This window comes from Sphaeramia orbicularis, chromosome 4 (assembly GCF_902148855.1).
Source record: "Sphaeramia orbicularis chromosome 4, fSphaOr1.1, whole genome shotgun sequence".
Taxonomy (NCBI): domain Eukaryota; kingdom Metazoa; phylum Chordata; class Actinopteri; order Kurtiformes; family Apogonidae; genus Sphaeramia; species Sphaeramia orbicularis.
In genome coordinates, this window is record NC_043960.1 from 57,343,305 (window position 1) to 57,469,486 (window position 126,182).

The 126,182-nt window shown below is 42.5% G+C and overlaps 4 long non-coding RNA genes across 4 annotated transcripts; all 4 read right to left on the reverse strand.

Annotated features, from left to right (window-relative positions):
- Window positions 1-26,891: 26,891 nt before the first annotated feature.
- LOC115418566 (uncharacterized) lies at window positions 26,892-36,559 on the reverse strand. The gene is made up of 4 exons (XR_003935320.1): window positions 36,386-36,559; window positions 32,571-32,788; window positions 27,329-27,361; window positions 26,892-26,919 (listed from the first exon to the last, which is right to left on the reverse strand). It is a non-coding gene; the product is annotated as an uncharacterized LOC115418566 (long non-coding RNA).
- A 17,542-nt stretch (window positions 36,560-54,101) lies between these two features.
- LOC115418563 (uncharacterized) lies at window positions 54,102-62,286 on the reverse strand. The gene is made up of 4 exons (XR_003935317.1): window positions 62,224-62,286; window positions 61,849-62,148; window positions 55,350-55,448; window positions 54,102-55,250 (listed from the first exon to the last, which is right to left on the reverse strand). It is a non-coding gene; the product is annotated as an uncharacterized LOC115418563 (long non-coding RNA).
- Window positions 62,287-66,447: 4,161 nt separating this feature from the next.
- LOC115418564 (uncharacterized) lies at window positions 66,448-77,952 on the reverse strand. Its single transcript, XR_003935318.1, has 4 exons — window positions 77,689-77,952; window positions 70,393-70,610; window positions 66,885-66,917; window positions 66,448-66,475 (listed from the first exon to the last, which is right to left on the reverse strand). It is a non-coding gene; the product is annotated as an uncharacterized LOC115418564 (long non-coding RNA).
- A 24,867-nt stretch (window positions 77,953-102,819) lies between these two features.
- Window positions 102,820-113,618, reverse strand: LOC115418568 (uncharacterized). Its single transcript, XR_003935322.1, has 4 exons — window positions 113,362-113,618; window positions 107,241-107,458; window positions 103,257-103,289; window positions 102,820-102,847 (listed from the first exon to the last, which is right to left on the reverse strand). It is a non-coding gene; the product is annotated as an uncharacterized LOC115418568 (long non-coding RNA).
- Between the last annotated feature and the right edge of the window lie 12,564 nt (window positions 113,619-126,182).

The following is a 126,182-nucleotide window of genomic DNA, read 5'->3' on the forward strand; positions in this document are numbered from 1 at the left end:
AATGTTCTCATGATAGAGTCCTCCACTTCAAGTCCAACAGCTGGTGGATGTGGGTGCGTCCCCAGATCCACATCTGTCTGGTGGATGTGGGTGTGTCCCCAGTTCCACACCTGTCTGGTGGATGTGGGTGTGTCCCCAGATCCACATCTGTCTGGTGGATGTGGGTGTGTCCCCAGATCCACATCTGTCTGGTGGATGTGGGTGTGTCCCCAGTTCCACATCTGTCTGGTGGATGTGGGTGTGTCCCCAGATCCACACCTGTCTGGTGGATGTGGGTGTGTCCCCAGTTCCACATCTGTCTGCACATCTGTCTGGTGGATGTGGGTGTCCCCAGTTCCACACCTGTCTGGTGGATGTGGGTGTGTCCCCAGATCCACACCTGTCTGGTGGATGTGGGTGTGTCCCCAGATCCACATCTGTCTGGTGGATGTGGGTGTGTCCCCAGTACCACATCTGTCTGGTGGATGTGGGTGTGTCCCCAGATCCACACCTGTCTGGTGGATGTGGGTGTGTCCCCAGATCCACACCTGTCTGGTGGATCTGGGTGTGTCCCCAGATCCACACCTGTCTGGTGGATGTGGGTGTGTCCCCAGTTCCACATCTGTCTGGTGGATGTGGGAGTGTCCTAGGGTGACCAGATGTCCCACTTTGTGCAGGACTGCACAGCATTATGACCATTTTTTCCACGTCCCGCAAACTGAGACGATGTCCCGCATTTGATTGGCTCAGGCTCTCCAAAGTGCAGGACAGTCACCTTTCTCTAAACATGACTTTCGTTTTACAGTGGAGACAGCGCTATCACCATTGGCTGTGCCCGCTGTCAATCAAACAACATAAACGTGGGGTCAGGAGTCCATCAACCTGTCACCTGTGTCCTCCTGACTCCGCCCACTGACATACAAAAAACAATGGAAAAAGCCTCAGACACCAGCATGCAAATATTGGTGGAAACCATGGAAACTCTGCGCTAAAAAAAAGATCCAACGACAGAAAAGAATGGGAAAATGTTTATACATGAGTGAAAGTGGTGGGGGATGATTCACAGAGGGTACTCTGTGAACTATGTCCAACCTATTTCTCCATCACCCATGGAGGCAAGTATGGCTTGACACGACACACTGTATGTGATGTTTGGTTAGATTTGACCCATATTCCCTTTAACTATTTTTAAGTTTGGAGTTTGAACTGAGACACAACAACCAACAAATACACTTTTGTTAAGTATGTGGATATTTATTTTTTGACAAAATTCCACAGAATATTTACTTTATCTTATTCTATTTTTTTACTGTGCTAGAATGCAAAATGTTTGACTGCTGTGTGTTTAGATGCAAAAAGGTTTTTGGTCCAAGTAATTTTAGGTTGGCTGGAAGTGGAAACAGCTGTTATGTTATGTTGTCAGTTATGCCTTTTGTTTTATTGCACATAGATTAGTTTAATTTACCTTTGAGGGTTGAGAATATGTACTCAAATAAAAAAAAAAACAAAAAAAGCTGATTTTCTAAAAGTATTCAATTACAATATTTGAAACTTGAGGTTTCTTTTTTAAGTTTTTACAAGTAGATTTTTTGTTTTTACAAGCAAAAAAAAGTTGTTGAAACCTGTGAGAAAAAAGCAAAAAATAAATGCCCAGTGCAGAAATATGCATACTGTGTGCAACCAAATCAAACTGTTGTTATTCATATTTATAAGCTTGACAATAAGATGCACATTGCTTAAAAATCGAGACTTTGTTCCAGCATTACAGTTACATGTCCCACACAAACACATTACTTGTCCCACATGTGGCTCATAAGCACCTGGTCACCCTAGAGTGTCCCCAGTTCCACATCTGTCTGGTGGTGTTGATATGTTTCTTTACTGTACTCAGCCCACTTATTTTAAAATCACCCAGCGCGGGGGTCTCACACACAGTCCGTCATCCAAACGTCCCACCTTGGTTGGAACCAGAGGTGTTCCTTTTCCATAGCATTCTTGAATCCTGGTTCCACCTTTCTCAGGGCTCTGTCCTAACCCTAACCCTCCAGAGGAGTTCCAGAGGTGGTACCAAATGATCCACCATTTCATTTACACAGATAATAGAACAGAAGACAGTGGGAATATTCCAGAACACAAGGGATGTGTAAAAAGAAGGGGGGGACTGTGTGTCACCAGCCCAGGGCTGTGCCAGTCTGCATTCTTGTGGGGGGGAGGCAGGAGGTGCCGCTGGGGGGGCGCCTACCACATACAATTGTAGGGGAAACAATGGTGTATGGATGAAGACCAGCAAAGGTTGCACTTCCTACAACAACTCAGGAAGTTTAAGCTGCTAAAGGAACCCCTGACCACATTCTGCACCGTCATCATCCAGACTGTCCTGTGGCTCCAACACCGTCTGGTATCAGTCAGCCATCAAATGGGACAGGTCTGGACTACAGACAATCTGGGCTACCTAGAAGATCATTGGTACTGATCTTCCACCCTTCCATGGCCTGTGATGGTCCAGGGTCTGGAATGCAGTAAACTGTCTTTTTATACTTCACTATTGGTTTTATATTTGCACTATTGTCTGTATACAATTTGGTCTTTACACTATTTCGTGTTTCAGCTGGTAAGGTTTTGCTGTGGTGCAGCCCCCCCCCAGATTACGCACCACCACACCAAGAGCTCAGTTCCACAGGAAACACTATATTTGAAGAGTGTTGTGGAAAAAAAGCCTTCTATTTTTAACCATACATTCCTTACTTTTATTCTATAATTCTACAAATATATTTATTCTACAGTACGTGACAGCCAAGGATAAACCAAAGTACAATTCCTTGTTCTGCTTCTGCATCTGATTATACAGTACTTGTATCTACTCCATGTTTGTCATTATACTGCCATGTTCTCTTCTTGCTATATTTTTCAACGCATGAAAAAAACAACAAAATGTTGTTAAGAATCACTGCAAAACAAAGAGACTCTAACACATAACATCAAGTCAATATGTGTGAGCAAATAAAAGTTTATGTTTTCTAATAACACATGTTTGCTTCTTGGCTTGTGTGTCTTTGGAGGACCTGCTCAGCTCATTGTTGTAACTGAGGGCTTTAAACACAGAGCATTTTCCTGAGCTTTCCCAACACAAATTACAAAATCATTTGTATGAAATGTATAATATGTAAAACCAACAGTGGACTAGACCTGGTGATTTCTAGCCACATCATAAAGAACAAGATGATCTACCAGGGGTTTCTGTATCATGAAGGCTATGTGAATCGGTGCTTTCAAATCTCTTACTGAACAAGTGTCATTCACAACTTATAAATTTGCACCGCATTAGTTTTGATGCGAGAAATTCAGAGGTGTTTTCGTACTTCATCACAGTTTATTTGTCACACCTTCTGTGTGTAAAGGGGAGCTAGCATGTTAAAAATGAAATGGCATGTTTTAAAACTTTAATATTAATACTTGTCTCAGTGAGGTGCAATGATTTGTGCATCTCAGCTGTGGCTCTCAAAGTTTTAAATGTTAAAACGTGTAAAGAGTGTGGATAGCCAGGATCCACGAAAATTTGTGATGGAAAAATTCACATTTTCTTTACGGCTTGAACAAGAGAAACTTAGAAATTGTTGGGCGCCTTGGATTACATATATAACCTGAACAAACCTAACTTTGACTGAACATAGAGGATGGTACTAACTCTCTCCCCTCAAGGTTTTTTTTTTTTTTAATATGTTTTCTTTTTCTGTGCTACTCATATGTTCATGGTTGCCTTTTGTACTTCAATATCTTTTTCATTTCATTTATTTTGTACATGGTTGTGCATTTCATCAGTAAACATTCAATAATCATCAAGTAAACAAACACGTACACACCCACGCTCGAAAAGGAGAAGGATGAAGAAAATCTTACATTTCCTGCCCCCTTCTAAATAATAAAGCTTAATACTAAATGTTAGGGCTGCTCGATTATAGAAAAAAAAAAAAAATCACGATTATTTTAGCAATAATTGAAATCACGATTATTAAAAACTATTATTTGTTAACCTTAAAGTTGTTTATTTTTTTTGCAAAACAATGTAAATATACTCTTTAAACATAAATAAAGCTTTTAACCACTAAAACAAAGTATTTTCACTTTTGTACGAAACAAAAAAATCTTTGAAATCAAATAAGTGTACTGTAAATTCAAGTATGTTTCCTTTTGTAAACAAATAGTGCACTGGAATTAAACTGCTATAGACTTGCCATAGAAGTGTAGCAATAAAAAAAAAAAAAAAAAAAAAACTCACGTAAAGTGCAAATTATAAATTCAAGTATGTTCAATGTAGTATGAAACATAGTAAATTCAGTGGCGTGCCGTGAGGTTTCAGTTCAGGCCTTCTGTATACATCAGCCATCTACAGGGTGTCCCATAAGTCTCCATACATAGGAGACATAATACATATTGTTCTAACATGTATTTCTTTATATTTCTTCTTTATAGTTCTTCAGCAGTGGAGGACACGCATTGAAATGTGTTCCCGACCAAATGGCAGTCATATAGAGCATATTATATAAATAAAAATGGTTTATGTCAAGAAACGTTTATTTTTCCTATGTATGGAGACTTATGGGACACCCTGTAGAATACACACGTTGGGGTTATACGGGTTAGGGTTAGGTTAATACGGGAGTTGCAGCGTAAAGAGATTCAGAGACTGAAGATTGCATTGCGGACGAAGTTGTTTTTATGCGTTTTAGTTTTTCATAAGATAAAGATTATGATAACGGTGGCGGTGGTTAAACTTTAGATGGTTAAAAAGGTTTGTTGTGTTAGCGGTCGGTGTGGACACAACTACGAAACACTTTTTGCACGTGTTGTGTTTTTGCTCTTCGTCTTCTTCATCAAACCCAAAGTGATTCCATACAATTGAATTTGACTTGCCTTTTTTGTTTACCAAGCACTTCTGCTGTGATTCTCCTGCCATTTTTCCAGACCACTAGGTACAACTGTCCTCTTGGGGTGGACCTGCCGGCTAGCAGGCAGCAGTAGCTTAGAGGGGGGCGGGGCAGAGCAGCTCATGGTAGCTTGCGTGTGCGTGAATTAAAACAACTCAAAATTAATAATCGTTTTTTCTCGATTACATAATTTTTGTAATCGTTGCGTGTAATAATCGAAATCGTAATTGAATTTCGATTAATTGCACAGCCCTACTAAATGTACATGTGCACTGTTAGGCTCTTTTTCTTTCTTCTTCTCTCTTTGTATTATGACTATGAATGCTGCCTTGTGTGTATACATATAGATATATTTATGCATCGCCTTTTTTTTTTTCTTGTCTTCTTTCCTGAAAGTGTGGTTGGCTAAATGCACAGGCTTGTTAACATCATTTTTGCTATTCATTTTTACATACTTAATTTACTTATACTACCCTTTTTTCTCTCTCTCTCCTTTCAATGATCATTATTGAAACCCCTTTTTTTTCTTTAAAAAAAAAAAGAGAACAGTGTACTTCGTTTAATTGATGTCTTATATAATATCTTATAAGACTGTTCAGAATAAACATTTGAATAAAAAAATAAATAAAAAAATGTGTAAAGAGTGTAATGAAAATGTATTTCATATGACATTAAATGCACGGCTGACCCCTTCATTCTACATAGAGACTGGGAGCAGTTTTCCAGCTGTAAACACACATGAGAGTGGCACTATGCTCTTACATGGTCATCTCAGATCTGGAGCTCAGATCATTCCAGAAAGCTACTCCTTTACTTGTTTCGTCACTCAAAGGCAGACTATTTTAGTATCAACACAGAAAAAGCTTGATTCACTATTGGGAATGGTGTTTGCTCATAACTGCCATCATTCTGCGGCCTCATTTCTCCACTGCAGCTTAAAAAGGACGGTAACTGATGTGCAGACCTGCTGTCATTAAGAAGGAAGTGGAAATTACAGCAGCACTCATGATATGCTAATGAAAACTACATTACTTTTGTATTTGATGTAAGGACTGATCAATTATTACTTCAACCAAAAACTATTTTGATTATCAAATTAGTGGTAAATTCCACTGGCATTTTCAGTTGAATAACCTCTCAGCTGGCATGTCTGTTTCTGCGTACTTCTACAAATAATGGGATGGACCTGTATGTGGAGGATGTGGTGGGTTTTATAGTTCTGTAGATACAGGAAGCTCCCCCCACCTCATCAGTGACTACCTGCTGACCCCCCCCAGATGAAAACCACTGATCCAAGCCAAGGTTTTTGCACATATGGATGGAGAACGAACTGATGATACTACCCTAAAGTGAGAGCTGAGGGTAATTAATCAAGAATGAAAATAATCCTTAATTGCAGCCCTAATTGCGACACCTGTCTTTAAACTCCTTTCAGATAATTTTTCTAGTGACTTTCCCTGTAAATGAGATCACATGACACCTTGCTGTTACAGTCACCAGAATATCCATTGGTGTCAGCATTCATAGGTGGGTGGTGTTCCTTTATTACCCCCACTATAAAAAAGACTACATGTAAGTCATGTAAAAGTCCATATTTGTATATTGATTTTACACAGATCCTCAATGAATTTGTTAATATTTTAGTCAGGTGTCTCCTGCAAACAGATGAAACCAACTGCAGTACTGAGTGTCCTATTCAATGTTACACAGAACATTCCAGTGGCCCTTTGACTGTATAGTCCACATGGATTTAGGAAGCAGGAGGCAGACGTAAGCCCCTTTCCCACCACATTCCCAGGAAGTTTTATTACCAGTAACTTATTTTCCTGGGTGAAAGAATCCTGGTAATCTTGTGTTTGCATTTCCACCACACCCCAAAGTTCCTGAAAACGTATTCAAATGAGGCTCTAGTGTTTGGAGTCACTGACTGCTCAAGGTCCAGCTGAATGTATATGGAGTGTATCTGACATATGTTTGATGAGGTCCAGGCTGAGTGTATGCACTGAATAAGCTCTTCAGAGCAGCTCATTTTTGTCCAAATTTCTAAAACCTGTGATAGCCTCCTTATCCATTAGTCTTTCCATGCTAACACACCTGAGTCACTTCCCTCACAGTGTACAACTTCGAAGTGTCCTCCTTTACAGGCTGTCTGTTTGTTTACATACCAAACCCATATGTCACTCAGGCCTTTTCAGAACTTTTTTTGCGAAGTGCATTGTGGGAATGGGAATTCCATGCAGCCACAGTATGGACGCAGCAGCAACAAACACAGAAACGGCTTCAATGCCTCCTGCTTCTGCTGCTGCAGCTGTGTGTAATTCCAAAAAGGCCTGAGTGATGGTTTAGTTTGGTCTGTAAATAAACAGACAGCAGGTGATGGAGTACACTTCGAAGTTGTTCACTGTGAGGTAAGTGATTTAGGTGCATTAGCACAGAAAGACAAACGGACTAGTGATAAGGAGGCTATCACTCAGGTTTTACAAATCTGAAGAAGAAATCGTAATGAAAGTCAGATGCTGCTATAACATATTTGGACAGACAGACAGATGATTACGATACACTTGTAGGAGTGAGCCAAATACATTAGGTTCAGCTCCACTCGTCTCACAAACATTTGGAAAACTGAGCAAAAAGGATCCCATTGAGGTTTATTATGCAGCATGCATTCGGTTGGACAAACAGATTATTGCAGTGCACTTGTAGGAGTGAGCCAAATACACTTGGCTAGGCTGGAACCAAAGAGTGTATTGAGCACATGGACCTTGTCTTCCATCGCTTCTTGCAGCGTCTCCTCTTTTGCACCATTTTCCATATGATCAAAACACAAATGAAGTGAAGCTCATAGAGATGGAATAAACAAAAACTGGCTATTATGGGTGAACAAAGTATGGAACACTACAAGCCTGTTCCACCATTCAGCATTCTTCAGCACACAGCCCCACCCCCAAGAATTCCAGGGAATATGAAATGTCCTACTCCACTACCTGTCTTTTCTAGAAAACCACTTGTAGAGCGCAGACCTTCGTCAAGTCAGATCAGTGGGCCTCCAATCCCTGATCACCACCAAAATTTAATCATTTGTTCCTTGTGCCAGTATCAAAATTTCCTGAAATTTTCATCCAAAGTTGTCCATAACTTTTTGAGTTATCTTGCACACAAATAGACAGACAGACAGACAGACAGACAAACGCCGACAAAAACATAACCTCCTTGGCGGAGATAATTACAGCTTAATGATGCCGGAAAGCGAGTGAATAATGCTGGTCCCTGTGGCATATAAGGCTGATGCACGGGCTCAATTTGGCTTTTGGAACACAGAAGGATGTACAGAATATGACAAAACCTTTGCCGTTTGTAAAATGTGTCATGCCAGAATTAAGTTATCAGACAACATGACGAATCTGCCAGCCAAACCTAGCAAGACACCATGACGACCTGCCACTAACAAGCTATGCCAAGCAAGTGGACCCCTCTCAACTTACTCTTGACCAAGTGCAGTTGCTAAAGTTTCCAACGACTTTGAGTTGCGTAGCAAAGATAATGCTGTCAGTTTTGCATTTTATCAGCAAAGACATGTATCCTCTTACTGTGGTGGAAAATGGTGGGTTATTTCAAACATCCTAAAAGGACTTTTACCGTCTGAAAGAGGCAGATGTTCACTCCTTTGATGGGATTACACAAAAATAATGTTCTGTTGTTGGATGATTCAGGGACTGTCCACTATGCATTAATTTTACAACTAACAGAATATGAACATTTGAGCAGGATCTGAAACTATTATGTCTGTAAGGCATAATTTTATTTTGTGTGTGTCTTTTGCACCAGTAAAGCTGGATGCCCTGTACTTTAATCTTTAACAGAGTAACGTTTTGTGACATAGCATTAGATTCTGTTCTGATCAAATACAAATTTGTTTAGTATTTGTGCATATTTCTGGTGTAATTCAATTTTTCCAAGAAAAGATCTTTAAAAAAAAAAAAAAAAAAACAAACAAACAAACACAAAAACAATGCCTTGTTAACAGTATCATATATATATATATATATATATATCATATTGTGATCTGTATTGAATCACCAGATTCTTGCCAATACACAGCCCTAGTAACAAAGGCTATAATGTCAGTAGTAAACCAGACTATTTTCATATGATAACATATTACAACCATCCTGACCTACTACAGCTACCATTAAAAAATAAAAAAACAAGACAGACAACAGTAATAACTTCAGTCCAACTAAATCTCATGCTTCCTTATTGACTCTGAACATCTGCCTGTAAATGGCCTGGATTCTGATTCTCCTTCAGGAAAATAGATGAGAGTGCTTTTAAATGGGTCAGATACTTTTCAGTCAGCCTTACTATGTTGGCCAATTTTAACGATGATATCAGAAATGACACCAAATGTACTCATATACAGTAGTGTATGTCTAAAATGTTCCTGCTAAAGATGTGGTGTTATTAATGTAAGGAATCACCCAACTGCATTTACACCAGAACATGAAAACTGGGAGAAAACCCTTAAAATCAACACACAACAGAGGATGCTGTGTGATTCAGTAAAAGTCATTATCTTCCCTGAGCATTTTTTCTCTGACCTTTATTGAAGAGTTATGTTAACTTGTCACCAAATGTTTTTGTTCCATTGTTCATCAAATACAATTCCTTTGAAAATATCTGCTTCAGACATTAAATGTGTTAAATCTGACATATTTTAATCAGATGAATTGTTAAACTAATGATCAAAGTACTGTTTAGCTCCTGTTTTAATCTATATGATGGTGTGTTCTTCCACTTATGTTGGTTTGTGTCCATTTTTTCAATAGATTTATAAATGTTCCACTGATAGAACCTGTACAGTCCATGTACTGTCATGTGCAGACAGTGTTTGAAGTAGATCTGACACTAATATTCCTTTGGACTTAAACCCATTCTATCATTGATTCTCAGAATTTTAACTCTGAACCCCAGACTGTATCTGTGAAACTACAACCAACCAGTATTTAGGACTGGATTAGTGTTTATTAGTGACTCAGATGTGATACGGTTGAACTCCTTTTATTCGTCAGTATTTCACCTATAGTCCAGTGTTCTACCTTTGAGCTGTGGTCAGATGGTCATATATGTGTTGGTTGTTTTTTCATCTGGGTGTTGCCCACCTTCACTGACCTGTTATTCGATTATAAATAATTGGTAATGATTACAAAGACATCCCCAGTACAGTTTGAACAGAGGTTCCAGCCCTAACCCATGTGGACGCCTGTCCATCACCATCTGGACATTGAACTGTCAGTCGAACCAGAACCTGAAGCTAACCCGAGACACATCTGGGCAGAAAAGCCTTGGTCATCGTTAGCTTTTTGACACATTTTAAAGTTACAATCACGATGACACGACGGTCACAAGAAAGATCCAGAAAGTTTCCATTCAAATAGCACCCCATATTAGCTAGCTAAGCTAACCCAACCTAACTACCCAAGAGGTGACTTTAGGGTTTGTGTTAGCTTAGGCTGCTACACAGGCTAACCTGTGTTTGGCTAGCTAACATGTCCCCTGTACTGCCCATGTTAGGAAAGCTAGGAGCCGAACTTACTGCTGGTCCTCTTCCGAGAGACCCGGTGCTTGTTCGGGATTGTCTCCTTGTATGTCCTCGGTCAGAGACTGGACGTTTATCCCGGTGTTCTTGTTCTTCAGGATGCCTTTTAACGGCCGCTGAGCTGCCATTCCCACACGGTGACTGTCAACCCGGCTGGTTCCGCCGACAGGGGTCTGGGTCCGAATGCTGCTGCTGCTGCTGTTCACTTACCGAACACAGAACCGGTCTGACACATGCTCACTGTCAGGAGTCCGTGTTCTTCTAGAAACTCGAGAGTCAAACCCAGCCAGGATCTGACGGGACTCGGCATGTCTGTGAGTGGAGGAGCAGGAGCAGCCCAGCAGGAGGCTGAAGGGCCGCGAGATACCGCGAGAGTTTGGAGCAGGCACAGCCCAGCAGGAGGCTGAAGGGCCGCGAGATACCGCGAGAGTTTGGAGCAGGCACAGCCCAGCAGAGGCTGAAGGGCCGCGAGACACCGCGAGAGTTTGGAACGAGAGAGAGAGAGAGAGAGAGAGAGAGAGAGGAGAGAGAGAGAGAGAGAGAGAGAGAGAGAGAGACAAACAGACAGACAGACAGAGAGACAGAGAGGGATACAGAGAGAGACAGAGGGAGAGAGAGGGAGAGAGAAACAGACAGATTTAGATTTTTACAGATTTAGACTTTATTATTTCTGTGCAAAATATCATTTCATTATTGCAGTCTCACAAATACAGAAAACACCTAAAAACAGATCAGCTTAGATCAGACCAGCTGTTCTGAGAAAATAATTTGATTGTCCTGAACGGAGCACAGTACGTCCCCATAAGTCCATGTTAAACTGAAAGTCTCCAGATCCTTCCTGTAATAGTTAAAGTCAATTAGGATCCTGGCTTTGATCATCTTTCTTAATAATTACACCAGATCACACTCCATATTGTCTTCCACTTTCTTCTTTCTGCTCACATAGATGGCCATCTTTGATTGACCCAGAATAAAGTTCATTAACTGACATTTATTTTTCTGAGTCTTTCTGTATTTAAAACCACAGATGAAGGTCTTAAGGGAGAAAACCTCTCCTGCCCTCCTGAACAAACACCCCAACAACTGGAAAAGAAGAAGACGAGGACACTCTGCAAAACAGTGAACAATTGTCTCTACTGCCTCACAGAAAGGACAGGTGTTCCACACATCTGGGTTCAGTATAGAAATGAAGGCATTAACGGCCACAATCTCATGCAGGACTCTCCACTGCAGATCGGCCACCCTCTTAAAGAGTGGAGGTTTGTAAATACTCCTCCATTCGGGCCGCTCCTCCTCCCTCAGGTCCAGATGAACTCTCCACAGCAGTTGAGTTCGATGTTGCAGCTTCTTCTTGTTCAGACACTTGACCATCAGAACAGCCAGCGCTTTGCCCTCAGCCTCCTTCAGGTTGACTTTCCACTGCTCCTCTGAACAGGGGCAGATGAACACAGATGGAAATGGATCAGTAGGACAGAGAGTTATCAAACCTTGGCTGTATTTGTTCATCAGCTGACGTTCCTGTGCCGTTAAACAGCTCCTCCAGTGCTTCAGCAGTCTGAACACCATCCTCTGTGATCTCCACCCCAGACCGGCCGTCAGACCCGCTGCATCCTGTAGATCAGGTCCGGTGAACTCCAGCACCGCTCCCAGAGTCCAAAGCCCTGCTGTACTGAAGGCCTCTGGCACTGCTGCTCCTGCCCAACAGGGGGCGCTCACAAGACCCCCATGACCCAGTGGTTCCTTCAGCATCCAGAACACAGAGTTCTGATGAACCCTCTGATTCCAGACCAGTTCCACACACTGAAAAGTCCACCATCAAACAGAGACAAGAACAAAAACTTGACAGTCTTAAAATCCATTAAAAACACAGATTCCTGTAATCCCATTCCACCGACGCCCTGCAGGATCAGCCGAGCCAGTGGTCTCCACACCAGGTCCTTTGGACCATACAGCAGCCTCTGGATAAACTGCAACCTGAAAGCAGCACCCATGCTGGACAGATGGACCAGTCCTTGTCCTCCCTCCACCTTATGGAGAAACAGCACCGCCTGTGGAAGCCAGTGGAGTTTATCCCAGAAGAAATCCACTAGGACAGCCAGGACCTTTGACAACAGATTAGAGGGGGGGTCTACAACAGTCTGTGCCACAGACAGGAGGACACCAGATTATTAATAACAGTCCTACCTCTGAAAGACATGTTTGGCACCAGCCACCTCCACCTCTTTAGTCTGCCCTCAATGGACTCTAAAACTCCGTCCCAGTTTTTCTTTAAAAACGAGTCATCACCTAAAAACCCCCAGATACTTCAGCCCCCCCGTCTTCCAGCTCAGTCCTCCTGGTAAAATGAGTTCATTTAAAGAGTCTTTTCTGGTCACAACGTCTCACTCTTGCTCCAGTTGACCCTGGCTGAAAAGTTTATTAAAAGACTGTGCACTTTTCTCTAAAATATCAATGTCTGTCTGTGTGTTTAAAACCACCATAACATCATCTGCATAGGCCGACAGTTTGACCGCTGCAGGACACCCAGGGAAACACACTCCTGTCAGATCCTTTCTGAGTCTGTGCAGTAGTGGTTCAATGGCCGAGAATACAACATGCCTGACAGTGAGCACCCCTGTCGTACCCCCATTTAGACATGGAAAGGCGCAGCTAGACCACCATTAATCTTCAGTATACTCACAACATCACGGTACAAAACCTGGATCTTGGCGATAAAACTCTGGCTGAACCCAAATGCAGAAAGTGTTTTCCACAGACTGATGTTCAACCCGGTCAAATGCCTTTTCCTGATCTATGGAAATCAGACCTATGCCCAAAGAGCCAGAGACGTCCAAAGCATGCCTAATTAGAGTGATTTTATCACTCATTAACCTGCCGGGCACACAGTATGACTGGTCAACGTGAACTATGTCTGCCATCACTTCTCTTAATCTCAAGGCCAGAGCTTTTGACAGGACCTTATAGTCTCCACAGAGCAGAGAGACCGGTCTCCAGTTCTTTAAATCCTGTAGGTCTCCTTTCTTTGGGTGAGACCTTCAGGGTGATCACAGCCCACCTACAGCTCTGAGGCAACAGTGTGTTTTTTAAACTGTCCTGGAACACCTCCAGCATGTCCTGTCCAATCACAGACCAAAAAGTCTTATAAAAATCCACTGGTATCCCATCAATACCTGGAGTCTTACCATTAGCCAGGCTCATGAGGGCCACATGAAGCTCCTCCACCGTCAGATCAGATAACAGAGAGTCTGAGGATTCCTTCACCTGAGCCAAGCCTGACAGGAAAGCTTCTTCCAGCTCTGGATCGTCTACAAAGTCACTTTTAAAAAGGTTTTCATAAAAGCATGTAGCATACCTCCTCATCTCAGCTGCTTCAGTCAGTACACAGCCATCGTCGGAGCGGAGGCAGTGGAGAACCTTCCTCTGTCCATTTTTTCTTCCAGGCTGAAAAAAAACTTGGAAGGGGCATCCATCATGGAGGCATCCATAAAACGTGAGCGCACCAGTGCTCCCTGTGCTGTGATGCCCAACAGGTTGGCTATAGCAGCCTTTGTACTTTTAAGGACTTCAATCTGACCTGGATCTCCTGTACAGCTCAGTAAGTGCTGTACCTCAGTCTCCAGACCCTGAAGGCATCTAGTCATGTGTTTAGTGACATTGCGAGTAAACTGTTGACAAAACTGCTTTATAACAGTCTTTCCAAAATTTCACCAATTCTGTAATGATTTAAAGTGGACTTCCTCTGTCTATGTGAGCTCCATAAAAAACTAAAAGCCTCACAGTCATCTAAAAGAGCTGGATTACAATGCCAATAAGCACTGGAGATTTTCACATTCTGAATAAAACACTGCATTGGACCAAGGAATGATCGGACACACCACTGGGACAATTCAACAGTTTTTAAACTACTCAAATGGTGCTTAAAACAATAAAACCTGTCCAACCTGGCTAGACACAGTGTGTGTCTCTGCAGTGGGCCCAGGTGGACCAGGTGGACCAGGTGGACTGTTTAGTCCTACCGTTCAAACTCCTCCACACATCCTTCAACTCATGTTTCTCCATAAGGCTAGTTAGCCGAGCAGGAAGCAGGATGAGGCTCCAGGTGGTTTCTGTCCAGGGCTGCAGCAGCAGTGCAGTTCAAATCACCCCCCACAATTAAATATTAATCAGAAACACCTCCAATGACATCACATAAAACACTTAAAGTTCATTCTGTCCATATTTAACACAGGGGCGTACACACAGAGGAAGGCTAGTTTCACATGTTCATGACTGGCTTTAACCATCATACATGTCCATGTATGATGTGATGCAGCTCCACAGACTGAGGACTGAAAGTTCTAGAGAAAAGGATTCCCACCCCAGCACTGTTGGACCTTTTGTGGCTGGGCCCCCACTCTCTCCTCCAGCCCCTCTCATTTTCAACATCATATGAGTCTCTTGAACAAACAACACATCCAGCTTCTTTAGCTCACACAGTTTGAACAGAGAAGCTCTTCACATCAGTGCGTGCCCATTTATATTGATGGTCCCAATATTAATGTTGACCATGACAAAAATAAAAGCAGCAAGCACCAGGACAGAAAATAAAACATGCATCTGTATGGGTTTACTCATCCTCTGTAATCAGTGCAGCTCTGGCTCTAGCCCCCAGTTTCTTCAGCCTGAAAACCTCCTGGTCACTGAACGTTCTCTTTTCTGAATCTATTCACTGAGTGGATGAACCCATTTAAATCAGGGAAAAACTGTTCAGGTTTCACAGCCCTCTGACCTTTAGTCTCTATTAAAAATTTCTCTACAGGATAAGAAATTATTCTTTCCTGCTGAGAAGCCATCAGCTCAGCCTCCTCCTCTTCCTCCTCTTCCTCATCAGAGGGGGTCTGCACAGTTTTTTTAGCCTTACCTCCCCCATGGCCTCCATCTACAGATTTCTTTTGTTTGGTTTTGTTCAGATCCAGACACCGTTCATTAAAAACATCTTCCATTTCCACTTCATTAAAGAGTTAGTTTCATTACTGTTCACTATATTTTCTGTTTTTCCTTCATTTAACATATCCTTTACACCAGACTGCTTTGTCTGCACGTTTTCCTTTCCATTATTCAAAACATTCAGATCAGGTAAGTTTTTAACACTCTCCACGGACCGAACAGTAGCTGACCCCGAGCCCGAAACACCGGCACCTCCGCTGATTGACCTGATACTGAATCACCAGCATTCTGCTGACTGATCCGCCACCGAATCACCGGCGTTTTCCTTTCTGGCCTCAGGACAGGCTCGGATCAGACGCCCCTAATTGCCACAACCAAAACATTTAATGGTCTCAGATGTAGCGAAGACAGTAGTTGAAACCTTCTATTTTAAAGTTCAGAGTTAAATTCAGATGACTCTCTGCGTCTTTCAGGATCATATACACTTGTCTTCTGTGACAGACCAAGTGTTTCAGTTTAGGAGATTTGCATCCCAACAACACCATTTTAACTGGAGACACTATCTGTCCATACCTGGACATGAGCTGTACATAAATATCATTTTTAATAAAGGGGTGCATTTGAAATAGTTATCTTTTTAGCTGGATTCACAGCAGATTACACTGTGAGTAAACGCATCTCTGAGGACAATAGCAGTTTCCACCACCTGTTCCACTTTACTCACTTCATCCAAAAACAGGACCACAGCTCCGTTCATACGTGATGCAGATTTAATACTATCAAACCCCCCACTTTCCTACAGCAGACCCCACCTCTTTCCACCGAACAGCCGGACTGGATCAAACTTTGACGGTGTGTCGTCGTGTGAGCTTCTCCAGCTCCACCTGACCACTGACATGGGCATAGTGCCCGAATGCCCCACCACCACCAACCCCAAACCACCCAAATGAAACCCCCAACTACTAACTACTAACAACTCAAATCAACAAATATAATTACATATAGAAACAAATAGAAAAAGGATAGAAAACACTTTCACTCACTCACCAAGCTCACTCCACACTCACGCATGCGCACAGAGAGAGAGACCAGAGGGCGAGAGAGAGAGGACAGAGAGAGACAGACAGACAGACAGAGGGAGAGAGAGAAGACAGAGAGAGAGTGACAGACAGACAGAGAGAGGGAGACAGAGAGAGAAACAGAGAGAAAGACAGACAGAGAGAGAAGAGAGTGAGACAGAGGGAGAGAGAGAGAGACAGAGAGAGAGACAGAGGGAGAGAGACAGAGAGAGAGAGAGACAGACAGACAGACAGAGAGACAGAGGTAGAGAGAGAGACAGAGAGAGAGAGGGAGACAGAGAGACCAGACAGAGAGAGAGGAGAGAGAGGAAGCTTTGATGGTGATCCTGTGGTTCATGTAAGCTTCAGTAGTTCCAGACAAACGGCTCTGTTCTGTCCTTCTATGGACAGACAGCAGTGAGTGGGGTTAATGCAGATAAATGAGTGTTTATGAAACTGGTCCTAAAACAGGACCAGAGGGTTAAACATTCAAACTGATGAAGACTAATGTTATGGAGCAGGTACTGGAAGAACTTTGGGTCTATTAAAAAATTAATATTTACTGAGATTAAAGGAAATATTTATCTATTTATATTAGATAAAACACATTTTTGTTTGATGTGTTCATACAAAATCCACATACAACACGATAAAAAGGACACAATATTAAACACTATTTTTTTTTAAATATTTTTTTTATTCTCTCGCAGGTGCATTTTGGTAATCGCAGTAAATATCCAAGGCAGAGTGTTTGCAACCGCTGTTGCAAAATCATTTGTGCTTTATGTGTTTAAATGTTCAAGTTCTGTATGTAACACCAGTGGACGCGATGGGTTCCACACCAAACCTGGAAAGAGACCAAGATTAATGAAAAACCCACACATGTGGATTAGAAAAACCACTAGGACCCACACATTTAACACAGTGTCTTTATTTAGAGTCTATAGAAGACCATTTACACACGTTTACACATCTAATGCACTGCACACCTAGGGGAGATTTAATGTCCATATATGGGGTCCTATTTTTGGGCCCAGTATTTGATATAAATTCATTAATTATGGGATGGCTCAGAGCAAGAGTAAATTTTTTTTTTTTTTTTTTTTTTTTTTACATTTCTCTGAGGTCATCATTAGGTCCATCCTGGGGGGAAATATGTCTACATTTACCTTTTATTATTGGGTCTAAAAAGATGGAAAGTGACAGATACTAAAATAAACCCAGTTTCATGGACAGACCCCACATATCCAAATAAACCACATTAGTCTATTTCCAACCATTGTGTCACTACTGTATGTAGGTTAGTGTCAGTTGTGTTTTTCAGTAGAGGGTTGAAACCACTGAAAGGACTGACTTTACTGTGAACAGGTTTAAATTAACACACGCTGATCCATCTAATTCAGAACTACAGCAGTAGGTTTAACAAACAAACACAGGACAAATAAAACTACTGATAGACATCACATGAAACCATTACACTGTTAGAAAAAAAAATCTATAATTTAACAGAATTTTCACTGTTTATTTTATAGATTTTTCCTGTGTTTTTAAGATACAGGAAAATATCAATGAAATGACAAAAATAGACTGTGATTTACATGTCAAATGTGAAATAACATGAAAAACCGAAAAAAACTGTAACTGTGAATAACCATAAATTTCAATTTTTAAAAGAATTTTTTTTCTTTTTTCACAGAAAAATACAGTTAAAATACATTTGCAAACGTATCATAATTTCACAAATATTCTTTTCTAAGCATGAGATTAAACTGTTAATTTAAAGTTTAATACTGTAAAAAATAATAATAATAATAAAAAAAAAACAACACAAATTACTGACAATTAACTGTAAAAGAAGTATTTGTACTGTAGTTTAGCAAGACTTGTTTGTTAATTGATAGATATCTTGTGTAATTATGGGAGGTTTGACAACAAAAATGTCGAATCAATGTATTTTTGTGAATGTATAACATGTATAAGCACTGATAAACTCCAAATACAGGTTTTTATTAAACATTAAAAAGTAAAAGAAAAAAAGCAAAATCTCATGTAAAGTTAAGGCAAAAAACTGTATTTTTAATTATGGAAAATTACTGTATTTTTATGAGATGGTTATTTTCTGTTATTTAACAGTATTTTTTCGGCACCCCTGCTGCCGGAATATTACAGTTTTTTTTTATGTTGTTTTTTTTTTTTTTTTTTTTACAGTGTAGGAAACATAAATAAATGACAAATAGAATCAAATCAGTGTAAAAGTGGACCCATATTTGGACCTACAGTAATGACACTAATGATCACATGACCTCAGCTGACACAACTGAAGCCAACACCAGCAGGTTGAACAGAACAACTGAAATCAAACCCACAGAACCACATCTGGACTAACGGCACCTTCCCTTAGAACCTCCCTCATTGTAGTTCTAGTGGTTCCATGTGAACAGCTGGACCAGTCCAACTATGGAACTATAGGACTACAGCTGAAAAACCCAACAGAACAGTTGGATCAGATAGAAATGGATCCAAACGCCAACACAGACCAAAGAAAACCGAATTTACAACAGAAATGTCACTGATACAGGAAATACACTGGACCAGTGGAAAGATGACCATATCTGATCACCTTAGAGCTGGAGTTGGTTAGATCAGCACAAATACAAATGACGTGTTCAGACGGTGGTTACAGTCAATGTTTGGAATTATTGGCCCCGCCTCCAGAACCAGGAAGGACGTCCGTATTTAGTCTGACATTTTTTACAACAGGAGTCTAAGTGTCGTAACTGTGTTTTCTCTACTTGCTCTGGTGTGTGTGTGTGTGTGTGTGTGTGTGGTGTTTGTTATTGGGTCATGTGACCCTCCTCCTCTGCTGTTCATCCTCCTCCCTCATCTTTCAGTGGGAGGTTGAGTCCTCTGAAAGAAACCCAACTAAGCACCACAACAACAACACCAATAGCACAACAAACAACAACACTAAACAATAACTCTAAACAATACACAAACTCCTCTTGAAACAACTGGACACTCTATTAATGGATGTTTCTTCCTGAACTGTGACTGTGTTTGACTCCGCCTTCCTTTAGCTCCGCCTCACATAGACCTGGAACAAACATGGCAGCAGACATGTCCAGTTCAGACTCCTGTGTGTGAGACTCAGTCTGAAGTTCAATGGATCCACTGAGGACAGATGTGAACGTACCTTATAGTAGAAGAAGAAGAAGAAGAAGAGGCAAAGAACAATTATGAGCAGAGCCAGGACGATGAGCACCACCCTGACGGTCAGAGGTGTCCCCGAGTCTGAAACACAAGAGAAACAACCTTTAAAACAACACCCATGGAACATGTGTTTGAAGACAACGAAGAAATACTGAAGGAAGGAAGGAAGGAAGGACAGACGGACGGACGGACGGAAGGAAGGAAGGAAGGAAGGAAGGAAGGAAGGAAGGAAGGAAGGAAGGAAGGAAGGAAGGAAGGACACCTAGACAAGTGACCAAAAGAAGGAAGAACAGAGCAAAGGGAAGGACTCCAGAGGCAGAACACTCTAGTCCACACCACAAGAACAGGTCAGGTGTTGATTACAGAGCACCCAGCGGATCATGGTGGAAACAGTCTGTAGAGTGGAACCTGCCTGTATTCGTCAACTTCAACCACTGTCAAAAAGCATTTGATAACAGAAACCGCTCCAACACTCTGGAAACTCATGAGACACTACGGAAGACCTGAGAAACTAGTCAACGTTGTGAAGGCCAAGGACCAGGAACCAACTGCACAGAAAGGACAAACGGTCACAACCTGTCCACGTACAGACAGGAGGAGCACATTCTGTTCATCCTGGCAGTTGATTGGATCATGAAGGAACCGACCAAAGGAAGACAACATGGACTCCAGTGGACACTCTGGTAACAAATGGATGACCTAGACTTTGTGGACGGTCTTGCCCGACTGTCTCATACACATGTACAGATGCAAACAGAGACAGATGAACTGAACCTACAGCCCACACATACATCCAGGAAAGTCCAGAGTTCTTCAGTTGGACCAGGGGGGTCAAACATGCGTCCCAGGGGCCAAATGTGTCCCACCAAAGGTTTCAATCCGACCCCTGGGATGAATTTGCAAAGTGCAAAAATTCCACAGTCCAGGCTATGGAACTCATTTTAGTTGCGGTTCCACATACAGACCAATATGATCTACAGCCAAATAATAACAGCAGAAGAACCGACAAAAAAGAATGACTACAGATTTTCGACTGGGTTTGATTTGAAAATAATATTACATTAGGCCTGTAAATAATGACAACTTCAAATTTTTGTCTCAGTTTCAGTGCAAAAAATAACAAATTTTGACAGAAAGGTGGAGTTCACCTGGATGAGGCCTATACCCTACCAGGGGTCAAAGGTCATGGTGGTGACCTCATCTATGGAACCAGTAAATGGACCCTAGACCTGATCCACTGAACCAAGCCCACATTAGAATACTGACCCCCACAGGACTGGACTGGAGGCACTAGGCATGATGGGTAATCACTGCCCCCACAGGACTGGACTGGAGGCACTAGGCATGATGGGTAATCACTGCCCCCACAGGACTGGACTGGAGGCCTGTTCTCTCCTTCAACTCTGCACATGTGAGTTCATCCACCCACTGTCCATGACACACACACATGTACAGATGCACCTTGAACTGGGGGGGGCTTAATATCAAATACACATTAGCCCTGATTTTCTGATACAACAAGATGTTCTAAGCACTCCTGTGTAATTTTTTTTTTTTTTTTTTAATTTCATCCAACCCCCCCCCCCCCCCCCAAATATTACTTTTTGAAATCTGAAATCTCACCTTTCACCGCTTCTCACTCTTTTGTCCAGTGCAATAAATATGTCATGATGGGCTATTTAATGGTCTTGTAAGTTCCATATTGTATCATAAGAGTACTTTGTACTATGAAAAGTCTAATGTCAAGGTCATGTTGGAGGTTAAAGGTCACCAAAATGCCTAGTTTTTTTCAAAAATTCATACAATCTGACATTTTATCAAATCTGTCACTCAGTTCTCTTCCCTCTGGTTTCCTGGTGGGACCCCCCCAGGCCTTTGGCCCTTTAAAGACACATACAGGACTAAATATTGCAACATGGACATTCCATTGAATTTGCCGACATTAGTGTGGCGGGAAACACTAGCACTTCATTCATTCATTAATTTTCTGAACCCGCTTTATCCTCACTCGGTCTCTTGGAGCCCATCGCAGCGACTTATGGGTGAAGGCGGGGTTCACCCTGGACATGTGACCAGTTCATCACAGGACTGAACATATAGAGGACAAACAATCACTGTCAATTCACACCTATGGGGGATTTAGATTAACCCACTGACCTATCAGTGCATGTGTTTGGATGGTGGGAGGAGCCAGAGTACCCAGAGAGAACCCACGCAGACACGGGGAGAACATGCAAACTCCACACAGAAAGGTCCCACCCCCATGGACTAAAAGTCCCACCCCCACGGACTGGTGTTGGAATGGAACCCAGGACCTTCTGTCTGTGAGGCACCAGGTCTATCCACTGCACCAACAGGACATATACATGTAAATGTCAACGTCATGTGAATCTACCGTTTGTTCTTTTTGACATGTCACTGTGGAGAATACATGAGTAAATAGTTGTGTTGAATGTGTCTTATTGAATGGAAGTTGTTTGTGGTCAGTAGATGTGTTCTGAGAAGAGAACCTGAGCCCAACATTTGGAAGAAACCACATAACAGCTTCATTCCATCTAATATGCATTTTGGACCATTTGGGTGACCTTTGACCTATAATTAAACCTTGACTCTAACACTTTTGTAGTGCAAAGCACTCTGAAGACATGACATGTCACACGAAACAAAAAAAACATTTAAAGGCCCAGAATGAGCAGATTGCTACATTGTACTTTATCAAAAGTGAAGAAGGTTTGAAGTTGCCAAAAACCCCACGTTTTCAGGGTTGAAGAAGTGATTTTCGGGGTAAGGGGTGGGGGGTTTGGGCTTGATTTGAAATGTTTTCACATTTTTGTATTCCCAAGACTTGGGAGCATTAGAAAATCTGGGCTAAAGTTAAATCTGAAAATTTTCCTGAAATAAGCCCCCCCCCCCACACACTTGAACTGTGGACACTAACTGGGCTTCACATTTAACCGGATGGACTGGGTTTAAACCTGGGTTTAAACTCAACTGTGCTTTGAACTGAGCTCAGATTAAAGGAGTGTTTGTTGGTTCAGCCCAGTCTCTGAACAGGTTCAACTGGACCGGCTTTACCTGATCTCAGTTCTACCACGTGGTTTCTGCTCACACCTGTTCACTCTGCTCACTGGGACGTTATGGAACATGGTCATGTGACTGTTACTGATGTATTGTGGGTGTTTTGTGTGCATTTGTCCTGACATTACCTCCAACAGTGAGATAGAGGGTGGGGCTCTGAGACGATGAGAAGCTGTGGTTATAAACATCTACGTGATAAACACACGTGTAGTCCCGTTGGTGGGCGTGGCCTATGGCAGACAAAAGGAAGTGGGCGGAGTGATTGACAGCCGGCAGGGTGAGGTTCAGCGGCTCTTTGGTGTCAGAGATCAGCTGGAAGGAGCCTCCTGGGTACTGTGGTTGGACGGAGCATGTGATGGTGAAGTCGGAGCCCGTGAGCAGCCGGAACCCCTGCTTGTAGACCTCAAAGACCCCGTCAGACAGGGGATGTTGGGCTGAGGCAGCAGATCTGTCCACACACAGAGACATGATTGGACCAAGCAGCACACATGAGCACAAACAAGCAGTCAGAGAATCCATCCTCCTCAGAGACACAGATGGATCTGATCCACAGGAGTCTGGGATGGGATGAACACTGACCAATGAAAACATGGAGGAAACAGAGCCGCTAGGTCACCAGGGCATCTTCGGAATTTTGCCGCGACGTGCATTGTGGGAAGTTCAGCTCCACGCAGCCGCAGTAGGAAGAGGCAATGACGCCGTTTCTGTGTTGTTTGCGCTGCGGCCATAACGCAGCTGCGTGGAGCTGCACTTCCCACAATGCACATCGCGGCAAAATTGCGAAGATACCCTGGTGACCTATGATCTGTGTAAACAAACAAACTATTATGGAGGACAACACGAAACTGTTCAGCACGAGGGAAGAGGTTCAGCTGAGGAGTAACAGAAAGACCAACGGAGTAGAGACACTGAGGACATGACTGGGGTTGGACAGATACAAGTTATACACAGTTTTAAAACACAGTTTGTGCCCGTTTGTACCTGAACACACCACGTCCACACCAGATGAGGACATGTAGGAACCACTTAGTTCAACACAGTCCCTCAGTCCAGATGTCAGCTTTACACAAGGAACTGACACTGACCACACAGGTCTGTCTGCAGAATCCTGTGTATATTTGACTGAAACAGCTGATCCACAGTCCAGATACTGACACACAGCAGATCCAGACTTCAGGTCCCAGTCTCTATAGGGGTCGTCTACTGGTCTCCACTGTCCCAGGTGTTGGATCTCTAAAGCACCAGCACAGCGGCTCGGCTGTCCCACCAACCTGACACCACCTGGGTCTGAGCAGAGACACAAAGACATGAGTCAAACAAACACAATGTCGTATGAAAGCCACGCCCCCTTGGTACCTGAACAGGTGAGTCCAGCAGCTGTTCCAGGTGAGCAGGTCTTCCCAGCAGAACTGGACCTTCTACAGTCCAGGACAGCAGACTCATGTCCTTCACACTGGAGCTCACTGGTCCAGACTGGAGCCTCCCCCTCTCCATAGAGCGCCCCCTGGAGGAGCCCAGGAGCCCCACAGCCCAGCTCCCTACAGACCACCTGGGCATCATTAAGGTCCAAATCCTCTTCACATACCGAGGACCAGGACTGGTTGGACCGGACCTCCAGTCTGCCTGAACACAGACTGGACCCATGGACCAGTCTGACAGAGTCTGTGGACACACAACACACACACACATGTTTAAAGACACAAGAGCGGGGGGCCACGGCTCAGAGGTAGAGCAGGTCATCCAATAACCAAGGGTGGGCAGTTTGAAAACCGATCTGTCCTAGTCTGTCCAGTGTGTCCTTGGGCAAGACACTTCACACACAGAATCCCAGTGGTCAGTGAATGCACCATAATGCAGTGTGTTTGATCAGTGACCTGTGCACTGGTTCATCTCAGACCACTGGAAACATGTGGCTCATGTCAAACATCTGCATTTAAGGACATGGTTTAGTGTCAGTGATGGGTTTGCATCATTTCATCAGGTACATATTTACCTTTGTTTTGATTGTTTGATACTTCCTAGATCTGTAGTTTTGCACTTGGTTTTGTATTCATTTTGTATTATCTTTGGATGGATTTGGTTTGGTTTGTCTGGCTTTATTCAGAAGGGGACAAGAAATAGAAGATTTTCTTCATCGTGCTCCTTTTTGAGCATGAATATGTACATGTTTGTTCACCTGATGATTATCGAATGTCTACTGATGAAACGCACAACCATGAACAAAGTAAATGAAATGAATAAATGACTGAATGAATGGTGTCCTCAGAGTCCAGCAGACCCACATAGAGCTGGAAAAAGAGCACATGGACCAACACAAAGTCCAGTTCAAATAAATGGACTCAGTCCTTCTGAGCTGTTCAACAGCCTGTTGGAAGCAGAGTCATGTGACCACGTTCATGGACTGAAACTGAATTCAGCTGCATGTGTTTGATGTTTCAGTCCAACCGTCCAATGTGTGGACCTGGTCTGACTGGGTTTGGTTTGACCCAGCTCAGATAAAACACACCTGAATGGACTCATGGAAGAACTCTGACAGAATCAGGACTATCATCAGTAGACTTACCTGAACAGGTGAGGAACAGGGGGGAGTCAGAGAACCCAGAATATGTTCTCACACAGTCCATCAGTGCAGATGTAGTGAGAAGACAGATGAGGCTGATGGACCACTGAGGACCAAGTGGATCAGATCCTCTCACAGAAACAGCAGATCCGCAGTCCAGTCGACGACATATGACATCTGCTGCCTTCAGGGTCCAGAAGCCAGAGGACAGACGTTCATATCCCATGTCTCTCCATTCTCCATGATGTTTGATCTGTATTTCACCGTTACAGCGACTGGCTCCTCCCACCAGTCTGACATCATGAGGATCTGATCAAATACAAGTGACAGATAAATGAGCTCAAAGTGAGTGAACTGATATCAGCTGGTGTCAGTCAAAGCTCCGCCCACCTGTGCAGGTAAGGTCCACAGCTGTTCCAGATGAGCAGGTCTGTGCCCCTGAGCTTCCACAGTCCAGCAGAGCAGACTCATGGCCTTCACACTGGAATGTCTGCACCACAGGAGCCTCCGCTGCTCCAGAGAGCGCCCCCTGGAGGAGCCCAGGAGCCCCACAGCCCAGCTCCCTACAGACCACCTGGGCACCATGAAGGTCCAAGTGTCCTTCACACACTGAGGACCAGGACCTGGACTGGGGAGAGCGGACCTCCAGTCTGCCTGAACACATACTGGACCCATGGACCAGTCTGACAGAGTCTGTGGACACCGATGGAAGAAGACTGGAGTAAGACTAGAGTCTGAAGTGGACTCTAAGGGGCTGTAGTGGAAAGGAGGAGACCAGGGTCTGGGGCTTGGACTATATAGTGGATTTTACTGGACTGTAGTGGACTGGAGTAGACCAGGGTCTGGGGGGTTAAGACGATACAATGGATTTTACTGGACTGAGGTGGACTGGAGTAGACCGGGGTCTGAGGCTTGGACTATATAGTGGACTTTATTGGACTGTAGTGGACTGGAGTAGATCAGGGTATAGGGCTTGGACGATATAGTGCATTTTACTGGACTGTAGTGGACTGGAGGTAGGACCGGGGTCAGGGGCTTGGACTATATAGTGGATTTTACTGGACTGTAGTGGACTCACATTCATATGTGTTTGTGTTTGTTTCTTCTGTGTGCCATGATGTTCATCAGCTGTTTGTTTGTGGACGTGGATATTATTGATTGATTGTATTGATCAGTTTGTGTGAGTTCACATTAAATGTGAGTTGAAGTCTTGGACCGACCAGGATCTGAGAGTCCACAGAGTCTGGAGCCCACAGTGACAGTGGAAGGGTTAGGGTTCAGTGTTAATGCTCTTACCTGAACAACTCAGCTCCAGGGATGAAAAGAGAGATGAACTAGATGTAAAACAGTCCCTCAGTTCAGATTCATCACAGTCTTCTCTGATCCACCAATGATCTATTTTTGAACCAGTGTCTCTGTGTCTCACTGAAACTGCAGATCCACAGTCCAGTTCTGCACAAACTCTGTTTCCTAACTTCCTGTACCAGTAATACCCATCCACTGGTTTCCAGTTTCCATCCTGTCGTTTCATCTCCAGGTCACCATGACAACGACTGGCTCCTCCCACCAACCTGAAGTGGACAGACTCTGTAGAAATAAGACAGACCAGTCAGAGTCCGGTCCAGAACCACAACACATCATCTGGACCACATGGACTGGATTATTGAGCACATCTGGTTTCCATGTGTGAACAGTGTTTTCAGTCCCACTGACAGATTTTGTGTCCAAACGGACTCAGTTCATCCCTCATTCATTCAGTCAGTGAATTGAATGGCTCAGTCTGCTCCTGTTTGTCAGTGTTTCCTTCACTTGTGGATCTTTAAAGCCACACTTGTCCAAATGTCAGAAACAGCAGCTGAGCGTGCTCAGTGGAGCTTCTGTAATCCCATCATTCCTGAATCCTCTGCATTAGTTCCAGTTTGTTCAGATGAAAACCACCTGAACCAGGATGTTCAGCTTCAGCCCAGTTCACATCCCTCCTTTGTGCATTTCTTACCTGTGGAAGTGCTGTTGTTTTCAGACAGGAGCCCTGCAGGAAAAACACAAAGGACAGCCGTGAAAACAGGACAATATGGTGCCGGTCTTCTTCCAGTTGAGTGGACGCTGGTGTGACCTGCTGCTGCTGCTCACCAGCAATTTTACAGTGTTTTATCCTCCTCAGACCCAGCGATGGGTTTTCTGTCCACATTTGTGGACAAGAGTTTCACAACTTATACAAAAAAAGAAAAGAAAACTGTCCACCGCAAAGGACATTCCATCAAAATGTTAAAAACTGCATCTGAAAAAAACTGTTGCATCATGATGTTTCCAACATAGGCACTGATTTAACAAACAACAAAAAAAGCTTGTACTTTGCTGACATTTCCTGGGTCTGAGGAGGTGAAATGGTTTTATGCCCGAAGTGAACTGAGTAATTGTACGTATGTGAGAACCAAGCAACCATATCTCTTCTCACTAGTGCAACAGTTGCTTTTCCTGCACTTTGTTGTCAGAGGGCTAACACTAGCCTACCTATTGGATCACTTCACCCGGCTTCGCTGATCCACCTGTCGCTTCTGCCGCTATGTGGGCCTGTGAGTTCCATACCTGGTCTGAGATCAGCTGGCTGTTCCTGCGGACATATCACTGTCCCATGTCAGGTCTCTGACAGTACACAGCCGCCGAGCTCCTCTGGCTCCGCTGTCATCTGCTCGCACCTCCACCTCCAGTGTTGCGCACCCCCCAGATGTTGCGCTTCTCCCCCAAAGAGATACATCTATTGTGGATCCTGCAGGAGTTTCCAATACGGCAGCTCCAACACAATGAGGTCCCTCTGGTCCTGTCACATCTCTACTTGTTCTTTTCTCTCTCTCTCTTTCTCTCTCTCTCTCTCTCTCTCTCTCTCTCTCAGTCACACCTCCTCATCTCTCTCTGACACTTCCCCTAATTACTCAACTCTTTTCACCTCTGGGTCCCAGCTGCCGCTCATTAGGCCTGGGCCTATATAACCACTACCTTGAACGTGTATATTTCACCAGATTGTTCAACCTCGTTTACAACTCTCCAGTGTTTCCTGTCTGAACCTCCGATCCAGAACCTGTTTGTCCTGACCTGACCCACCTGCCCGGATTCCCTGAACCCCGCTCGTCTGACTACGCCAGCCTGTCTTCTGCCCCGGTATCGACCCGCCTTCTTCCGACCAAGTCTGTCTGTCTCTGCCCTGGATGACTCGACCCACCTTCAGTCTTCTGACCACGGCTCAACCTGCTCCCTCTGGTTCTGTCTGGATTCCCCGGTTCACAACCCCCGCCTGCCTTGACCTACCTCCTGTCTGTTCCTTGTCTGTTACTAGTTCGTCTGATAATAAATCTGTTAAAAGTCATAAATCTGAGGTGCTGCTTTTGGGTTCTCCATGTGCTTGTGTCAGTTCTGCTTCTCGTGACCAGGCTGACGACCACCGAGCGGTAGCCAGCCATGCTAGGTCTGACGTGGAACTTCCTGTCAAAATTTTAACTTTAATCATTACTGTCTAGGTTCTAATGCCACGTTTCCACTACATGGACCCAGCTCGACTTGGCTCGGCTCGGCTCAGGTACCAGGTCCTATTCCTGGAGATCGTTTCCATTACAGTGTACTACTGACTTTACAGTACCTGGACGTCATAGTGACACGGCATGTTACTTCCGTGTCATCTGCTCCAAGAGTTGCTGATAAACTTGCTCGTTGCGTGTTGTCTCGTCAAGCTCATGCTGAATTTTTACTTCTGAACCTCCTTGACAAACCATGGTGTAGTTTAACAGACTGTCATCATGTGGATTAACCTTCTGCTATATTTACTGTCAACTTCCGCATCTGTTTGTTGTAAAACAGTGGGTTACAGAGACAACTCTCTGACCAATCAGTGGTCTGCAGTGTTTACACGTCACGTTTTAGTATCTGGTCCCCAGTCCTGGAACCTCGGCGGAGGTGATACCAAAAAACTAGTACCGGTTACCAGATTCCAGGTCCTTTTTCGTAATGGAAACAAAAAAAGGCCGAGTCAAGTCAAGCCGAGTAGAGTCGAGTCGAGCCGAGCTGATACCACGTAGTGGAAACGCGGCAGAAGTAAACTTGGTATCAACTTAAACTAAGTCTTACAAAATACTGAGAACTCACACATAGAGTCAAGGAGGAGTTGAGACAGTCAGTCTTCAGAGCCAAACAGGTGTTTATTCGTAGAACACAAATGAAACACGTTGAGAGAAACCCCGGGGCTAACTCTGAAGAATATCCTCACGTCTCCAGCTTTTATACTTTTTGGGCTTGGTGGGATCTCCGCCCCAAGCCCTTCCCCTTATCTTATATCATTTGGGTGTTTACCACTGTTTTGTTCTAATTTCTGTTTTTTTATCGGTGTCCAGGTGTTCGTTCACAGGTTAAAAAAGAATTCCGGCTGGGCGGCTCCATCCAGATCCTGTTTCCAGTCTCTAGGTTTCGTCGTCTCAGCCATTACCCCGTTTTATTTTTACTGCTTGGATACATAGGTGCATAGATTACATGGTCAAGTGTACATGTTGCATTTCAAACATGCAATAGTCGTAGCACTTCCATAGTTCAACCATCCACCTGTGTACTGTCTCTTATCTGTGCCCCCCTGGTGCTTTCCCATACCCCGATATCTCCCTAGTCTTCCAACCTCGACCCAGGGAGGCTGGGTGTTTTCTCTGTCAGCATTTTAATTGAACAGTTTGAGACTTCGACATTCAGACTCAACAGGTCGACTAACGCTGGCACCAAGCACGACAACACCACTGTCAACTTTGGTCTCCTCAACATCCGCTCCCTCACGAGCAGAGGACATCTGATTCAGGACCTCCTCACTGACTGTAAGTTCCACTCCCTCTGTCTTACTGAAACCTGGCAACAGACCAATGACTTTTCGCAGCTAAATGAATCTACTCCTCCCGGGTTTGTTTACATCTGCTGTCCCCGTGGCAACAGTCGGGGAGGAGGTCTCACAATAATTCACCGCGAGAAGTGGAAGGTCCTACCTGTGTCTGTGCCTGCCTTCAGCTCCTTTGAATGGAATGTGTTCATGGTGCCTGTCCCCACTCCATAAACTGTCTCAACAGTCTATCACCCCCCCCCACCCCCCACCCCCCAAGCACCACAGTGACTTTTTAAATAGTTTTACCACTTCACTCACCCACTTATCTACACTTTCACCTAATATAATACTGCTGGGGGACTTCAATGTCCACATGGACAATAGAAACTTACCCCTCACCACAGACTTCTCTTCCTGTTTGGACAGTTTTGAATTTCATCAAGCCATAGACTTTCCAACACATAAGAAAGGACAAACCCTGGATCTAGTCTGCTGTTCTGCCCCCCCCCCCCCCCCCACCCAACTGTTCAGCAGATGAAGTTCACGTCTCCGATCACATCCTCCTCTCCTTCAACACCACACTCTGCCTCACCGCTCTCAAGTCATCACATCTCATCTCATTTCCAAATATCAAGGACATCGGTTTACTCACGCTCTCCTCCAACATCAACAACATTCTACTCCCAGACTCCCCCTCAACTCCTGATGAACTTGCTGCATTATACAATAATAATCTGACCCATATTCTCCATTCTCTTGCCCCACTGAAAATACGGTCTGTTTCCTTCTCCTCAACTGCCCCCGGTACACCCCCGAACTCCGACAAATGAAGGCTAAAGGTCGACAACTTGAGCAACTCCGCTGTTGTGAATAATTCAGAAGAAAAACACAAACTCAGGAATGCTTGTCTGGGAATATCTCCGTTTCTTTATTTGATGGGGGGGATTTATACAGGGGCATTTGCACATCATTACTAACATAAAAGGAATGAACCACTCGCTACATGATTAACTCTTTTGCCGAGTATGATGTTATGTTATTGATTACTTTGTTTTGAACATAGCTTCGGTGGGCACACCCTCTGTTTCCTGCTCCCACATCAAATTTCCACAGGTCATGGTCACCTGGACACACAAACATGATTTAACAGAAGTTACTCAACTTCATGAAATAACATACGCACACTTAAGACCTTATCAAATCCCACACAACAAAAAAACTGGTCTAACTATCCACATGGACATGCTCCAAACACACATACAGCACCAGAAGGACTCAGTTACTAAAACCAAATCCAACTACTGTTCTGCTTTAATCATCTCTTCAGAAGGAAACACCAAACACTGTTCACCCTGCTCAATTAAACTCTCCAGCCACCTGACTCCCAGCCCCCCCCACTTGTACTCATCGAGCGTCTGTCAATCTCTACTTCAGTTCTTTAATGAGACAATCCTCAACATCCACCTGCACCTCCGTCCAAACTCAGCGCCTGCCACTCCACCTGAACCACTCACCCTGCCACAGTCATTTTCCAGTTTTCAACTCCCTGACACCTCTGTAATCTTCAGCCTCATCAAAAACTCCAAACCCTCCACCTGTCACCTCGATCCACCCACCCACACACACACACCTCCGGTCAAATCCTTCCTCTCTCCATCTGCCATCACTCACTCTTCCCTGACCACTGGAACTGTTCCTCCACAATTCAAACTGCAGTCGTCACCCCCATCCTCAAAAACCTGGTCTAGACCCCAACAATTTCAATAACCTCCACCCCATCTCTAACCTACCTTTCATTTCCAAAATTGTTGGAAAGATAGCCGCCACTTAACTCCACACATGTATTGACCAATAGTCTCCATGAGCCTTTCTGGTCTGGTTTTCACCCCCACCACAGCGCAGAAACTGCTGGAATCAGCAGCTGCTGTGACAAACAGGAAGTGGATCAGTAAAGGTGGTTCAGACTCTTCATGTACTGGTGTGTGTTGAGAGGAAACACAACATGTATGTGTTTGATCCTGATCCATAACTCCAACACAGACGAGTTAAAGACACAACCTGAGGCTGATGAAAGCACAACACACATTTGCACTGGTTTATCCCATGGTATCTATGACAGAAGTCAATAATGGACCCAGTCAGCAGCTCTTCCTTCTAAATCAGCTCTGACACTGTCACTGTTGGAACAGACAGGATTCATCAAACCAACATTTGACTGGATTCACACTGATCTGAGTTGGACCCTCAGGTACCATCATGACAGTCACATGACCATCAGCACACGCTAGGATTGATATCAGATGTACACATGACATGTCTGTAACCATGGAGATGAACCTGTCAAACAGCAGTTAACCCTTTCAGCTCCGTGTCTGTCCATCATTCCACCTACCTTGAATGGAAATGCAAAGGAAAACCAGGACGTATGGTGCGTGGTCCATGTCCAGTCAGACGCTCTTCTCTTCTTGGAGCTGATCTCAAGTTGATTGGCGGGTCATCCGGATCCACCGTGTGCTTTTAAAGGTGACAGAAGGAGGAACTGGGTGGTGTGTGGTTACCACGGAGATGGAAGACCACATCCTGTTTCCTGGTCCACATCACTGACTGTCTCTGGACAATGAAATGGACATAGTTGAAAGACGCTAGAAAAGTATAAAGCAAATTAGACTATTGGTATAATTATTGGACATTGTTGTGTTATTATCATTATTACAACAGTTATTACCCCATCCCCACCCCCCCACCTTCTCAGTCCCCTCTTCCCCTTTTCTCTATCGACCCTGATCAGTCTATATTGTTTAGTTGCTCTTAAAAATACAAAAGAATTCATTCATCTCTGATGTTTCCAGTGTGTTCAGTAAACGTCCAATGAAGAGACCATAATGCATCAGTGTCCAAGTAAAGACACATTAAAAGCAGCACCGACATATTTCCAGGGTGCAGTCGATAATGGTCTGCTTTCACATCCCTCAGTTCAGTTTCATCACATCTTCTGCAACATCTGTTTTACAGGAAGGTGTGACACAGAGGCTGTTAGACTCCACTCCGAAGATTCAGTTGGTATTCAGTCTGCCCTGCAGTCTGTAGTATTTAGTAGACCACCAAATATACTCCAGTAGTTTGTCCAAAATGTTCTTAAACTGCAACAATAATGTGTTCGTGGTGGTTCTTCTGGGTTCAACTGGACTGGTTTAGCTCTTTGGAAAACGTTTCATCTGTCGTCCAACAGACTTCTGAAGTTCTAATAAACCTGTGGGGAGTGGTCTTATAAACCTGTGGGGGAGTGGTCTTATAAACCTGTGGGGGGTGTGGTCTGTGCAGGTGTTAGTCCATATGCTAATGACCTTCAGTCAGGGCTGTCCAACCCTTGTTCTCCAGATCTACTGTCCTCTATGTTTTAGTGTGTGTCAGACCACTCCCCCATGGGTATATTTCTTCATTTATGCTCATTTCGTAGATGTAAACATTTTCATTACGGAATTTTTTCACTCAAAAATATAAGAAAAAACTTTGGAGTTGATATTATTTTTCAGTTCTTATCCTATTATTTATATTATTTCACTGGTCCGGCCCACTTTAGATCAAAATTTTATCAATGTCATTTTCCTTCGTTAGGTGTCTGATGCCTCAGATCATCACTGGACTAACTGTTGGGTTTGACATTTTGTTATAATTTTGTAGCCAATTCAAATCTTAATGATTATCTTCTAAAACCTCTTGTACTTTCTCAACAGATTTTAGACTGTTAGAATGTTAAGAATTATTTTAATATGACAGTGTTCACAATTTTCTCCTTTGCAGTATTATCTCTAGTTTCTGTATTCCTATAAACCCCAAATGGACTAGTTGATGTAGCTAAGCTAGGCTCATGGGATGATAAGGGGTCTGCCTCTGTGTCCAGCTTCTCCTGCAGTTCACACACACACACACACACACACACACACACACACACACACCCCTTCAGATGGGCTCCTACTCCTCTTCCTGTTTAAGCTCAGCTGAAGAAAATCACCGACCAGTTCACTTCATTCCAAACCACTGTCCAAACACAGATCGAACTCACAGACTCACCAGTAATCGAGCCAACGCCCAATTTCCACAAACACTTCACCTACAAGGCACTTTAATGCACGCAATGTACTTTACACCCACACAAAGAACACAAGCGTCACAGAACATAGAACACAAACATTTATGTGCAGTTTGTCAAAGCAGCAGAACTCCTTAAAACGCAACAGTAACATATGAGGAACCTCTGAGACTTCCACTGTACTTTTGAACGTGTTTTCTAGAATTTGCACAGTATACATATACATATACATATACATATACATACACATATACATACACATACACATATACATACACATATACATATACATACACATATACATATACATATACATATACATATACATATACATACACATACACATATACATATACATACACATATACATATACATACACATATACATACACATACACATATACATATACATACACATACACATATACATACACATATACATATACATACACATATACATACACATATACATACACATATACATATACATACACATACACATATACATATACATACACATATACATATACATACACATATACATACACATATACATACACATACACATATACATACACATATACATACACATACACATATACATACACATATACATACACATACACATATACATACACATATAAATATACATATACATATACATACACATATACAAACTCCTCCACTTTTCATCTCAGTATATTCACTCATACTCCAACACACCAACATATCCTGCATTCTCCTCTACTCACAGACTTTTTTTTTTTTACCCACACTCCTCTGTCCTCTGCTCACTCACTTTCCACACAATCACACACAAACATCCAATCCAATGGATTCATACAACAGCCATGTTACATGCAGGATTATTTTAACATCAAGCAGGTGTGAGCTAATATTCCAGCATACAATTCTAGGACAGATATAACATTATTCTAGAATATCCCATAAGGCGCCCACACAGAGGACTGCATGAATCTGCAGAGTCCTGAACTAACTCACTAAGGCTCACTACTTTCTTGTAAAATGGACAATGCACAATTAATTTACACAACTCCTTGCAAACAACAGATGAACTTTGAATATTTCAGACTCTGGTCCCTTTTTCTACCAGTTCCTACACCTTCTGTACAGTACTTACACCACAGGCTGGACTGTAGATAAGCAAAGGCATGTCAGAGAACACTAGAACCATGACTCCAAATAATGCAGTGGACCGTATTCATAGATCCAATCCTGTCCCCAGGGCCGAGGACTGACACAGCACTCACACTCATTTACTTCTGCTCTGTCTCAACAAAACACTTTGTCCCTCATGGACGGCACATAAACTCTGAACTGCCAGTTCTTAACCCTTTCATGCATGAATATGAGAACCTTAATCAAGATTTTTTTCCTGAGTGTTTTTATTCATCTTTAGGCATGAAAAAAATAAAACACAATTTGATTGATTTTTTTTATGAACTTATTTTTCATGGAGTTACAAAAATGTCCACTCAGCTGGATACCATGAGTTTAATTTTAGAAGCAAAGAAACATGCATTTACTGATGTTCAGTGGGAAAACTATGAAGTAAAAACACTTTTAATGCTGCTAATCTGACGTTTTCTCACATTTTAACACACCTGCATGGAGATAATAGGCTAAAAATAACCTTTTTGTTTTAAAAGAAAACAAAAAAAAACAAACAGAAAACTGTTAATTACAGTCTAATAATAACTGCCTTTTTTTTTTTTACACTCAGACATGTTAGTGCAGATCAGGTTTATCTAGAACAGCACAGTTACAGTAATGGTATGAATGTCAGTGTATGGGATGATGCAGAAGTGTCCACCGTGAAGCTGATATGGAACTAAAACAACCAAACCCATGAATACACAAGAGAACACCTTTGAACAGCTGTCCACTGTAGTGACCACTATGCATGAAAGGGTTAAAAACCAGACCTGGGTCCATTTATGGAAGACACCCAGGGGTCCCAGGGCCTGTTGGTGAGTGCAGGTTCCCCAGATCACATCCAATCACTTTGCAGTTCTTTTTCCAACAGAGCCCAAATTCTCCTCACAGTAAGCTGTGATGAGACTGTGCACGTATTTGGATAGAAAGAAAGCTCTTACCTTTAGTTTGGGCCCAAACACAGCGTCACCACGACCCATCTGTGAATCCACCAAGGCCTCTGTCCAGCCCCACGGTGGGCACCAACTGTTGAGGCTCAAATAACGAAGAAACCACGACTTCAGGATGCTCTCAGGGAACATCTGCCTTTCTTTATTCAACAGCTTTTATACAGAGGCGTAGGCACATCCTTACTGCCAACGCTTTTGCCAAGTATAATGTTATGTTTTTAGTGACTTTGTTTTGAACATGGCTTTGGTTGGAACTCCCTCTTTCCTGCTCCCAGGTCAAATTTCCACACAGAGCTCTGGACACAAACAGGATTTAATAGAAGTTACTCAAGTTCATGAAATAAGATAAACACACTGAAGAATTCCCCTGATAACACCCTCTCTCTCTCTGCTCTCCCTCCCACCAGACTTTGAAAGGCAGGTTCTAATGGTAGCAAAGGCAGGTTCTAATGGGATAAAAGGCAGGTTCTAATGTTATCAAATACAGGTTCCTTTCATCTTATGTGTGTTTGTTGTATGTTTTATATTTACTTCTTTTACTTTTACTTTACTTTTTTTTTTTTTTTAGCCACTTACAGGTAAGGAACCAAATATGGTAACTTCATTGACCTTGATTTTCTACATAACAAATTTGAAAAATGTCACAAAAGTTTCAGAGTATTTCTGTGAGTGAACTATAAAGGGTTAAGTCCAAACCAGTTCAGTCTTCATTGTTTCAGACGTCTCTGGACTTGAGTTCGTTCCTCAGTTGATTTGTCAGTGTCACATTTTAAGACGATCCCAGAAGTGAACGTTTGTGCAGGTTTATGTCGATGTGAAGACTTCCCACCCAGCAGTCTGTTGTGACACTGAGTACATGTACGTAGAGTCCACGCAGTCGTAAAAATTGAGCTTGGCGCAGACGTGTCCGATGGATGTGTGCTTTGGGTCCACATTGAGTCCACCTCGAGTACGTGTGGACATCAGCGAGTCAAGTCCATCAGACTCTGTGGGGGCCGAGTGCCCCACTGTTGAGCTGCTCATTTTCCCTTTCCCTACCTTCAGAAACTCTCATTTGAGGGGGCAGGACGTTTGTTTAAGGGGGCATTGACCCCTCTTGACTCCCCCTAGATCTGGGCCTGGATATATATATATATATATTTTATTATCTCCATGAAGTGAGTAATAACTAGTATTAGAGTATGATAAAATGTGAGAAAACAGCAGATCTATATTAAAAATATTATTTCATAGTTTTCACACAGTATATCACTTTCTGATGTTGCATTTTAATACACTTTTCTTTGCTTCAAAAATGACACATAACACATGGTGTGCAGCTATTTAACATTTTTGTAACTCCATGAAAAATAGGTTCATGAAAAAAAAATTCTATTGCATTGTTTTTTTATGCCTAAGAGGAAAAAATCTTGACAATGGTTCTCCTAATTCATGCATGAAAGGGTTAAATGAAAAAGATAAATACAGGGTGTCCCATAAGTCTCCATACATAGGAGACATAATACATGCCATACATATAGGGTTCTAACATGTATTTCTTTATATTTCTTCTTTATAGTTCTTCAGCAGTGGAACGCATTGAAATGTGTTCCCGACAAAATGGCAGTCATATAGAGCATATTATATAAATAAAAATGGTTTATGTCAAGAAATGTTTATTTTTCCTATGTATGGAGACTTATGGGACACCCTGTATAAAGATGCTGTTGAACTCCATTGGAGCGATGGGCAAATAACAAACAATTTCCAACATTTGGTTTTTCCAGATGGAGGTGGAGCGCTGTCTACCACCATAGTCCAAATATTGAGTTGTGATGGACATTCAGAAGACCATAGTGTATTATTCACAACATTTTTAAACCTTTACAGACTCTTCATGCCACACGAATATGTGGATTATTATTTTGGAAGACACCACTTTCATTAGAATTTATCACTCATCTGTATAACGTTTTTTTTTTTTTTTGGTGATGTTATTTTACTTTAAATTGCTTATTTATAATTAATTTGAGCATAGAGATGCTGCATGTATGCACTATATAAAAATGAATATCAGATTTTCATTCCTATCTACAGAGGGAGCAGGTGAACTTCATGAAGTCCACCATGTTTGTTCAGTCAGTTAGAACAGACTTCCTTTTCTTCTTTTGATCATTTTGTAGCAGCTGATACTCAGTGTTTCAGTGCATCACAGATATATACTATGGACTGTAGAAAAGTGAAGCATTTTCCAAGCTTCCATGACAAACCAAGGAGTTGAGCGGCAGAACAACTTCTGATGGATTCTTTACAGTGACGGGTAACTCCAGCTGTCAGTAACACATTGAACCCCCTCTGAAAACACTCCTGAGCAGCCAAACCTCCTGTACATTTTCTACATCTGTCTGCACACAGAGGACAGAGTAGGGAGAAGAGATCTGGTTCATTCTGTCAGAACACTTGAATTACAATGCAGTGAAAGTGCTGAAAGTTCATTATGGAATGTTAACCCAGTGAAGGCCAAAAACTACAACATTACATCTTTATTATCCTCTTAAAGGTGTAGCAGCCAAAATAAGGGAGGAAAAAAGGCCATTTGAAAATATCCACCTTCTGTCTGCAGCTTTCACCACTTGGTCCAAATCAGAACACTTCATATAAATAAAGATGAACCTGATACTGTTTCAGTCTGTTTTATAATAATAATAATAATAATAATAATAATAATAATAATAATAATAATAATAATAATAATAATATTTCTTTATTTCTTTATTTCTTTATTTTTAACCTTTATTTAACCAGGAGGTCCCTTGAGATGAAATCTCTTTTTCAAGGGAGACCTGGAGACATAATGATAATAATAATAATAATAATAATAATAATAATAATAATAATAATAATAATAATAATAATAATTATTATTATTATTATTATTATTTATGTATTTATTTATTTATTTATTTATTTATTTTTAACCTTTATTTAACCAGGAGGTCCCTTGAGATGAAATTTCTTTTTTGAGGGAGACCTGGAGACATAATGATAATAATAATAATAATAATAATAATAATAATAATAATAATAATAATAATAATATTTCTTTATTTCTTTATTTCTTTATTTTTAACCTTTATTTAACCAGGAGGTCCCTTGAGATGAAATTTCTTTTTCGAGGGAGACCTGGAGACATAATGATAATAATAATAATAATAATAATAATAATAATAATAATAATAATAATAATAATGATAATAATAATAATAATAATAATAATAATAATAATAATAATAATAATAATAATAATCAAAACCACGAGCGGTGTAAAGGCCCTCACCCAGCCTCCTCCCCATGTGACCGCCGAGGACACCAACAGTGAGACGACACCGTATCGTGGGCTCGATCCGACATTCATGATATTATTGCAAAGTAGAAAATTGTGAACACTATCATATTAAAATAATTCTTAACATTCTAACAGTCTAAAATCTGTTGTGAGAGTACAAGAGGTTTTAAAAGATAATCATTAAGATTTGAATTGGCTACAAAATTATAACAAAATGTTAAACCCAACAGTTAGTCCAGTGATGATCTGAGGCATCAGACACCTAACAGAGAAAAATGACATTGACAGAAAACCCAGTGACATATATCAGGAAGCAGCTGAAAAAGTGGAAACAAGAGACTGAGGAGGACGTGGACAGAAGCCCCCTACTGGTGACTGTGTTCAGAAATTCCACTGTTGGAGCTATGCCACCTCCAGTGAAAAGCAGATCGGAGGATGTTGTGGGGTTAACATCCAAGTCTCACAGAGAGTTTTATGAACATGTGAGTCATGTGGTGGAAAAGCATCGGAGGGAGGAGCAGAAACTTAAAGACCAAGAGAGAAAGATGCAGAGGAAAGTCACTCAGCTCCAGCTGAATGAGCGAACCAGCAAGAATAAGAAGAAGGATCCATCAGCTGTGCAACTGGTCAATCATCAACTGGTCTGTGGTAGAACATACTACTGTTTCATACTTGCACGTGTTTCTGTTAAACATTGTCAATAAATCCATCCTTTACAGCCTAAAGAGATGTCCAGTCCTTTATCTAGTGAACACTGCTCTCTTTGTAAAATGTGTTGTTTTGCTTAAATACATAAATAGAAGTAGGAAACACACAAACAAACGGGCTGTTGATGTTTATTATAACAATGTATCAACTGAGTTTCATTTCACTGAGTCCATTTACATGCACACCAACACTCCAATCATTATCCGATTTCTGGAGTTATGAGATGATCCAACTGATCATGTAAACAGGATAATCTGATAGGTTTGATCTGATAATGACATTTATCTGATTATGAGAAATCAAAAACACACCTAGATTTCTCCCCAATAGTCCAACGTCCTCATGCATGTATACAGGGCGATCAGATTTTTTTTTTTTTTTTCACATCCGCACATGGGAAAAAAAAAAAACAATCTATATAAATGGAAGTTATGCAGCAACAACGTGAGCCTGAGGAAAAATGTAAAGAAATAATGAAATGAAGGATAGCAGCAACATGTGACCTGTTCTGTCGTCTTATGAGCTCTCACATTAGGACAGCTAACGCTGACACTGTAGGTGTTGCCATGGGCAACAAGACAAGACCGGATGTTTTGAAAATTACAGGAAGTGTACATCTTACATCATAACATACGTAAGTACTCCAAAAGAAATCAAATAATGGACTGAAACATGTAAACCAGCGTTTTTTGATTAGTGCATTTCTGAAGTGCCCGTAAACGCATCACATCTGATTACAGCAGTTATTGGATTACTCCCAGTTATTGGAGTTTTATGGTCATGTAAACGGGCTCTGAGCCTATGTCACCAGTTCACACACAAGGAAATGGAAGACTGATTTCATACTAAACTGGGCGTTTATTTTGTGTAGTGACTGACAGAACACCTAACTGTCTTCAGTTGTCTGAGTCAGAAAACCTTCTTCCAGCAAATTCTCATTGCAAATGTGCATTTACACTGTTAAGGCACAGGGGGTTTGAACAAAAAATCCTAAGACAATATGAGTCATTACCCTCGGCCACACTGGCTGCAGGGTATTGTCATCAGTTGGTCGTCCGTCTGTCCATCTGTCTGTCAACACTTTGGCATGCACTGATAAGTCAGGCCACTGGGTGGCAGTAGTGTGCCCGATAAGTCAGACCGAGGGTTTTCAAGTGCCAACGTTATGTTTTTCCATGTATTTAGGTTGAATCATGTGAATCTGTTGACACTTTGTTCGTGTTGGGAAATGGCTGTTGTTTGGACAAGCATAATTGTGGTTGCAGACAGATGAAAAATGGCAGAAGTCCTCAGATAATGAATAAGATTGTTACAAGTTACTAGCTCTGAAAGGTGTTCCATTCTAGAGCAACACCTCTGCTGAGCCAGTTCCAGTTAAGTGAAATTAATGAGCCAGTGAAACTAACGATCATCTGGAAGGGAAGAGAAACTCAGTGATGTGTGTGAAATGATGTCTGTAATTATAAGTTGTAAGCACTGACGGTGAAAAATGTGACATAAAACCAACACTTATACCACTACGTCCATTCAGAACACATTTCTACACTGCTCCGCTATCAAACAGAAGAAAGAGTTTCTGACAAAAACAACAATAAAATCTATTTATATATATTTTATAACAAAGTAAAGTGATGTTTTTAGGTTTGTTTGGTGTGCCGCTCCACTGGCCCCCATTACATTTAAGATGCATTCTCAGCAGAACAAATCATTGGCACAAAAGTGTGGTACAAATATTCAATTAGAAATATTCATTTAGACAGAACATATTCTGAAAAGCCGAGAGAACATCATGAGCGGATTATGATGCAAGGGCATTTATGACCTTGTGTTTGTTATGGAAATGTTCAACTGATAACCCACACACAAAGAGGAGGAGAGAAAGTTACAGTTAAAATAAATAAATGCATTTATTGAGAAGTCAGTCACAGAGAAACTCTGTAAGTGAAGTCTGCTTAAACAAGAGAAAACTAAAGATTATATAGAACCAAATCCAACCCCCTCAAACTATGATGTCATTCCTTACGTACATCGTACCACCCCATACTACTCCTTCTCTGCTCCGTGAAGAGGTCATGATGACCTCTCCACTCTAACCTTGCTTGGATCCAATCTGGAGTGCAGGCGCCATTCTCTATCTACACATTCAGACATTTAGGTGTTTGGGTTTTAACTCAAGGCAAGAACTCCGTTCCTGGGTTGGGGGTGTTACAGAGTGGTAAACATCACACATAATGACTAATGACTCAGCATTAAAAGAAGATGTACTAACAGTATAAAATATAAAGAGTATAAAATATAAAAAGTAAATTTTTCCACCACATTTCCTCCCTTTTGATTATTCAACCGAATCAATCATGCAAAAACATAAAATTTACGTACGAGTATCAATAAATGATTATAAATGATTATCAACCCAAAGACAACCTAATTAAGCCATATTTCTCCAGATATTCTCCAGATAAATTATATGTAGCCAAATTTCCAGACTTTGTGTCTTTTTTCTTTTTAGATCAGGTTTGACATTGGAGGACAAATAGCAAAATACTATGAAAAAAAATACTATAAACATCCACCCATGATCTATCTGCTTTTGGACATCAGTCAGAACAGTAATTTCCAGCTTCACAATTTTTGTTCATTTGACAGGATTACACGTTGCTTTCTTCATACACCATCAAATCATCATCAAGATCATCTAAGTCATCAAACTCATAATTATCATCATCATCATCAATCACTTCATGCTGTACCATACTAAAAGTACCAATCACACTGCTAATCATTGAACGTATTATTGGAATGATGCAACAGGATAATCCGAGGAGTAATACAAACACACCAAAAATCACAGCAATAATTTTCATCAACATTGCCTTCCATCCCCCAGACAGCAGCCAGCCCCAAAAATCCCAGCCTGTTGTAGTGTATGCAGTGTTTTCCTCATGTAGGACTCGTCTAGGGTGATCAAACTGATTGTGGAAACATCAGGTACATAGGTACAACACTGGTCGCCAATAAGATGACAGACACCTCCCTTTTCAGCCAATAGGAGATCTAAAGCTGCCCTATTCTGTAATGCGACAGTGCGGAGAGCTTTCATCTCACTGGTCATTAAACCCCTGTTCAACAGACGCAGTGAGATTCTCTAGCTCCACAGAAAGTTCTTCTATGTACCAAGCTAAACAATCAGGGCCGTACATGGGAATAATACTGATTACAAACTTATGGCCACCTGAAATCCGATCCCGTTTTACACAGGTGTGAGGCGGTGACATAACTGGGCTGATGGTCAATTTGGAGGTAGCTGGAACCAAATAAGAGAGGTGACATGTACCTGCCCATCATGCTGGGAAATACAAATAAGAGTGTTGACCACACGTCCACACCATATCTGTAGGACAGCCATACCCATAATCAGAAGGAGTTAGAGCTACGGTGGCATTATATGTGGTAGTAACATTAAAAATAAAATAAAATAAAAAGATGAGGTCTTAGCATCATAATGTGTCAGTGGGGATGGTGTACCTAGTAATGCCATGAGATTGTAAAGGACTATAACTGGAGAAAAGTAAATTTATCAGCCCTTTTTTCACAATTTGCTAACCCGCATGCTACCTTGAGAGTAATGTTACACCCAGATGTGTGTCCCAAATTATACCGTGTGTGTTCTGTGACTGGGGAATGGAAGCAAAACTGTGGAGTGAAAAAAAGATTAGACAGATCTCTGAGCCGAAAAACAACATTTTTCTGTACCATAGTAATATTAGTGTCTCTAGAGAAATTTCTTGGATTTCTGAAGGAAGGTCACGTTGGGTCTCAACCCCAGCCAGGGGTACGCCGTGACAGACGGCCACTGTCCATTTTATCATTGTCAATAGTGTGTGATTGATCGAGAGAGGATAAGGAGCGAACAGAGTATCTTCATGTGAGCTGTGTGGCATCAAACTACACACATAGCATGACTGATTAGTGACACGTCGTGTCAGATCACGTGTCACTCGCCACCATGTGTTATCGCTAGTCGTGGTGATCAATGAGGTGGAGGTCACGTCCGTGACGTCCCCGAAGCTCCTCTGACCCTAGCTGTCCTCCGACAGACCAGGGCGCAAACAGGAATGTGATGCGGTGGTGAAGGATCAGATACCTGATAGAATGTGTCCATGTACCACATGTACAGGCACAGGAGGGTGATGCAGATGACAGCTGACCCTTTGATCACCTCCATCGTCGTCGAATCAGTGTATGTGTGGGGCAGGGGGTCTTCAGTCACTCGCCAGTGACCAGGCAAAGGATAAGTGTATATGAGACGTCACTGGGGTCGTTACCACCGCTAGGTTTCAACCAGTGAGTCTTGTGAGTGTAGGTGCGTGATACAGCTGTGTCCAGCTCCGGTGTCCAGTCGTCCAGTCTACGCTGTCGATCGATGCTCCGGCCCGTCCTCGGCTGCAGCAGTTGGCGGTTCTCCCAGAAACCGCTTACAGTGGATCGCATGGATCCACATGGCACGTTCAGCAACCTTGACCACTGTGTGCGTCGTCAGGAGCACCTGGAAAGGGCCTCGCCACCTGCGCTGTTTCCAGTGCTTTCGTCTGAAGTCCCGAACCAGGATCCAATCCCCCGGCTGCAGCGGATGAAGCAGCCCCTCTGCAGGAACCGGTAGTGCTGATTTCACCAGTACCTGTACTTGAGAGAGTTCAGAGGAGAGTTTCCTACACTAAGACAACATGTCATGCTCCAACAATGATGTCAACCCGGTTGGTTGGGGGCCTGGAGACCTGTATATGGGGTCTCCCAAACATAATCTCAAACGGACTCAGCCCACTTCGACTCCTACGTCTCATTCTCATTTGCATGAGAACCAGAGGTAGGGCCTTGACCCAGTTAAGACCTGTTTCCTCACAACATTTAGCCAGTTTTGATTTTAGGGTGCTATTTTCCCTTTCAATAGCCCCCCCTTTGTGGATGGTATGCACAGTGTGTTTTGAGGTCAAAACCTAGCATTTCCCCTAACTCAGTTAGTGCTGTGTTCACAAAGTGGGACCCATCGTCTGATGAGATCCTCTTTGGGATCCCCCAACAAAACAAAACAAAATTTCAGTTACCAAAGCCTTAGCCACTGCAGAGCTGTCTGCATGCTTTGCAGGAAAACATTTATCTAACATTCCTCCCTTAGACACATGATCTACGCCATGTGTCAGCTTAGCAAACCAGGGGAAGAAATGTTTGGGCCGACAAGGTCGTCCATCAGCTGCCTCAAGTGAAACAAAAGACACAAGCCTGTGAAGGACAACAAAGGAGAAGGTCATCAACATACTGTAAAGGAGCAACACCTGGTGGGAGGTCAAGGTGGGACAGCGAGTTGGCCAAAATCGAATTGTAAATGGTTGGGGCCTCGCAATACCCCTGAGACATGCGCGTCCATGTGTACATTTTGTTTCTGAACTGAAACGCGAACCAATATTGGCTATCTGCATGCACGGGAACAGATGTGAACGCGTTCGAAAGGTCAATGACAGAAAAGTGAGATGCAGACGGCGGAATTTGTGATACCGTGGGTATGCGTGGAACCACGGCTTTGTTTACCGCCTGTAGGTCTTGAATAAACCTCCATGTGTCTGGGTCAGGAGGGTTCGCACTTTTTTCCACAGGAAAAATTGGGGTCCTGACCGGTGAATCAGGACATGGAACTATAATTCCCACATTCAAATAAGCTTAGAACTCGGACTGTTTTTGACATGGCCTGTAATCAGATCGCGGGGTAATGATGACCAGTGGGCAGTTCCGGACGAGACCCACATCATGTGGACCAGTAGCCCAGACACCAGGTGGGATATCAGCCAGTTTGGGTGGCACGGAGACGGGTGAGAGGCCTGTGGGAGATGTAGACATACAGGTGAGCGCTTCATCATTTAACAACTGTACAGTTTTCTGACAGTCAAACACTGATATCATGCTCTGTCTGTATACCCCCAGTCGGGGAGCGAACATGATGGCCGGGTCAGAGGTGGGACACAAATCTGACACCTGCAAGGCCTTTTCCACAAACGGGCCCACGTCTTTCCAATCTGCATGGCATGGTTTGGAAAGAGCAACATGTGTGGTCCAGCACCAAGCCTGTAAAAAGAATGTTGATTATCAGTCAGTGACACAGACAATGCCCAAAAAAATATGAATCCCAAAACATGTAACCAGTTGTGAGCTTATCAGACTGTGTGAAAAAACTTTTCCTCATATGTGGGGTCAGGGCCTCCAGGACTGAAATGAGAAGCACACTATAAATCATTTGGGGGTGAGACATAAGCGCCAGGCTGAAGTCTGCTGTCACTTAGCTCGACCCATTTTTCTTTTAATTTGGGGGGAACAGACTTTCCAGTGGTATACAGAATCTGGTAACCCAGCAGCATACCTAACCATTGTGTGTGCGTACACACAATGTGAGTGGAGATCTGTGCCTGCGACTGTGTTTTGTTGAGTTATAGTTAACCCCTCTGGACCCGATTCAAGTTTTACCCCCAATTTGCACATCAAATCCCGCCCACACAAATTAATGGGACAGACGGGTGAGAGTAAAAAAAGAATGTTAGAAAGTACATTCTTGTGAAACACATGTCAACGGAACAGTAAAGCTCTCTCTGTCCTGTTTACCACCAGCCGACACAGAAATAATAGTTTTTCCACTCAACTTTAGTGTAGGTGTTAAGTCTACATGTCTGATCACAGAGTATGTAGCTCCACTATCTACTAAAAACAATAACTTAAACCTGCTTATAGTAAGATCAACCACAGGGAGCTTCTGATAGGAGTCAGTACACAGCTGAGCGTGTGTGTGTGTGTGTGTGTGTGTGTGTGTGTCACCTCCTCCTCCCTTGGGCAGTGCAGCAGAAGCTGTAGTGGGTGTGGAATCCGTGTCTGGAGACCCGCCCTCCAGGGCCGCGAGCCAATCCCCTGCCCCGTTCCCTCCACGTGGCTGTCTCCGCCCCACCTTCTCTGTGGGCAGTCCCTTTTCCCATGTCCTGGTTGGCCACAGAGGTGGCCCACCCCGCCACATGTCGGACCACCCCTTTCCGGGTGTAGGTGGGCCTCGAGTGTTCTCCGGTCCCCGCCCACGCTGTTCCCCGGGGGGGGTCGGGCGGACCAGTCCGGAGTGTCTGATGAAAGTGACCCCTGCCCTGCGTCTGGAATCTTCCACTGTCTCATCAGGCCTGTTTCAGGTTTGTCCATGCAGACAGACAGCCTCAGGTGGGAAAAACGTCCGGCAGAGGCTAGGGGTCATCTGTGCAGCCAGAAGCCGCCTGAGTTCGGACCCAGTGGGTCTGTGTTCATTGCAGAAAGTCCCTCGGATGGATCAGGTAGATGTTTCAGTGAATGTCCATGCCCTGAACACCACAACAGGACCGTCTGGTCCGCTGACTTCCACCGTGGGCATTTGTGCAGCTGTGCCAGAAGTCAGTCCTCCCCCCTGCCTGCAGCATCAGCAGCGGGGGTGGAGTCGGGTTGTGTGGAGTCCGGCTCCGGTGGTGGAGAAGGCCGGGGGTCAGCAGACCTGGGGGGCCTGCTGGGGCCCGTTGACGTTTGGCCGGTTCTGGAATTACGGCTGAGTGTTCCGGGAGGGGGGGCGGGTTCTCGCGGCGTCTTTGTGGGCAGGCGTCCAGACCCGGACACCAACTTCGCTGCCTGCACAGAAACACAAGGGGGGGGGCATATGGTATATGGTAAAGTGGCGGAGCTCAAGCTCCTTGACAATCGAAAATATAACTGTTTAATCTGTATAATCTGTTTTATATCTGTTTTTTATAACCAGCAGCATAATTTACCAGATCTTACAGACGTAGCACAGACGTCGCACAAAAATACAAGGGAAGTATAAAGTTATGAATGAAAAGAAGTGGTTTAAATATTCTAACAAATTAGGCATAAAGGGAAAAAAACACAGCTAGATGGTGTCATCTACGGTTACACATGCCTCAGTTTGTTTTTGCTTCATTCACCACATCTCAAAACATTTGTTACAAGGTTCCTATTGTTTAAATTCCCTGACTTTGTTTTTTCTCTCTTTGCCTCCCTTTAACTCATTCAGTTTTTGCACACCCAAAGTTGGCATTTTAGAAAAAATACCCATGTTTACCCAATAATCAGCACATTCAAGCACAATTTCCCCATATTTTCTTTTTACCCATGGGTTTTGGAATAGGGGCCTCTCTGTCCACACCCCCGTCACTGTGCCCCGGCCGGTTTCCCATTTTTACACTTAGAACGTCTTCTAAGTGGTTTTTGTTCCTTGGCGAACAAAATACTAAAAAACCCTGATTTTTCTTTTCAGTTGTCAGCGAAAAAATCACCTAAAACGCTTTCAAGTTTGTTATAAACTTTACTCTACTGTATTTACATACAGTAGCAACCTTATACGATTTTTCTTTTTGGTTGAAGGCAGGCGAAAAAATCTCCCAAAAACGCCTGTACTCTATTGCATTTGCATACACTAGCAACCTTATACGATTTTCTTTTTGGTTGAAAGCGAAAAAATCTCCCAAAAACGCCTGTACTCTATTGCATTTGCATACACTAGCAACCTTATACGATTTTCTTTTTGGTTGAAAGCGAAAAAATCTCCCAAAAACGCCTGTACTCTATTGTATTTGCATACAATAGCAACCCGACTCAGGTCTATATATATATATATATACTTATTCTTATTTTTTATTTATTATTTTTTTATTTTTCATTTTTATTTTTTTATTTTATTTTATTTATTTATTTTTTTATATATATATAAACCCGAATCGCACGCCACTATTGTTTCAGTGACGTGCCCAGTGACGTGAGTTTGGAACACAGAGAGTAACAGCCCCAACACCCCAAACTGTAACTTTCTCACCGTGTGTGGCGTTGAACTCAGTTCCGATTCCAGTGGTGAGACGGGCGGGGCTCGGGGCCGGTCCCCCGTCTGCGGTGTCGTTTTACCACGGGGCTACAGCCGCTTTTTTGGCCCGTAGGATGATCAGTCCACCAACCTCCGTTCCCCCGCCCGACAGCACACATGGAATCCTGCCGACAACGCCAATTTGTTATGGAAATGTTCAACTGATAACCCACACACAAAGAGGAGGAGAGAAAGTTACAGTTAAAATAAATAAATGCATTTATTGAGAAGTCAGTCACAGAGAAACTCTGTAAGTGAAGTCTGCTTAAACAAGAGAAAACTAAAGATTATATAGAACCAAATCCAACCCCCTCAAACTATGATGTCATTCCTTACGTACATCGTACCACCCCATACTACTCCTTCTCTGCTCCGTGAAGAGGTCATGATGACCTCTCCACTCTAACCTTGCTTGGATCCAATCTGGAGTGCAGGCGCCATTCTCTATCTACACATTCAGACATTTAGGTGTTTGGGTTTTAACTCAAGGCAAGAACTCCGTTCCTGGGTTGGGGGTGTTACAGAGTGGTAAACATCACACATAATGACTAATGACTCAGCATTAAAAGAAGATGTACTAACAGTATAAAATATAAAGAGTATAAAATATAAAAAGTAAATTTTTCCACCACATGTTTATATTTTATTTTGAAAGCTGTAAAAGGTTAGAGAAAGTCAGCTTCTGTGTTTATGTACAGCTTCCACCTCTCCAACAAGTGTTAAGAAAATATCTACAAGTAAGTATAAATATATATGCAGTACTAATTATGTATTTAAAGTAAGCCAAATAGGTTAAAATTATACTTAATCTTCTATATTTTGAGATTTGTGGTGAAGTTCATTTGAAAAGAAACCATCCCAACATTGTACATGTAATGTATACTTGTTGTTGCTGTTCATTTTTCCACCAATTCAGTGAATATAGTTTTCCTTCTCTCAGCAGGAAAAACACAGGTGATCATACTAGCACTGACAATGACTCTACTGCATTTCAGTGACAGCCACACCACGCCAGAGAACCACTATGTACAAACCAAAACCTCCAGTCAAAAAGAAACAAAGAAAAATGTGTGTTGGAGATTTCTTAATTCTCTCAGTCTTGGTTTAAGTCTGGTCTTACAACAACAGCAGTGCCCTTTCAATGTGCATTTACAAAGGTTTTTGTTTGTGTTTTTGTGATCCTGAATATGGACCTGGGAATTCAAAGTTCATTCCTCTCTTCCTAAACTTAAAGCTTCATGGAAGCTGATAATAGGGTTGTTGCTGACCTCTAGTGGTTGAAGTCACTTTGATGCAGGGTACAAACCTTCTCCAAGTGGTTCTCACTGCAGCAAGGCCACTACAAACCACAACTGAACCATCATCACTGACAACTGTTAAAGACCACCACCAGTACAACCATCTGTCATAATTATAAGACTGTGAATTTGTATTTATGAGGTCTTCTCTAGTAGATCTGAGGTTACTCATACTGGAAAAGTAAGGTATACAGTATGGGATTAATGCTTAACTGACGCTGTGGGTGATATTTCGGAGAGAAAGAAATGCATGTTTTTTTACTGTTATACACTATCATGTCCTATTTTACCTGACCTTCAACATGATCACTTAAACATGATGATACCATGACACCTGTGTGTTTTCTGCCTCACCAAGTTAAAGCATCAACTGTGAAAAAGGTCTGTGTTCAGTTTACACAGCTGGAAAACGGAGGCATGAGCCAAAATCTATGACTCATCGATTATAAGTAGTTTATTGAGGATGTGAGATCACTGCACTAAAGATTTGAACCCATTTAAGGGAGTGAATATCAGGTGAATTCTTCTCTAATGTACAGGTGAGCATATTGTGCACACTTTGCACTTCATAATATAAAAGGTCATATTATTTTTCAAAATATGTATCAGGTTAGAATTCAAAAGTTGTTCATTTTTGCATGGTTTTTAAATTCCCAGTGACTAAAATCAGCGCATTGTAAACAATGGGAAATTACTACACTAGCACCTTTCTTCAAAGTGAGTAAAAAATGCACATTGATGCATTTTAGTATTTAACATTTGACCTACCACACAAAATAATAAAGCATATTAGCCAGTGTTGTTGTTAATTATTGCTATATGCCAGGCTACAAAAAAAGGAGAAGAAATCCAATTTCTATATAGTATATTGGGGGAAAAAAGGGTTTTTTACCTTAAAAAAAATATACCGTACTTTCCGGACTATAAGCTGCTACTTTTTTCTCGTTTTGAACCCTGCAGCTTATACAGCGATGCAGCTCGAGTATAGATTTATACAGGCTAACGGCCTCCAGGGGGCGCTCTAGCAGGAAGTGCAAAAATGAGACAGAGAGATGGAAGAGTTTTAAGTTTTACGTTTAACAATCATTTTGCGTGTCATGCACAAACCCTCATCATGGAAAACACACGAAGAAATCCATATTTCGCAGCTTTTAAGTGAAAAGCAATCGATGTGTCTGTCTAAGAAGGAAATAGAGCTGCAGCACGGAAGTGCCATTGAGCAACAACGGAGGAGAGACGTAGAAGGAGTGTGACGGCGCCTTTGAGGATGTTCAACTCCAACACTGAAGAAGACGACTGCAGTGGTTTAATGAGCAGAAGGAAGATGAAGAAGGAGATCAATGACTTTTCTGGGTTTTTGAACCAGCCTGTTCCTGCCGTTTTACTGCTGTGTTAAAGGCACTGTTTGGAAAAAAGCAGTGAAGGTATGGAAATAAATATTTAAATCATCTTTCTGTTTACCATCTTTCTGTGTAAATATCTCATGTCACAACGTGGACACCTGTGGTTTATAGTCAGGTGAGACTTAAAGTCAGCTGTGGCTTATGTTCAGGTGTGGCTTATAGCCTGGAAAGTACGGTAGTTGTTTAACATTACAAACATGGCATTTAAAGGGTTAAAAAAATCAGCCATTAAGAATTTGATATTAGTGTTTATAGTTCAAGTGGATGAAATACAAAGAAAAGTTAAAAAGTTAAAAACCAACTGTATGAAGAACATTTTGGCATTACCACAGCACTGCACAGATGACGTACTCAGGAAGGGCCTGTCTGGGCAGGATACCGGAGGGTTAATGGGACAAAGACCCTGATGATTATGGTATTAAAACTGACTGAGTGTTAGAGACACAGGATTATTAAAGATCTTATTCATACTTAAAGGTTAGGAGGAAAAATGGTCCTGGGCTCATGTTCTTTTATCATTTGATCATATTTGTGACTCTGACTGAAATATAATGATGATGTGCCTCTAGTGACCATTTTCCTCAGGGGAAAGCTGCCTTCTCTGCATCATTTTTGTCGATGAGTCAACATGTGTTTCCATCTTTCAGATTCACCTACAGAGAAGATCCAAACTTTGGTCCATTCTTGGTGAGTGTGAATGGTTTGGCTGGAAATGATAAAGACCAGACCTACTGGAAGCTGCTGGTTAAGTCAGCAGACGGTGAAACTACTCCACTTGAAGTTGGTGAGTCAACACTGTTAGTCTGTCTTTTATTGTCATTTGACTAAAATTAAAAGATAATAAAATACATGAATGTGATTTGCAGGCATTGGATGTTATATTCCCAAAGTGAATGAACAAGTCATCCTGAAATTTACAAAGTGGTGAAGATTCAGAAGCCAGTGTACATCGACATGGAACCAGAGGAACAGTGGGGACAAACCGACCATGGATTTCACCAGTGACGCTCTGTCTATGTTGATTAATGACAATATCTGAATAAAAAAACTTTGTCTGTGTGGACTTTGCTGGTTAAAGATGCCATATTGCCATATCCATACCAGAGGCTGAAGACAGTCAACCCACTAAATACATCACATGGGTGCATAAAACATCATTTCATGTGGAATCTGAGTGTGTGGAGTATTTACTGATTTGTTCTTCCCTTCCAGAGACTTATTGGTTTCAGTTCATTTCAGTTCTCTATCAGCTAATACAAATCAAATGAAAAAGTTCCAACAATGCTAACGATATAATGACACTTTTCTGCTGTCTGCAACAGAAATGACACTGCAATGTGTATTTAACAACGCAATTATATTCATAGGCACTGAAAGCATTTGCTTCAGTTTAAGGAAAGACAACAGGGCTTGGTTTAATAAAGAGAAGGCTGCAAAGATGTGATTGAAAACACTTCTTGGTTAACTACTGGACGTTCAATCCAAACAACAATCATTTCCAAATCCGAACTAAAGAATCTATAGATTCACAAGATTCAACCTAAAAATTTCCAAATACATACAGATGTTTAGCAAATGACTCATATTTTCTGGGGACTTATTGTTAAATTCACTAATGCCTCAACAGTGTGAATATTTCTAAAATATTGGCAAAGGGAACATTTCAAGGTGTAAATTTCCTGTGTGAAGGATTTCTGACTCTGAGAACTGAAGACACTCAGGTGTTCTGTGAGTCACTACACAAAATAAATGCCCAGTATATGAAATCAGTCATCAAGCAGGAAATACCAGATGAAAGTTGAAGGCCAAAGATGATCCTCAGAAATTCAAGCTGCTGCACCTGCAATAATTCTCCATCTCCTTGTGTGTGAACTGGTGACATGGACTCATTGAAATGAAACTCAACCACAATGATGACATTCATGACTGTATCATTGATGCATTTTTACAATAAACGTCAGCAGTCTGTGTGTTTGTGTGTTTTCGACATTAAAATGCAGAATGCATTTAGGTAAAAACAACACATTTTTACAAAGAGAGCAGTGTTCAATAGATAAAGAACCGAACATCTCTTTAAGCTGTAAAGGATGGATTTATTGTATTATTGATTGTCATTGTTTAACAGAAACATGTGCAAGAATGAAACAGTCGTATGTTCTACCACAGTCCAATTGATTAGTAGAAATAATGGATTAATGACATTCCCATAAAGACTGAGTGAAGACAAAATGTGTAAGAGAAAAAAAAACAATCACCATAGAATACAGATGCCATGATATTTTCCATGAGTCTTTGTGTGGTTAATGCATGGAAGCAAATGTGTGCCGTCAGATACTGAATGGTTGTATTTGCAATAATTTTTTTTGGAATAGTTGTATTTCGTAATTTGAATTTTTTTATAGTTGATTTTTTTAATAGTTCTATTTAATCATTTGAATTTTTTTATAGTTGAATGTTTTTTTTGAATGGCTGTATTTCACACTTTGAATTTTTTATAGTTAAATTTTTTTGAATAGTTGAATTTTTACACATAGTTTCATAATCTGAATTCAATTATTAAAAAAAAGTTTTTTAATTCCATAATCTCAAATTTCAAAGTCAATCTAAAAAAATTCAGTATATCACAGACATCTCGACCAGGCAAAACCAATGGAGTACTGAGCCACTTGATCTAACTTTCACCCAATCATACATCGTGCTGAAGATCACATGATGCTCAGGTAGCGGTGCAGGCGCGGTGATTCACACATGAAATGGTTGAATATTAATAACCCATGAATTTCACAAAATCACCCCCGATTTTGCCTAAAAAACTCTTAGTTTCACCATTATATCCTGCCTGTATATGTGTGTGTGTGTGTGTGTGTGTGTGTGTGTGTGTGTGGCGTGTGTGTGTGTGTGTGTGTGTGTGTGTAGGTGTGTGTGTGTGTGTGTGTGTGTATGTGTGTATGTGTGTGTGTATTTGTTATTGGGTCATGTGACCCTCCTCCTCTGCTCTTCATCCTCCTCCTCATCTTCAGTGGGAGCTCGAGTCCTCTGAAAGAAGCCAAACTACACACACAACAACAACAACAACAACAACAACAACACTAAACAACAACACAACACCTCTTGAACAACTGGAACTCTATTAATGGGATGTTTCTTCCTGAACTGTGACTGTGTTTGACTCCGCCTTCATTTGGCTCCGCCTCACATAGACCTGGAACAAACATGGCAGCAGACATGTCCAGTTCAGACTCCTGTGTGTGAGACTCAGTCTGAAGTCCAATGGATCCACTGAGGACAGATGTGAACGTACCTTATAGTAGAAGAAGAAGAAGAAGAAGAAGAAGAAGAGGCAAAGAACACATATGAGCAGAGCCAGGACGATGAGCACCACTCTGACGGTCAGAGGAGTCTGAAACACAAGAGAAACAACCTTTAAAACAACGCCCATGGAACATGTGTTTGAAGACAACAAAGAAATACTGAAGGAAGGAAGGAAGGAAGGAAGGAAAGAAGGAAGGAAGGACAAGTGACCAAAGAAGGAAGACCAGAGCAAAGGGAAGGACTCCAGAGGCAGAACACTCTAGTCCAGTGTTTCCAACCAGTGTGCCGTGGCACATTAGTGTGCCGTAAGAAACCATCAGGTGTGCCGTGGAAGATGATCCAATTGGACCTGACTGGTACTGGAAGAACAGTGGGATATAGATCCATACGACTGCACGCACTAATGATCCACTCAACCACAACAGTCTCCTGTTTCCCTTTGCAAAAAGAAAAAGAAAAGTGAAAGTGAACCAGCCCCGATGCACTGCGCTCTGCTGATAAAGCCCCCCCTCACTAGTGACACGCAGATTAGTGAGTTACCCACAAACCCCAGGTATGAGGTTGGGGCAGGGGGAAATGCCTCCTATACTATTACACAATGGACTTCAATCTGGGGGTTCGTCTGAGGGGTCACTGACGAACCACTCTCAGCTTTCTTGTTCCAAACGCTCTGTGACAGTGCCCCCCCCCCCCCCCCCCCCCCCCCGAAAAAAGAAAGAGACTCAGAGCTGTTGAGGAAGATTTGTGTGTGTCTTTCTTCAATTCCTGCAAGAATATGAGCTTTGTGTTCAACTAAACAGGCCCAGGTTTCACACTGAGTGAGTACATTGAGACTAGATTTGTATTCGGCCTGATCACAACCCAGGGTACCAGAAAGGGTGCACATATAGATAAAAAATAATAATGCTCTGTCAAAAAATCAGACAGGCCATTTTATTTGTCTGATATTTCTCTTTTAAAGTCCAAACTATTTTTGTATTATTTGTATTATGGTGCAGGCTTGTACTCCTGTCAAATCAGAAATTCTTGGGTGTACGGACACTCCAGCCTAATAGCCTCCATATTTAACGCCTACAAAGATATACAAATGTTTCAGCACTCAGGAGAATCATGCATTGTTTATTGCATAGATGTCGTGTCCAAAGCATGCCTGCTGAAAAATTCCATATATTGACAGAAACAATAAAATTAGACCCACATATTTTGATATGGTGTATGGACACTACTTGGTGTACGGACTCTACAAGACTGGAATGGAAATCTGTCTGAGCACATGGTCACATCTCTGTTAGATCTGTAACTAAGTCTTCTTGGTGCAGGAGTAAATAAACATTTGTGAACAAGTTAGAACAATATATCTATAAGGAATATACACCATATTATTGATGGAAGTATATTGGTGTATGGACACTACATGAATTTGGGTGAACAACGCATCATTGAAAACATGCGGTTCGACGTAAACATCCATTTGACACATTGTTCCCAAATTTTCTGCAGCCAGGGAGCATACCAAAATCTGTCTAGTTGTGCATATTTAGTCATAATAATACTGAAATAACAGGTTCCCATTCTATTATTACAATTAAAGGGCTGTAAAAGAAGGGTTTTCAGAACAAAATGGTTGATTGTCTTAATACTGAAAATAAGAATTGATAAACAGCTGTTCAACAAAAATGATCAATAAATGAAAAGCACTGTGATGTGTGTATTTTGTAATAAAAAAGACACAGGAGTTGAGTAGTAATTATTTATAGTGTTACAAAACATTATGTACAATAATTTTGCTCTCTTCTAACAATAAAATTTTGCACATGTTTTCACGCTCATGGGGTCGCCATTTTGTCAGTTTTTATCTGATTTTCTTCAAATTTGGAGGATTGCAAGATCTAGTAATAAGATGGCCAAAGAAACCTTTTGGGAGTGGTTTTGGGGGGATCTTTTTGCAATAGTGATTAATAACTGCTGCAAATATACTTGTACACCTTGATTGTGATCAATAAATTATTATATTTTGTGAGAAGATCAAATTTTTCAAAATGGAATTAGCAAAAAACCTGGCCTGATTGAGAAAAACAGATGTCATTTTTGGATTTAGCGGTGCAAAATGGTCCTAATTCAGTTGAAAAAACCTAGACAACTTACAAAAAACATTTTTTTGTAACCCAGTGTAATAATTAATACCAAAATAAGATTGGTAAACACACTTTATGAAACTTGTGACTTGATTCCTGTTAGGTACAATGGTGTATTCACCGCAGATGTAGCAGAATATGTCAGGCTTATTTTTGCAAGATCTTCTAGTCGGAGCCATTTCATTCACCTGTAATATTAAAAAAAACATTAATCATAAATTGGCAAAAGTAAAATCTTCAGAACTCGTTTATTGCAAGAAATATGAAAGAATTTTGTGTCATATGATGTGAAAATGCCCATAAATGTAAGCAAAAATGTTAAAAAGCCAATATGTAGCATAGTTGAGAAAGTTGACCTGATTGAGCAAAATTAACGTGATTTTTGGATTCAGCACACCAAAATTATCCTAAATCAGCTCAAAAAACTTAAACAATGAATTTGTTGTTGACCAGTGTTACACTTCAGTAAATATACTTTCTGTGACATTTTTGTTTGGTGGCATGCCTTGCGATTTTTCTAACGTAAAATATGTGCCGTGGCTCAAAAAAGGTTTGGAAACACTGCTCTGGTCCACACCACAAGAACAGGTCAGGTGTTGATTACAGAGCACCCAGCGGATCATGGTGGAACAGTCTGTAGAGTGGAACCTGCCTGTATTCGTCAACTTCAACCACTGTCAAAAAGCATTTGATAACAGAAACCACTCCAACACTCTGGAAACTCATGAGACACTACGGAAGACCTGAGAAACTAGTCAACGTTGTGAAGGCCAAGGACCAGGAACCAACTGCACAGAAAGGACAACGGTCACAACCTGTCCACGTACAGACAGGAGGAGCACATTCTGTTCATCCTGGCAGTTGATTGGATCATGAAGGAACCGACCAAAGGAAGACAACATGGACTCCAGTGGACACTCTGGTAACAAATGGATGACCTAGACTTTGTGGACGGTCTTGCCCGACTGTCTCATACACATGTACAGATGCTAACAGAGACAGATGAACTGAACCTACAGCCCACACATACATCCAGGAAAGTCCAGAGTCCTTCAGTTGGACCACGGGGGTCAAACATGCGTCCCGGGGGCCAAATGTGTCCCATCAAAGGTTCCAATCCGACCCCTGGGATGAATTTGCAAAGTGCAAAAATTCCACAGTCCAGGCTGTGGAACTCATTTTAGTTGCGGTTCCACATACAGACCAATATGATCTACAGCCAAATAATAACAGCAGAAGAACCGACAAAAAAGAATGACTCCAGATTTTCGACTGGGTTTGATTTGAAAATAATATTACATTAGGCCTGTAAATAATGACAACTTCAAATTTTTGTCTCTGTTTTAGTGCAAAAAATAACAAATTTTGAAAATACTTACATTTACAAACTATCCTGTAACAATAAAATGTGATTAACCTGAACAAATATGAACAATCTGAAATGTCTATAGAAAATTCAGCCCAATTTGAACTCTTTTCTGTCTGTTCCTCAGTGTTTAGTGTCTTTGTAGATCTGATCCATAATGCACATGGACAAACAAGAAGTGGAGGCAGAATATTGTTAAAATTGCACTTATTTTTCTTTAGAAATTTCAGTTTTTTTCAGGTTATTTACATTTTTTTTGTTTGGATAGTTTATAAAAGTAAGTATTTTCATCATTTAATTGGGTTTTTTACACTAAAACACAGACATAAATTTGCTGTTGTCATTATTTATGGGTTATTCTGTTATTATTTTATTGGTCCGACCCACTGGAGATCAAATTGAGCTGAATGTGGAACCTGAAAGAACATGAGTTTGAGAGCCCTGAGTTAGACAAAACATTAAGTAATCCTGTCACAGTGGATAAAAGATCCCTGGAAGACTGGAACCTTTGGAGTATCATCGACAAACAAGGCAGAGCAGAAGCTGAAATAAAAGCAAGAATCAGTAAAGCAAGAACAGCATTCAGCCACTGGACACAAGTTTGGAAAGACACAAAGACCTCCCAACGCACACAGATACAGCTGTAAATTCAGATGTGAAATCACTTCTGTTCTGTGGCTGTGAAACATGGAAGACACAACGACAGTCCTGGACAAAGTCCAGACTGTCACCGACCGATGCATGAGAACAATCCTGAAGATCAAATGGAAACACAAGGAGACAAATGAAGAAGTGTGGGACAGAAGTGGACCGAATCCAACAGAAGAAGAAAACAGACTGATGGTAGACGGAGCTCACAAGGATGGACCAACAGAAAGGTGGAGTTCACCTGGACGAGGCCTATACCCTACCAGGGGTCAAAGGTCATGGTGGTGACCTCATCTATGGAACCAGTGAATGGACCCTAGACCTGATCCACTGAACCAAGCCCACATTAGAACACTGACCCCACAGGACTGGACTGGAGGCACTAGGCATGATGGGTAATCACTGCCCCCACAGGACTGGACTGGAGGCACTAGGCATGATGGGTAATCACTGCCCCCACAGGACTGGACTGGAGGCACTAGGCATGATGGGTAATCACTGCCCCCACAGGACTGGACTGGAGGCCTGTTCCTCCCTTCAACTCTGCACATGTGAGTTCATCCACCCACTGTCCATGACACACACACATGTACAGATGCACCTTGAACTGGGGGGGGGGGGGGGGGGGCTTAATATCAAATACCACATTAGCCCTGATTTTCTGATGCAACAAGATTTTCTAAGCACTCCTGTGTAATTTTTTTTTTTTTTTAATTTTCATCCAAACCCCCCCCCCCCACCCCAAATATTACTTTTTGAACTCTGAAAATCTCACCTTTCACCGCTTCTCCACTCTTTTGTCCAGTGCAGTGTATAAATATGTTCATGATGATCATTTAATGATCTTGTAAGTTCCATATTGTATCGTAAGAGTACTTTGTACTACGAAAAGTCTAATGTCAAGGTCATGTTGGAGGTTAAAGGTCACCAAAATGCCTAGTTTTTTCAAAAATTCATACAATCCGACATTTTTATATAATCTGTCCTCAGTTCTCTTCCCTCTGGTTTCCTGGTGGGATCCCCCAAGGCCTTTGGCCCTTTAAAGACACATTAAGGACTAAAGATTAAAACATGGACATTCCATTTGAATTTGCTGCCATTAGTGTGGCGGGAAACACTGACACTTCATTCATTCATTCATTTTCTGAACCCGCTTTATCCTCACTAGGTCTCTTGGAGCCTATCCCAGCTACTTATGGTTGAAGGCGGAGTTCACCTTGGACATGTGACCAGTTCATCACAGGACTGAACATATAGAGACAAACAATCACTGTCACATTCACACCTATGGGGGATTTAGATTAACCCACTGACCTATCAGTGCATGTGTTTGGATGGTGGGAGGAGCCAGAGTACCCAGAGAGAACCCACACAGACAACATGCAAACTCCACAGAGAAAGGTCCCACCCCCATGGACTGGTGCTGGAATGGAACCCAGGACCTTCTGTCTGTGAGGCACCAGGTCTATCCACTGCACCAACAGGACATATACATGTAAATGTCAACGTCATGTGAAACTACCGTTTGTTCTTTTTGACATGTCACTGTGGAGAATACATGAGTAAAGAGTTGTGTTGAATGTGTCTTATTGAATGTCAGTTGTTTGTGGTCAGTAGATGTGTTCTGAGAAGAGAACCTGAGCCCAACATTTGGAAGAACCCACATTAACTGCTTCATTCCATCAAATATGCATTTTTGACAATTTGGGTGACCTTTGACCTATAATTTGACCTTGACTCGACACCTTTTGTAGTGCAAAGCACTCTGAAGACATGACATGTCTCAAAAAAAACATTTAAAGGCCCAGCATGAGCAGATTGCTACATTGTACTTTATCAAAAGTGACGAAGGTTTGAAAGTTGCCAAAAACCCCACGTTTTCAGGGTTGAAGAAGTTAATTTTCGGGGTAAGGGGTGGGATGGGATGAACACTGACCAATGAAAACATGGAGGAAACAGAGCCGCTAGGTCACCAGGGCATCTTCGGAATTTTGCCACGACGTGCATTGTGGGAAGTGCAGCTCAATGCAGCCGCAGTAGGAAGAGGCAATGAGGCCGTTTCTGTGTTTGTTTGCGCTGTGGGCATAACGCAGCTGCGTGGAGCTGCACTTCCCACAATGCACGTCGTGGCAAAATTCCGAAGATGCCCCGGTGACCTACGATCTGTGTAAACAAAGAAACTGTTTATGGAGGACAACACGAAACTGTTCAGCACGAGGGAAGAGGTTCAGCTGAGGAGTAACAGAAAGACCAACAGAGTAGAGACACTGAGGACATGACTGGGGTTGGACAGATACAAGTTATACACAGTTTAAAACACAGTTTGTGTCTGTTTGTACCTGAACACACCACGTCCACACCAGATGAGGACATGTAGGAACCACTTAGTTCAACACAGTCCCTCAGTCCAGATGTCAGCTTTACACAAGGAACTGACACTGACCACACAGGTCTGTGTGCAGAATCCTGTGTGTTGTTGACTGAAACAGCTGATCCACAGTCCAGATACTGACACACAGCAGATCCAGACTTCAGGTCCCAGTCTCTACGGGGGTCTATTACTGGTCTCCACTGTCCCTGGTGTTGGATCTCCAAAGTACCAGCACAGCGGCTCGGCTGTCCCACCAACCTGACACCACCTGGGTTTGAGCAGAGACACAAAGACATGAGTCAAACAAACACAATGTCGTATGAAAGCCACGCCCCCTTGGTACCTGAACAGGTGAGTCCAGCAGCTGTTCCAGGTGAGCAGGTCTTCCCGGCAGAGCTGGACCTTCTACAGTCCAGGACAGCAGACTCATGTCCTTCACACTGGAGCTCACTGGTCCAGACTGGAGCCTCCCCCTCTCCATAGAGCGCCCCCTTGAGGAGCCCAGGAGCCCCACAGCCCAGCTCCCTACAGACCACCTGGGCATCGTTAAGGTCCAAATCCTCTTCACACACCGAGGACCAGGACTGGTTGGACCGGACCTCCAGTCTGCCTGAACACAGACTGGAACCATGGACCAGTCTGACAGAGTCTGTGGACACACAACAACACACACACATGTTTAAAGACACAAGAGCGGGGGGCCACGGCTCAGAGGTAGAGCAGGTCATCCAATAACCCAAGGGTGGGCAGTTTGAAAACCGATCTGTCCTAGTCTGTCCAGTGTGTCCTTGGGCAAGACACTTCACACACAGAATCCCAGTGGTCAGTGAATGCACCATAATGCAGTGTGTTCGATCAGTGACCTGTGCACTGGTTCATCTCAGACCACTGGAAACATGTGGCTCATGTCAAACATCTGCATTTAAGGACATGGTTTAGTGTCAGTGATGGGTTTGCATCATTTCATCAGGTACATATTTACCTTTGTTTTGATTGTTTGATACTTCCTAGATCTGTAGTTTTGCACTTGGTTTTGTATTCATTTTGTATTATCTTTGGATGGATTTGGTTTGGTTTGTCTGGCTTTATTCAGAAGGGGACAAGAAATAGAAGATTTTCTTCATCGTGCTCCTTTTTGAGCATGAATATGTACATGTTTGTTCACCTGATGATTATCGAATGTCTACTGATGAAACGCACAACCATGAACAAAGTAAATGAAATGAATAAATGACTGAATGAATGGTCTCCTCAGAGTCCAGCAGACCCACATAGAGCTGGAAAAAGAGCACATGGACCAACACAAAGTCCAGTTCAAATAAATGGACTCAGTCCTTCTGAGCTGTTCAACAGCCTGTTGGAAAGCAGAGTCATGTGACCACGTTCATGGACTGGAACTGAATTCAGCTGCATGTGTTTGATGTTTCAGTCCAACCGTCCAATGTGTGGACCTGGTCTGACTGGGTTTGGTTTGACCCAGCTCAGATAAAACACACCTGAATGGACTCATGGAAGAACTCTGACAGAATCAGGACCATCATCAGTAGACTTACCTGAACAGGTGAGGGACAGGGTGGAGCCAGTGTACCCACTATCTGTTCTCACACAGTCCATCAGTGCAGATGTAGAGAGAAGACAGGTGGGGCTGATGTGCCACTGAGGACCAAGTGGATCAGATCTTCTCCCAGAAACAGCAGATCCACAGTCCAGTCGACGACATATAACATCTGCTTCCTTCAGGGTCCAGGGGTCATAATAATCCACATCTCTCCATTCTCCATGATGTTTGATCTGTACTGTACCGTTACAGCGACTGGCTCCTCCCACCAGTCTGACATCATCAGGATCTGATCAAATACAAGTGACAGATAAATGAGCTCAAAGTGAGTGAACTGATGTCAGCTGGTGTCAGTCAAAGCTCCGCCCACCTGTGCAGGTAAGGTCCACAGCTGTTCCAGATGAGCAGGTCTGTGCCCCTGAGCTTCCACAGTCCAGCAGAGCAGACTCATGGCCTTCACACTGGAACGTCTGCACCACAGGAGCCTCCGCTGCTCCAGAGAGCACCCCCTGGAGGAGCCCAGGAGCCCCACAGCCCAGCTCCCTACAGACCACCTGGGCACCAGGAAGGTCCAAGTGTCCTTCACACACTGAGGACCAGGACCTGGACTGGGGAGAGTGGACCTCCAGTCTGCCTGAACACACACTGGACCCATGGACCAGTCTGACAGAGTCTGTGGACACAGATGGAAGAAGACTAGAATCAGACTAGAGTCTGAAGTGGACTCGAAGGGACTGTAGTGGACTGGAGGAGACCAGGGTCTGGGGGTTTGGACTATATAGTGGATTTTACTGGACTGTAGTGGACTGGAGTAGAACAGGGTCTGGGGGTTCAGACTATATAGTGGATTTTACTGGACTGAGGTGGACTGGAGTAGACCGGGGTCTAGGGCTTGGACTATATAGTGGATTTTATTGGACTGTAGTGGACTGGAGTAGACCAGGGTATAGGGCTTGGACTATATAGTGGATTTTACTGGACTGTAGTAGACTGGAGTAGACTGGGTTCTGGGGGCTTGGACTATTAAGTGGATTTTACTGGACTGTAGTGGACTGGAGTAGACTGGGGTCTGGGGATTTTGACTATAGTGGATTTTACTGGACTGTAGTGGACTGGAGTAGACCAGGGTATAGGGCTCGGACTATATAGTGGATTTTACTGGACTGTATTGGACTGGAGCAGACCAGGGTCTGGGGGTTTGGACTATATAGTGGATTTTACTGGACTGTAGTGGACTGGAGTAGACCAGGGTCTGGGGGTTCAGACTAAATAGTGGATTTTACTGGACTGTAGTGGACTGGAGTAGACCAGGGTCTGGGGCTTGGAATATACAATGGATTTTACTGGACTGAGGTGGACTGGAGTAGACCGGGGTCTAGGGCTTGGACTATATAGTGGATTTTATTGGACTGTAGTGGACTGGAGTAGACCAGGGTATAGGGCTTGGACTATATAGTGGATTTTACTGGACTGTAGTGGACTGGAGTAGACTGGGTTCTGGGGGCTTGGACTATTAAGTGGATTTTACTGGACTGGAGTGGACTGGAGTAGACTGGGGTCTGGGGATTTTGACTATAGTGGATTTTACTGGACTGTAGTGGACTGGAGTAGACCAGGGTATAGGGCTCGGACTATATAGTGGATTTTACTAGACTGTATTGGACTGGAGTAGACCGGGATCTGGGGGTTCGGACTATATAGTGGATTTTACTGGACTGTAGTGGACTGGAGTAGACCAGGGTATAGGGCTCGGACTATATAGTGGATTTTACTAGACTGTATTAGACTGGAGTAGACCGGGATCTGGGGGTTCGGACTATATAGTGGATTTTACTGGACTGTAGTGGACTGGAGTAGACCAGGGTATAGGGCTTGGACGATACAGTGGATTTTACTGGACTGTAGTGGACTGGAGTAGACCGAGGTCTGGGGCTTGGACTATATAGTGGATTTTACTGGACTGTAGTGGACTGGAGTAGACCAGGGTTGGGGCTTGACTATATAGTGGATTTTACTGGACTGTAGTGGACTGGAGTAGACCAGGGTTGGGGCTTGACTATATAGTGGATTTTACTGGACTGTAGTGGACTGGAGTAGACCAGGGTCTGGGGGTTTGGACTATATAGTGGATTTTACTGGACTTTAGTGGACTGGAGTAGACCAGGGTCTGGGGGTTTGGAATATATAGTGGATTTTACTGGACTGGAGTGGACTGGAGTAGACCGGGGTCTGGGGGTTTGGACTATATAGTGGATTTTACTGGACTGTAGTGGACTGGAGTAGACCAGGGTCTGGGGGTTTGGACTATATAGTGGATTTTACTGGACTGTAGTGGACTGGAGTAGACCAGGGTTGGGGCTTGACTATATAGTGGATTTTACTGGACTGTAGTGGACTGGAGTAGACCAGGGTCTGGGGGTTTGGACTATATAGTGGATTTTACTGGACTGTAGTGGACTGGAGTAGACCGGGGTCTGGGGGTTTGGACTATATAGTGGATTTTACTGGACTGTAGTGGACTCACATTCATATGTGTTTGTGTTTGTTTCTTCTGTGGGACATGATGTTCATCAGCTGTTTGTTTGTGGACAAGGATATTATTGATTGATTGATTGGTTCCATCAGTTTGTGTGAGTTGACATTAAATGTGAGTTGAAGTCTTGGACCGACCAGGATCTGAGAGTCCACAGAGTCTGGAGCCCACAGTGACAGTGGAAGGGTTAGGGTTCAGTGTTCATGCTCTTACCTGAACAACTCAGCTCCAGGAATGAAAAGAGAGATGAACTAGATGTAAAACAGTCCCTCAGTTCAGATTCATCACAGTCTGGTCTGATCCACCAATTGTCTCTTTCTGAACCAGTGTTTCTGTCTCTCACTGAAACTGCAGATCCACAGTTCAGTTCTGCACAAACTCTGTTTCCTAACTTCCTGTACCAGTATAACCCTTCCACTGGTTTCCAGTTTCCATCCTGTTGTTTCATCTCCAGGTCACCATGACAACGACTGGCTCCTCCCACCAACCTGAAGTGGACAGACTCTGTAGAAATAAGACAGATCAGTCAGAGTCCGGTCCAGAACCACACCAGCCCATCTGGACCACATGGACTGGATTATTGAGCACATCTGGTTTCCATGTGTGAACAGTGTTTTCAGTCCCACTGACAGATTTTGTGTCCAAACGGACTCAGTTCATCCCTCATTCATTCAGTCAGTGAATTGAATGGCTCAGTCTGCTCCTGTTTGTCAGTGTTTCCTTCACTTGTGGATCTTTAAAGCCACACTTGTCCAAATGTCAGGAACAGCAGCTGAGCGTGCTCAGTGGAGCTTCTGTAAACCCATCATTCCTGAATCCTCTGCATTAGCTCCAGTTTGTTCAGATGAAAACCACCTGAACCAGGATGTTCAGCTTCAGCCCAGTTCACATCCCTCCTTTGTGCATTTCTTACCTGTGGAAGTGCTGTTGTTTTCAGACAGGAGCCCTGCAGGAAAAACACAAAGGACAGCCGTGAAAACAGGACAATATGGTGCCGGTCTTCTTCCAGTTGAGTGGACGCTGGTGTGACCTGCTGCCGCTGCTCACCAGCAATTTTACAGTGTTTTATCCTCCTCAGACCCAGCGATGGGTTTTCTGTCCACATTTGTGGAAAAGAGTTTCACAACTTTATACAAAAAAAGAAAAGAAAACTGTCCACCACAAAGGACATTCCATCAAAATGTTAAAAACTGCATCTGAAAAAACTGTTGCATCATGATGTTTCCAACATAGGCACTGATTTAACAAACAACAAAAAAAGCTTGTACTTTGCTGACATTTCCTGGGTCTGAGGAGGTGAAATGGTTTTTATGCCCGAAGTGAACTGAGTAATTGTACGTATGTGAGAACCAAGCGACTATATCTCTTCTCACTAGTGCAACAGTTGCTTTTCCTGCACTTTGTTGTCAGAGGGCTAACACTAGCCTACCTATTGGATCACTTCACCCAGCTTCGCTGATCCACCTGTCGCTGCTGCCGCTATGTGGGCCTGTGAGTTCCATATCTGGTCTGAGATCAGCTGGCTGTTCCTGCGGACATATCACCGTCCCATGTCAGGTCTCTGACAGTACACAGCCGCCGAGCTCCTCTGGCTCCGCTGTCATCTGCTCGCACCTCCACCTCCAGTGTTGCGCCACCACCCAGACGTCGCGCTTCTCCCCCAAAAGAGATACATCTATTGTGGGTCCCGCAGGATTTTCCAATACGGCAGCTCAAACACAATGAGGTCCTTCTGTTAATATTAAAAGTATAAAATATAAAAAGTAAATTTTTCCGCCACAATACGCACACTTAAGACCTTTTCAAATCCCACACAACAAAAAAACTGGTCTAACTATCCACATGGACATGCTCCAAACACACATACAGCACCAGAAGGACTCAGTTACTAAAACCAAATCCAACTACTGTTCTGCTTTAATCATCTCTTCAGAAGGAAACACCAAACACTGTTCACCCTGCTCAATTAAACTCTCCAGCCACCTGACTCCCAGCCCCCCCACTTGTACTCATCGAGCGTCTGTCAATCTCTACTTCAGTTCTTTAATGAGACAATCCTCTACATCCACCTGCACCTCCGTCCAAACTCAGCGCCTGCCACTCCACCTGAACCACTCACCCTGCCACAGTCATTTTCCAGTTTTCAACTCCCTGATACCTCTGTAATCTTCAGCCTCATCAAAAACTCCAAACCCTCCATCTGTCACCTTGACCCCCCCCCCCCCCCCCCCCCACACACACACACACACACACACACACACACACACAAACACCTCCGGTCAAATCCTTCCTCTCTCCATCTGCCATCACTCACTCTTCCCTGACCACTGGAACTGTTCCTCCACAATTCAAGCTGCAGTCGTCACCCCCATCCTCAAAAAACCTGGTCTAGACCTGGTCTGGTTATAATAGTTTTGGATTTTTAATTATAGTTTAGTTTTAATTAGTTTTGACTTTTTTTTCTCTTATTCAGTTAGTTTTAATTAGTTTTTAGAGCAGGTTTGTTAGTTTTTATTAGTTATCGTTTTTTTCTGAATGCTTAGTTTTAGTTTAGTTTAGTTTAGTTTTAGTATTAGTTTTAGTTATTTCATATATTTTATCTTCCTCATCATCCTATTCAAAGAAATTAGTGAGGCGTGGATATGGGTTACCCTGGACACTTTATTTGGGGGTCGGGTTAGGGCGGCTCATGGACTGAGCAGAGACACAATGTACCGTACAATGTATAAATTCCCTATAGCAGGTTGAGGGGGGGTGCAATCCATACACGTCACTTACGTGAAACAATGCGAAGATGTGCAAAGCAGGAGAGGAGATGCACAAAGCAGCCAGCAGTTAAACCAGATAGAAACATATATAACCAGCTAACCAGCAGTTAAAGCAGATAGAAACATATATAAACCAGCTAACCAGCAGTTAAAGCAGATAGAAACATATATAAACCAGCTAACCAGCAGTTAAAGCAGACAGAAACATATACAAACCACTTATAAACATATCTAACCCAGTTCCTCAGCAGTAAACCACACCTTAGCAGATATCTCATATCTCAATCATCTCCAGTTCCATTATTAGCCAACTTTGCTTCAGTTCAGTTCAGCTAGCTGTAGCTAGTAACATCAAACGTTTTTTAACATTCTAACAGGTTCCATACCTCTGTAATTGGATTAGTTTTCATCCTCCTCTTTTCTCCTCTTCTAAACTGTGCAGTTCAGGGCTTGGAAGGCCTTTTCATGGTGATAAACTCTCCAGTTTTAACCTGGATGCTACTTCAACACTGACTCTGTCCTTTAGCTCTGCTCTGTCTCTGTCACTCACGCGCACACACACGGTACGCCAAAAAAAAAAAAAAAAAAAAAAAAAAAAAACCCGACCCATGTATCACTACAGTAAACCCCAGACAGGACTGTGCTCCTTTGTCCCAGCTTTAGTCTGTATGTTCCAGGTAGAGTGGGGACCAGAAGACGACTGGAAACCACCAGTGAGCACACATGACAGACTGTGAAGTGTCGTATGGTGTCACCAGCTCAAACTGCTGGAGCCAAATAAATCAATTTCATATCAATCCGACATTGACAAAGACGAAAACGAAGGGAATTGTATCCATAATTTTTATACGTTTTAGTTAGTTTTGTAAGCTCACAATACAGTTTCAGTTAGTTATCGTTTTTTTCTTTTAATTAGAGTTTTTATTAATTTCAGTTAACGAAAATGTTTTTTCAATTTTAGTTTTCGTCATTTCGTTCGTTTTCGTTAACGATAATAACCTTGGTCTAGACCCCAACAACATCCGTAACCTCCACCCCATCTCTAACCTACCTTTCATTTCCAAAATTATTGAAAAGATAGCCGCCACTTAACTCCACACATGTATTGACCAATAGTCTCCATGAGCCTTTCTGGTCTGGTTTTCACCCCCACCACAGCACAGAAACTGCTGGAATCAGCAGCTGCTGTGACAAACAGGAAGTGGATCAGTAAAGGTGGTTCAGACTCTTCATGTACTGGTGTGTGTTGAGAGGAAACACAACATGTATGTGTTTGATCCTGATCCATAACTCCAACACAGACGAGTTAAAGACACAACCTGAGGCTGATGAAAGCACAACACACATTTGCACTGGTTTATCCCATGGTATCTATGACAGAAGTCAATAATGGACCCAGTCAGCAGCTCTTCCTTCTAAATCAGCTCTGACACTGTCACTGTTGGAACAGACAGGATTCATCAAACCAACATTTGACTGGATTCACACTGATCTGAGTTGGACCCTCAGGTACCATCATGACAGTCACATGACCATCAGCACACGCTAGGATTGATATCAAATGCACACATGACATGTCTGTAACCATGGAGATGAACCTGTCAAATAGCAGTTAACCCTTTCAGCTCCGTGTCCGTCCATCGTTCCACCTACCTTGAATGGAAATGCAAAGGAAAACCAGGACGTATGGTGCGTGGTCCATGTCCAGTCAGACGCTCTTCTCTTCTTGGAGCTGATCTCAAGTTGATTGGCGGGTCATCCGGATCCACCGTGTGCTTTTAAAGGTGACAGAAGGAGGAACTGTGTGGTGTGTGGTTACCACGGAGATGGAAGACCACATCCTGTTTCCTGGTCCACATCACTGACTGTCTCTGGACAATGAAATGGACATAGTTGAAAGACGCTAGAAAAGTATAAAGCAAATTAGACTATTGGTATAATTATTGGACATTGTTGTGTTATTATCATTATTACAACAGTTATTACCCCACCCCCACCCCCCACCCCCCACCTTCTCAGTCCCCTCTTCCACTTTTCCCTATCAACCCTGATCAGTCTATATTGTTTAGTTGCTCTTAAAAATACAAAAGAATTCATTCATCTCTGATGTTTCCAGTGTGTTCAGTAAACGTCCAATGAAGAGACCAGGGCCGGACTGAGACTCATTTTCAGCCCTGGAGTTTCATACCTCACACCGGCCCACTTTAGATCACGACCGATTATTATTAAAATAATGCAATTATAACCTTACATGTTAGGTCTACACACTGTTCTGCAAAGCCTTCTAATTCAGTGTATTTTCTAAAATATTTCCAATTCAGCGCAAGTAAAGGTTGCTTCACAATGTGGATTTATTTCAACAGTGAGTGCACATCGACATCTCCAACATTATTATTCCTCACAACACAACAATAACAGAATCTATATTTTTGTTCTTATAAGTGTTAACATTTTTTAAACCTTTAAAATGTTTGAAATGAAATGAAAGTATAAAAATATTAAAAATTAAAAAAAAAAAAAAAAAAGCTTGCTGCACTTTCTAATAACTATTATTTTTGTATCCTCTGCAACAAAAGATTTCCATCACAACTTACTTGCAGTTTGTTCCATCGATGCTATTGAAAACTTTTGGTTCAGTGATATTAGGGGTTTGATGAGGATGATAAGAAAAAAATATGTGTATCCTGTGACTGAGGGTGAGCAAAGCAATCAAAGCTAACAACAGGCTCCTCTTCATCTGTGTCATTTGTGCCTAGTGGTTCAGGGTTGTGCTGCTGAGCTGCTCCTCTGTCATCAGTAGACTCTGCTCTCCCTTTCACACTTCCTCCTGTTTCCCTAGACTCGCCTGCACCTGGATCACAATGAAAAATAATATCTACAGACATTTGGACTTACTGAACCAGTTCAGATCTTTACATTGGCTAAATATGCAGGTTTATTTAATATTACTTTATGCTATTGCCTTTCAGTTGTGGGCTTTGTGTATTTACTGTCTCACTTTTTATAATAAAAATTAAAATAGGTCAGGACTATGGTTTGGGTCTAGACAGTGGTTTTAGTGGAACTACTGCTTGTTCACAGTCTGTTCCAACAGCTCACCTTTTCCTTCCATCCTGACAGGAGCAATCCCCTCATCACTACTGGCTCCTGGCTCTGCTTCTGACACTAAAGCACAGTTTCAAATGCTCAGAATTCTCAGCACAAATCTCCTATTGTCAAAGCCTTGGTGTCAGTTTCATTCATGTAGTGCTGAATCATCTCAGATACCTTTCATACTGAACAGGCCTACACCATACTCTTCATTGGAGCCTATTTCTTCTAATCCTCTTCCCTCTGTGATCAGTCCTACCTGCCCACTCTGGACTTGTGGGCTCATGGCTGGTGTCTGCTGCTGGATGTTCTTTCTGAATCTGAGAAGCTACAAGACAAAGTTTCCCTATTACGTTGCGTCGCGTCATACTATTATTTAAATGACATAACGTTATGTTCCACGCCACAATGCCACACAATTCACTGACTCGATAATTACCTAACTTGAAAGGTGGTTTACCCGGTTCATCGTCTTTATTAGTTGTTTCCAACCGGGAAGTCGTTTTTGTGAAAAAGTTGCAGATTTTGTCACATTTGGCTGCGTTTGCTTCCAGAGCTTTCCTCTTTTTCATTCTTGCCTTCTCCACACCACCCTTGCTCTTTCTATTCTCCATGTTTCAAACAGCAAACACAGCTGACCATCGACATAGCCTACAGAGCACAGATCGTAAATGCTCCACAGCTACAGTACAGAGCTACTAACCGTATGCAAGGAGATGTTACGCCAGGTCGCGGTGTGTCCGCAAAAAAAACAGGAAGAAAACAAACAGTTTACTAGTAGAGGGGGTGGGGCCCAGGAACAGCAGCTGCAGATTACGTGGTCAACTCAGTGCTATGACTGAACACCAGCCCCCCAAAAATAAATACATAAAATATTAAATACATATTTAAAGTGAACTCCGGCCCTCGCGGCCCAAATATTATACCGGCCCACCGGGAATTGTCCCGGTCCTCCCGATTAGCCAGTCCGGGCCTGGAAGAGACCATAATGCATCAGTGTCCAAGTAAAGTCCGAGTAAAGTTTGTCCAAAATGTTCTTAAACTGCAACAGTAATGTGTTCGTGGTGGTTCTTCTGGGTTCAACTGGACTGGTTTAGCTCTTTGGAAAATGTTTCATCTGTCGTCCAACAGACTTCTGAAGTTCTAATAAACCTGTGGGGAGTGGTCTTATAAACCTATGGGGGAGTGGTCTTATAAACCTATGGGGGAGTGGTCTTATAAACCTGTGAGGGAGTGGTCTTATAAACCTGTGGGGGAGTGGTCTTATAAACCTTTGGGGGAGTGGTCTTATAAACCTGTGGGGGAGTGGTCTTATAAACCTATGGGGGAGTGGTTTTATAAACCTGTGGGGGAGTGGTCTTATAAACCTATGGGGGAGTGGTCTTATAAACCTGTGGGGGAGTGGTCTTATAAACCTGTGGGGGTGTGGTCTTAAAAACGTGTGGGAGGGAGTGGTCTTATAAACCTGTGGGGGAGTGGTCTTATAAACCTTTGGGGGAGTGGTCTTATAAACCTATGGGGGAGTGGTCTTATAAACCTGTGGGGGAGTGGTCTTATAAACCTTTGGGGGAGTGGTCTTATAAACCTATGGGGGAGTGGTCTTATAAACCTGTGGGGGAGTGGTCTTATAAACCTATGGGGGAGTGGTTTTATAAACCTGTGGGGGAGTGGTCTTATAAACCTATGGGGGAGTGGTCTTATAAACTTATGGGGGAGTGGTCTTATAAACCTGTGGGGGTGTGGTCTTAAAAACCTGTGGGGGGAGTGGTCTTATAAACGTGTGGGGGGGAGTGGACTTATAAACTTGTGAGGGGTGTGGTCTTATAAACCTGTGGGGGGAGTGGTCTAATGAACATGTGGGGGGAGTGGTCTTATAGACTTATGGGGGGAGTGGTCTTATAAACCTGTGGGGGGGTGTGGTCTTATAAACCTATGGGGGGTGTGGTCTGTGCAGGTGTTAGTCCATATGCTAATGACCTTCAGTCAGGGCTGTCCAACCCTGGTTCTCCAGATCTACTGTCCTCTATGTTTTAGTGTGTGTCAGACCACTCCCCCATGGGTTTATAAGACCACTCTCCCTATTTCTTCATTTATGTTCATTTCGTAGATGTAAACATTTTCATTACGGAATTTTTTCACTCAAAAATATAAGAAAAAACTTTGGAGTTGATATTATTTTTCAGTTCTTATCCTATTATTTATATTATTTCACTGGTCCGGCCCACTTTAGATCAAAATTTTATCAATGTCATTTTCCTTCGTTAGGTGTCTGATGCCTCAGATCATCACTGGACTAACTGTTGGGTTTGACATTTTGTTATAATTTTGTAGCCAATTCAAATCTTAATGATTATCTTCTAAAACCTCTTGTACTTTCTCAACAGATTTTAGACTGTTAGAATGTTAAGAATTATTTTAATATGACAGTGTTCACAATTTTCTCCTTTGCAGTATTATCTCTAGTTTCTGTATTCCTATAAACCCCAAATGGACTAGTTGATGTAGCTAAGCTAGGCTCATGGGATGATAAGGGGTCTGCCTCTGTGTCCAACTTCTCCTGCAGTTCACACACACACACACACACACACACACACACACACACACACACACACACACACACACACACTCACACTCACACACACACACACACACACACACACACACCAGAGGTGATTTCTCTCAGACTGCAGTGGAAGCTCATCTTCTCCTAAAATGACTCAAATTAAATGCTCAAATCTGTTCAGTTGTGTTGACATTTCATTGACTCCAAATGTGTTAGAACACGTTCATCTCACAGACGAGTTCGTTCAGAATCAGCTTTATCACAGATCAGTGGACTGGATGTTGTTCACTTCTCCTCCATTCCTGTGTCTGTGTTTTCTCCTCCATCTCTGCTCAGTGCATTTGTCGTAGACGCTCAGCGTCCATGCACTTCAATGGGACTGAGTGGAACTGGCTTTTTCATTGCCTCAAAACTGGACGATAATTGGATAAATGCCACCATATTGTCCCGCCCCCGGACGCTCAGCGTCTCTGGGGGTGAACGGAGCTGTGGGCGGAGCTCGACCGGGCTGGACGCTGAGCTTCCACCTGCTGATTGGAGGATCGGTCCAAAGACTGAATCCCGTTTGATTGACAGCTGTTTTCAGATCTGCTCCTTCACTGACACAGTTCAGTTTAAAACCGTCACACATTCTGCTGTGGAATCAGACAAACCACTACGAAATGAACTGTTCATTTACTACACTGGAAATAAAACACACTCATTGTACTTTCTTGTTTCATTTTAACATAATTTCAGTGTTTTCTTGTTTAGTTGGTTCGATAAGGTCACTGAGCATTTTCTTAAAAAGGAACGAATTTATGTTTAAAAAACTGGACATTTTTTTTGATGTAAGCCGACAATGAGCTTCTCCTGTCTGAAAGATGAGCAGCCGACACACACACACACACACACACACACACACACACACACACACCTTCAGATGGGCTCCTACTCCTCTTCCTGTTTAAGCTCAGCTGAAGAAAATCACCGACCAGTTCACTTCATTCCAAACCACTGTCCAAACACAGATCGAACTCACAGACTCACCAGTAATCGAGCCAACGCCCAATTTCCACAAACACTTCACCTACAAGGCACTTTAATGCACGCAATGTACTTTACACCCACACAAAGAACACAAGCGTCACAGAACATAGAACACAAACATTTATGTGCAGTTTGTCAAAGCAGCAGAACTCCTTAAAACGCAACAGTAACATATGAGGAACCTCTGAGACTTCCACTGTACTTTTGAACATGTGTTTTCTAGAATTTGCACAGTATACATATACATATACATATACATACACATATACATATACATACACATATACATACACATATACATATACATACACATACACATATACATACACATACACATACACATATACATATACATATACATACACATACACATACACATATACATACACATACACATTCACATATACATACACATATACATATACATACACATATACATATACATACACATATACATACACATACACTTATACATACACATATACATACACATACATATATACATACACATACATACACATATACATACACATACACATATACATACACATACACATATACATACACAAACACATATTCATACACATACACATATACATACACATACACATACAAATACACATACACATATACATACACATATACATACACATACATATACATATACATACACATACACATATACATACACATACACATTCACATATACATACACATATACATATACATACACATATACATACACATACACATACACATATACATACACATATACATACACATACACATATACATACACATATAAATATACATATACATATACATACACATATACAAACTCCTCCACTTTTCATCTCAGTATATTCACTCATACTCCAACACACCAACATATCCTGCATTCTCCTCTACTCACAGACTTTTTTTTTTTTACCCACACTCCTCTGTCCTCTGCTCACTCACTTTCCACACAATCACACACAAACATCCAATCCAATGGATTCATACAACAGCCATGTTACATGCAGGATTATTTAACATCAAGCAGGTGTGAGCTGATATTACAGCATACAATTCTAGGACAGATATAACATTATTCTAGAATATCCCATAAGGCGCCCACGCAGAGGACTGCATGAATCTGCAGAGTCCTGAACTAACTCACTAAGGCTCACTACTTTCTTGTAAAATGGACAATGCACAATTAATTTACACAACTCCTTGCAAACAACAGATGAACTTTGAATATTTCAGACTCTGGTCCCTTTTTCTACCAGTTCCTACACCTTCTGTACAGTACTTACACCACAGGCTGGACTGTAGATAAGCAAAGGCATGTCAGAGAACACTAGAACCATGACTCCAAATAATGCAGTGGACCGTATTCATAGATCCAATCCTGTCCCCAGGGCCGAGGACTGACACAGCACTCACACTCATTTACTTCTGCTCTGTCTCAACAAAACACTTTGTCCCTCATGGACGGCACATAAACTCTGAACTGCCAGTTCTTAACCCTTTCATGCATGAATATGAGAACCTTAATCAAGATTTTTTTCCTGAGTGTTTTTATTCATCTTTAGGCATGAAAAAAAAACACACAATTTGACTGATTTTTTAATGAATCTATTTTTCATGGAGTTACAAAAATGTCCACTCAGCTGGACACCATGAGTTTAATTTTAGAAGCAAAGAAACATGCATTTACTGATGTTCAGTGGGAAAACTATGAAGTAAAAACACTTTTAATGCTGCTAATCTGATGTTTTCTCACATTTTAACACACCTGCATGGAGATAATAGGCTAAAAATAACCTTTTTGTTAAAAGAAAAAAAAAACGAAAACAAACTGTTAATTACAGTCTAATGACAATTGCCTTTTTTTTTTTACACTCAGACATGTTAGTGCAGATCAGGTTTATCTAGAACAGCACAGTTACAGTAATGGTATGAATGTCAGTGTATGGGATGATGCAGAAGTGTCCACTGTGAAGCTGATATGGAACTAAAACAACCAAACCCATGAATACACAAGAGAACACCTTTGAACAGCTGTCCACTGTAGTGACCACTATGCATGAAAGGGTTAAAAACCAGACCTGGGTCCATTTATGGAAGGCACCCAGGGGTCCCAGGGCCTGTTGGTGAGTGCAGGTTCCCCAGATCACATCCAATCACTTTGCAGTTCTTTTTCCAACAGAGCCCAAATTCTCCTCACAGTAAGCTGTGATGAGACTGTGCACGTATTTGGATAGAAAGAAAGCTCTTACCTTTAGTTTGGGCCCAAACACAGCGTCACCACGACCCATCTGTGAATCCACCAAGGCCTCTGTCCAGCCCCACGGTGGGCACCAACTGTTGAGGCTCAAATAACGAAGAAACCACGACTTCAGGATGCTCTCAGGGAACATCTGCCTTTCTTTATTCAACAGCTTTTATACAGAGGCGTAGGCACATCCTTACTGCCATAAAAGGAACGAACCATTCACTACGTGTGTGATAAACACTTTTGCCAAATATGATGTTATGTTATAAGTGACTTTGTTTTGAACATGGCTTTCGTTGGAACTCCCTCTTTTCTGCTCCCAGATCAAATTTCCACACGGTGCTCTGGACACAAACAGGATTTAATAGAAGTTACTCAACTTCATGAAATAAGATACGCACACTGAAGAATTTCCCTGATAACACCCACTCTCTCTGCTCTCCCTCCCACCAGCCTCTAAAACCCTCTAGATCCTGCCTTTTGGTACCCTACTGGTACCAAAAGGCAGGTTCTAATGTTATCAAATACAGGTTCCTTTCATCTTATGTGTGTTTGTTGTATGTTTTATATTTGCTTCTTGGATTTTTTTTTTTTTTGCCACTTACAGGTAAAGAACCAAATATGGTAACTTCATTGACCTTGATTTTCTACATAACAAATTTGAAAAATGTCACAAAAGTTTCAGAGTATTTCTGTGAGTGAACTATAAAGGGTTAAGTCCAAACCAGTTCAGTCTTCATTGTTTCAGACGTCTCTGGACTTGAGTTCGTTCCTCAGTTGATTTGTCAGTGTCACATTTTAAGACGATCCCAGAAGTGAACGTTTGTGCAGGTTTATGTCAATGTGAAGACTTCCCACCCAGCAGTCTGTTGTGACACTGAGTACATGTACGTAGAGTCCGCGCGGTCGTAAAAATTGAGCTTGGCGCAGACGTGTCCGATGGATGTGTGCTTTGGGTCCACATTGAGTCCACCTCGAGTACGTGTGGACATCAGCGAGTCAAGTCCGTCAGACTCTGAGGGGGCCGACTACCCCACTGTTGAGCTGCTCATTTCCCTTTTCCCTACCTTCAGAAACTTTCATTTGAGGGGGCAGGACGTTTGTTTAAGGGGGCATTGAACCCTCTTGACCCCCCCCAGATCTGAACCTGGATCAGCCCTATCTCATGACTAAATCCAATCTGATCTTCAAAAAAATGCCAGATTGGCAGCTGACACTGATGTTTAGATTGGATCAGGACATCCCTACTAATGTTCATTATTATTTTTATGAGGAGTGCTGTGTTTTCTGTTGTTCCAGTTCAAACATGCCAGGCTCACATTCAGAGGTGGATTCAGTCTCACAGATATGGACCGTTTGTTTAACAAGTCTTCACTTGTTGCCATTTTGTCACATTATCAGGAATTCAGCAACGACTTCCAGGTGAAAATAATACACAGGGAAAGATGGGAAACACACACCACAGATCTGTCATGTATCTGTGCTCTGAGGCTTCTTCTGAGGAGTACCACTGTCCACAGCTTCACAAAAGGGTTATTTTAATTCTATAGATGAGTGACAAATTAACCCTTTCATGCACAGTGGTCACACAGTGGACAGCTATTCTCCAGCTGTTCTCTTGTATATTCATGGGTCAGTATACATGCGAAAAGCTTATAATGTCGTACAGATAACACATCAATTTACCATCAAAAGTGACGTGCATATTGACGCAAAGTCATGATATCACGTTGCATGGATTTTGTTTTAGTTCCATATCAGCCAACACAGTGGACACTTATGTACCATCCAGTGGCGGCTGCTCGTCTTTCAGACAGGGGAAGCTCATTGCTCACATAAAAAAAAAAAAAAAAAAACATTGTCTAGTTATTTAAACATGCATTCGGCCGTCCGTTCCTTTTTAAGAAAATGCTCAGTGCCCTTATCGTACCAAGTAGGCGTCTTTTCCAGGGACTGGACCAGTGTCCTCTGAATGTCCAGCAGAGCTGGGCTGCTTAGATTGCTTTGGCCCATTGTGTTGTGGGTGTCAGACTTCAGCCTTTTTAAACCAGAGATGCTCCTTTCACTCTGACCTAGCCGACAGTTTGATTGATTTAACTATCTACAAAACAAAATTAAACTCAAACAAGAAATTAATAATTACGTAACTGAAACAAGAAAACACTGAAATTATGTTAAATTGAAGCCCAGAGACGCCCGGCGTCTACGAGCAAATGCACTGAGCAGAGATCGAATGAGAAAACAGAGACACGGGAATGGAGGAGAAGTGAACAACATTGCGTCCGTTGATTTGTGATAAAGCTGATTCTGAACGAACTCGTCTATGAGATGAACGTGTTCTAACACATTTGTAGTCAATGAAATGTCAACACAACTGTACGTATTTAACCATTTAATTTTCGTAATTTTAGGGGAGGCTGGGCTTCCCTTGCAGTCTGTGAGAAATTGCCACTGGCACCATCCCATGCACTGACATTCATGCCATTACTGTAACTTTGCTGTTCTTGATAAACCTGATCTGCACTAACATGTTTGAGTGTAAATCAGTTTTCAGTTACTCAACTTTAATTAACAGGTTACTTAAACAAAAAGTTTTATATATATATATACAGGGTGGGGAAGCAAAATTTACAATGAACATTTAGTTGTTTTTTCTCAGCAGGCACTACATCAATTGTTTTGAAACCAAACATATACTGATGTCATAATCATACCTAACACTATTATCCATACCTTTTCAGAAACTTTTGCCCATATGAGTAATCAGGAAAGCAAACGTCAAAGAGTGTGTGATTTGCTGAATGCACTCGTCACACCAAAGGAGATTTCAAAAATAGTTGGAGTGTCCGTAAAGACTGTTTATAATGGAAAGAAGAGAATGACTATGAGCAAAACTATTACGACAAAGTCTGGAAGATACTATTAAAGAAGAATGGGAGAAGTTGTCAGCCGAATATTTGAGGAACACTTGCGCAAGTTTCAGGAAGCGTGTGAAGGCAGTTATTGAGAAAGAAGGAGGACACATAGAATAAAAACATTTTCTATTAGGCCTGTAACGGTACATGTACCGAACCGAACCGTTTCGGTACACACCTGTTCGGTTCGGTACACAGCTGTACCGAAACGGCACAGTATGATGAGAAAAAGAAAAAGGAACGGAAGACGTCATTCGATCCGGAACTTTAAATCCGCGCAAGTTCCACACGGACATATAGAACTAGCGAACCCAAATGTGAAATAGCTGCTGCTACAAGGTAAAAAAAAAAAAAACAACAAATATGATGTCAACCTGAAGGGAATAGATTAAAGACCCTCCATCATCAGTACAGCACCGTTTGGGATCAGTACAGGTTCAGGTGAAAGACAACAACGGGGAAAGAGAAGACGAACGTTGTTTGCCGCCTGTGAACTACGGTAGTTCTAAAACACTGACACTAACGCTCTCTCTCTCTCTCTCTCTCTCTCTCACACACACACACACACACACACACACACACACTGTATAACAGAAGAATAGAACCCGGGAGTTGGAAGTTGTAAAGGAGTTGAAAGAATGTAAAGTTTCACTTTCGTTTCACGCCAGCGTTAGTTATTGCGTTAGTTATGGACCGAACCCCCACGTATAACACCCCCCCCGTGCGCCTCCGACAAAAAAACAAAACAAAAAACCCCTCTGTGTTTTTGACAAGTCGCACCCTGCACGCGCGCACGCATGCACGCACACACACACACGCACACACACACACACACACACACACACACACACACACACACACACACAAGTACACAAAGTGTCCTAAACAGTTTTTTCGCTGTCCTAAAATAAATAATTAGGTTAATTTATTTGTCAGTGTTTCTCTTCAGTTTGTTAAAACAGAATACCAGTTTGCCCTCTACTTAATGTTGCACTTCATATAGATTTTTTTTTTGTTATTTTAATGCAGAATGTAAAGTGACAGAACTGTGATTTGATTTTTGTTTGTTCAAAACGACCTTTCAGGGAAAAGTGCAATACTAATGTTTAAAATACATTCAGTCATATTTATTTTATTTTCTATTTGATTTATAGCAGCAGAATTATATTATTCCTGTTTTTCTTTATTCTATTGTCTCCAAAAATTTGTGGAAGAATGTTCAAAAATTCATAAATGTATTAAAGACATTTTGAGGGGTTTTCTTTCTTCCCGTACCAAACCGAAAAAAAACGAACCGTGGCTTTCAAAACCGAAAACGTACCGAACCGAAAATTTTGTGTACCGTTACAGGCCTATTTTCTATTATGTACATTTTCTAGTGGCAAATAAATTCTCATGACTTTCAATAAATTAATTGGTCATACACTGTCTTTCAATCCCTGCCTCAAAATATTGTAAATTTTGCTTCCCCACCCTATACATATATATATATATATATATATATATATATATATATATATATATATATATTATCCCCATGAAGTGAGTAATAACTAGTATTAGAGTATGATAAAATGTGAGAAAACAGCAGATCTGCTGCATTAAAAATATTATTTCATAGTTTTCACACAGTATATCACTTTCTGATATTGCATTTTAATACACTTTTCTTTGCTTCAAAAATGACACATAACACACGGTGTGCAGCTAAGTGAACATTTTTATAACTCCATGAAAAACAGGTTCATTAAAAAAAAAAAAATTCTATTGCATTGGGTTTTTTTATGCCTAAAGAGGAAAAAATCTTGACATTGGTTCTCCTAATTCATGCATGAAAGGGTTAAATGAAAAAGATAAATATAAAGGTGCTGTTGAACTCCATTGGAGCGATGGGCAAATAACAAACAATTTCCAACATTTAGTTTTTCCAGATGGAGGTGGAGCGCTGTCTACCACCATAGTCCAAATATTGAGTTGTGATGGACATTCAGAAGACCATAGTGTATTATTCACAACATTTTTAAACCTTTACAGACTCTTCATGCCACATGAATGTGTGGATTATTATTTTGGAAGACACCACTTTCATTAGAATTTATCGCTCATCTGTATAACTTTTTTTTTTTTTTGTGATGTTATTTTACTTTAAATTGCTTATTTATAATTAATTTGAGCATAGAGATGCTGCATGTATGCACTATATAAAAATGAATATCAGATTTTCATTCCTATCTACAGAGGGAGCAGGTGAACTTCATGGAGTCCACCATGTTTGTTCAGTCAGTTAGAACAGACTTCCTTTTCTTCTTTGATCATTTTGTAGCAGCTGATACTCAGTGTTTCAGTGCATCACAGATATATACTATGGACTGTAGAAAAGTGAAGCATTTTCAAGCTTCCATGACAAACCAAGGAGTTGAGCGGCAGAACAACTTCTGATGGATTCTTTACAGTGACGGGTAACTCCAGCTGTCAGTAACACATTGAACCCCCTCTGAAAACACTCCTGAGCAGCCAAACCTCCTGTACATTTTCTACATCTGTCTGCACACAGAGGACAGAGTAGGGAGAAGAGATCTGGTTCATTCTGTCAGAACACTTGAATTACAATGCAGTGAAAGTGCTGAAAGTTCATTATGGAATGTTAACCCAGTGAAGGCCAAAAACTACAACATTACATCTTTATTATCCTCTTAAAGGTGTAGCAGCCAAAATAAGGGAGGAAAAAAGGCCATTTGAAAATATCCACCTTCTGTCTGCAGCTTTCACCACTTGGTCCAAATCAGAACACTTCATATAAATAAAGATGAACCTGATATTGTTTCAGGCTGTTACATAATAATAATAATAATAATAATAATAATTATAATTATAATTATAATCAAAACCGCAGGCAGTGTTAAGGCCCTCGCCCAGCCTCCTCCCTGTGCGACCGCTGAAGACACCAACAGTGAGACGACACCGTATCGTGGGCTCGATCCAACATTCATGATAATAATGCAAAGTAGAAAATTGCAAACACTGTCATATTAAAATAATTCTTAACATTCTAACAGTGTAAAATCTGTTGTGAAAGTACAAGAGGTTTTAAAAGATAATCATTAAGATTTGAATTGGCTACAAAATTATAACAAAATGTCAAACCCAACAGTTAGTCCAGTGATGATCTGAGGCATCAGACACCTAACAGAGAAAAATGACACAAACGAACCAAAGGTTTGGACCGATGCAGGCCAAAAGGAGGCACATTGGATGTGAGTGTGTGTGAGGCCATGGAGTATCAGATTAAAGATTATAAACCAAAAGATAAAGTAAAAAACACCAACAGATCAGAGAGATGGAGTTAAATTAATTAACCTGTTTAAATCAGAAGGAGAAGCTTACAGAGATAATTTGAGGAAAATTCATGAAATACTCAAAAGCAGAAAGATAAACACAGAGGACAAAATGGAGGAAAAGTTGGCTGAGAAGTCAACAGACACAACAGGATTGTATCCTTTACTAAAAGGGTTGGTCACCATTGAAGGTGATGTTGAAATTACAGATGATAATAAATCTCCCAAATCCACGCCAATGCCATCAGTTATTCCCAAACTCTGGAACACCAGCAAAAAGGAAGAGAGGACTAATCATCTGAAAGCGTTCGATTGTTATGCAGACAAAGATCAAGCATTAAAGGGTTTAAATAGAACAAGACCATCTGATCTCAGGTATAGACCAAACATACGTCCACCAGACAGATCCACTGATCCTGGACAGTCTAAGGCTCATACAGACCACTACATCCCATGGCAGGACACAGACCTGGACGGCTTGGTTGCTAGGCTACCTGACATCCATGAGGGAGCAAGTAGATGGATAAGAGACTTTGAGGAGGAAACTTCAGGCAGAATGTTCGCCCTTGGAGACAATAAAGCCTTGTGGGCATGGACACTGGGTATTCAAGCAACGGAACAGTTGTTCTGGTCAACGCGCAATGAGTGGATGATCCAACAAGAGGCAGATGGTATGGAGTTCAGTCCCTGTCATCCAGTGTTGTGGACTGCATTGAGGAAGGAGTTTCCAGCTAAGATTGATCCTAAAGTTTTGAGAGGGGAACTACTGACTGACACAGAAAACCCAGTGACATATATCAGGAAGCAGCTGAAAAAGTGGAAACAAGAGACTGAGGAGGACGTGGACAGAAGCCCCCTACTGGTGACTGTGTTCAGAAATTCCACTGTTGGAGCTATGCCACCTCCAGTGAAAAGCAGATCGGAGGATGTTGTGGGGTTAACATCCAAGTCTCACAGAGAGTTTTATGAACATGTGAGTCATGTGGTGGAAAAGCATCGGAGGGAGGAGCAGAAACTTAAAGACCAAGAGAGAAAGATGCAGAGGAAAGTCACTCAGCTCCAGCTGAATGAGCGAACCAGCAAGAATAAGAAGAAGGATCCATCAGCTGTGCAACTGGTCAATCATCAACTGGTCTGTGGTAGAACATACTACTGTTTCATACTTGCACGTGTTTCTGTTAAACATTGTCAATAAATCCATCCTTTACAGCCTAAAGAGATGTCCAGTCCTTTATCTAGTGAACACTGCTCTCTTTGTAAAATGTGTTGTTTTGCTTAAATACATAAATAGAAGTAGGAAACACACAAACAAACGGGCTGTTGATGTTTATTATAACAATGTATCAACTGAGTTTCATTTCACTGAGTCCATTTACATGCACACCAACACTCCAATCATTATCTGATTTCTGGAGTTATGAGATGATCCAACTGATCATGTAAACAGGATAATCTGATAGGTTTGATCTGATAATGGCACTTATCTGATTATGAGAAATCAAAAACACACCTAGATTTCTCCCCAATAGTCCAATGTCCTCATGCATGTATACAGGGCGATCAGATTTTTTTTTTTTTTTTTTTTTTCCACGTCTGCACATGGGAAAAAAAAACAAAAAAACAATCTATATAAATGGAAGTTATGCAGCAACAACGTGAGCCTGAGGAAAAATGTAAAGAAACAATGAAATGAAATGAAGGATAGCAGCAACATGTGACCTGTTCTGTCGTCTTATGAGCTCTCACATTAGGACAGCTAACGCTGACACTGTAGGTGTTGCCATGGGCAACAAGACAAGACCGGATGTTTTGAAAATTACAGGAAGTGTACGTCTTACATCATAACATACGTAAGTACTCCAAAAGAAATCAAATAATGGACTGAAACATGTAAACCAGCGTTTCTTGATTAGTGCATTTCTGAAGTGCACGTAAACACATCACATCTGATTACAGCAGTTATTGGATTACTCCCAGTTATTGGAGTTTTATGGTCATGTAAACGGGCTCTGAGCCTATGTCACCAGTTCACACACAAGGAAATGGAAGACTGATTTCATACTAAACTGGGCGTTTATTTTGTGTAGTGACTGACAGAACACCTAACTGTCTTCAGTTGTCTGAGTCAGAAAACCTTCTTCCAGCAAATTCTCATTGCAAATGTGCATTTACACTGTTAAGGCACAGGGGGTTTGAACAAAAAATCCTAAGACAATATGAGTCATTACCCTCGGCCACACTGGCTGCAGGGTATTGTCATCAGTTGGTCGTCCGTCTGTCCATCTGTCTGTCAACACTTTGGCATGCACTGATAAGTCAGGCCACTGGGTGGCAGTAGTGTGCCCGATAAGTCAGACCGAGGGTTTTCCAGTGCCAACGTTATGTTTTTCCATGTATTTAGGTTGAATCATGTGAATCTGTTGACACTTTGTTCGTGTTGGGAAATGGCTTTCGTTTGGACAAGCATAATTATGGTTGCAGACAGATGAAAAATGGCAGAAGTCCTCAGATAATGAATAAGATTGTTACAAGTGACTAGCTCTGAAAGGTGTTCCATTCTAGAGCAACAGCTCTGCTGAGCCAGTTCCAGTTAAGTGAAATTAATGAGCCAGTGAAACTAACGATCATCTGGAAGGGAAGAGAAACTCAGTGATGTGTGTGAAATGATGTCTGTAATTATAAGTTGTAAGCACTGACGGTGAAAAATGTGACATAAAACCAACACTTATACCACTACGTCCATTCAGAACACATTTCTACACTGCTCCGCTATCAAACAGAAGAAAGAGTTTCTGACAAAAACAACAATAAAATCTATTTATATATATTTTATAACAAAGTAAAGTGATGTTTTTAGGTTTGTTTGGTGTGCCGCTCCACTGGCCCCCATTACATTTAAGATGCATTCTCAGCAGAACAAATCATTGGCACAAAAGTGTGGTACAAATATTCAATTAGAAATATTCATTTAGACAGAACATATTCTGAAAAGCCGAGAGAACATCATGAGCGGATTATGATGCAAGGGCATTTATGACCTTGTGTTTATATTTTATTTTGAAAGCTGTAAAAGGTTAGAGAAAGTCAGCTTCTGTGTTTATGTACAGCTTCCACCTCTCCAACAAGTGTTAAGAAAATATCTACAAGTAAGTACAAATATATATGCAGTACTAATTATGTATTTAAAGTAAGCAAGATAGGTTTAAATTATACTTAATCTTATATATTTTGAGATTTGTGAAGTTCATTTGAAAAGAAACCATCCCAACATTGTACATGTAATGTATGCTTGTTGTTGCTGTTCATTTTTCCACCAATTCAGTGAATATAGTTTTCCTTCTCTCAGCAGGAAAAACACAGGTGATCATACTAGCACTGACAATGACTCTACTGCATTTCAGTGACAGCCACACCACGCCAGAGAACCACTATGTACAAACCAAAACCTCCAGTCAAAAAGAAAAAAAAAAAATGTGTGTTGGAGATTTCTTAATTCTCTCAGTCTTGCTTTAAGTCTGGTCTTACAACAACAGCAGTGCCCTTTCAATGTGCATTTACAAAGGTTTTTGTTTGTGTTTTTGTGATCCTGAATATGGACCTGGGAATTCAAAGTTCATTCCTCTCTTCCTAAACTTAAAGCTTCATGGAAGCTGATAATAGGGTTGTTGCTGACCTCTAGTGGTTGAAGTCACTTTGATGCAGGGTACAAACCTTCTCCAAGTGGTTCTCACTGCAGCAAGGCCACTACAAACCACAACTGAACCATCATCACTGACAACTGTTAAAGACCACCACCAGTACAACCATCTGTCATAATTATAAGACTGTGAATTTGTATTTATGAGGTCTTCTCTAGTAGATCTGAGGTTACTCATACTGGAAAAGTAAGGTATACAGTATGGGATTAATGCTTAACTGACGCTGTGGGTGATATTTCGGAGAGAAAGAAATGCATGTTTTTTTACTGTTATACACTATCATGTCCTATTTTACCTGACCTTCAACATGATCACTTAAACATGATGATACCATGACACCTGTGTGTTTTCTGCCTCACCAAGTTAAAGCATCAACTGTGAAAAAGGTCTGTGTTCAGTTTACACAGCTGGAAAACGGAGGCATGAGCCAAAATCTATGACTCATCGATTATAAGTAGTTTATTGAGGATGTGAGATCACTGCACTAAAGATTTGAACCCATTTAAGGGAGTGAATATCAGGTGAATTCTTCTCTAATGTACAGGTGAGCATATTGTGCACACTTTGCACTTCATAATATAAAAGGTCATATTATTTTTCAAAATATGTATCAGGTTAGAATTCAAAAGTTGTTCATTTTTGCATGGTTTTTAAATTCCCAGTGACTAAAATCAGCGCATTGTAAACAATGGGAAATTACTACACTAGCACCTTTCTTCAAAGTGAGTAAAAAATGCACATTGATGCATTTTAGTATTTAACATTTGACCTACCACACAAAATAATAAAGCATATTAGCCAGTGTTGTTGTTAATTATTGCTATATGCCAGGCTACAAAAAAAGGAGAAGAAATCCAATTTCTATATAGTATATTGGGGGAAAAAAGGGTTTTTTACCTTAAAAAAAATATACCGTACTTTCCGGACTATAAGCTGCTACTTTTTTCTCGTTTTGAACCCTGCAGCTTATACAGCGATGCAGCTCGAGTATAGATTTATACAGGCTAACGGCCTCCAGGGGGCGCTCTAGCAGGAAGTGCAAAAATGAGACAGAGAGATGGAAGAGTTTTAAGTTTTACGTTTAACAATCATTTTGCGTGTCATGCACAAACCCTCATCATGGAAAACACACGAAGAAATCCATATTTCGCAGCTTTTAAGTGAAAAGCAATCGATGTGTCTGTCTAAGAAGGAAATAGAGCTGCAGCACGGAAGTGCCATTGAGCAACAACGGAGGAGAGACGTAGAAGGAGTGTGACGGCGCCTTTGAGGATGTTCAACTCCAACACTGAAGAAGACGACTGCAGTGGTTTAATGAGCAGAAGGAAGATGAAGAAGGAGATCAATGACTTTTCTGGGTTTTTGAACCAGCCTGTTCCTGCCGTTTTACTGCTGTGTTAAAGGCACTGTTTGGAAAAAAGCAGTGAAGGTATGGAAATAAATATTTAAATCATCTTTCTGTTTACCATCTTTCTGTGTAAATATCTCATGTCACAACGTGGACACCTGTGGTTTATAGTCAGGTGAGACTTAAAGTCAGCTGTGGCTTATGTTCAGGTGTGGCTTATAGCCTGGAAAGTACGGTAGTTGTTTTACATTACAAACATGGCATTTAAAGGGTTAAAAAAATCAGCCATTAAGAATTTGATATTAGTGTTTATAGTTCAAGTGGATGAAATACAAAGAAAAGTTAAAAAGTTAAAAACCAACTGTATGAAGAACATTTTGGCATTACCACAGCAGTGCACAGATGACGTACTCAGGAAGGGCCTGTCTGGGCAGGATACCGGAGGGTTAATGGGACAAAGACCCTGATGATTATGGTATTAAAACTGACTGAGTGTTAGAGACACAGGATTATTAAAGATCTTATTCATACTTAAAGGTTAGGAGGAAAAATGGTCCTGGGCTCATGTTCTTTTATCATTTGATCATATTTGTGACTCTGACTGAAATATAATGATGATGTGCCTCTAGTGACCATTTTCCTCAGGGGAAAGCTGCCTTCTCTGCATCATTTTTGTCGATGAGTCAACATGTGTTTCCATCTTTCAGATTCACCTACAGAGAAGATCCAAACTTTGGTCCATTCTTGGTGAGTGTGAATGGTTTGGCTGGAAATGATAAAGACCAGACCTACTGGAAGCTGCTGGTTAAGTCAGCAGACGGTGAAACTACTCCACTTGAAGTTGGTGAGTCAACACTGTTAGTCTGTCTTTTATTGTCATTTGACTAAAATTAAAAGATAATAAAATACATGAATGTGATTTGCAGGCATTGGATGTTATATTCCCAAAGTGAATGAACAAGTCATCCTGAAATTTACAAAGTGGTGAAGATTCAGAAGCCAGTGTACATCGACATGGAATCAGAGGAACAGTGGGGACAAACCGACCATGGATTTCACCAGTGACGCTCTGTCTATGTTGATTAATGACAATATCTGAATAAAAAAACTTTGTCTGTGTGGACTTTGCTGGTTAAAGATGCCATATTGCCATATCCATACCAGAGGCTGAAGACAGTCAACCCACTAAATACATCACATGGGTGCATAAAACATCATTTCATGTGGAATCTGAGTGTGTGGAGTATTTACTGATTTGTTCTTCCCTTCCAGAGACTTATTGGTTTCAGTTCATTTCAGTTCTCTATCAACTAATACAAATCAAATGAAAAAGTTACAACAATGCTAACGATATAATGACACTTTTCTGCTGTCTGCAACAGAAATGACACTGCAATGTGTATTTAACAACGCAATTATATTCATAGGCACTGAAAGCATTTGCTTCAGTTTAAGGAAAGACAACAGGGCTTGGTTTAATAAAGAGAAGGCTGCAAAGATGTGATTGAAAACACTTCTTGGTTAACTACTGGACGTTCAATCCAAACAACAATCATTTCCAAATCCGAACTAAAGAATCTATAGATTCACAAGATTCAACCTAAAAACTTCCAAATACATACAGATGTTTAGCAAATGACTCATATTTTCTGGGGACTTATTGTTAAATTCACTAATGCCTCAACAGTGTGAATATTTCTAAAATATCGGCAAAGGGAACATTTCAAGGTGTAAATTTCCTGTGTGAAGGATTTCTGACTCTGAGAACTGAAGACACTCAGGTGTTCTGTGAGTCACTACACAAAATAAATGCCCAGTATATGAAATCAGTCATCAAGCAGGAAATACCAGATGAAAGTTGAAGGCCAAAGATGATCCTCAGAAATTCAAGCTGCTGCACCTGCAATAATTCTCCATTTCCTTGTGTGTGAACTGGTGACATGGACTCATTGAAATGAAACTCAACCACAATGATGACGTTCATGACTGTATCATTGATGCATTTTTACAATAAACGTCAGCAGTCTGTGTGTTTGTGTGTTTTCGACATTAAAATGCAGAATGCATTTAGGTAAAAACAACACATTTTTACAAAGAGAGCAGTGTTCAATAGATAAAGAACCGAACATCTCTTTAAGCTGTAAAGGATGGATTTATTGTATTATTGATTGTCATTGTTTAACAGAAACATGTGCAAGAATGAAACAGTCGTATGTTCTACCACAGTCCAATTGATTAGTAGAAATAATGGATTAATGACATTCCCATAAAGACTGAGTGAAGACAAAATGTGTAAGAGAAAAAAAAACAATCACCATAGAATACAGATGCCATGATATTTTCCATGAGTCTTTGTGTGGTTAATGCATGGAAGCAAATGTGTGCCGTCAGATACTGAATGGTTGTATTTGCAATAATTTTTTTTGGAATAGTTGTATTTCGTAATTTGAATTTTTTTATAGTTGATTTTTTTAATAGTTCTATTTAATCATTTGAATTTTTTTATAGTTGAATGTTTTTTTTGAATGGCTGTATTTCACACTGAATTTTTTATAGTTAAATTTTTTTGAATAGTTGAATTTTTACACATAGTTTCATAATCTGAATTCAATTATTAAAAAAAAAGTTTTTTAATTCCATAATCTCAAATTTCAAAGTCAATCTAAAAAAATTCAGTATATCACAGACATCTCGACCAGGCAAAACCAATGGAGTACTGAGCCACTTGATCTAACTTTCACCCAATCATACATCGTGCTGAAGATCACATGATGCTCAGGTAGCGGTGCAGGCGCGGTGATTCACACATGAAATGGTTGAATATTAATAACCCATGAATTTCACAAAATCACCCCCGATTTTGCCTAAAAAACTCTTAGTTTCACCATTATATCCTGCCTGTATATGTGTGTGTGTGTGTGGGGCGTGTGTGTGTGTGTGTGTGTGTATGTGTGTATGTGTGTGTGTATTTGTTATTGGGTCATGTGACCCTCCTCCTCTGCTCTTCATCCTCCTCCTCATCTTCAGTGGGAGCTCGAGTCCTCTGAAAGAAGCCAAACTACACACACAACAACAACAACAACAACAACAACACTAAACAACAACACAACACCTCTTGAACAACTGGAACTCTATTAATGGGATGTTTCTTCCTGAACTGTGACTGTGTTTGACTCCGCCTTCATTTGGCTCCGCCTCACATAGACCTGGAACAAACATGGCAGCAGACATGTCCAGTTCAGACTCCTGTGTGTGAGACTCAGTCTGAAGTCCAATGGATCCACTGAGGACAGATGTGAACGTACCTTATAGTAGAAGAAGAAGAAGAAGAAGAAGAAGAAGAAGAGGCAAAGAACACATATGAGCAGAGCCAGGACGATGAGCACCACTCTGACGGTCAGAGGAGTCTGAAACACAAGAGAAACAACCTTTAAAACAACGCCCATGGAACATGTGTTTGAAGACAACAAAGAAATACTGAAGGAAGGAAGGAAGGAAGGAAAGAAGGAAGGAAGGACAAGTGACCAAAGAAGGAAGACCAGAGCAAAGGGAAGGACTCCAGAGGCAGAACACTCTAGTCCAGTGTTTCCAACCAGTGTGCCGTGGCACATTAGTGTGCCGTAAGAAACCATCAGGTGTGCCGTGGAAGATGATCCAATTGGACCTGACTGGTACTGGAAGAACAGTGGGATATAGATCCATACGACTGCACGCACTAATGATCCACTCAACCACAACAGTCTCCTGTTTCCCTTTGCAAAAAGAAAAAGAAAAGTGAAAGTGAACCAGCCTCGATGCACTGCGCTCTGCTGATAAAGCCCCCCCTCACTAGTGACACGCAGATTAGTGAGTTACCCACAAACCTCAAGTATCAGGTTGGGGCAGGGGGAAATGCCTCCTATACTATTACACAATGGACTTCAATCTGGGGGTTCGTCTGAGGGGTCACTGACGAACCACTCTCAGCTTTCTTGTTCCAAACGCTCTGTGACAGTGTGCCCCCCCCCCCCCCCCCCCCCGAAAAAAGAAAGAGACTCAGAGCTGTTGAGGAAGATTTGTGTGTGTCTTTCTTCAATTCCTGCAAGAATATGAGCTTTGTGTTCAACTAAACAGGCCCAGGTTTCACACTGAGTGAGTACATTGAGACTAGATTTGTATTCGGCCTGATCACAACCCAGGGTACCAGAAAGGGTGCACATATAGATAAAAAATAATAATGCTCTGTCAAAAAATCAGACAGGCCATTTTATTTGTCTGATATTTCTCTTTTAAAGTCCAAACTATTTTTGTATTATTTGTCTTATGGTGCAGGCTTGTACTCCTGTCAAATCAGAAATTCTTGGGTGTACGGACACTCCAGCCTAATAGCCTCCATATTTAACGCCTACAAAGATATACAAATGTTTCAGCACTCAGGAGAATCATGCATTGTTTATTGCATAGATGTCGTGTCCAAAGCATGCCTGCTGAAAAATTCCATATATTGACAGAAACAATAAAATTAGACCCACATATTTTGATATAGTGTACAGACACTACTTGGTGTACGGACTCTACAAGATTGGAATGGAAATCTGTCTGAGCACATGGTCACATCTCTGTTAGATCTGTAACTAAGTCTTCCTGGTGCAGGAGTAAATAAACATTTGTGAACAAGTTAGAACAATATATCTATAAGGAATATACACCATATTATTGATGGAAGTATATTGGTGTACGGACACTACATGAATTTGGGTGAACAACGCATCATTGAAAACATGCGGTTCGACGTAAACATCCATTTGACACATTGTTCCCAAATTTTCTGCAGCCAGGGAGCATACCAAAATCTGTCTAGTTGTGCATATTTAGTCATAATAATACTGAAATAACAGGTTCCCATTCTATTATTACAATTAAAGGGCTGTAAAAGAAGGGTTTTCAGAACAAAATGGTTGATTGTCTTAATACTGAAAATAAGAATTGATAAACAGCTGTTCAACAAAAATGATCAATAAATGAAAAGCACTGTGATGTGTGTATTTGTAATAAAAAAGACACAGGAGTTGAGTAGTAATTATTTATAGTGTTACAAAACATTATGTACAATAATTTTGCTCTCTTCTAACAATAAAATTTTGCACATGTTTTCACGCTCATGGGGTCGCCATTTTGTCAGTTTTTATCTGATTTTCTTCAAATTTGGAGGATTGCAAGATCTAGTAATAAGATGGCCAAAGAAACCTTTTGGGAGTGGTTTTGGGGGGATCTTTTTGCAATAGTGATTAATAACTGCTGCAAATATACTTGTACACCTTGATTGTGATCAATAAATTATTATATTTTGTGAGAAGATCAAATTTTTCAAAATGGAATTAGCAAAAAACCTGGCCTGATTGAGAAAAACAGATGTCATTTTTGGATTTAGCGGTGCAAAATGGTCCTAATTCAGTTGAAAAAACCTAGACAATTTACAAAAAACATTTTTTTGTAACCCAGTGTACTAATTAATACCAAAATAAGATTGGTAAACACACTTTATGAAACTTGTGACTTGATTCCTGTTAGGTACAATGGTGTATTCACCGCAGATGTAGCAGAATATGTCAGGCTTATTTTTGCAAGACCTTCTAGTCGGAGCCATTTCATTCACCTGTAATATTAAAAAAAACATTAATCATAAATTGGCAAAAGTAAAATCTTCAGAACTCGTTTATTGCAAGAAATATGAAAGAATTTTGTGTCATATGATGTGAAAATGCCCATAAATGTAAGCAAAAATGTTAAAAAGCCAATATGTAGCATAGTTGAGAAAGTTGACCTGATTGAGCAAAATTAACGTGATTTTTGGATTCAGCACACCAAAATTATCCTAAATCAGCTCAAAAAACTTAAACAATAAATTTGTTGTTGACCAGTGTTACACTTCAGTAAATATACTTTCTGTGACATTTTTGTTTGGTGGCGTGCCTTGCGATTTTTCTAACGTAAAATATGTGCCGTGGCTCAAAAAAGGTTTGGAAACACTGCTCTGGTCCACACCACAAGAACAGGTCAGGTGTTGATTACAGAGCACCCAGCGGATCATGGTGGAACAGTCTGTAGAGTGGAACCTGCCTGTATTCATCAACTTCAACCACTGTCAAAAAGCATTTGATAACAGAAACCGCTCCAACACTCTGGAAACTCATGAGACACTACGGAAGACCTGAGAAACTAGTCAACGTTGTGAAGGCCAGGGACCAGGAACCAACTGCACAGAAAGGACAACTGTCACAACCTGTCCACGTACAGACAGGAGGAGCACATTCTGTTCATCCTGGCAGTTGATTGGATCATGAAGGAACCGACCAAAGGAAGACAACATGGACTCCAGTGGACACTCTGGTAACAAATGGATGACCTAGACTTTGTGGACGGTCTTGCCCGACTGTCTCATACACATGTACAGATGCAAACAGAGACAGATGAACTGAACCTACAGCCCACACATACATCCAGGAAAGTCCAGAGTTCTTCAGTTGGACCACGGGGGTCAAACATGCGTCCCGGGGGCCAAATGTGTCCCATCAAAGGTTCCAATCCGACCCCTGGGATGAATTTGCAAAGTGCAAAAATTCCACAGTCCAGGCTGTGGAACTCATTTTAGTTGCGGTTCCACATACAGACCAATATGATCTACAGCCAAATAATAACAGCAGAAGAACCGACAAAAAAGAATGACTCCAGATTTTCGACTGGGTTTGATTTGAAAATAATATTACATTAGGCCTGTAAATAATGACAACTTCAAATTTTTGTCTCTGTTTTAGTGCAAAAAATAACAAATTTTGAAAATACTTACATTTACAAACTATCCTGTAACAATAAAATGTGATTAACCTGAACAAATATGAACAGTCTGAAATGTCTATAGAAAATTCAGCCCAATTTGAACTCTTTTCTGTCTGTTCCTCAGTGTTTAGTGTCTTTGTAGATCTGATCCATAATGCACATGGACAAACAAGAAGTGGAGGCAGAATATTGTTAAAATTGCACTTATTTTTCTTTAGAAATTTCAGTTTTTTTCAGGTTATTTACATTTTTTTTGTTTGGATAGTTTATAAAAGTAAGTATTTTCATCATTTAATTGGGTTTTTTACACTAAAACACAAACATAAATTTGCTGTTGTCATTATTTATGGGTTATTCTGTTATTATTTTATTGGTCCGACCCACTGGAGATCAAATTGAGCTGAATGTGGAACCTGAAAGAACATGAGTTTGAGAGCCCTGAGTTAGACAAAACATTAAGTAATCCTGTCACAGTGGATAAAAGATCCCTGGAAGACTGGAACCTTTGGAGTATCATCGACAAACAAGGCAGAGCAGAAGCTGAAATAAAAGCAAGAATCAGTAAAGCAAGAACAGCATTCAGCCACTGGACACAAGTTTGGAAAGACACAAAGACCTCCCAACACACACAGATACAGCTGTAAATTCAGATGTGAAATCACTTCTGTTCTGTGGCTGTGAAACATGGAAGACACAAAGACAGTCCTGGACAAAGTCCAGACTGTCACCGACCGATGCATGAGAACAATCCTGAAGATCAAATGGAAACACAAGGAGACAAATGAAGAAGTGTGGGACAGAAGTGGACCGAATCCAACAGAAGAAGAAAACAGACTGATGGTAGACGGAGCTCACAAGGATGGACCAACAGAAAGGTGGAGTTCACCTGGACGAGGCCTATACCCTACCAGGGGTCAAAGGTCATGGTGGTGACCTCATCTATGGAACCAGTGAATGGACCCTAGACCTGATCCACTGAACCAAGCCCACATTAGAACACTGACCCCACAGGACTGGACTGGAGGCACTAGGCATGATGGGTAATCACTGCCCCCACAGGACTGGACTGGAGGCACTAGGCATGATGGGTAATCACTGCCCCCACAGGACTGGACTGGAGGCCTGTTCCTCCCTTCAACTCTGCACATGTGAGTTCATCCACCCACTGTCCATGACACACACACATGTACAGATGCACCTTGAACTGGGGGGGGGGGGGATTAATATCAAATACCACATTAGCCCTGATTTTCTGATGCAACAAGATGTTCTAAGCACTCCTGTGTAATTTTTTTTTTTTTAAATTTTCATCCAAACCCCCCCCCCCCACCCCAAATATTACTTTTTGAACTCTGAAAATCTCACCTTTCACCGCTTCTCCACTCTTTTGTCCAGTGCAGTGTATAAATATGTTCATGATGGTCATTTAATGATCTTGTAAGTTCCATATTGTATCGTAAGAGTACTTTGTACTACGAAAAGTCTAATGTCAAGGTCATGTTGGAGGTTAAAGGTCACCAAAATGCCTAGTTTTTTCAAAAATTCATACAATCCGACATTTTTATATAATCTGTCCTCAGTTCTCTTCCCTCTGGTTTCCTGGTGGGATCCCCCAAGGCCTTTGGCCCTTTAAAGACACATTAAGGACTAAAGATTAAAACATGGACATTCCATTTGAATTTGCCGCCATTAGTGTGGTGGGAAACACTGACACTTCAGTCATTCATTTTCTGAACCCGCTTTATCCTCACTCGGTCTCTTGGAGCCTATCCCAGCGACTTATGGGTGAAGGCGGGGTTCACCCTGGACATGTGACCAGTTCATCACAGGACTGAACATATAGAGACAAACAATCACTGTCACATTCACACCTATGGGGGATTTAGATTAACCCACTGACCTATCAGTGCATGTGTTTGGATGGTGGGAGGAGCCAGAGTACCCAGAGAGAACCCACGCAGACACAGGGAGAACATGCAAACTCCACACAGAAAGGTCCCACCCCCATGGACTAAAGGTCCCCCCCCTATGGACTGGTGCTGGAATGGAACCCAGGACCTTCTGTCTGTGAGGCACCAGGTCTATCCACTGCACCAACAGGACATATACATGTAAATGTCAACGTCATGTGAAACTACCGTTTGTTCTTTTTGACATGTCACTGTGGAGAATACATGAGTAAATAGTTGTGTTGAATGTGCCTTAGTGAATGGAAGTTGTTTGTGGTCAGTAGATGTGTTCTGAGGAGAGAACCTGAGCCCAACATTTGGAAGAACCCACATTAACAGCTTCATTCCATCAAATATGCATTTTGGACCATTTGGGTGACCTTTGACCTATAACTTGACCTTGACTCTACACCTTTTGTAGTGCAAAGCACTCTGAAGACATGACATGTCTCACAAAAAAACATTTAAAGGCCCAGAATGAGCAGATTGCTACATTGTACTTTATCAAAAGTGACGAAGGTTTGAAAGTTGCCAAAAACCCCACGTTTTCAGGGTTGAAGAAGTAATTTTCGGGGTAAGGGGTGGGGGGTTTGGGCTTGATTTGAAATGTTTTCACATTTTTGTATTCCCAAGACTTGGGAGCATTAGAAAATCTGGGCTAAAGTTGAATCTGAAAATTTTCCTGAAATAAGCCCCCCCCCCACACACTTGAACTGTGGACACTAACTGGGCTTCACATTTAACTGGATGGACTGGGTTTAAACCTGGGTTTAAACTCAACTGTGCTTTGAACTGAGCTCAGATTAAAGGAGTGTTTGTTGGTTCAGCCCAGTCTCTGACAGGTTCAACTGGACCGGCTTTACCTGATCTCAGTTCTACCGACGTGGTTCTGCTCACACCTGTTCACTCTGCTCACTGGGAACGTTATGGAACATGGTCATGTGACTGTTACTGATGTATTGTGGGTGTTTTGTGTGCATTTGTCCTGACATTACCTCCGACAGTGAGATAGAGGGCAGGGCTCTGAGACGACGAGAAGCTGTGATTATAAACATCTACGTGATAAACACACGTGTAGTCCCGTTGGTGGGTGTGGCCTACGGCAGACAACAGGAAGTGAGCGGAGTGATTGACAGCCGGCAGGGTGAGGTTCAGCGGCTCTTTGGTGTCAGAGATCAGCTGGAAGGAGCCTCCTGGGTACTGTGGTTGGACGGAGCATGTGATGGTGAAGTCGGAGCCCGTGAGCAGCCGGAACCCCTGCTGGTAGACCTCAAAGACCCCGTCAGACAGGGAGATGTTGGGCTGAGGCAGCAGATCTGTCCACACACAGAGACATGATTGGACCAAGCAGCACACATGAGCACAAACAAGCAGTCAGAGAATCCATCCTCCTCAGAGACACAGATGGATCTGATCCACAGGAGTCTGGGATGGGATGAACACTGACCAATGAAAACATGGAGGAAACAGAGCCGCTAGGTCACCAGGGCATCTTCGGAATTTTGCCGCGACGTGCATTGTGGGAAGTTCAGCTCCACGCAGCCGCAGTAGGAAGAGGCAATGAGGCCGTTTCTGTGTTTGTTTGCGCTGCGGCCATAACGCAGCTGCGTGGAGCTGCACTTCCCACAATGCACGTCGCAGCAAAATTCCGAAGATACCCTGGTGACCTATGATCTGTGTAAACAAACAAACTATTTATGGAGGACAACACGAAACTGTTCAGCACGAGGGAAGAGGTTCAGCTGAGGAGTAACAGAAAGACCAACGGAGTAGAGACACTGAGGACATGACTGGGGTTGGACAGATACAAGTTATACACAGTTTTAAAACACAGTTTGTGCCCGTTTGTACCTGAACACACCACGTCCACACCAGATGAGAACATGTAGGAACCACTTAGTTCAACACAGTCCCTCAGTCCAGACGTCAGCTTTACACAAGGAACTGACACTGACCACACACGTCTGTGTGCAGAATCCTGTGTGTTGTTGACTGAAACAGCTGATCCACAGTCCAGATACTGACACACAGCAGATCCAGACTTCAGGTCCCAGTCTCTACGGGGGTCTATTACTGGTCTCCACTGTCCCAGGTGTTGGATCTCCAAAGTACCAGCACAGCGGCTCGGCTGTCCCACCAACCTGACACCACCTGGGTCTGAGCAGAGACACAAAGACATGAGTCAAACAAACACAATGTCGTATGAAAGCCACGCCCCCTTGGTACCTGAACAGGTGAGTCCAGCAGCTGTTCCAGGTGAGCAGGTCTTCCCGGCAGAGCTGGACCTTCTACAGTCCAGGACAGCAGACTCATGTCCTTCACACTGGAGCTCACTGGTCCAGACTGGAGCCTCCCCCTCTCCATAGAGCGCCCCCTTGAGGAGCCCAGGAGCCCCACAGCCCAGCTCCCTACAGACCACCTGGGCATCATTAAGGTCCAAATCCTCTTCACATACCGAGGACCAGGACTGGTTGGACCGGACCTCCAGTCTGCCTGAACACAGACTGGAACCATGGACCAGTCTGACAGAGTCTGTGGACACACAACAACACACACACATGTTTAAAGACACAAGAGCGGGGGGCCACGGCTCAGAGGTAGAGCAGGTCATCCAATAACCCAAGGGTGGGCAGTTTGAAAACCGATCTGTCCTAGTCTGTCCAGTGTGTCCTTGGGCAAGACACTTCACACACAGAATCCCAGTGGTCAGTGAATGCACCATAATGCAGTGTGTTTGATCAGTGACCTGTGCACTGGTTCATCTCAGACCACTGGAAACATGTGGCTCATGTCAAACATCTGCATTTAAGGACATGGTTTAGTGTCAGTGATGGGTTTGCATCATTTCATCAGGTACATATTTACCTTTGTTTTGATTGTTTGATACTTCCTAGATCTGTAGTTTTGCACTTGGTTTTGTATTCATTTTGTATTATCTTTGGATGGATTTGGTTTGGTTTGTCTGGCTTTATTCAGAAGGGGACAAGAAATAGAAGATTTTCTTCATCGTGCTCCTTTTTGAGCATGAATATGTACATGTTTGTTCACCTGATGATTATCGAATGTCTACTGATGAAACGCACAACCATGAACAAAGTAAATGAAATGAATAAATGACTGAATGAATGGTGTCCTCAGAGTCCAGCAGACCCACATAGAGCTGGAAAAAGAGCACATGGACCAACACAAAGTCCAGTTCAAATAAATGGACTCAGTCCTTCTGAGCTGTTCAACAGCCTGTTGGAAAGCAGAGTCATGTGACCACGTTCATGGACTGAAACTGAATTCAGCTGCATGTGTTTGATGTTTCAGTCCAACCGTCCAATGTGTGGACCTGGTCTGACTGGGTTTGGTTTGACCCAGCTCAGATAAAACACACCTGAATGGACTCATGGAAGAACTCTGACAGAATCAGGACCATCATCAGTAGACTTACCTGAACAGGTGAGGGACAGGGTGGAGAAAGAGTATGAAGTATCTGTTCTCACACAGTCCATCAGTGCAGATGTAGAGAGAAGACAGGTGGGGCTGATGTGCCACCCAGAACCAAATAGATAAGATGGATCAGATGAATCAGATCTTCTCCCAGAAACAGCAGATCCACAGTCCAGTCGACGACATATGACATCTGCTGCCTTCAGGGTCCAGGGGCCAGAATAATCAAAATATTCCACGTCTCTCCATTCTCCATGATGTTTGATCTGTACTGTACCGTTACAGCGACTGGCTCCTCCCACCAGTCTGACATCATCAGGATCTGATCAAATACAAGTGACAGATAAATGAGCTCAAAGTGAGTGAACTGATGTCAGCTGGTGTCAGTCAAAGCTCCGCCCACCTGTGCAGGTAAGGTCCACAGCTGTTCCAGATGAGCAGGTCTGTGCCCCTGAGCTTCCACAGTCCAGCAGAGCAGACTCATGGCCTTCACACTGGAACGTCTGCACCACAGGAGCCTCCGCTGCTCCAGAGAGCGCCCCCTGGAGGAGCCCAGGAGCCCCACAGCCCAGCTCCCTACAGACCACCTGGGCACCAGGAAGGTCCAAGTGTCCTTCACACACTGAGGACCAGGACCTGGACTGGGGAGAGTGGACCTCCAGTCTGCCTGAACACACACTGGACCCATGGACCAGTCTGACAGAGTCTGTGGACACAGATGGAAGAAGACTGGAATCACACTAGAGTCTGAAGTGGACTCTAAGGGACTGTAGTTGACTGGAGGAGACCAGGGTCTGGGGCTTGGACTATATAATGGATTTTACTGGACTGTAGTGGACTGGAGTAGACCGGGGTATGGGGGTTAAGACTATACAATGGATTTTACTGGACTGTAGTGGACTGGACTAGACCGGGGTCTGGGGCTTGGACTATATAGTGGATTTTACTGGACTGTAGTGGACTGGAGTAGACCGGGGTCTGAGGCTTGGACTATATAGTGGACTTTATTGGACTGCAGTGGACTGGAGTAGACCAGGGTATAGGGTTTGGACTATATAGTGGATTTTACTGGACTGTAGTGGACTGGAGTAGACCGGGGTCTGGGGGTTCGGACTATATAGTGGATTTTACTGGACTGTAGTGGACTCACATTCATATGTGTTTGTGTTTGTTTCTTCTGTGGGACATGATGTTCATCAGCTGTTTGTTTGTGGACATGGATATTATTGATTGATTGATTGATTGTATTGATCAGTTTGTGTGAGTTGACATTAAATGTGAGTTGAAGTCTTGGACCGACCAGGATCTGAGAGTCCACAGAGTCTGGAGCCCACAGTGACAGTGGAAGGGTTAGGGTTCAGTGTTCATGCTCTTACCTGAACAATTCAGCTCCAGGGATGAAAAGACAAATGATTCAGATCTAAAACAGTCCCTCAGTTCAGATTCATCACAGTCTGATCTGATCCACCAATTGTCTCTTTCTGAACCAGTGTTTCTGTCTCTCACTGAAACTGCAGATCCACAGTTCAGTTCTGCACAAACTCTGTTTCCTAACTTCCTGTACCAGTATAACCCTTCCACTGGTTTCCAGTTTCCATCCTTTTGTTTCATCTCCAGGTCACCATGACAACGACTGGCTCCTCCCACCAACCTGAAGTGGACAGACTCTGTAGAAATAAGACAGACCAGTCAGAGTCCGGTCCAGAACCACAACACACCATCTGGACCACATGGACTGGATTATTGAGCACATCTGGTTTCCATGTGTGAACAGTGTTTTCAGTCCCACTGACAGATTTTGTGTCCAAACGGACTCAGTTCATCCCTCATTCATTCAGTCAGTGAATTGAATGGCTCAGTCTGCTCCTGTTTGTCAGTGTTTCCTTCACTTGTGGATCTTTAAAGCCACACTTGTCCAAATGTCAGGAACAGCAGCTGAGCGTGCTCAGTGGAGCTTCTGTAAACCCATCATTCCTGAATCCTCTGCATTAGCTCCAGTTTGTTCAGATGAAAACCACCTGAACCAGGATGTTCAGCTTCAGCCCAGTTCACATTCCTCCTTTGTGCATTTCTTACCTGTGGAAGTGCTGTTGTTTTCAGACAGGAGCCCTGCAGGAAAAACACAAAGGACAGCCGTGAAAACAGGACAATATGGTGCCGGTCTTCTTCCAGTTGAGTGGACGCTGGTGTGACCTGCTGCCGCTGCTCACCAGCAATTTTAAAGTGTTTTATCCTCCTCAGACCCAGCGATGGGTTTTCTGTCCACATTTGTGGAAAAGAGTTTCACAACTTTATACAAAAAAAAGAAAACTGTCCACCACAAAGGACATTCCATCAAAATGTTAAAAACTGCATCTGAAAAAACTGTTGCATCATGATGTTCCCAATATAGGCACTGATTTAACAAACAACAAAAAAAGCTTGTCTTTGCTGATATTTCCTGGGTCTGAGGAGGTTAAATGGTTTTTATGCCCGAAGTGAACTGAGTAATTGTATGTATGTGGGAACCAAGCGACCATATCTCTTCTCACTAGTGCAACAGTTGCTGTTCCTGCACTTTGTTGTCAGAGGGCTAACACTAGCCTACCTATTGGATCACTTCACCCAGCTTCGCTGATCCACCTGTCGCTGCTGCCGCTATGTGGGCCTGTGAGTTCTATCTGTGGCCCCCTGGTGCTTTCCCATACCCCAATATCTCCCTAGTCTTCCAAGCTTGACCCAGGGAGGCTGGGTGTTTTCTCTGTGTCAGCATTTTAATTGAACACTTTGAGACTTCGACATTCAGACTCAACAGGTCGACTAACGCTGGCACCAAGCACAACAACACCACTGTCAACTTTGGTCTCCTCAGCATTCGCTCCCTCACGAGGCAGAGGATGTCTGATTCAGGACCTCCTCACCGACCGTAAGTTCCACTCCCTCTGTCTTACTGAAACCTGGCAACAGACCAATGACTTTTCACAGCTAAATGAATCTACTCCTCCCGGGTTTGTTTACATCTGCTGTCCCCGTGGCAACAGTCGGGGAGGAGGTCTCACAATAATTCACCGCGAGAAGTTGAAGGTCCTACCTGTGTCTGTGCCTTCCTTCAGCTCCTTTGAATGGAATGTGTTCATGGTGCCTGTCCCCACTCCATCAATTGTCTCAACAGTTTATCACCCCACCCCACCCCAAGCACCACAGTGACTTTTTAAATAGTTTTACCACTTCACTCACCCACTTATCTACACTTTCACCTAATATAATACTGCTGGGGGACTTCAATGTCCACATGGACAATAGAAACTTACCCCTCACCACAGACTTCTCTTCCTGTTTGGACAGTTTTGAATTTCATCAAGCCATAGACTTTCCAACACATAAGAAAGGACAAACCCTGGATCTAGTCTGCTGTTCTGCCCCCCCCCACCCACCCAACTGTTCAGCAGATGAAGTTCACATCTCCATCCATGTCCTCCTCTCCTTCAACACCACACTCCGCCTCACCGCTCTCAAGTCATTACATCTCATTTCCAAATATCAAGGACATTGGTTTACTCACGCTCTCCTCCAACATCAACAACATTCTACTCCCAGACTCCCCCTCAACTCCTGATGAACTTGCTGCATTATACAATAATAATCTGACCCACATTCTCCATTCTCTTGCCCCACTGAAAATACGGTCTGTTTCCTTCTCCTCAACTGCCCCCGGTACACCCCCGAACTCCGACAAATGAAGGCTAAAGGTCGACAACTTGAGCGACTCCTCTGTTGTGAATGATTAAGAAGAAAAACACAAACTCAGGAATGCTTGTCTGGGAATATCTCCCTTTCTTTATTTGATGGTGGAGGGGGGTTTATACAGGGGCATTTGCACATTATAACTTACATAAAAGGAACTAACCACTAGCTACGTGTGTGATTAACTCTTTTGCCGAGTATGATGTTATGTTATTAATGACTGTTTTGAACATAGCTTCGGTGGGCACACCCTCTGTTTCCTGCTCCCACATCAAATTTCCACAGGTCATGGTCACCTGGACACACAAACATGATTTAACAGAAGTTACTCAACTTCATGAAATAACATACGCACACTTAAGACCTTATCAAATCCCACACCACAAAAAACTGGTCTAACTATCCACATGGACATGCTCCAAACACACATACAGCACCAGAAGGACTCAGTTACTAAAACCAAATCCAACTACTGTTCTGCTTTAATCATCTCTTCAGAAGGAAACACCAAACACTGTTCACCCTGCTCAATTAAACTCTCCAGCCACCTGACTCCCTGCCCCCCCACTTGTACTCATCGAGCGTCTGTCAGTCTGTACTTCAATTCTTCAATGAGACAATCCTCAACATCCACCTGCACCTCTGTCCAAACTCACCGCCTGCCACTCCACCTGAACCACTCACCCTGCCACAGTCATTTTCCAGTTTTCAACTCCCTGATACCTCTGTAATCTTCAGCCTCATCAAAAACTCCAAACCCTCCACCTGTCACCTCGATCCACCCACCCACACACACACACCTCCGGTCAAATCCTTCCTCTCTCCATCTGCCATCACTCACTCTTCCCTGACCACTGGAACTGTTCCTCCACAATTCAAACTGCAGTCATCACCCCCATCCTCAAAAAACCTGGTCTAGACCCCAACAATTTCAATAACCTCCACCCCATCTCTAACCTACCTTTCATTTCCAAAATTGTTGAAAAAATAGTCGCCATTCAACTCCACACATGTAATGACCAATAGCCTCCATGAGCCTCACTGGTCTGGTTTCCGCCCCCACCACAGCGCAGAAACTGCTGGAATCAGCAGCTGCTGTGACAAACAGGAAGTGGATCAACTGGTCACTCAGCGCAATTGACATGATTTTTTCACCCAGGAAGAATGGCCCTGGGGAGCCCGCCTGCCCTGATGGAACATTTGCAGCCGGATACACCCGGGACGCTTGGGACAAGTAGAGGGTGGTCTGTCTCTCTGCTCTGTCGGTGGAGGACATCGAGGACATCTACTCAGCTGGGTTTATGATAGTGGGACACCTTCTGATTGGTCGGTCAAAATTGAGAAGCACTTTGGAATGGTGAGTGACAATGTGAAGGAATTACAACAGGTGGGGACGCAGTCAGAGGACTCCCCCTGCAGTCAAACATCTTCCATGGTCAGGACAACAGTAGGAGTGAACTGATAAGAACTGGTACCAACTGAAGGACAGATTGACCCACTGGAGTCTCTTATCTTGCACACACATTCCACAAATACACAGCACACATACACTTTTCCTTGCCCCAAACCCCAAACCTTGTCTGCTGTCTACCTTTTCCTTTTTTCACCCTATCCCCCGTATTCCTTCCAAATCCATGAAAAAATTCCAACATGTGTCCACATGTACTGTGTGAAAACTGTATGATGTCATATATTTGTGCTTTGCATTATCTTGTGTTCTTCACTGCACATTTCAAAGAAAAGGGTTCAGTGGTGGCGCACCAGTTAGGAGCAGTGGCCAAATGTCCCAATTCATCGAACGCAATCTCATTTGATGTACTCTGTGCTGTATGTACACTGTGCTGTCAAATGACAATAAAGAAATCTGTAATCTGTAAAAAAAAAAAAAAATCAGTAAAGGTGGTTCAGACTCTTCATGTACTGGTGTGTGTTGAGAGGAAACACAACATGTATGTGTTTGATCCTGATCCATAACTCCAACACAGACGAGTTAAAGACACAACCTGAGGCTGATGAAAGCACAACACACATTTGCACTGGTTTATCCCATGGTATCTATGACAGAAGTCAATAATGGACCCAGTCAGCAGCTCTTCCTTCTAAATCAGCTCTGACACTGTCACTGTTGGAACAGACAGGATTCATCAAACCAACATTTGACTGGATTCACACTGATCTGAACTGGACCCTCAGGTACCATCATGACAGTCACATGACCATCAGCACACGCTAGGATTGATATCAAATGCACACATGACATGTCTGTAACCATGGAGATGAACCTGTCAAACAGCAGTTTACCCTTTCAGCTCTGTGTCCGTCCATCATTCCACCTACCTTGAATGGAAATGCAAAGGAAAACCAGGACGTATGGTGCGTGGTCCATGTCCAGTCAGACGCTCTTCTCTTCTTGGAGCTGATCTCAAGTTGATTGGCGGGTCATCCGGATCCACCGTGTGCTTTTAAAGGTGACAGAAGGAGGAACTGGGTGGTGTGTGGTTACCACGGAGGTGGAAGACCACATCCTGTTTCCTGGTCCACATCACTGACTGTCTCTGGACAATGAAATGGACATAGTTGAAAGACGCTAGAAAAGTATAAAGCAAATTAGACTACTGGTATAATTATTGGACATTGTTGTGTTATTATCATTATTACAACAGTTATTACCCCATCCACACCCCCCACACACCCCCACCTTCTCAGTCCCCTCTTCCACTTTTCTCTATCGACCCTGATCAGTCTATATTGTTTAGTTGCTCTTAAAAATACAAAAGAATTCATTCATCTCTGATGTTTCCAGTGTGTTCAGTAAACGTCCAATGAAGAGACCATAATGCATCAGTGTCCAAGTAAAGACACATTAAAAGCAGCACCGACATATTTCCAGGGTGCAGTCGATAATGGTCTGCTTTCACATCCCTCAGTTCAGTTTCATCACATCTTCTGCAACATCTGTTTTACAGGAAGGTGTGACACAGAGGCTGTTAGACTCCACTCCGAAGATTCAGTTGGTATTCAGTCTGCCCTGCAGTCTGTAGTATTTAGTAGACCACCAAATATACTCCAGTAGTTTGTCCAAAATGTTCTTAAACTGCAACACAATAATGTGTTCGTGGTGGTTCTTCTGGGTTCAACTGGACTGGTTTAGCTCTTTGGAAAACGTTTCATCTGTCGTCCAACAGACTTCTGAAGTTCTAATAAACCTGTGGGGGAGTGGTCTTATAAACCTGTGGGAGGGGGTGGTCTTATAAACTTATGGGGGAGTGGTCCAATAAAGCTGTGGGAGGGGGTGGTCTTATAAAGCTGTGGGGGGAGTGGTCTTATAAACCTATGGGGGAGTGGTCTTATAAACCTGTGGGGGAGTGGTCTTATAAACCTGTGGGGGGAGTGGTCTTATAAACTTATGGGGGAGTGGTCAAATAAACCTGTGGGGGGTGTGGTCTGTGCAGGTGTTAGTCCATATGCTAATGACCTTCAGTCAGGGCTGTCCAACCCTGGTTCTCCAGATCTACTGTCCTCTATGTTTTAGTGTGTGTCAGACCACTCCCTCTGTGGGTGTGTCAGACCACTCCCCCATGGGTATATTTCTTCATTTATGTTCATTTCGTAGATGTAAACATTTTCATTACGGAATTTTTTCACTCAAAAATATAAGAAAAAACTTTGGAGTTGATATTATTTTTCAGTTCTTATCCTATTATTTATATTATTTCACTGGTCCGGCCCACTTTAGATCAAAATTTTATCAATGTCATTTTTCTTCGTTAGGTGTCTGATGCCTCAGATCATCACTGGACTAACTGTTGGGTTTGACATTTTGTTATAATTTTGTAGCCAATTCAAATCTTAATGATTATCTTCTAAAACCTCTTGTACTTTCTCAACAGATTTTAGACTGTTAGAATGTTAAGAATTATTTTAACTCTTTCCCCGCCATTGACGAGATATTCCGTCAATTGCTTCCCAACGCTTCCCCGCCAATGACGAGATTTTCCGTCAATCCGTGTTTTCACTGTTATACTGTAGTTGGAGGTGTTGTGGATCATGTGAATTACTTTCCTTAGTCCAAAAACAAACAATTAAGCAGCTTTTTCGGAAAAATGACGGGCCGGGTTTAACGTTTTTGCACTGGAGTCTCCGTATCCCATGGCAACGCATCCAGCGGCAGTCACTGAATGAGGAAATGAAGACTGCAGGAACCGCGCGCAGTTTCAAAAGCCTTAAAGATGATTATGGAGACAGAGTCTGACAATTCAATATATGATGGAGCTACAGAAGAACCATTTAGAGACAGGAACGGAGAAATAGAAGGTGAGGGAGACGGACACGGAACACGGGAAACAAGGAGCGGCTCAGGTCCGACACGGAGGTGCGGGGGGGGGGGGGGGCACAGAGCGACACGGAGAAAATGACAGACAGGAGGAAGAGAAAAGAGACATTTGTAGAGGACATTCAAGGAGAAGACAGACATACAGACATGGGACAAGACAAAGGAAAGCTAGTCTGCATCTGTTAGAGTGAGTTCAGATTCAGACTGAGGACACAGAACAGATTCAGCTGTAGAATGTCAGCAGGACACAGGGAAGACACTGTTGGATTTGGCTTTTGTATGAAATAAATAAATACATATATTCATACAGAGATAAATAACTAGATGTCCATAGAATTATTTACAGATCAAACACAGCAGCTGGTCCAACAGGAGGACCTGGTGCAGCCAAAGGCCAGAAATCTACAGTATTTAGTGCATTTGTTTCTTTTTTTCTTGAAAATGAGGAATATTGAGGTGTTTATATCCAAAAGCTAAACTACTATGTGTTAGACTTATAACTGATGTATGTAAATGTGCAAAGTTTAGAAGGAACCTGGTGCTTTACAAGATGTTCGGTCTAAAGTTTGGTGTGGATTCCACTAACATTTTGTGGAATGATGGGATATCTTAGAGCTGTTTGTTACTATTATTGCTGTTATTATTATTTTATTTTGTGATTTTGAAGACAGTGTTACTGTTGGTAAATAAGAAAGAGTCAAAAATGTAAATAGGAAATCAGTTTTCTCTTGAAAATCAATATCTTTGAAAAAAATGCAATTTTCTCAGCTTTTTGCTCAAAATTCAGTTTTTTCCTGAAAATGACCAATATTCAAATGTTTATATCTCACGAACGAATAAAGATAGAATAAAATAGTTTTTTGTGTTTAAAAGTTGAAGTTCTGTTCTTTCTTTTGATGTATTCAGTGTTCACATACTCCTAACACAACATTTTCAGTGAGCCTCCAAAGATTAGTGAAAATGACCAAAACGGCTGGCGCTGGCTACCAACTCACTGGAAAATGCTCTGGCGGGGAAAGAGTTAATATGACAGTGTTCACAATTTTCTCCTTTGCAGTATTATCTCTAGTTTCTGTATTCCTATAAACCCCAAATGGACTAGTTGATGTAGCTAAGATAAGAGGCTCATGGGATGATAAGGGGTCTGCCTCTGTGTCCAACTTCTCCTGCAGTTCACACACACACACACACACACACACACACACACACTCACACACACACACACACACACACTCACACACACACACACACACCCACGCACACACACACTCACACACACACACACACACACACACACACACACACACACACACACACACACACACACACCAGAGGTGATTTCTCTCAGACTGCAGTGGAAGCTCATCTTCTCCTAAAATGACTCAAATTAAATGCTCAAATCTGTTCAGTTGTGTTGACATTTCATTGACTCCAAATGTGTTAGAACACGTTCATCTCACAGACGAGTTCGTTCAGAATCAGCTTTATCACAGATCAGTGGACTGGATGTTGTTCACTTCTCCTCCATTCCTGTGTCTGTGTTTTCTCCTCCATCTCTGCTCAGTGCATTTGTCGTAGACGCTCAGCGTCCATGCACTTCAATGGGACTGAGTGGAACTGGCTTTTTCATTGCCTCAAAACTGGACGATAATTGGATAAATGCCACCATATTGTCCCGCCCCCGGACGCTCAGCGTCTCTGGGGGTGAACGGAGCTGTGGGCGGAGCTCGACCGGGCTGGACGCTGAGCTTCCACCTGCTGATTGGAGGATCGGTCCAAAGACTGAATCCCGTTTGATTGACAGCTGTTTTCAGATCTGCTCCTTCACTGACACAGTTCAGTTTAAAACCGTCACACATTCTGCTGTGGAATCAGACAAACCACTACGAAATGAACTGTTCATTTACTACACTGGAAATAAAACACACTCATTGTACTTTCTTGTTTCATTTTAACATAATTTCAGTGTTTTCTTGTTTAGTTGGTGCGATAACGTCACTGAGCATTTTCTTAAAAAGGAACGAATTTATGTTTAAATAACTGGACATTTTTTTTGATGTAAGCCGACAATGAGCTTCTCCTGTCTGAAAGATGAGCAGCCGACACACACACACACACACACACACACACACACACACACACACACACACACACCCCTTCAGATGGGCTCCTACTCCTCTTCCTGTTTAAGCTCAGCTGAAGAAAATCACCGACCAGTTCACTTCATTCCAAACCACTGTCCAAACACAGATCGAACTCACAGACTCACCAGTAATCGAGCCAACGCCCAATTTCCACAAACACTTCACCTACAAGGCACTTTAATGCACGCAATGTACTTTACACCCACACAAAGAACACAAGCGTCACAGAACATAGAACACAAACATTTATGTGCAGTTTGTCAAAGCAACAGAACTCCTTAAAACGCAACAGTAACATATGAGGAACCTCTGAGACTTCCACTGTACTTTTGAACATGTGTTTTCTAGAATTTGCACAGTATACATATACATATACATATACATATACATATACATACACATACACATATACATACACATATACATTACATATACATACACATATACATATACGTACACATATACATACACATACACATATACATACACATACACATATACATACACATATAAATATACATATACATATACATATACATATACAAACTCCTCCACTTTTCATCTCAGTATATTCACTCATACTCCAACACACCAACATATCCTGCATTCTCCTCTACTCACAGACTTTTTTTTTTTTACCCACACTCCTCTGTCCTCTGCTCACTCACTTTCCACACAATCACACACAAACATCCAATCCAATGGATTCATACAACAGCCATGTTACATGCAGGATTATTTAACATCAAGCAGGTGTGAGCTAATATTCCAGCATACAATTCTAGGACAGATATAACATTATTCTAGAATATCCCATAAGGCGCCCACGCAGAGGACTGCATGAATCTGCAGAGTCCTGAACTAACTCACTAAGGCTCACTACTTTCTTGTAAAATGGACAATGCACAATTAATTTACACAACTCCTTGCAAACAACAGATGAACTTTGAATATTTCAGACTCTGGTCCCTTTTTCTACCAGTTCCTACACCTTCTGTACAGTACTTACACCACAGGCTGGACTGTAGATAAGCAAAGGCATGACAGAGAACACTAGAACCATGACTCCAAATAATGCAGTGGACCGTATTCATAGATCCAATCCTGTCCCCAGGGCCGAGGACTGACACAGCACTCACACTCATTTACTTCTGCTCTGTCTCAACAAAACACTTTGTCCCTCATGGACGGCACATAAACTCTGAACTGCCAGTTCTTAACCCTTTCATGCATGAATATGAGAACCTTAATCAAGATTTTTTTCCTGAGTATTTTTATTCATCTTTAGGCATGAAAAAAAAACACAATTTGATTGATTTTTTTATGAATCTATTTTTCATGGAGTTACAAAAATGTCCACTCAGCTGGATACCATGAGTTTAATTTTAGAAGCAAAGAAACATGCATTTACTGATGTTCAGTGGGAAAACTATGAAGTAAAAACACTTTTAATGCTGCTAATCTGATGTTTTCTCACATTTTAACACACCTGCATGGAGATAATAGGCTAAAAATAACCTTTTTGTTTTAAAAGAAAACAAAAAAAAACAAACAGAAAACTGTTAATTACAGTCTAATAATAACTGCCTTTTTTTTTTTTACACTCAGACATGTTAGTGCAGATCAGGTTTATCTAGAACAGCACAGTTACAGTAATGGTATGAATGTCAGTGTATGGGATGATGCAGAAGTGTCCACTGTGAAGCTGATATGGAACTAAAACAACCAAACCCATGAATACACAAGAGAACACCTTTGAACAGCTGTCCACTGTAGTGACCACTATGCATGAAAGGGTTAAAAACCAGACCTGGGTCCATTTATGGAAGGCACCCAGGGGTCCCAGGGCCTGTTGGTGAGTGCAGGTTCCCCAGATCACATCCAATCACTTTGCAGTTCTTTTTCCAACAGAGCCCAAATTCTCCTCACAGTAAGCTGTGATGAGACTGTGCACGTATTTGGATAGAAAGAAAGCTCTTACCTTTAGTTTGGGCCCAAACACAGCGTCACCACGAGCCATCTGTGAATCCACCAAGGCCTCTGTCCAGCCCCACGGTGGGCACCAACTGTTGAGGCTCAAATAACGAAGAAACCACGACTTCAGGATGCTCTCAGGGAACATCTGCCTTTCTTTATTCAACAGCTTTTATACAGAGGCGTAGGCACATCCTTACTGCCATAAAAGGAACGAACCATTCACTACGTGTGTGATAAACACTTTTGCCAAATATGATGTTATGTCATTAATGACTTTGTTTTGAACATGGCTTTGGTTGGAACTCTCTCCTTTCTGCTCCCAGATCAAATTTCCACACGGTGCTCTGGACACAAACAGGATTTAATAGAAGTTACTCAACTTCATGAAATAAGATACGCACACTCCTCCCCTGAAATTATGAAAATTAAATGGTTGTACGGTTGTGTTGACATTTTATTGACTACAAATGTGTTAGACCACATTCATCTCAAAGATGAGTTCGTTCAGAATCAGCTTTATCACAAATGAACGGACGCGATGTTGTTCACTTCTCCTCCATTCCCGTGTCTCTGTTTTCTCCTCCATCTCTGCTCAGTGCATTTGTCCGTAGACTGTGTCCGTCTCTGGGCTTTAATGGGACTGAGTGGAACAGTTTTTTTCATTGCGTCAAAACTGGACGGTAATTGGATAAATGCCACGATGTTGTCCCGCCCCCGGACGCCCGGCGTCTCTGGGGGTGAATGGAGCTGTGGGCGGAGCTCGGCCGGGCTGGACGCCAGAATCCCACGTGCTGATTGGAGGATCGGTCGAAAGGCTGAATCCCGTTTGATTGACAGCTGTTTTCAAATCTGCTCCTTCACTGACATAGTTCAGTTTAATAACATCGCGCATTCTGCTGTGAAATCAAGAGAAACCACTATGAAATTACTCGTTCATTTCTTGCACTGTAAATAAAACACACTCATTGTACTTCCTTGTTTCAATTTAAAATAATTTCAGTGTTTTCTTGTTTCAGTTCCATAATTTAATCATTTCTTGTTCGAGTTTAATAGTTTTGTAGATAGTTAAATCAATCAAACTGTCGGCTAGGTCGCAGTGAAAGGAGCATCTGTAGTTTAAAAAGGCTGAAGTCTGACACCCACAATACACTGGGCCAAAGCAATCTGAGCAGAGAGGACACTGGTCCAGTCCCTGGAAAAGACGCCAACTTGGTACGATAAGGTCACTGAGCATTTTCTTAAAAAGGAACGGAGGGCCAAATGTACGTTTAAATAGCTTGACAATTTTTTTTTTTTTTTTTTTGATGTAAGCCGACAATGAGCTTCCCCTGTCTGAAAGACGAGCAGCCACCACTGTTCTAATGGTACCAAAAGGCAGGTTCTAATGTTATCAAATACAGGTTCCTTTCATCTTATGTGTGTTTGTTGTATGTTTTATATTTACTTCTTGGATTTTTTTTTTTTTTTTTTTTTTTTGCCTCTTACAGGTAAGGAACCAAATATGGTAACTTCATTGACCTTGATTTTCTACATAACAAATTTGAAAAATGTCACAAAAGTTTCAGAGTATTTCTGTGAGTGAACTATAAAGGGTTAAGTCCAAACCAGTTCAGTCTTCATTGTTTCAGACGTCTCTGGACTTGAGTTCGTTCCTCAGTTGATTTGTCAGTGTCACATTTTAAGACGATCCCAGAAGTGAACGTTTGTGCAGGTTTATGTCAATGTGAAGACTTCCCACCCAGCAGTCTGTTGTGACACTGAGTACATGTACGTAGAGTCCACGCAGTCGTAAAAATTGAGCTTGGCGCAGACGTGTCCGATGGATGTGTGCTTTGGGTCCACATTGAGTCCACCTCGAGTACGTGTGGACATCAGCGAGTCAAGTCCATCAGACTCTGTGGGGGCCGACTACCCCACTGTTGAGCTGCTCATTTTCTTTTTCCCTACCTTCAGAAACTTTCATTTGAGGGGGCAGGACGTTTGTTTAAAAGCACACTGACCCCTCAGACGGTCATCCTTCAGGAGTCTGAGTCTGCTCAAGGTTTCTGCTGTTAAAGGGAAGTTTTTCCTCACCACTGTCACCAATCACAAGTGTTTGCTCCTGGAGGATTCTGTTGGGTTTCTGTAAACTTGATTTGATTCTGATTTGACCTGATAAAGCACTTTGTGACTCTGTCTGTGAAAAGTGCTCTATAAATAAAATTTACTTACTTACTTGCTTACTCTTGACACCCCCACCCCCACCCCAGATCTGAACCTGGATCGACCCTATCTCGTGACTAAATCCAATCTGATCTTCAAAAAAATGCCAGATTGGCAGCTGACACTGATCTTTAGATTGGATCAGGACATCCCTGCTAATGTTCATTATTATTTTTATGAGGAGTGCTGTGTTTTCTGTTGTTCCAGTTCAAACATGCCAGGCTCACATTCAGAGGTGGATTCAGTCTCACAGATATGGACCGTTTGTTTAACAAGTCTTCACTTGTTGCCATTTTGTCACATTATCAGAAATTCAGCAACGACTTCCAGGTGAAAATAATACACAGGGAAAGATGGGAAACACACACCACAGATCTGTCATGTATCTGTGCTCTGAGGCTTCTTCTGAGGAGTACCACTGTCCACAGCTTCACAAAAGGGTTATTTAAATTCTATAGATGAGTGACAAATTAACCCTTTCATGCACAGTGGTCACTACAGTAGACAGCTATTCTCCAGCTCTTCTCTTGTATATTCATGGGTTTTGTTGTTTTCGTTCCACATCAGCTGACACAGTGGATGCTTGTGCATCATCTCATACACTGACACTAGTCGCTTTTCCATTGACCTTCAAATTGCGTGAATATAACTTGTGCATCAAAATTTACCTAATAGAAAAACAACAATTTTGCCAGAACTCTCGTTTTTTGATTAAAAGTTTTTGCGCTGGCAAGAGGTGGTTTTTCAGCTGTAAGCACAAATGGCATATCACGCAAAACTGCAAAGGAAAGACCTTTTTCCACAACTAGAGTCACGTGGATTCAAAAAACCCGATGTTGACGGATGTTACAACAAGAGAAGAAGAGTTTTAAAAGAAACATGTTACGGTATGTGTGGACACACGAGGAAACCCAATCATTTTTTCATTTAGTAGGAGATAGATGGGTAATATCTAATAATAATGAATATATCTGTAAATCAACACCATATTTACGTTCATCGCCATGTTTATGGAATGACTTCTCGTGTCATTTCACAATAATAAATAAACAAATCATCGCATTTGTGATTTAATGGATAAACTCACATTACACACTTCTGTTTTTTCGACATTTAGTAAATATCGGTAAAGTTTCACGCATATGTCCAGTGGAAAAGTGATTATTCACATAAGTACTGTAACTTTGCTGTTCTTGATAAACCTGATCTGCACAAACATGTTTGAGTTTAAATTAACTGCTAGACTGTAATTAACAGTTTTCTTAAAATTTTTTTTTCTTTTTTTGGCACATTATCGCCATGAAGTGAGTAATAACTAGTATTAGAGTATGTTAAAATGTGAGAATACATCAGATTAGCTACATTTAAAAATGTTTTTATTTCATTGTTTTCAAACAGTATATCACTTTTTGATATTGCGTTTTAAATACATGTTTCTTTGTTTCAAAAATTAAAGCTGAATGGACATTTTTGTAACTCCATAAAAAATAGGTTCATTAAAAAAATTGTAATCACATTGTTTTTTTCATGCCAAAAGTGGACTAAAAACAGTCAGGAAAAAAATCTTGACTAAGGTTGTCATAATTCATGCATCAAAGGGTTAATTCTATAGATGAGTGACAAATAAAATGAAAAAGATAAACATAAAGGTGCTGTTTAACTCCATTGGAGAGATGGGCAAATAACAAACAATTTCCAACATTTGGTTTTTCCAGATGGAGGTGGAGCGCTGTCTACCACCATAGTCCAAATATTGAGTTGTGATGGACATTCAGAAGACCATAGTGTATTATTCACAACATTTTTAAATCTTTACAGACTCTTCATGCCACATGAATGTGTGGATTACCATTTTGGAAGACCCCATTTTCATTAGAATTTATCACTCATCTGTATAACATTTTTTTTTATTGTGATGTTATTTTGTTTTAAATCGCTTATTTATAATTAATTTGAGCATAGAGATGCTGCATGTATGCACTATATAAAAATGAATATCAGATTTTCATTCCTATCTACAGAGGGAGCAGGTGAACTTCATGGAGTCCACCATGTTTGTTCAGTCAGTTAGAACAGACTTCCTTTTCTTCTTTGATCATTTTGTAGCAGCTGATACTCAGTGTTTCAGTGCATCACAGATATATACTATGGACTGTAGAAAAGTGAAGCATTTTCAAGCTTCCATGACAAACCAAGGAGTTGAGCGGCAGAACAACTTCTGATGGATTCTTTACAGTGACGGGTAACTCCAGCTGTCAGTAACACATTGAACCCCCTCTGAAAACACTCCTGAGCAGCCAAACCTCCTGTACATTTTCTACATCTGTCTGCACACAGAGGACAGAGTAAGGAGAACAGATCTGGTTCATTCTGTCAGAACACTTGAATTACAATGCAGTGAAAGTGCTGAAAGTTCATTATGGAATGTTAACCCAGTGAAGGCCAAAAACTACAACATTACATCTTTATTATCCTCTTAAAGGTGTAGCAGCCAAAATAAGGGAGGAAAAAAGGCCATTTGAAAATATCCACCTTCTGTCTAAATTCTAATGAAAATGGGGTCTTCCAAAATAATTATCCACACATTCATGTGGCATGAAGAGTCTGTAAAGGCTTAAAAATGTTGTGAATAATACACTATGGTCCTCTCTATTACCATCACAACTGTTACGTCCTAGTCTAGGGGTACAAAAGGGCATAACATAAAATGACTCCCCACTCGAATCCCACTCCCAAGGAAGACTGTGACAGATGATGTTAAATTAAAGCCGAGCAGGAATTTATTTAATGTAGGGTGAGCAGTGACAAAAAATAAACAAAACCAACTCAAACACTCTATACTTCCCTAGTCAAGAATAAAGAAACAAAAAATACACAGGAATAACCTGGCCTCCTAACTCAAAGCAGGAGAAAACGTGATGAAAATAAAATAGACTTCTCACCCTAAACAAGTGCTGCGGTGACCATAAACTATTTACAATGTGATTAAATACAAATATCAAAATGCCGAAAAACTCTCTCTCTCTCTAACACAAAACTGGCGGTGTTGGTTGGGAGCAGGGTGAAGTCAGGGGAGCGGGGCTGGGCTGTCCACAGGCTGTTTTAAAGGCGGAGTCCGTCTTCCTCCACCAATTAGCGGTCCGTGCGCTCCAGGCTGGCCAATCCACAGGACGCGCATTCCACCAATCTGATACAGCCACCTTGACTTCAGCACACACATATATACACATATACACCACTGGCCCTCTACAGGCCAGGGTGGGATAACAGAACAAACTAGAAGCACTCGGAGAGCGCAGACCTCCACCAAGGCTGATCAGTGCCCCCCCCCCCGTGGGCCCCCCCACCCCCGATCACCACCAAAATTTAATAATTTCTTCCTTATCCCATTTCCAACAAACCCTGAAAATTTCATCCAAATCTGTCTGTAACTTTTTGAGTTATGTTGCACACTAACAGACAGACAAACTGTAACATCTCTGTCTTTTTGTTCTGCTGTTTCTTTCTTTCTCTTTTTTCCCCTCACTCTCAGCCACACCTCCTCATTGCCCTTTCTGTCACACCTCCTCATCAGTTCATTCCCCTCACCTGTGAGCACACCTGGGCTCATTAGGTAGAGGGTTTATATTCACCTCTCCCTCCTTTGTTCTTTGCCAGATTGTCTTCTACCTGTGAGAAACTTTCCAGCGTTATACCTACCTGATTCTTCGTGTCTGATCTCGTTCGTCCCTGACCCGCTCTGCTACCCGTCGTCTGATCCCTGCCTGTCTCGTCAGCCTGGTTCTGCCTTTTTGTCCGTTTCCCTGGTGCTCGACCTGCCCTTTGTCCCTGACCATGTCTCTCTGCCTGCCGCCTGGTTTCGACCTGTTTTCGCCTCGGACCCTGTCTTCTGTCTCAGCCCCTCTGGACTCTACGGACTCCCCGGTTACTGGACTATCTGCCTGTCCCCGACGCCCCCCTTTGCCTTACCCCTGTCGGATTACTGAGACTGAGTTTGTAACTGTGTTTAAAACTGTAACTGTCATGTCTGCTCCCAGACTGTGTCTGTCCTTTCTGTTTTGTCTGTCATTTCCTGTTTTATTTTGTTAAGTTTCCCTCTTGTGTCATGTCTGGTGTCTTTACTTCCCCTCCTTGATTGTTTCACCTGCTCCTGATTACCTGACTCCTCCCTGATTATCTCCACCTGTGTCCTATTGTCTTCCCTCCCTCTTGTGTATTTAAACCCTGTGTTTTCCCCTGTTCCTTTGCCAGTTTGTGTTCTACCTTTGTGTGCTCACTTACCAGCGTTTTTGGATACCTGTCAGTCTGTCTGCCCGTTTTGACCCGTTTTGCCTTCCGACCACCGATCCTGCCTGTTCCTTGTCTGCCTGCTCGTCTGGTTCTGACCTGGTTCGTACATCGACTTCTGATTCTACCTATTCCCTGTTTACCTCAGCCTCCAACGTGTTACCTTGTGTTTCGACCCTCGCCTGGACCTTGACCGTGAGTAGCCTTTCCCTCATGTCCCGTTGCCTCCTGAATTGCCCTCCTGTGTATGACCTGGCTTGTTTTTTGACTATCCTCTGTTTTGCCCTAGTCGGGGTGTTGACGGGAATCCTCCGGCTCGGCCGTGCTGACCATCCATATTCCCCGTTCACAGCCCGGACAAAGAGTCCAGTATCACACGCCTTCACAGACGTGTTAACTATTTTGTGCTGTGTTTTTACTACCGTGATTGTGTTTAATAAACACTCTCAATTGGTCATCTGTGTTCTGGTCTTGCATTTGGGTTCAGCCTTTGTACTAGTCCCATTACAGTACAAACTGGCCAAGAGAATGAACCCAGCAGACCTAGACCAGGTCCGGGAGGCAGTCAGGTCCCAGGGCCAACGTCTGGGGGGACATGAACAGATTTTGCATTCCCTGGTGGACAAGATGACTCAGCTGTCCTCACAGTTTTCCCAGTTTTCCCATAATCAGGCTTCTGCTCCGGTCCCGCCAGTCGAGAACATTAACTCTGTCTCACCCGTTAAAGCCTTGGAGGAACCTAACATCCCACCTCCATCTAAGTACACAGGTAACCCTGATACTTGCCGTAATTTTTGTACGCAACTCCAGCTCATTTTTGATTCCCAGCCCCGCCATTTTGCTAATGAGTTAGCTAAGGTTGCATATATTGCTAGCCTGTTGGAAGGCCCTCCTTTAAGCCTTTTCAATGCTGCATATGAACAAGTGTCTCCCATCACTCAGTCAGCCTCGAGTTTGATGGCTGAGCTTAAAAGAATTTATGACCATCCTATCCGTGGACCACAGGCCGGTCAAAGACTCATGAGGCTGAGGCAGGGAGATCGCCCCATTAGGCAGTATGTCAGTGAGTTTCGTTCTCTGGCAGCAGAATCAGAATGGAACGAGAAATCTCTGATCACTGCGTTCCAGAGCGGTCTTAACCGCACCATCGGTCGTGAGATGGCGCTCCGGCAGGAACTCCATTCACTGGATGACGTCATTGAGGCAGCTATCTGGGTTTCTGACCAGTCGGCGTTTTGGCAGCCAGAACCATCAGGGAACCGCCAGACCTCTGTGAGTAAGCCCCACACAGAACCCCTTCACCCAGTACCTGAGTCCAGCGGGGGTTCGATAGTAGAACCGATGCAAGTGGGTCGGACTCATCTGTCGGCAGAGGAACGTCAACGCCGTCTGGTGGCTGGTCTGTGCCTATACTGTGGTCAGGAGGGGCACAGAGTCAGCAACTGCCCAGTGAAACCTAGAACGATGGCAGGTGAGGACTCTCTTTTGAGCAGAACGTTCTGTGTGTCCAGCGCCTCTCGTGTTCAGCCCTTGGTCTGTGTGTGCTCTAGTTCTGTGTCTCTGCAGCTTCCAGTCCTGATAGACTCCGGGTCAGACGCTAATCTTATGGACGAAGAATTAGTTAAGCAGCTCCACCTCAGCCTGCTCCCGGTTCTGAAGCCCCTGGAGGCGAGGGCTTTAGACAATCACATTATCTGTAGAGTTACTCAACGGACTCAACCAGTTACTATCCGGTTCAAAGATGGTCACTCTGAGGAAATCAGTTTTCATGTTTATCGCTCTGACTCTCACCCTCTCATATTAGGTCACCCCTGGCTATCTTTCCATAACCCCTGTATTAACTGGCAAACGGGGGAGGTCCAAGCTTGGGGAGAGGGGTGTGGTTCCTGTCGTGAGGGGGTCCGGAGTCCTGATCCTCCGTCCAAGCCAGTCCAGGTCACAGTGGCGCCTGTCATTTCTCCGGAGGAGCAGGAGACGGTGTTCCCTGCTCTTAGTAAGGTACCCGAGTGTTATCACGACCTTAAGGAGGTATTTAATAAGTCACGCGCTACTGCGCTGCCTCCTCACAGACCGTATGACTGTGCTATTGATTTGCGTCCTGGTACCTGCCCCCCTAAGGGGAGGCTGTATTCTCTGTCTGGTCCGGAGACGGCCGCAATGAAAAAGTATATTGATGAGTCCCTGGCGGCCGGCCTGATTCGTCCATCCTCATCTCCAGCCGGGGCAGGGGGTTTTTTTTGTCGACAAGTAAGATAAGACGCTACGCCCTTGTATTGACTATCGTGGCCTTAATGACATTACCATCCATAATAGATATCCATTACCCCTCATGTCTTCAGCCTTCGAACTATTACACGGGGCCAAAGTATTCACCAAGTTAGACCTCCGTAACGCATATCACTTGGTAAGAATTAGAGAAGGGGACGAGTGGAAGACTGCCTTTAACACCCCAAGTGGACACTATGAGTACTTGGTGATGCCGTTTGGTCTTACTAACGCCCCCGCTGTTTTCCAAGCCTTAGTCAATGACGTGTTACGTGACATGCTCAATGTTTTTGTATTTGTGTATCTGGATGATATTCTCATTTTTTCCCCGGATGAGGAGTCACATGTCCAGCATGTCCGCCAGGTTCTCCAAAGACTTCTCCAAAACCAACTGTTTGTAAAGGCTGAGAAGTGTGAGTTTCACCGCCCGTCTGTTTCCTTTCTGGGTTTTATCATCGTGGAGGGGAGTGTCCAGATGGACCCAGACAAGGTCAGTGCTGTCAGGGATTGGCCCACGCCCACCAGTCGTAAGGATGTCCAGAGATTCCTTGGTTTCGCTAATTTCTACAGGAAGTTCATTAGGGGGTTCAGCAGTGTGGCTGCCCCTTTGCATGCTCTAACCTCTCCCAAGTCCGTTTTCAGATGGAACCCCGAAGCAGACGCAGCTTTTGTGAAGCTGAAAAGGGCGTTCACCTCGGCCCCCATTCTGTCGGTTCCGGATCCAGCTCGTCAGTTCGTTGTGGAGGTGGACGCCTCTGATCTGGGGGTCGGGGCAGTCATTTCCCAACGCTCTCCAAAGGACAACAGGCTTCACCCGTGCGCTTTCCTCTCCAGGAGACTGTCCAAAGTGGAAAGTAACTATGACATCGGCAACAGGGAGTTGCTAGCCATCAAGGTGGCCCTGGAGGAATGGCGCCACTGGCTGGAGGGGACGGAAATACCATTCATGATGTGGACGGATCACAAAAACCTGGAGTATCTGCGGTCGGCTAAGAGACTCAACTCCCGTCAGGCCAGGTGGGCTCTGTTCTTTACACGATTCAATTTTTCACTGTCATATCGGCCTGGTTCCAAAAATGTGAAACCTGACGCTCTGTCCAGACTCTTTTTGCCTGTCAACTCTGATTCTGAACCGGGTCCTATTCTCCCTGAGACCTGTGTGGTGGGGTCGGTGCAGTGGGAGATTGAGAGGTCTGTTATGAATGCATTACATGACTGTGACATCCCGGCTGGCGTTCCGCCAGACCGTCTGTTTGTCCCTAATCACCTCCGCCCACAGGTCATCCACTGGGCTCACACATCCAGGCTGACATGTCCCCCGGGAGTCCAGCGGACTGCGTTCGTTATTAAACAGTGCTTCTGGTGGCCTGCTATGGAGGAAGAAGTGGCGGAGTATGTCGCTGCCTGTCCCGTCTGTGCTGCGTGTAAGACCTCCAATAAACCTCTGGTTGGTCAATTACACCCTTTACCTGTTCCCAGTAGACCCTGGTCTAATGTGTCATTAGACTTTGTGACGGGGCTGCCCCCGTCAGATGGAAATACCACTGTGTTGACCGTTTTTCTAAGATGGCTCACTTTGTCCCACTACCTAAGCTCCCCTCTGCTAAGGAGACAGCAGAGGCCATGTTATATCATGTCTGTCGATTACATGGTTTTCCCAGAGACATTGTTTCGGACAGAGGTCCTCAGTTTGTTGCACGTTTTTGGCGTGCTTTTTGTTCCCTTATTGGGGCGTCTGTTAGTCTGTCCTCGGGCTATCACCCACAGTCCAACGGTCAGACTGAGCGGCTCAATCAGGTGCTGGAGGCCGGTCTTAGAGTTTTGGCCTCCCACAACCCTGCTTCCTGGAGCCGCCAGCTGATCTGGGTTGAATACGCCCACAACTCGCTGCCCTGTGCTTCTTCTGGTCTGTCTCCTTTTCATGTAGTTTGTGGTTATCAACCTCCTCTGTTCCCAGCCCTGGAGAAGGACGCCAGTGTCCCCTCAGCTTTGGCTCTGATAAGAAGATGCAAGAGGACCTGGATTCGCGCCAGACAAGCTCTGTTAAAGGCCTCAGGTGTCTACAAGGCAGCTGCGGACTGGCACAGGACTCCAGCCCCGGTCTACCAGCGTGACCAACGTGTGTGGCTGTCAACCCGTCATCTTCCCTTGAGGATGGAGAGCCGCAAATTGGCACCCCGGTTCGTGGGCCCATTTCCTATTTCAAAAATTATTAATCCTGTCTCTGTCCGTCTGAGGCTACCTAGGACCATGAGGATACACCCAACCTTCCACGTGAGTCAAGTTAAACCGGCTGAGGAGAGCCGGTTAGTTCCTCCCACCCAGCCACCACCGCCACCCTGGATCATTGATGGAGGTCCAGCCTACACTGTACGCCGGCTCCTAGCGGCCCGTCGCCGGGGAAGAGGATTTCAATACTTGGTGGATTGGGAAGGATACGGCCCTGAAGAGCGTTCCTGGGTGCCCGCCTCTTACATCCTGGACCCGGACCTGATCCGGGACTTTCATCGCCGCCACCCGGAGGTTCCTGGGCCGTCCGGTGCCTTCCCCTAGAGGGGGGGGTACTGTCATGTCTGCTCCCAGACTGTGTCTGTCTTTTCTGTTTTGTCTGTCATTTCCTGTTTTATTTTGTTAAGTTTCCCTCATGTGTCATGTCTGGTGTCTTTACTTCCCCTCCTTGATTGTTTCACCTGCTCCTGATTACCTGACTCCTCCCTGATTATCTCCACCTGTGTCCTATTGTCTTCCCTCCCTCTTGTGTATTTAAACCCTGTGTTTTCCCCTGTTCCTTTGCCAGTTTGTGTTCTACCTTTGTGTGCTCACTTACCAGCGTTTTTGGATACCTGTCAGTCTGTCTGCCCGTTTTGACCCGTTTTGCCTTCCGACCACCGATTCTGCCTGTTCCTTGTCTGCCTGCTCGTCTGGTTCTGACCTGGTTCGTACATCGACTTCTGATTCTACCTATTCCCTGATTACCTCAGCCTCCAACGTGTTACCTTGTGTTTCGACCCTCGCCTGGACCTTGACCGTGAGTAGCCTTTCCCTCATGTCCCGTTGCCTCCTGAATTGCCCTCCTGTGTATGACCTGGCTTGTTTTTTGACTATCCTCTGTTTTGCCCTAGTCGGGGTGTTGACGGGAATCCTCCGGCTCGGCCGTGCTGACCATCCATATTCCCCGTTCACAGCCCGGACAAAGAGTCCAGTATCACACGCCTTCACAGACGTGTTAACTATTTTGTGCTGTGTTTTTACTGCTGTGATTGTGTTTAATAAACACTCTCAATTGGTCATCTGTGTTCTGGTCTTGCATTTGGGTTCAGCCTTTGTACTAGTCCCATTACAGTAACTGAAATATTGAACTCCTGTTGCTTCAACAAAGCCTCAGTAAAGGTTTTCAAACTCATACCTTTGTGTCGGTCTGCTTCTGGGTTCCGGTTGTATTTATTACACAAACAAACAAACAAACCCTGGCAAAAACATAACCTCCTTGGCGGAGGTAATGACAGATATATACACTGAACAAAAATATAAATGCCCCACTTTTGTTTTTGCTCCCATTTTTCATGAGCTGAACTCAAAGATCTAAAACTTTTTCTCTGTACACAAAAGGCCTATTTCTCTCAAATATTGTTCATAAATTTGTCTAAATCTGTGTTAGTGAGCACTTCTCCTTTGTCCTTTGCTGAGATAATCCATCCACCTCACAGGTGTGGCAGATCAAGATGCTGATTAGACAGCAGGATTATTGCACAGGTGTGCCTTAGGCTGGCCACAATAAAAGGCCACTCTAAAATGTGCACTTTTACTGTATTGGGTGGTCCAGGGGGGTCAGAAAACCAGTCAGTATTTGGTGTGACCACCATTTTCCTCGCACAGTCTTCATGAATTCTCTGAAACAGCTTTGGAGATGGCTTATGGTAGAGAAATGAACATTCAATTCACAGGCAAAAGCTCTGGTGGAGATTCCTGAGGTCAGCATGACCAGTGCATATTCCCTCAAAACTTGTGACATCTGTGGTATTGTGCTGTGTGATAAAACTGCACATTTTAGAGTGGCCTCTTATTGTGGCC